General features: G+C 33.7%; 7 protein-coding genes, 1 long non-coding RNA gene and 1 pseudogene across 13 annotated transcripts in view; 3 read left to right on the plus strand and 6 right to left on the minus strand.

Moving 5' to 3' along the window:
- LOC126692780 (probable carboxylesterase 15) overlaps positions 1-1,041 on the minus strand; it is a 4,592-nt gene extending 3,551 nt beyond the window's left edge. The window contains exon 1 of the mRNA XM_050388543.1: positions 245-1,041. Within this exon, the coding sequence (XP_050244500.1) occupies positions 245-924 (680 nt within the window). The 5' untranslated portion in view covers positions 925-1,041. The remainder of the gene's footprint in view (positions 1-244) is intronic.
- A 20,595-nt stretch (positions 1,042-21,636) lies between these two features.
- Positions 21,637-46,452, minus strand: LOC126692782 (D-lactate dehydrogenase [cytochrome], mitochondrial). 3 transcript variants are annotated; one of them, XM_050388544.1, is made up of 18 exons: positions 45,906-46,448; positions 45,691-45,793; positions 45,479-45,579; positions 44,961-45,009; positions 44,332-44,427; positions 43,234-43,348; positions 42,105-42,165; positions 40,168-40,204; positions 40,036-40,097; positions 39,748-39,844; positions 33,194-33,268; positions 33,015-33,123; positions 26,075-26,184; positions 23,211-23,273; positions 23,021-23,100; positions 22,759-22,889; positions 22,440-22,483; positions 21,637-21,945 (listed from the first exon to the last, which is right to left on the minus strand). In XM_050388544.1, exons 1-18 carry the CDS (start codon positions 46,166-46,168, stop codon positions 21,826-21,828), a joined length of 1,716 nt encoding a protein of 571 aa, XP_050244501.1. In that variant the 5' UTR covers positions 46,169-46,448; the 3' UTR covers positions 21,637-21,825. The 3 variants fall into 3 exon arrangements, with proteins under 3 accessions (XP_050244501.1, XP_050244502.1, XP_050244503.1); XM_050388545.1 differs by having other exon boundaries at positions 44,332-44,424; positions 45,906-46,446; XM_050388546.1 differs by lacking the exon at positions 22,759-22,889 and having other exon boundaries at positions 45,906-46,452.
- Positions 46,453-52,724: 6,272 nt separating this feature from the next.
- LOC126691173 (probable E3 ubiquitin-protein ligase BAH1-like) lies at positions 52,725-56,749 on the minus strand (annotated as a pseudogene).
- Positions 56,750-63,767: 7,018 nt separating this feature from the next.
- On the minus strand, positions 63,768-88,112 carry LOC126692783 (D-lactate dehydrogenase [cytochrome], mitochondrial-like). 2 transcript variants are annotated; one of them, XM_050388548.1, is made up of 18 exons: positions 87,723-88,112; positions 87,491-87,593; positions 87,279-87,379; positions 83,934-83,982; positions 83,301-83,393; positions 82,205-82,319; positions 81,091-81,151; positions 78,978-79,014; positions 78,846-78,907; positions 78,558-78,654; positions 76,601-76,675; positions 76,422-76,530; positions 73,238-73,347; positions 72,103-72,165; positions 71,913-71,992; positions 71,650-71,780; positions 71,332-71,375; positions 63,768-63,845 (listed from the first exon to the last, which is right to left on the minus strand). In XM_050388548.1, the coding sequence occupies exons 1-18, from the start codon at positions 87,983-87,985 to the stop codon at positions 63,783-63,785; spliced, it is 1,656 nt and encodes a 551-aa protein (XP_050244505.1). In that variant the 5' UTR covers positions 87,986-88,112; the 3' UTR covers positions 63,768-63,782. The 2 variants fall into 2 exon arrangements, with proteins under 2 accessions (XP_050244505.1, XP_050244504.1); XM_050388547.1 differs by lacking the exon at positions 63,768-63,845 and adding an exon at positions 70,419-70,841 and having other exon boundaries at positions 87,723-88,111.
- Positions 84,208-86,761, plus strand: LOC126692785 (uncharacterized). Of its 2 annotated transcripts, none has more exons than XM_050388552.1 (2): positions 84,208-84,827; positions 85,922-86,761. In XM_050388552.1, exons 1-2 carry the CDS (start codon positions 84,760-84,762, stop codon positions 86,481-86,483), a joined length of 630 nt encoding a protein of 209 aa, XP_050244509.1. In that variant the 5' UTR covers positions 84,208-84,759; the 3' UTR covers positions 86,484-86,761. The 2 variants fall into 2 exon arrangements, with proteins under 2 accessions (XP_050244509.1, XP_050244510.1); XM_050388553.1 differs by having other exon boundaries at positions 84,210-84,827; positions 85,836-86,761.
- Positions 88,113-102,351: 14,239 nt separating the features above from the next.
- Positions 102,352-105,718, minus strand: LOC126692784 (probable E3 ubiquitin-protein ligase BAH1-like). 2 transcript variants are annotated; one of them, XM_050388549.1, is made up of 6 exons: positions 105,350-105,718; positions 104,449-104,693; positions 104,096-104,344; positions 103,867-104,004; positions 102,805-102,863; positions 102,352-102,732 (listed from the first exon to the last, which is right to left on the minus strand). In XM_050388549.1, exons 1-6 carry the CDS (start codon positions 105,528-105,530, stop codon positions 102,636-102,638), a joined length of 969 nt encoding a protein of 322 aa, XP_050244506.1. In that variant the 5' UTR covers positions 105,531-105,718; the 3' UTR covers positions 102,352-102,635. The 2 variants fall into 2 exon arrangements, with proteins under 2 accessions (XP_050244506.1, XP_050244507.1); XM_050388550.1 differs by lacking the exon at positions 103,867-104,004.
- Positions 105,719-110,657: 4,939 nt separating this feature from the next.
- On the minus strand, positions 110,658-113,024 carry LOC126692787 (uncharacterized). The gene is made up of 3 exons (XR_007645078.1): positions 112,946-113,024; positions 111,865-111,923; positions 110,658-111,063 (listed from the first exon to the last, which is right to left on the minus strand). It is a non-coding gene; the product is annotated as an uncharacterized LOC126692787 (long non-coding RNA).
- Positions 113,025-122,630: 9,606 nt separating this feature from the next.
- Positions 122,631-131,265, plus strand: LOC126692788 (uncharacterized). Its single transcript, XM_050388554.1, has 2 exons — positions 122,631-122,894; positions 130,186-131,265. The coding sequence occupies exon 2, from the start codon at positions 130,197-130,199 to the stop codon at positions 130,980-130,982; it is 786 nt and encodes a 261-aa protein (XP_050244511.1). The 5' UTR covers positions 122,631-122,894; positions 130,186-130,196; the 3' UTR covers positions 130,983-131,265.
- A 1,028-nt stretch (positions 131,266-132,293) lies between these two features.
- LOC126692789 (amino acid transporter ANT1) lies at positions 132,294-136,234 on the plus strand. The gene is made up of 3 exons (XM_050388555.1): positions 132,294-132,826; positions 133,361-134,008; positions 135,454-136,234. Exons 1-3 carry the CDS (start codon positions 132,569-132,571, stop codon positions 135,856-135,858), a joined length of 1,311 nt encoding a protein of 436 aa, XP_050244512.1. The 5' UTR covers positions 132,294-132,568; the 3' UTR covers positions 135,859-136,234.
- The last annotated feature ends 7,945 nt before the right edge of the window (positions 136,235-144,179 follow it).

Genomic DNA, 144,179 nt, shown 5'->3' on the forward strand with positions numbered 1-144,179 from the left:
ATATGTGAATAGTATTAATTTTAACGACACATATGTGAATGGTATCAATTTTAACGATAATAAACAAAAAGATGAACTTGATGATAAACAGAAATGTTAAAATTTTAAAATTAAACCAAAAAAGAAAAAAATTAGATTAAAAAATTAGTAGACTTTAATTAGGATGCTCACAAAAAAACAAAAAAAACAAAAACAAAAACCTGTTTCTGATAATAAAAGCAATTTTACAACAACAATTAATTACCTGTCAAGTATCTCCAAGGTCAACAATTCTTCAGATGGCCCCTCCTCTGACTTTGTCCGAACCTCTCCACCAAAAAACGGCGCCAGCAACACAAAACCTCGTACCCGTATTCCCACCGGATCCAGTTCACCCGACCCGAACCTGACCGCCAAATGATGGGCAATATTCCCACCTGACGAGTCTCCCACTATGAAAACCCGGTCAAAGTCAAACGTACCACTCCACCATTCATCACCACCATCGCTCAAATTCTGGCTCCGCCACTGTAACCACTTCACTGCACTCACTGCATCGTCCATAGCAGCCGGAAGCCTATGCTCGGGCGCCAAGCGATAGTCAATCGCCACGACGAGCGCGTCAAGGCCGGAAGCAAGGCGGACGCAGCAGTTGTGAGAGCTGGGCCACGTGCGTGAGCCAACACAGAAGCCACCACCATGGATGAACACAATGATGGGGAGCTTATTAGTGTTAATACTACCATTGATTTTTGTTGAGGTGGGCTTGTACATACGCAAATGGAGGTTTAGTTTTTCGTCAAAGAGACAGTCTTTGAAGAGGACAGAGTTGTCGTGGACAACAGGGTCTTTGAAGTTAATGTTTTCAGAACGGAAAACGGTGCCGTCGCTGAAAAGTTGGAGAACTCCCATGCAATCCTCTACTATTTGAGGGAGTGAACCCATAGTTTCTGTGTCAAGGTTTGTTTGTTTGTTTGTTTGTTTGGTTTTCGTAGGTTGAGTGTGTTGTGTTTGTGTATGGAATATAGAGAGAATGTGAGGGTATAAGTAGGGAAGGAAGGAGTGGGAGAAAGTAGGGATAGTGTGAAAATGTTGGGGGTGATTGTGTAAAAGTGGGAGGACATTATTGAATTTGAATGTGGTGTCATTTTTATTTCGGCTAAATGAATGTGGTGTCATATGTGAGCTGGCAAGTGGTTTATCTTATTATATTGAATAAGGACCATAGATGGGAGTGGTGGCTATTGTATTGTTAGTTTCGAGGGTTGAAATTGGCTTTGGTTCTCAACTCTAAAATATGATCACTTTGTTCATTTTTTAACCTATGCATTAGTTCATATACCGACATAAAAATATAACATATGGTAAAATTAGGGAGGGAGCCCCGACATACAAATATAAGATATGGTGAAATTAGGGAGGGAGCCAGGAATTTACCTTAGGGCCCAAAGTATAACTGATTTTTTTTAATTATAAAATTGGTATTAATAAAATATCAGCAAGAAAAATGATAAAATTGCTACTAATTATTCCAAAGCCTTATAACTAATGTGACAATATTTTGAAAGTGATTAGTACCACATCAATATCATAATTAATAAATAAAATCCATAAACTATTATTAACACTACAAAAAACGTGAGTTATAGCCACGTTTTTAAAACACAGCTGTAGCTCTTAAAAACGTGGCTATAGGCCCATTTGGTCTATAGCCATGATTTCTATAACTGCGTTTTCAGACATGGCCTATAATAAATAAATGTCTTAATTACTTATTTGTTATATCTCAATGATTGATACATCAATTTGTAAGGCTTGTCTAGTAAAACTTATAGTAGTTATGCCATCATTCTAAATAAATTTATTTGATCAATCAATAAAAGAAAAGATACATAGGGTCTGTTTGGATACAGCTGAAAACTGAAAACACTGTAGCATAATAATTTTAAAATGCGTGAATAGTACCGTGGGATCCATTTTTAATGAAAAAGTTTTTGAAAAGTGATGTTTGTGGATCCTGTGAACAGTGCACGGGTGCACTGTTCACGGGAAAAGTCAACATTCACAACTAAAAATTTTTTTTAAAAAAAGAGAGAGAAAATGCGAAGTGGAAATGCAGGAAATGCGGAATCCAAACCGCACCATAGTGTTTGTTTGGATCACATCCACGTTTTGGACGTTTTGCATTTCAGGCTTTTTTTTTTTTTAACCCAACGCTTAATGCACTGTTTATAGGACATGAACAGTGTATTTAGGCCAATGAACAGTGCTGAACAGTAGTAAACAGTAATCATAAATTATTTTTTTATTATTGTTTTCAATTTTCAGTTTTCAGTAAAATAAGCGGTATCCAAACGCACACATAATCGTTATTTTTGAATTATTTGCAATTTTCTTTTGAAATAAATCTAATATTGTAGCTAGATTTTCCATGATTTACCAATCAAATATAAGTCATATTTCTCATCTAATTATATATCAAATATTATTGAACTAAAAAACTAATTAACATTGCCAAGGGAATAACAAGAACCGCACTTCTAACTTTAAGTCCCAACCAACAAATAACCAAAATCAAACAACTTAATAACTCAAGTTATTTGCATAAAAAATGCTAAATAATCAATAAACGAGTTTTGAAGTTTTCAAAAGGTCAAAATCGGTACACAAACCACACGGATACAGTTGATAATAGGGGTGTTCGCGATGCAGTGCGGTGCGGTTTTGGGCCATTTTTAGCACTGCATCTTGCAGTGCAGTTTAGCTAAAATTATAACTGTATCACACTTTGTTTTTGCGGTCACATGTGCGGTTTAGAGTTTAGTCAAAACCATAACCGCACCTCATCTCATTTTTGCGGTCTTATGTGCGATACTATGTATAAGATGCGGTTTGAAGTCGGATATTTTTCAAATTTTGGGCTTTTTTTACTCAACCTAAAACTATTTTTTCCCTTTTTTTGGGTCAAGTTTTAAATTATTGAGCTAGTTTTTCTTTATTTTGGGTTGGCTTTTCTAGTCAACACTTGCTAGGGTCATTAAACCTTTTTTTTTTTTTTTTTGAAAACTAGGGTTATTAAACTATTAATAATATATTTAATATTAAAAATAAATAAATATATTAATATATAGAGAGGGTGTGGTGCAGTGCAGTTTGTGCGGTTTTCTTATTATAAAACTGCAAACTGCACTGCACCATGCGGTGTGGTGCGATGCAGTGCACTATTACTTACGGTGCGGTGCGGCTATACCATTTTGTGGGTGGTTTTGGTGCGGTTTGTGCGGTTTATGCGGTTTGGTGAACACCTCTAGTTGATAACATAGTGCACAGTCACAATGAATGAGATGCCTATTGTGTTTATTGGCTTTTGTGACCAATTTTAATTTTTAGGGAGGTTGAGTATAAATTTTTTTATTTTTTATTTTAAATTTTCTTATATATATATATATATATAATATTTTAAAAAGTAAAAATTTCAAAGGGGGAGGCCATTGCCCCCAAGTCAAACCATAGTTCCATCCCTAGCAAAAATACGAAGCCACTTTGAGATTTGGCTTAATACTAAGTTCTAACAAGATTTTTCAAAAATATCTAATATGTTTCCTAAGTACAAAAAACACTTAACACCATTTGAAAGTTTCTTGCTCCTCCAAGTCTTCTACTTTCTTCTAATAGCTTGTCTTGATTACATAAATTTCACAATAATTACATTATGACAATTATATATGTGAGTGAGTGTCTGTATAGCCAATAATGAAGAAATAATAGCCAGAGATTAGGAAGAAGGAAGAGCAAGGAAATTTTCAAATGGTTTTAAGCGATGTTTATGCTTAAGAAGTAAGCTGGATACGTTGGAAAAGTTTTGGTAGTTCTTGATATAAGCCTAAACTTCAGGGATAGTTTTTGTATTTTACCCTAGCTATAAAATAAGTAAAATATTCTTGCTCATTTGATAAAAATAAGATCTTATCCTTTTGATTGAAAATAGAGTGTATATATTATAGTCAATATTTTATTTTTTAAGATTTAATGATGTACATTTTATATAAATAAAAATATAAAAAAAGTATAAAGATTGACATGTCATTTAAAATTTAAAATAATGTAATATTAAATATAATTTAAAATTTTAAATATTTAATCTAAATTATGAAATTGATATATATTAAATGGAGTGTATCATTTTCTATTTGTCAACATCTTTTCCTTTATACTTTTATTTTATTTTATTTATATAAAAAAAACCTTTTAGGTTTGAAGGGTCAGGCTAGTTTTGTGACCATCAAATGAATTTGACGGTTATGTGTATGAATGAGACGCAACCTATTACTTCTTGTCACGTACTTAAAGTGGAGTCTATATATGAAAATCATTTATCACACTTTTGGCTGTACCATTGCCATCTTTTTGTTTTTTAGCTTCTCTCTAATTACCTTTTGGGGGGACAAAATAAAGGAAATATTTAAATATACAATTATTAATTTAGTCGGAGCTAGCAAACAAGTCCTCTCCTTTCACCCATACAGGACTAAAATTAATTGATGAAGTTGTTAATGCAAAGGAAAAAATGGATTTTCAAGCAAACAAACCCTGAGGAAGTTTAACAATATGCTAGTTTATATTGAGGGGCGGCTTTATGTCGAGCTAAACACTGAGTTGCAAATATATATATATATATATATATATATATATTAAACACTCTGACTTGTGAATCTCGAGAATTTGGGTTCAACAAAAATAATCTTGGCCTCCAAACATAATTATCAACCTCATAACAAAAATAAAAAATATAAACCCAAACAACAACAAATAAATAAAATATTAAAAAAATCATTCAGAAATAAGAAATAAAAATTCAACCAATTTCATAAAAAATAATCCATAATTTCATTTTCCCTAAAAAAAATGATATCAAAAGAGATACTATGGCTATGAGTTCTCCTCGGCAGCACCAGCAACTCTGCTCTCCTTGGCTTTGCAGTCACAGCAGCCCCACTTTTCTTGGTAGCTTGACTTGCAGTTGCATTTGGTATCATCCGTTGCTCTCTCTCTCTCTCTCTCCATTTTTTTTCTTCCCTAGCTATTATCATTTTAGACTCTCTCTCTTACTTTATTATTCTCATTTCAACACTCTCAGTTCTCATTTTATCTCTCAACAATTTATTTTTGCTTTTCATTTTGTTAGTAAGGGTCTGTTTGGATACCACTTATTACTAAAAACTAAAAACTAAAAACACTGTAGTAAAATAATTTTTAAATGTGTGAATAGTATCGTGGGACCCAATTTTAAAGTTATATTTGCTGAATTTCGTACTTGCGGGTCCCATGGACAGTGCATAGGACCCACAAAAAAAGGCAACCACACTAACTTTCAGTTTTCAGCAACATCCAAACTCACACTAAGTACCCGTTTGGATACAGTTGCTTCTGCCAGCGTCTACGTTTTGGCGTTTTCTTTTTTTCTTTTTTTTTGAGAACGTGCACTGTGGGTCCCATGCAGGAAGAGGAAAACATTTTTTTGCTTTTCTAGTAGGTCTCGTGCACTGTTCACGGGACCCACAAGTACTTTATTAAAAAAAAAACTTTAAAATTGGGTCTCACATTACTATTCACACATTTAAAAATTATTTTGCTACGATATTTTCAGTTTTCAGTCAAATAAGCGGTATCCAAACACTCCCTAAAAGAAAATTGTAGAACTTCATTTATTTGTATTTTTTATTTATTTATTTTTATATTTTGTGATATCAATATATTCAAGATATCTTTTGATAGCTATCCTAGAAAAAAAGTTTCTAAAGCGGCCATTGATTATTGTATTCAAACCATAAGCAAAATGACAAATTGTTGGGTTAATGTCCACATCCATTTGAGTTATATTTGTATTAGTATCTAAATTGGACTTGGTTATATATAGAATTGACCCCCACTGCTCTACCTAATTTTTACTGAGTCCCTCAGGTAGGTAAAAGAGACAAAAACAAAAACAGGAAACGGTGATTTCAGCTTACCTTGCATATATCAATAATTGAAGAAAAATATAGATAAAAATGGGGAGCCATATGCCCATATTGTGTGTATGCATGGTACCAGTGACAATGAAAGTGGTAATTGGTGCAGTGTTGATGGCGATGGTATAGTTGGGGCAATGTGCTTTTGAGCTCAGTGCTGATGTTAGCTAGCTAGTGCTTCCCATTAATTCATGAATACGTTACAATCAAGCCAAACCAATTGAATTGGAGGTATATAGTGTTGTTTTGGGACAAGCTTTACACAATTGTATAGGGTCTAGAATTATAATTATGCTAAACCCACACTCATCATCGTTATCAGATTAACGAAAGCACCAAGGCTAAAATTTCAAGTGCATGAACCCTATCATATTGCATAGCCCTACGTAACATGCCAAAGCTTTGTCCGGATACGAAGCCAAGCAAAATTGTCCAATCCTAGGTGATTATGGTGCCGTAGTGGGTTCTTGGTACTAGGTACTTGGTACTGATCATTGTTCGATTGGGTCCTCAAAATAGACCCAAGCTCCACCCCAAGGTAGTGGCAGAGCCACATGGAGATAAGGGAGGCCTTGGTCTCCCAAATATTTGAAAAATTCCTGAGTGTTATGTCAATGTGAGGTAGTTTTCAAGTAGTTGTACTTAACTACTTATAGTTGGCATGAAAAAAAAAAGGTAAATAAAAAATAAAAAAAAGTGGTTGTAATTATGAGTTATGCCCCAAGTCTTAATCTAAGGCTACTTACATTTGTTAAAATAAAATCAAAACTCTGTATATACCAATTATTTGAATTTATTAGTTATATATATATACACACACTAGCCTCTGAGCACGCGCGTGAGCGCATGCTTAGATTCTCTTCTATTTTTTTGGATAAAAATTAATAATTTGCATCTATTAAAGCATCCACAGTAATGGATCTAAATTTTTAGCTTTTTAGCTACACAAAAAGTCACTTTATCTATTTTACATTCTCACACCTTACAGCAGTGGAGCTATTTTACCTTTTAATACAATAAAATAATATAAACACTACAATAAAATAATATTTCATTCAACCATCAACACATCACCACAACCACCATCAAACCCATAAAAATCACTGCACAACCACAACCCACTGTGCCCATCAAAGCCAGTGAAGAACAAAACAAAAACCCAAAAAAATCAACACAGCCAAATCACTACACAACCACAACCCACCGTGGGTGATGACGATGACATGTGCAACAGTGGGTGATCGGCGTGGGACGACAACGTGGGCGATGACGATGAAGATCGGCGATGATGAAGATCCAGAATAGATTGACGAAGCAAAGAGTAGATGAGGGAGAGAAAAAAAAATGAGAAGGAAAGAGGAAGAAAGAACAAAAGCCGGAAGAGAGAGAGAGAGAGAGAGAGAGAGAGAGAGAGAGAGAGAGATAAAATATTTTTTTAATGGAAAAGGAGAGAGAAATTTAATAAAATAATTTTTTTTTTTAGCTCTCATGAACAGTGCACATCTATTATAGATGTGCACTGTAGCAATGGAGCTAAAAAAAAATAGATTTAGCTCCACTGCTGCGTGCTAATTTTGGGGTTTGACTTGAGGAGCTAAAATATAGCAATATAGTAATATAGCATCACTACTGTGAGTGCTCTTATAATTTAGAAATATATTTTTTATTTTTCAAATAAATAAAAATGATAAATTTTAGAGATAAAAAGTAACTATAATTTCTTTTTTGAATGTGAAGGAAAAAAATCCTAAATTTTAGGAGTTCTTTTTTTGAATTCAAAATAAAATTTGTTACTATTTAACATTTATAACCCTATTTCTAAATGAAGTTACCCTTCATTAATGAGGGTATTTTGGAACAACATAAAAATCTAGTTAAAAGAAAAGAATCCTCTTATATATAGTACAGATAGCCAAAAATTAGAGAAAATCCAATAAGATTTTAAATTGGATTCTCAATTTTGCACCATATGTCCTATTTAATTTTTAATTCTATGTTAAGTGAATTATTGAGTGTAAAAATCAAAAAGTCCAAAACCAATTAGATTCTAAATTGAATTTCAATTGAAGTCCAATTTTTCACCATGTATCTATCTAAATTTTTAATTTTTATGGCAAGTAAATTATTGGGTACATAACCGAAAAGTCTAAAAAAAGTATAAGCTAATCCCATGTATAATTTGAATCGTATAATTGTGGTTATTTTTAATTGTATACGTGCATATGCACATGACTACACACTAATTTATATAATTGCTATGACAAAAGTTATCCTAAGATGATTTCAAGATTAAGAAGGAAAAAAGGGGGCAAACTTCCTATATTCGTATGATTCCTTTTTAGTTATTACCTTTGCCTCTCTGTTTTTTCTAACTCCCTTCGACATTTGATTTTAATTCTGTAAAAAAGCTTAAGCTATAATTTTTAAATGGAGATAAATTTGGGTTTCATATTTTTGTTTGTTTTTGCATATAAGGGCAATCAATGACCCATTTTAAACTAATTCACACAAATCACTCAATCAACATAGTTTAAGCAGGGGTTTGAGTTACTTTTAGTACTTTTTCAACTGGACATCTTCTTTTGTTTTAAGAATACAATGATAAATAGTAGTGAGTTTTAATTTCCACATTTTGTTTAGTTAGTGGGTGATGTGCCAATTTCTCATTAAAACAAAAGGAGATTCCAATTAAAAAAGTACTGAAAATAAGCCAACCTTTTAAGAAAAAGGATCATTGCTGAGTTATTTCAAATAGGCAGTTGAAACCTGTTAGCAGCGAGTGAGAGAATTCATCACACAAAAGGGTGTGATCAAGTGAATAATGCCAACTTGTCCATTGAATACCAATACCTCAAGATACTCAATTCTAGTAGCAATATCGTTTAGGTCAAAAGGCTTTCACTCTTATTCCTCCTCTCTTTCTAGAAGTAATTTCTAAAAAGGAATTTTCTTTCTTGGGATGAATATTATTTATAATTTTGTTTCTTTACTACAAAATTCTTAAACTTTATGATTGATTTTTCTTTCTTTCTTTCTTCTTCTTAGTCAATTTACTAATTTCAAATATAAGAATAAAAATTTAAGAAAATAATAAAGAAAGTGTAGGTTAACTATGTCTATATTTTTGGATGTTGAATTGATATAACAAAGAGAATGTAGAATTAATAGGTTATTTTGTAAAAATCTTTTCTTTCTTTTTTTGTTGGTGTATTTAGCTTTGGTGAGTATAACGTAATTAATGCTAAGTATTTCCGGTATATTCGAATTAAATGCACTATTTTCATGTCAAATTGTTTGACTTTTGCATCTTTTCAAAGTTAGATTTTTCTCATAGTCATTAATTTAATAATATTCTATGGTTCTCAAAGTTTATTTTTGTTTTTTGTTCTCAAAGCTTTTCTGTCTTTTATATACATGTATTTGGTATATATATTTTGGTTTAATTTGGAATTAGATGTCAGATAGGATATGGGCAACATGATTTTTTTTTTTTTTTTTTTAATGAATGAGAAAATTTTATTTCGAGGAAATTAACATTGAACAACATAATATTATTTATATTAAATATTTAGGTAATTTGGCTTTAGAGTTGAGGGAATTTGATGCAAAATTTAGTTCTCCTTAATAAATGATTAACTTAAAGTGTATTAAGAAATAACTATGGTGTCTGTTTTCTTATATTTTGTAAATACATACATTTTATTTTTATGTATTAATTTTTTTTTTTTTTGAGGAATTTTTTTTGTATTAATTTTTTTTTGAATATTTGTTAATACTCTTATTAGTTATTACTAAGGGTGAATTTATTTTTTTTGTTTATTTTAGCCCCCCTCCCCGAAGAAAAATCATGGTTTCTGTTTCTGGTGACTGACACTCATGGGTACCACTGACTCATGGGTACCCATCTTTGTATATCGATATCTTTGTACACTAGGTTAGATATCTAACCTAGTATGGTAATTGGTTAATTAGAGGGTGAAGTAAAAAATAGTAAATTACTTATTTCTGTTTTGCAATCTCCAAACATAATTATCATTTTTATAAAATACACTTTTGTCATACACATTGAATTATAAATAACTTCATTTGCACTTTTTAAAAAATATTTTTCCCCCTACACTCCAAGTTCACACTATAGTGCAACACATAAGAGCATTCCCATCCATAAATACCACAAGGAAAAAAAAAATTGCATCACTAAAAAATTATTTTATCTATTTTACATTACCATTTTAACAATACATCATGTATTCAATATTCTATTTTTTTTCCCTGTGAAATTAATATAATTGGGAGTGGAATAAACTAAAGTAATAGTGTTTTTTAAGATATTAAATATAGATATTGCTCCAGAAAATGCAGAATATCAAGATATTCAATATTCTATTTTTTTTCCCTGTGAAATTAATATAATTGGGAGTGGAATAAACTAAAGTAATAGTGTTTTTTAAGATATTAAATATAGATATTGCTCCAGAAAATGCAGAATATCAAGATTTAGAGCACTGGATGGGAATGCTCTAAGCGGCAAGAGAAGACCCAGTAGTGTAATGGGTCTTCCCTTAAAAAACTGATTTAATATTATGTGGGCAATTGGCATATTAAACTAATAAAAAGATATTACTCCACGTGATCTTTGTCAAAAGGTTGAAAACAGTATAAGAAAATAAAGTACTTGATCTTGAATTATGTTTATAATTTTTTTCATATTGCTATAAGAAAAGCACCTGAATCTGAAACTGGCGCAAGAGAAGTTCATACAGTCTTCTAATGAATCATTCTGCGGTCAACTGCGCATATGGTGTGTTTTATAGTTTGTCTCTATTATGACATTACCGGATGCTGATACATGCATGGAATGGAACCTGTTGCACAGTGTTGGATAAGCTTCTTTTCTCCTGCTTTACTCCACCAACCTTTTTTTTCCCCCAAATGAATATCCACCTTCTCTTTGGTAATTAAAAAAAAAAACTTTAATTAAGCATGGTTCTAAATGTTGGTTTAGTGTAATTCATTGTTATTGATGTATTCACTATTTATTTATTTATTTTTTTAAAGTAAGATTAGACTTGACTTGAATCTAATACTCCAATGTAATATACCAATAAATTAGAGGCACTGAATCTAAGCTTTACTTAAAATATAACAGTATTTGGAAAATATTACTAACTTTTAAAGAGAGTATATAAGCATTCAAACCTTTTTTTCTAAGGCAAACCAAACCAACACTAAGGTAATTCATCCCTTCCTCTCATCACCCATAATCCTTTCAAGTAGTACTACATGCTTTGTGCCAAGCACACACAATAGATTCTATTACTTGTGGAATCTAACCGAGGAATCAAATTGATACCTTTTTTTTTTTTTTTTAAAAAATCAAATTGATAGTTGGTGATTAAAAAATCTTAGAGTCATCTCACCTTTCTCTTAAAAAAAACAAAGTACTTTTTTAAAGTTCCATTCAAATCTTTATAGTTCTATTTTGTCCCGTTATTGTTTTGTCTTCTTCCATCATTGACTTTAGTTAAATCCTTTGTCGTTCTTCCACTGCATATGAATTATAGACAGAATTTCATGGCCAGACAGAATATCCGCTCAAATCCACGCGAAATCCAGCCTATACTCTATAGGTCATTGGCCTAATTTCCTACGACTTGCATAATCCAAATTGTTGCCTATATTTGTTGAAGTGATCAGAGCTAACCTTTGGGGTAAATACAAAGTTGAAGGTGCATGAAGACTAGATATAATTATGCAGTTTCACCAATGAATTGAATCGAATCAGTACGTCGATTTTCCTGTCTATTCTCTACTTTTAATTTCCATGTTTTATGAGTGAAATAATGATATAGCATATCATTTATGAGTGAAATAATGATAGAGCTGAAGTTGATGCAGCAAACATTGAGATAGAATTATATATGCGAATGACACATAATCTAGCAAACAAATATAATGTATCTAATAGCATCCGCATCCGTAGATGCATAATTTCTGTCCATTTTGCAAAAAAAATATGTTTTTTTTAATTATTTTACACACCCACTTTTACAAAACACTCACGTCAGTTTGTCTATTTTACACATTTATTCAATAAAATATTCATTCTTGACTCAATATCTAGCCACCATCAACGATCAAACAAAGAAAAAAGAGAGCAACGGCGATCATCAACCCATCCTCTATCATCAACCCACCCATCAAAATCCCAAAACCACTAATCAAAATCATCAAAACCCACTAATCAAAATCATCAAAACCACTTATCAAAACTATCAAAATCCACTGATCAAAATCCCAAAACCATCAAACAAAGAAAAAAGATAGCAATGGCGATTGGCGAGAGCAGCGGCGATCGACAAGGCAGCGGTGATCAACATGAGCAGTGGCGGGTGAGGTGATCGACGATGGCATGGCTATGGCAAGACTCGAGAGAGTAGCGGAGTAGTGGACCATCAAAACCCACTAATCAAAATCCCAAAACCATCAAACAGAGAAAAAAGATAGCATCGGTGAAAGCAACGGCGATCGACAAGGTAGCGGTGATTGGCGTGAGCAATGGCGAGTAAGGTGATTGGCGATGGCACGACTGTGGTTAGACTCGAGAGAGCAATGGAGATCAGTGGAGGAAAAGAGAGCGTAAGGTGAGAGTCAGACCACATAGAAAAAGAGAGAGTAAGGTGGAGAGAGAAAAAAATAGTAAAATATTAAATGCAAAAGTTACAGTAACTGTGTATATATGCATGGTTACTATAGCACTTATACATTTATACACAATTTTACACCCACTGATATGGCTGGTTTTTTTTTTTTTTTTTTTTTAATGTGTAAAATGAAGTGTTTTCTCGTATTTTGCAAGACTTTGCATTTACTGATGCAGATGCTCTAACATATATAATGTAATAACACATAATAAATTAGATAATTTACTCTGTTAACAATATTTTTTATTAAATGTCATATCAATGCACAAAATTCTCACTTTTACAAAATATATGAGAGGTCATAATAGGCAACATTTGTTTTATGAACTTAAAATAACATCTTTCATTTTGATTTTAGGTTAATAATTAAAGCCACCAATGAATTCGATTAATATAAACTATAAGCCTACAATCAAAATTCTTCTCTTTATATACTTCCATTCAAATAAGTAATCATCTTTACTATTATTTTTTATAGTAAAATACTATTTTAGTCCCTAAACTGTACTAAAATTTGTTTTTCATCCCTAAACTTTAAAAAGTTCATTTTTCGACCTTAAATTATTAAAAAATTCATCTTTCATCCTTAAACTATTAAAAATATTTATTTATATCCTTAAACTTTATTAAAAGTTTGTTTTTTATCCCTAAATTATTTATTAAAAAAAAAAAGTTTGTTTTTCGTCCCTATTTTTTGTCTCTAAACCATTGAAAAACTATTTACAAAATTTAGGAATGAATAAAGAACTTTTTAAAGTTTAGGAATGAAAAATAATATTTTTAATAAAATTTAGGGAATTTTACCCTATTTTTTAGTACTAGCTCACTTCTCTACCACTTGCCACCGCCATTGGTGGTGGCCCTCTCCTATTTTCCTCTCGGTCTCTCTCTCTCTCTCTCTCTCTAGCCTCCCCTTTCTAATTTCTCTCTTTCTCACATTCTTTAGTCTAAAGCATTAACACACACACTCTCAGATCCCTAAGCTCAAACTCCATGGCCGAAACTCAATTTCTTCCTCTCTTTCTCAAATCCAGACCATCTCGACTATCTCGACACACTAAGTTTGCTAGAGATGATGTTTGTTTGGGTATTCATGTTATGGATTTGATGGATTTGAGTGATAGTTGGATCCGTGAAGTGAAGCTAGATTCGAGATGAAGCTATGTTCATGAAGTGAAGCTGGGTTTAAGGTAGCTTAGTTTGAGATGATTGGTTCAAAGTAGATGGGTTCGAGGTTGGCTCAAAATGGGTTTTCTGGGTTAGGTTCAAAATTCCTGGGTTGACGTATTTGTGGGTCTATATGGGTTCCTTAATCTCTGTTGTTTTGATGAGATTTTCTGGGTTTGAAGGGATTGCTGCTTGATTTGTCATTTTTGGGTTTGAATTTTCTAACGATACATTGGAGTAAATTTTCTTAGGATTTTTTCTACATTTGGTTTAAACTCTTCAAAGGGCATATTTGGTTAGTTCAAGTTCATTAGATAAAATGGAAAAATTAAAAAATAATAATAATCATAATAATTAATTATTTTATTTCATTTTATTTGAATTTATGATTTATTTAAATTATTTTAAAGATTTTTTAAGTTATTTAATTATACTTAATAGGGAAATCTACATGCCACAATTTTATTGGTCCATTTGTTATATGTGACAAGCTTATGTGCCACTTTATCAATACATCAACAAAAAATTGACAGAGGACAAGCAATCCAAATATTACCTAACGTTAGGGAACAAAATTTAAACTCTAAAATTTCATAATGTAAAATTTAAAAATCTCAAATTTTAGTATGTGTCACTTAATAAACACATCAGCTAAAAACAGACAAAAAACAAATGACTTAAACAACATATAACGTTAAAAGGTAAAATTTAAATTCTAAAATTTTAGAATGTAAATTCAGAAATTCCCAAACTTCAACGTGTGTTTAAGACTTTAGTCTTATATAAATATTGTTATTGTACTTGATGTTTGTTTGTCATGTAAAATGAAAACTATATTTGATCATTTGATGTGTTTGCTACCTCTTTGAAATAATAATAGCCTTGACAAGATAGAATGAATATTCACTATAGTAGTTTCTTTAGGAGGTTTCGGGCTTGTAGTATATGTAAAGCCCATTCAAGAGCATGAATGGGCTTAACAGCCGAAGCTTAACTCAACAAATGATAACAAGAAGTCAAGAACAGCTTCGCCTGGAATTTCAAGTGTCCACGATTCATATAAAAGATAAAATAAGAAATAAAAAAGCGAAGTCAATCAAAAATCCAAATTAAATTTTAATTGCACTTTAGTTTTGTGCCAAGTATTCTTAAAATTGAACTTTATTTTGATACCAAGTGTCATTCCAATTCTTCTCCAAAAAAAGAAAAAGAAAGTGTCATTCCAATTATATTATAATTTTGGGTCAAATATGAGTGTTTTGGTATCTGTTTTAGCTTTTAGTTTTGAATTTTTATTTTTTATTTACAGCTTTTTAAAATGTCACTTTTTCTCACATTTTCTACTTTTTTCAAGGTACAAATATACTTTAGGGCACTTTCAGCCAAAAAAATTTCAACAAAAACTAAATAAACTGTTCCCAAACGAATACTATATTTATATGCAAAATCATGTATCTAAATTTTAAAAAGGTAAAAAAACTCAATTCAAACATATTATATGTCTATCTATGTATGTAATACTATGAATGTGTACAATTTTTCAGAGAAAATATAATAATAATATTAAAAAAAATTGTAAAAACCATGGTTTTATCTTTAGGACACATTAAACTTCATACTTTTAAATAAAACATTTTAAACCCCAAACTTTCGTAAATGTACATTTCATGTGTGAGGGTGGGATTTGTTTTGATTTTTTTTTTTTTTTAAGTATATTTATGAAAGTCTAGGTTTCAAGTGTCCCACTTAAAAGTTTGGGATAATGATGATTAATATACCCAATTGTTTATATATATTGAGAGGAACTAGGGATTTTCAGGTTTTTTTTTGGAGAAAGAAACAGAATTGTAAGCTGGTTATTAAATATGACTAGTTCTCCGAATAATTAATTATATTTATTACATGAATGGTAATAGTCACATTGGTTTGAGACTTTAAGTAATTCACATTAGCATTCCAGGCATTACATGTTGGGAACACATATCTTACCTATCATATTTTTAGCATTTATCTCCTATTTTTTGTATTTATCACCTTTTTAATATGATATAATCAATTATTTATATATTATTTTAATGGTAATATAAAGCCAAAAACTTTTATATATATGACAGAGATGAGAGATATTTTAATCAATTAATTTAGAAGATGTATATATATATATATATATATATCATTCTTAGTTTCTTAATCATCCACTCTTTTCTTTTCTTTTTGATAGATTACTCATCCACTCTTTGATTTTGCATTTTGTAAGGTCAAACAAACAGCACTTCATACTTCATAGTATTTAAATTTTTGCTCCTGAGTCTGCACTCCTCCAGTCACCTCACTTTGCCACCATCTTCAACTACCCATTCATTTTGCCTCTCGGAATCTTTCCCCAAATCTTTTTAATTTTATTTTTTATCTTCAATTTTTAAATATTTTAAATAGTAATAGATCTGAGATGAGAAACTAAATAGAAACAATTGAAAACAGTTTTTGAAATTATAATCAATTTGTGGCAGGAGTAGGTAAAGAAAACCTAGATTTCCGCAAGGTGCTCTCTCCCATTTTCTTCTAAAATAGTACTAACTTGGCCAAATCAAGAATTATAACAATAAATAAATAAAGGTAAAGTGTTATTTTGGTCCCCAAACTTTATCAAAAGTTTAGTTTTCATCCCTAAACTTTAAGAAGTTCATTGTTTATCCCTAAACTATTAAAAGTTCATCTTTCATCCCTAAAATATTGAAAATGTTTTATTTATGTCCTTAAATTTTATCAAAAGTTTATTTTTCATCCCTATTTTTATCTCGAAACTATTGAAAAAAATCTTTACAAAGTTTAGGGATGAAAAAAGAACTTTTTAAAGTTTAGGGACAAAAAACAAACTTTTAACAAATTTAAGGATCAAAATAGTATTTTATCCAAAAAAAAATAATGAATACGTAACATAATGAACATATCCATTCTCGCATCCAACATTCTCGCGTTCAACAAACTGCTGAACATATCCGTCATCCGTCGTACCAAAAAGTCTGAAACATCCAAGAAATGCGGTACATTGACCAAAAGCAAGGAGATCGTCTGCAATTTTTGTAATAAAATCTTCCCGAAGTCAAAGTTGCTATTGTTTGGGAAGGATTTTATTACTGAAGCATAAGCGATCTCATTGCCTTTAGTCAATGCACTACAGATTGGGCATTTATAGGATGTTTTAGAATTTTTGGTATGGCGGATGGCGATGTGTTCAACTATTAGCAGACACGCGAGAATGCTGCAGCGCAGGTTAGGCAATCTTGAGTAAGTAGCGCATGCTTATTGAGGTTGTTTTGAGATATGCCTTTGTGATGTTCATTATCTTGTGTACTCACTATTTAGAAGAAGATGGGAGAGAACACCCGACAGATATCTTGAGTAACATCCATTTACTCAAAGGCAAGAGCATAGGGTCAAATCTACAAGCTTAACATTGGTATGGATTGGGATGCATGGACGCAGCAAAATGGCCGCCGCACCCGCGTCCAACTCGACCCGACGCAGCAACATGCAAGGGATGCCACTGCATGCGCGTCGAACCGCATCCATTTTTTTTTTTTTTTGGATTCACAATACCCGCCGACTCGCACCGATTCAAGTCGAGTCGGTCCGTATCGGCCGAAATCGCCAAAACACACGGTGCTGGCACTAAACAAGAATGAAACACAAACAAAAAATGGATAAAAACTTGTGACTAACTGTCTCTTAAGCCAGCAAAGATGGAGAGGAAAGAGGTTAGAATTATTAGGAGAAGAAGAAAGAAAGTTGGAGAAGAAGGTGTGGTTTTGGTAAGACGAAGTTGCAGTAGCTACAACCATTCTCTCTCTCTCCCTGTGATTGTGATACCGGTGGCCTTAACCCCTTTCTTCTTCTTTGCTTCTTCGTTTCTTCTTCCTTTTTTTTAGCCCCTACCTTCTCTTCTGTTTCTTTTTTTTGAAAAGTTTTGTTTTTGTTTTTTTTTTGGGACAGTAAAACAATAGGATAACTGGATAAGTTAATGCCTTTGTTAACTTTATTTTGTTTTTTGTGCCTCTTTGACCAAACGGACGTAAGCCAGCCACATCTTCCCTTTTTTTTTTCTTTTGTAATGGAAGAAGCTACATCTATTTTAATACCTGCCACATATATCCTTTATTTTGTTTTTGGGCTGACCAAATACGGGAGCCACTAAGCCACATCTTTTTATTTATTTATTTATGGAAAGTCTCATCTATTTTAATACCTATGTCAATAATTCAAGTGTCAAAAACTTTAGTGCACTTATTACTATCTATCTATTTATTTTATTATTATTATATGAGTTTTCTATTATTATTAACTATATAAGTATGCTTAGCAATATATTAAAAATATAAATAAAAATATTTTTAATAATTTTTTAATCGCCGCACCCACACCCTACTTCTTCAAAAATTGCTGAGTCTCGCACCCACACCCACACCTGAATCTGGAAACGCACCTGTGCTTCATAGGGTATGGAAACCAGAAACACTTCTAACAAGAAAACCAAAATACATTCTTTTAGCACAAAATTAACTTATTTTTAGCCAACTCTACTCTACTCCCCTCCACTCCCCCTCCGTTTCCTCTCTCCATCCAAACAGGCCATAAGATCAGATTTATAATAACTAAATTATTGCAATACTTCAAATATCTTTTTTATTATTCTAGAAAGAATCCAAAAAAAAAAAAAAAAAAGACTTAATGCAGCCAATTCCAAGGAATTCAAATATCACTTTGTAATTATATATAGAAATTACATAGGAGGAAAGATAAAGATTGCATGAAAATTTTCTATTATGTAATGAAGCAACTTAGCTTTACCATTTTCTTGCCATTTCCAGAAGCAATACCGGTGTAAAGACTATTTCCCCAGGATGTCAAGTAGGACACCTCTAAAGTTTCTATGGATGAACAAAAACCAATTAAATAGCATTTACTAGAAAAATTGTTTTGTAGGACATTTAATGCATTTCGGTTTCTAACAAGATGCTTTCATTTGATATTGATACAAACTCATCGGTAGAACTCACCCTTGCAAACCAGCTTATAAGGGAAGGTTGCCCAAGAGCTTATATACATATGGTTAAACTTACACTTAAGACATATGGGACACTAGGATCATAACATACCACCACGCTCTACAACCGACATCTATGACGGCTCACTCTATCAACATTGACCCAATAGTAGCCCTTTCTCTTTTTTAGCGGCTCCACTCACCTATCAGTTATTCAATGGCTTAGTAAGACGTTTTAATCTAGCTTTTAGGTCACCCCTCCGAGATCCAACCACAAAGCAACAACTCATTTGATCCTATACTCAATGAGATACATTGGATTACTTGACATGGTGGTTGGCTCTGATACTAAGCTGATACGACCCCCACCACAACCACGTACTACACCTCTTTTCCTACAAGGGGCTATGGTTAGATCAAGGGATTTTCGAAAATTAAACAATAGGGAAGAAGAAATTTCTGGTTATACTTCAAGGGATAACCGAGACCTCCTTGACAAGAAAAAACTTGAATTTTTTACTAAAATATTCTGATGCTTTCTTATTATCAAACGTAGGCTATAAATAGCCTTCAACTAAAGCATACAAGGCAATCCTAATTGGTAAAGATAAAACATCACCAACTCTTATCCTATTCCAACTCCTAAATAGGGATGGCAACGGGTAATGCAGGATTGGATCATGGGTGTCCTGTGACCCCATCCCCGCATTGTCTCCTCTTTAGGATGAGAAAAACCTACTTGGGACAAAAGTGCAGTAGGTTAGGTTTGGGATGGGTTGGAAATATTTTACTAATCCTAACAAGAGTAATGAAGATAAAGATGAAATGTAAAGAGAAAATGCAATTGTAAGAGTACAAAAAAAAGAAAAAAAAAATTTTAGAAATTGTAACATAATATGTATAAAATATAAATTATAACTAGTATATGAGTTTGTATTGGTTAAGAAATAGTTTTACATAATAATTTTTTAGCAATTTTTATGTAACATAGAAGACTAAAGAAAATTTGGTGTGAAAAGTAATAAATAAAGTAAAATAAATAAGTAATCGAAGCTTCTTGCAATTTTTTCTTTACGTAGACTTTCTTTCCTTTCGTTAGCAAAGTTAGAAAACAAAAATAAAAGATAAATTATATGTTTTTCCTTCCTAAAAATAGTTTTAGCTTGCTTGACTTGCAATTAGGGTTGTAGATGAACCAAGCCAATCATGAACAACTCGAACTTGGCTTAATAAAAAGCTCGTTCATGTTTGTTTGTTTATAAATAAGTCAAGCTTAAGCCTTAGTTTTAGATTCGTTTAATAAACAAGCTGAGCCCAAACAAAAATATTTGTTCACAAACAAGCTCGTGAACTATAAGGCTTGATACAAAACAATTCAAGTATAGATTCATTTATAATTTTATGTGTTAACTAAATATACTCATTACACATATCTTAACAATGACATGGCTAACATAGGACCACTATCCATTACCTCAAATTTTTTTTTCCTTTTTAGACTTTAGTTACATTTAAAAATAAATTAATTAATTAAGTAGACCACATACAATCCTTCCCAATCAATCATCTAACGTGAAGTAATGAAACATGCTAGTATTTTCTCATTAATAATAGTTACAAACAAGTATTTTTCTAATTCTTCACCATCTAATGTGAATGTAAAAATTGTATTTTGAATAATTGTTGAAACCATAAACAAGGAAGAATGAATAATGAAATTAATTATATAAAATTTTAATTTAAATAATGGCTAATCATAAGTAGGACTAAACATATGATAAAATGAGTATACTATTTTTTTTTCCTTCTTAATTTTAGAGATTTAAGCATTTGATGATATAATTTTCTTGGATTTCAAGCTCAAAATCTTAACCTGAGCTTCAGTTTGAATTTGATATTAAGCTTGAGCTTGGCTTGACTAATTAATCAAGCCAAGTCAAGCCCAAGCTTTTTGACTTTCTCACAAGCTCAAGCTCAAACATGATTTTTCCTGATAAGCTAAGCTTGACTTTTCCTGATAAACCAAGCTCAAATCAAGTTTGAGCTTTTGACTTTTCTTGATAAGTCAAGCTTGAACATGCACTACTCAACCAAGTTTAGCTTATTTACAGCCCTAACTCCAGTCAACATGACTCAATCCATTGTTTTGGTGGGTCGAGTTCAAGTTGACCCACTTTTCATAGGTCCAAAAAGCCCTTACCTATACCCATTTTTATCTTTTGGGTTTGGACGGGTTAGCAGGTGTGGATTGGAGACCAATTTTGCCAGGAGGTTGGGTTGGATTGGGTTTTGGGCAGCTGATTATTTAACTCATAAGACTCCGGCTTGGCTTGAATCTAATCCAACTAATCTGAATCCAGTTCCTTGCTGTACCAAATTCCAGCTACTGAAATACTAATCTAGAGGTCGTTTCCATTGTGTGACAAACCTCTCAAGGATAAATCAGAGAGCAAAACCACAAAAAGATAAGTGGATTCAGAATGGCACAAAAATCACTTTACTTCTCTTTCTAATCTCCATCCAAGCAGTTGGGGTCTTTCCCTTCAACACGGGTGCACGCACACACAACACACAAAACTATTCTTCAACATATATTTAAGGTCACTCCAAAGAAGGGAGCAAAATTATTAAAACTATAAATTTTTAAATTTCCTTTGTCAATACCCAAAAAAAAAAAAAAAAAAAAAAAAAAAACAGAAGAAGAAGAAAGAAATAGCAGGAGAACAAGAGGTACACTATGAAAGGCCTGATGCAATAGCCATTGACCAAGTTCATGATCCATTATTGCCCATAATATACAGTGAAGATTTTATAGCCCTATAGGTACAACATTTGAAATGTATAGATAGGATGTGCACCCATGTGACAAGGTAGGTGTGCACATGCATATAAGTGCGAGCAAAGAAGGGTGGGGAGCTCTTTAGAAACAAATGTGAGGAGGAATAAGCTTCCCTGGATTCATAATACTGTTGGGATCTAAAGCATCTTTTATTCTTTTCATTGTCCTCAAAGCCTCCACTCCAAGTTCTTTCTCAAGATACTGAAAAGAGGAAATGTAAAGAATCCAATCAAAACAGTCTACATTGTCAAATAACACTGAACAGGGCATTTGTGTTTGAATTTGGGTGGCTAATCCCAGTAACTTATGTATACTAAGGTCATCTCAGGATAAAGCGCCAGCCAAAATGAGAAGCATCATAAATATTTTGGTCTTGCCATAGTCCTCATAGTGTAAAATTTACCTTCTGAAGGAAGACCAATCTATGGAGCATCAATACTGTAATTTATTAAATTATCATGGTGAAAGCTATCCTTTCCGGATATACTTTCTTAATTAATTGTCCCATTTATCCTAATAACCATGCCATTGGCCAGCTACGGAAGTGCCAAAGCATGAAATTCAGAGCAAACTCATTGTTTTAGATATCAAAATATGGACATGATACTGAAGTTGATAACCAATGCATTTTAGAAGTTGCCTCTGAGTATTATTGTATTTAATGGCCTACATGTCTAAAGATTTGAATGAGTTACCTTCACTTTCCCTGTGCCAACACCATGTTCACCAGTACATGTTCCTGCTTAGTTGTCAAAGAAACCATTCATTAGCACCACAACTTACTTTTTCAGGTCATGTTCTAATTTTTCAGAATGGAAACCACTCAAGATAACATTAACTTCAGATTACTGCATGTGTGCAGAAATACTAGATGAACGTATGAAAGATAAGCACTATGGGATTATGAATCACCACAGACAAAGAGCCTTTATAGAATAATTAATGTTACGGGTAACCTTGAACATTCGTCGTTAAAAAGGATTCGGTAAGTTTGTTAAAGATTAGAGTGCATGCCTTCCATTGACAATGCAGTAAGGACCATAAATTTGTTAAGTCTCTCTGCTTCCCGCCGGTGTTCTTCAATGTTAGGGTCAAACAGAATCACTGTGTGGAAATTTCCATCACCAGCATGAGCAATAACCGTGCTGTTAATAGGAACAGAGGCATATGTATTGTGAGCATTAGTCATTTGACTAACCACATTACTACAGGAACCAAAATGCTCTAATTTAACTTATTGTCCAGAAAAAGAGAAAGCCATTCTGATCAGACATACCAGACCAGTGGTGATGCATCGAGCTCTTGTTTGGACATTGATATCAATTCTGCAAGGTGTGAGAGAGGAACACATACATCCTGCAAAAATCAAAAGTTATAGAACTAAAAAAAACAAAAAGCAAAGAGGGTCCTTGAGAGTATAAGGAAGCAAATAAAACTGTAGCTAAAATCCATTGATATCAACTGACCGAAATCATTGCCTCAAAATTAGGTTCCATTGCAAAGCAAGCCCATAGTGCCTCCTTCCTTATCTTCATGTCATTAAAACTTTTGAGTTAGAAAATATGGAGAATGGCAATGAGGACCATTTGGATAAAACCTCTGAACAGAGAGACCTTATCAAGCAAAATAAATAAATGGATCTAACTGAGAATAATTAGGAAAACAAGCTGCAGTTTGAGTTAAAAATCAATATCATACTAATTCAACATGACCATACAGGCCACTTGGGTTTTTATCTGAGAGTTATGGAAATCAACCTGATCTCTTGTATGTCTTGGTGAGGTTTCAGGTTTGCATTTATGCAACTTAAGAGACATCTAATTGCACTGTGCATGTCCATATATCTATGTGCATGCATGCACTAACAGGTAAAATTGAGTGTAAGATCTATCCATTAAGGGTCTATTTGGAATGGAAGGGGAGGAAAGGGGGAGGTGGCTGGAAATTCCAGCCACCTCCCCCTCTACTCCCCTCTCCTCTCCCTCCATCTCCCCCAATCCAAACATAGGGTAAAGTCAAGTCTCACCTTTATGCAGGTATGTCTCTTCCAAACAAAACAAAGAACACTGTTTGACATTCCAGAAGTATAAAGTAATACTACAGAAAATATAGATGGCAGCCAAAAGCTCAAAATTATATATGAATAATATTCCTTGGAAAGTAATTCTAGTTATTATATATGAATAATATTCCTTGGAAAGTAACTCTCTCTCTCTCTCTCTCTCTCTATATATATATATATATATGTGATGCCCCAATTTGATTGATTATGTGATGTGTGTGGGTAGGGCTATCCAACCCACCCGGCCACCCGCTCGAGCTTGACCCGCCGCCACCCAATCCGACGTCTCCGGCAGTCGAACGCGGGTCCGAACTCTCTAACCCGAACCCACGTGGGTCGATTGTCGGTTTTACGTTTCAAAACCCATGACACCTGACCCGAACCGAAACAATCATCCTCTCCGGCGAAATATAACGAGTTTTGGACCAAATCTGACGAGATCCTTCGAGATCCGATGACGTTCTGGTGTTCCTTAGCTCCGATCCGGCCATCCTTGGTCTTCCTTCGCTCAGATCCAGTGTTCCTCAACTCCGATCCGGCCACCCAAGTCTTCCTTCGCTCAGATCCGGTGTTATTTGCTTAGATTCACTCAAATCTGGCCAAGATCTACTCTCCTCCTTCGCTCAAATTTGCTCAAATCCGGCGGTATTGGGTTAGATCTGACTTAGATCTACACAAATCCGGCTATTCTTAGTTAGATTGGGCTCCGATCTACTCAAATCCGGCGATAATCCGTTAGATCCGGTCGGCCTTCAACTCAGATTGACGAAGAGAGATCTTCTCCTCTACTCGTCGTTGCTCATCATCAGACTCGACTGACCCGACCGTTTGCTCCCCTGAGCTCGGCCAACTTGACCCATGGTGGTCGGTTGCGGGTCTATTTTTGTTCCACCCGACTTGAGCGGGTCGAGTCCAAGTTGAGGCCAAAAACGACCCAGACCGACCCGTGGACAGCCCTATGTGTGAGTGTGTGATGAGTCCCACATCAGGTATTTACTAGGTTGAACTGGGCTTTATTAACAATTGCAAGGAGTTTCAATTATGACTAATCCTTTTGAAATATAGCGCAGATGTGACTAGCGTTTTTCCTTGAATCGTTACATATGGTATCAGAGCCGATTCGGTAATCCCGTGTGAGCTCAAAGACACTACTCCATAAAGTGGACCCTAACAAGGACGTTAGGGATTTAAGTGGAGGAGATTGTAATGCCCCAATTTGATTGATTGTGTGATGTGTGTGGGTGTGTGATGAGTCCCACATTGGGTATTTACTGGGTTGAATTGGGTTTTATTAACAACTGCAAGGAGCCTCAATTGTGACTAGTTCTTTTGAGATCTAACGCAGATGTGACTAGTGTTTTTCCTTGGGTTGTTACATAAAGTATTGTGATGCCCCAATTTGATTGATTGTGTGATGTGTGGGTGTGTGATAAGTCACATCGGGTATTTACTAGGTCAATCTGGGCCTTATTAATAACTACAAGGAGCCTCAATTGTGACTAGTCCTTTTGAAGTATAGTGCAGATGTGGCTAACGCTTTTCTTTGGGTCGTTACATATGGTATCAAAGCCGACCCGGTAATCCCGTGTGGACTCAGAGACACTATCCCACAAAGTGGGCCTTAATGAGGATATTAGGGATTTAAGTAAGGGAGATTGTGATACTCCAATTTGATTGATTGTGTGATATGTGTGAGTGTGTGATGAGTCCCACATCGGGTATTTACTGTGTAGATCTGGGTTTTATTAACAACTACAAGGAGCCTCAATTGTGACTAGTCCTTTTGAGGTATAGCGCAGATGTGGCTAGCTTTTTTCCTTGGGTCATTACATATGGTATAATGTGAAATGAGTCCCACATCAGGTATTTACCAGATAAATCTGGACTTTATTAATAACTACAAGGAGCCTCAATTGTGACTAGTCCTCTTAAGGTATAGCGCAGATGTAGCTAGCGCTTTTCCTTGGATCATGCTTGAATCTATAATTCCATAATTCCTAATAGAAACATTATACATGAAACATTATCTAATTTAGACATAAAATTAAAGCAGTGGAGCAGTGTAGTGTGAGACAGGTTCATGTAAGGAATCGAAATGAAACAGCCACAAATTCTATTTGCAGTAAACAGCCAAACTTGTAGTATTACCTGAATTCTGACAACGTATTATTTTGATAAAATAATTAGTTCCATGGTGAGTTTATAAGTCAACATGAAGAAAGAGATAACAAAATGCCACTTACTGAACATCAACTGAGTAAATACTACCTTCCAAAGCTCCTTTTTAGCTTCAGGATCTTCGGCAAAAACAAAATCTGAGCCATTGTGCTCTGCAGCAATCTTCTGAACAATTTGTGTTTGCTCACGTGCATAAGCCTCTAAATAATAGTAATCAAGAAATAAATTAGGAATCAAAAAAAGGTAATGAAGAAGATGGCATAGGTGTAGCTTTCTATGGGAAATGGTGATGCATTTTTCCAGAATAGTAAAACAAGGATCATTTTGCTCAGGATAATTTCCTCTTTTATGGTGTGGGGGGGGGGGGGGGGGGGGTTGATTTAGAGCCTGTGTCATAATGACAATACCATTTGTTGTCTTACTAGTGATTACTAGCATAAACTAATTACCTCGTATAGCATCAATTTCTGTAGTTAATACTGATTTAAACACAACAATCATCAAATCATGTTGGTTCTGTGATGCAGTCGTGGATGATTAAATTGATTCAATGACTACTTTGCAAATTTGCCTATCCAAGATTTATTTCATGGAATCCATGTTTGCAGTCCAATTGAAGTAAAGGTCAAATGATTTTAAAGGTCTAGTTATATGTGTCCTAGGGTTGAAACATTTTTCAATATTCGTTTATATTAAAAAATTTATGGTCAATTTTATATTAAAACGGAAAAAATTGTAATTTATGCAATCTTGTGAATTAAGGGTATTTGATAGTTTAGTTGAGTCTAGAATTTTCTGGGAGATTCTACGTATTTAAGGTAGTATTTCTTTGAGTTCAAGTTAGTCTTTTATTAGTCACTACCTTATTAGGTTGTTTAGTTCATTAGTAAAACTAGTAGTCCTAAATACAAGAATGAAGATTATATGTATTTGCGCTCATTGTACTCAAAAAATAGATGGAGTTGATCAATAAAATATTGGGTGAGTATTGAGGCATGTTGGTTTTATTGTTCTTTTCTTCTCTATCTCTCTCTTTCTCTCTCTCTCTCTCTCTCCCTCATGGGTACTATTCACAGGACATGTTCACATGCACTATTCACAAATTGTGGCGAAATTCAATTTTCGTTTCCTTTCACCTCTTTTCAACGCTAAATCAAAACTTTTCTCTTTCCTACAAAACCCTTCTTTCTAAACCATTAATCTGCAAATCCTCCTAAACCTTAACCCACCAAAAGCACATGTAGACAAATTCTCCAATTTGGCCTCTGTCAATTTTGTAACAGAACCAAAATCCTATCACAAGTTCTTTGCTAAAATTTTCTACCAACTGCTTGACGAAATTTTGCATTCAAGATGGTGGTCACTAATGCAGAACTATTTTCAAAGTCTCAAGCTTTTCTCAAAATTTTGTGGAAACCGAGAAAAATTTTAAATAATTGAATGAAATGGTGTGTTCCATAGAAGCAATGTTAAAAAATTTGTCTACTACGTGACAAACTTTGGATAAGCTAGCAGTCACTATTTTGGAAAAATATTCAGCGAAATGGCAATTGATGAAGACCTTATAAATTCTAAGTTTCACCCCAGTTTATCCCCACACTTGTTGGCAAACATCACAGCTGTTCCCCCTCAAAATCTAATATATGCAGCCTTGCAAATTTTCTGCCACAACCTCGAGCAAGCATTGCTTTAATGCATCAAGGTGTGACACTAAAAGAGAGAAATCCAGCTATAAAATTCACCACATGTCGAATTTCAAGAACACCCAAAATAATGCATTTCATAGACAATAAAGACCATAAAGGAGCAAGGTGAGCACGAGTCTGACTGTGGAAAAGTCAGGACCAATGAAGATATGTGTTACTGCTATGGAGCAATTCAAGATGAATTTAAGTTGTAAAGCCTTCTAAGCATTGATTTTATTATTCCATAAGAATTTGATGATATGGTGGTAAAGAAAAATTTATTATCCTTAATGCTTCTTAAGGTGATATAGAATTGGTGCAAGTTTCAAGTTCAAAGGTTATTATACTTCAACACTATGAAGCTCAAGGTCAAGTTTTTTTCCCCACTGGGGGAGAATGATACAATCATCAAAGATTAATTTGTTTTGTTTTTTCAAGATTTATTTTATGGGCTCCATGTGAGCTGTCCAATTGACATAAAAGTCATGTGATTTTAAAGGTCAAATTACTTATGTCCTGGGGTTAAAACAGTTTTTAAATTTGGGTTTTTAAAAGATTTATGGTTGATCTTGTATTCAAATGGGCAAACTGTAATTTTTTTATGCAACCCAGCGAATTAAGGGAATTTTGGTTGTTTAGTTGAGTCTAGAATTTTCTAGGAGTTCCTATGTATCTTAAGTTTTATTTTCTTTGAGTCCAAGTTAGCCTTTTACTGGTTAGAGAAAATTGCACTGACCTCCCCCCTTGTTTCAAATTGTACATAAATCTCCCTTGTTAAAAAAACTACACTCGTCTCCCCTACAGCTTAACACCGTTAAATTCTATTACAGATTGAAAAATTTATGCTTTCAACCTCACTTCCAAATAAAATTTCTATTTTACCCTCCCAACCCACTATCACCATTCTATTCTTCTTTTTTGCTTTACTTTCCTTTCTTTTGAATATCTAGCAATCCAATTTATGTGTTTTTGTGATTTCTGGCAGCTTTCTGGGTGACATTGTGACAAAATGTTCCAAGTAATTTACAGGGGACATAAGTGTACTTTATTTTGAAAAGTAAGGGAGGTCCATGTACAATTTGAAATAACAAGGAGGTCAATGTAATTTTAGTAAACCTTAGGAGAGGTCATTTTTCCCTTCGTAACTTATTACGTACTTGGAGGGCTGATATTGTTTGTTTGCAAGAGACAAAATTGGAATGGGTTACAAGAGGACTTGTTAGAAGTATATGGAGTTGTCCTTATATAGATTGGTTATATTTGGGTTCAGAGGGTGGTTGAAAAGATAGAGGAAGCAATGAGGCATTTCTCGATTTCTTGTAGGTTCAAAAACGTCAGTGACCAATTTGAGTGGGCTTTCAAAGGTATCTATGGTCCAAATTTGAACAGAAAGCGTCAATTTATGTGGGAGGAATTGGCAGGCTTGAACAGTTGGTGGAATTTGTCTTGGTGTTTGGGAGGTGATTTTAATGTTATCCACTTCCCTTCGGAGAGGTTAGGGGCAGGGAGATTTACTCGTTGCATGTTTGATTTTTTAGATTTTATTTCTCTTCTTGGGCTTATGGATAATCCTTTGGAGGGAGATCTTTACACATGGTCTAACTCTACCTCAACTTCTAGATTAGATCGGCTTCTCTTCTCTCCGGTATTGGTAGAATATTTCACACATTTCTCCCAAAAAAGGCTTCCTAGAGTGTTATCTAATCACTTTCCAATTCTTTTGGAGAGTGGGAGTCATCGAAGAGGGCGAATTCCTTTTCATTTTGAGAATATGTGGTTGAAGGCGGAGGGGTTTTTAGACAAGGTGAAGTCCTGGTGGGAGAATTACCACTTCTAAGGGACTCCTAGTTTCATTCTTGCCAATAAGTTGACTGCTCTAAAATCGGATCTAAAGCAGTTGAACGAATCTGATTTTGGCAACATCTCAACCAAGAAGCAGCATTTATGGAGTAAGTCAAATGCTTTGGATGTTAAAGAGGACAATCAACCTCTTTCAGAGGAGGAAAAATTGGAAAAAGCATCCCTTCGTGCTGATCTTAAGAAGACAACCTTGTTAGAGGAGATTAGCTGGAGGCAAAAGTCCAGAGTGTTGTTCTTAAAGGAGGGCGACTCTTATACGAGGTTTTTTCATAGGATGGCCAATTCTAATAGAAGAAATAATTCTATTGAAAATCTTATGATTGATGGGGCTTTGTCTTCCAACCAAGATAGGATTGTTGACCATATTGAACAATTCTACATGAATTTATACTCGGAGCAGCAAGAGCAGCGACCTTTCCCAGATGTGTTGGATTCCCCAAGGATTTCCAGGGATAATGTGGATTGGTTAGAGAGACCTTTTGAGAAAGCTGAGATTTATGAAGTCATCAAGGAGTTTAATGGGGATAAATCTCCTGGCCCAGATGGTTTCCCGATGGCTTTCTTTCAAGCTTACTGGGGGATTTTCAAATCAGATATCATGGCTGTGTTCCACCATTTCCATGTTACAGGTCAATTTGAAAAAAGTTTGAATGCAACTTTCATTGCTCTCATCCCTAAAAAAGCTGCTTCAGTGGAAGTAAAGGACTTTCGGCCTATCAGCCTTGTTGGGGGGGTTTATAAAATTCTTGCTAAAGTTTTGGCTATTTGACTTCGTATGGTTTTAGGAGATATCATTTCAACTCCTCAGAATGCCTTTGTTCTAAATAGGCAAATTCCTGATTCCATCCTTATTGCTAATGAATGTCTTGATAATAGATTGAAATCTGGTCAACCAAGGTTGTTGTGTAAATTGGACATAGAGAAAGCCTTTGATCATGTGAATTGGGGATTTCTTTCCCACTTGCTTAAGCGTTGTGGCTTTTCGGATAAGTGGAGGCGATGGATTTCATTTTGTTTATCAACGGTTCGTTATTCTATCCTTATTAATGGTTCTCCTCATGGGTTTTTTGGGAGTTCAAGGGGGTTGCAGCAAGGTGATCCTTTGTCCCCTTTGTTATTTGTGTTGGTTATGGAAGCCATTGGTAGAATGTTGGATAAGGCTGTACATGAAGGTTGTTTGTCAGGTTTTCATGTAGGTGATTCTGCAGGAAGATCTTTGGTGATTTCCCATCTCCTTTTCGCCGATGATACTCTAATTTTTTGTGATGCTAATATTGATCAACTGCTGATTCTCCGTATGGTGCTCATTTGGTTTGAGGCTGTGTCCGGTTTGAAGGTAAATTTGGGTAAGTCTGAACTAGTGGCTATAGGGGCAATTCAAAACTTTGATCTTTTGGTGGTTGTCTTAGGCTGTAAGTAAGGGTCTTTTCCAATGAAATATTTGGTTATTCCTTTGGGGGCAAAATACAAGGACAAGACAATTTGGAATCCAATTCTTGAGAAGATGGAAAGAAAATTAGCAAGTTGGAAAAAATTATATTTATCCAAGGGAGGTAGAGTTACTTTAATTAAAAGCACTCTCTCTAACCTTCCTACTTATTTTCTTTCTTTATTCCCTATTCCTGCTTCAGTGGCCAATCGAATTGCAAGACTTCAGAGGGACTTTCTATGGGGAGGCCTAGGAGATGAGCCCAAATTTCATCTTGTTAATTGGTCTACGGTTTGTACGCCTCTCTCCTCAGGTGGTTTGGGGATTAGGAACCTGAGAACCTTCAATGTAGCTTTATTGGGGAAGCGGTTATGGAGATTTAGGCAAGAAAGTGATGCTCTATGGCGTCAAGTGATAGAGGCGAAGTATGGTTGTGATTGGGGTGGTTGGTGTTCTAGCCCTTTCTCTAGTCCTCATGGAGTTAGTTTGTGGAAAAATATTAGAAGAGGGTGGCCCTCTTTATCTCGGTTTTTTCTATATGAAATTGGAGATGGATCAAAAGTACGGTTCTGACTAGATAGATGGTGTGGATCATCTCCTCTTGCTAACTGCTATCTTGATTTATATAGGATTTGTCGAAACAAAGAATCGAGTGTGGCTGATCTAATGAGGTACTCCAATGGAGTCCTTCATTGGGAGATACATTTTTGTAGGAATGTTCATAATTGGGAATTGGAATCCTTCTGGAGCTTCATTATTACCATTTATAGCACTCCTGTAAGGGGGACTGGGGAGGACAAGGGATGTTCGCTTCCTTGTAAGAGTAAGGGATTTACGGTTAGTGCGTACTACCATCTTCTAGTTGGCCACAGTGATCAGTTTTTCCCTTGGAAAAGCATTTGGAAGCAGAAGATTCCCTCTAGAGTGGCTTTCTTTGTTTGGACCTCTGCCTTGGGGAAATGTCTAACAATTGACAATTTAAGGAAAAGAAAGGTTTGCATTTTGGATTGGTGTTATATGTGCAAGTGTAATAGTGAAACCATTGACCATCTATTCCTTCATTGTCTGGTTGCTCTGGAGTTGTGGGATATGGTTTTTGGTTTTTTTGGAGTTTGTTGGGTTATGCCAATGTCTATTGTTGAGCTTTTTGCTTGCTAGCAAGGTCGTTTTGGTCGCCATCGCAATGGAGATATATGGATGGTTGTCCCTCATTGTTTGATGTGGTGTATTTGGAAGGAAATAAATAATAGGTGTTTTGAAGACAATGAGCGTTCTATGCCTGATCTCAAGCTTCTTTTTTTCAGAACCTTGCTAGACTAGTTCTCAGTTTGGAGAAACCATCATTTTTCTTCTTTTTTGGATTTTCTTGATTTATGTAATTTTTGTATTTGATTTGTACACCCCTGTATACTTCCTGTGTATTTGAGTGTCTCTCTTTTCGTTATCAATAAATCCTTATTACTTATCAAAAAAAGAAAAAAGAAAAAGAGGAGAGCTCATTTTTCCCTATTAGTCATAACCTAATTAGGTTTTTTAGTCTACTAGTCGAGCAAGGAGTTCTTAATACTACTAGTACAAGAATGAGTCCTTGTATATAATTGTGCCAAATGTGCTCAATAAAGTAGATGGAGTTGATCAATACAATATTTGTGTTTGCATATTGAGGCACGTTGACCTTATTGTTATTTTCTTCCTTTCTCTCCCTCTCTAATATTCCATCACTGTTCACGAGTATTGTTCATGCACAACATTCAAAGATGTGGAGAAATTCAATTTCCATTTATCGTTACCTCTTGTCATCCCTAAATAAAATCTTTTCTCTTCCCTACAAGACCCTTCTTATTAAACCCTAGATCCACAAATCCTCCTAAACCTTAACCCACCACAAGTACAAGTAGACAAATTCTACCATTGTCTTAATATTACGGAAAGGCTTCCAGGTGTAAAATTAGTTAGTGCAGCAAGCTCAGTGATAAAGGTTGTTTCAATTTGAAATTGCATTTAGCCAAAAATAAATAAAAACAGAAAATATTGAGAGAACAAGGATCCCATTTACCTGTGCCTATAAATTCAAACATTAAAGTTGGAATTTCAGGCAAATCTTTTCCATTTGCAATATTGATAGCCTTCACTTGAACCTCATCCATTAGCTCCACCCTTGACATCTAACAATTATAAAAAGAATATCCATGAAGGAATTGATAATTAGAACAAAATTTGCAGCTAGAGTCCCACCTGTATACCAGACATCATCGTGGCTATAGCAACATCTGCTGCATCCTTAATTGAAGGGAAATTACACATTGCAACCTGCAATATTGTTAAATTCAAATTGCATATAAGCACAGTATTAATATTGTTAAATTACTGATTGTCCCAAAAGCAAAAAGCAGTGAGAAGACAGATTTCCTATATTTTATTTGATTTTATGTATCAAGGGCAATTTTGTAATTTCTTAATATTCTAGAATGGGCTGTGCTTATAGTCTATTGGGTCTTACTTTAGTTTTATTTTAAGCTTGGTTATTTAGTTTGGGCTTATTAGTAAAGCCCAAGGAGTCCAAGTCCAAGTCTTATTAGAGTTTTAAGAAATCCTAGTTCAACTAGGATTAGGTATTAGTTTTCTATTTAAAGAGTTGTAGTACTTTCTATTGAGTTGATTATAAATGAATGTTTTCAGAATTTAGGAGCTATGCTTTCTTTTATGATTTGTTTGATGCAACCAAGTCTAGGTGTGATTCCTAGAATTTATCTATATTCTTTAATTTTACTATTCACGGTTACTGTTCACAGCACTGGAACAACCACCCAAACCTTGATTGTTTTCCTTTGTTTCATCCCCAAACCCTACTAATCCTTGTCCCGTTTGGAAACCCTATTATCCCTCTTATTTTCTAACCTATTCCCCATCAAAACCTAACCCTAATTCTTCAAAACCCAAGCTATACCAGATCTGCCCCTGGTTTTCTAAATCAGATTTTTGTTGTTCCCCTTTGTCCTACGTCACTTAACATTAAGAAATGGTGAATATAGTCACTTAACCATAATTCTAACACTCCCCCTTACGTATGAGCTTAAACTTCCCCTTAATAAGTAGGAGGCCCACCACATGGGAATTTAACATTTTAAATGGGAGATAGTGTGAAGACAAGGATCAAAATCAAGATCTCTTGCTCTTATATCATATTAAATTACCAATTGTCCCAAAACCTTAAACTATTGGGATATGGTAAATTTAATCATTTAACCACGTACTTCTAACAAATATAAAACCAAAAGAGTTAATATAGATTGCAAGAATAAATAACTGACAGAATCTCCTGCGCAAAAAAATAAAAAAAGAATATAAGAATAACAATATCATAAAGAAGTTGTATTAAGAAAGATGCCAATGTTCATTCAAACAAAAAATTTCTATATTTAAATGGAATAAGATATTTTAATTTACCCTAGAAATGACAAACCCGGATAAACCTCAATCAACCATACTAACTACCACATGACAGAATTATCACTAGGGGTACTTGTTTATAGCCATTAAGAACACTTCAAACACAGGTGCTTGCGGTAGCTATTTTTTTATAAGTAATAAAGATTCATTGATATCAAAAAGAGAGAAACACCCAAGTACACAGGGAGTATATAGGGGTTAACAAATCAAAAATGAACATTATAAAAATCAAGTAAATCCAAAATAGAAGAAAAAGGATGGTTTCTCAACACAGAGAACCAATCAAGTAAGGTCCTAAAAAAAAGAAGCTTGAGATCAGGCATGGAACGCTCCTTGTCTTCAAAACACCTACTATTTCTCTCCTTCCAAATACACCACATCAAACAATGAGGAACAACCATCCATATATCTCCATTATGATGGCGACCCAAACGACCTTGCCAGCAAGCCAAAAGCCCAACAACAAAGAATGGCATAACCCAGCAAACTCCAAATAACCCAAAAACCATATCCCACAACTCCAAAGCAACCGGGCAATGAAGGAAAAGATGGTCAATAGTTTCACTATTACACTTACACATATAACACTAATCCAAAATGCAAACCTTTATTTTCCTTAAGTTGTCAATTGTTAGACATTTCCCCAAGGCTGCGGTCCATACAAAGAAAGCCACTCTAGAGGGAATCTTCTGTTTCCAAATGCTTTTCCAAGGGAAAAACTACACACTATGGCCAACTAGAAGATGGTTGTAAGCACTGACCGTGAACCCCTTACTCTTACAAGTCAGCCAACATCTCTTATCCTCCCTATTCCCCCTTACAGGAGTGCAATAAATGAAATTGATGAAGCTTCTGAAAGCTTCCAATTCATGATTATGCACCTCCCTACAAAACTGAAAATCCCAATGGAGGACTCCATTGGTGAACCTCATTAGATCCACCACACTTGCCTCTTTGCTACAACAAATCCTATATAAATTAGGATAGTGGTCTGCAAGAGGAGAAGATCCACACCAACGATCTAGCCAAAACTGCACTTTTGATCCATCTCCAATTTCATACAGAATAAACCGAGATAAAGAGTGCCACCCCCTTCTAATATTTTTCCACAAACTAACTCCATAAGGACCAGAGAAAGAGCTAGAACACCAACCACCCCAATCACAACCATACCACCTCTATCACTTGACGCAATAGAGCATCCCTTTCTTGCCCAAATCTCCATAACCACTTCTCTAATAAAGTTACATTGAAGGTTCTCAGATTCCTAATCCCCAACCCACCTAAAGAAAGCAGAGTACACACTGTAGACCAATTAACCAAATGAAATTTGGGCTCGTCTCCTAGGCCACCCCACAAAAAGTCTCGCTGAAGTCTAGCAATTCGGTTGGCCACAGAAGCAGGAATAGGGAATAAAGAAAGAAAATAAGTAGGAAGATTAGAGAGAGTGCTTTTAATTAAAGTGACTACCTCCCTTGGATAAATATAATTATTTCCAACTTGCTAATTTTCTTTCCATCTTCTCTAGAATTGGATTCCAAATAGACTTGTCCTTAAATTTTTCCCCCAAAGGAAGACCCAAATATTTCATTGGGAGAGACCCTTACTTGCAGCCTAAGATAGCCACCAAAAGATCCATGTTATGAACTGCCCCCACAGCCACTAGTTCAAACTTACCCAAATTTACTTTCAGACCAGACACAGCCTCAAACCAAATGAGCATCCTACGGAGAATCAAAATTTGATCAATATTAGCATCACAAAAAATCAGAGTATCATCAGTGAAAAGGAGATGGGAAACCATCAAAGATCTTCCAATAGAAGCACCTACACTAAAACCTGACAAACGACCTTCATGGACAGCCTTATTCAACATTCTACCGGCGGCTTCCATAACCAACACAAATAACAAGGGGGACAAAGGATCACCTTGCTGCAACCCCCTAGAACTTCCAAAAAACCCATGGGGAGTACCATTAATAAGGATAGAAAAATGAACCGTTGATAAACAAAAAGAAATCCATCGCCTCCACTTATTAGAAAAACCACAATGCTCAAGTAAGTTAGAAAGAAATCCCCAGTTCACGTGATCAAAGGCTTTTTCAATATCCAATTTACATAACAACCATGGCTGATTAGACTTGAATCTACTATCAAAACATTCATTAGCAATAAGAAAGGAATCAAGAATCTGCCTATTTAGAATAAAGGCGTTCTGAGGAGCTGAGATGATCTCTCCTAAAACCATGCGAAGACGAGTAGCCAAAACTTTAGCAAGAATTTTATAAACCCCCCCAACAAGGTTGATAGGCCGAAAGTCCTTTACCTCCACTGCTGTAGCTTTTTTTGGAATGAGAGCAATGAAGGTTGCATTCAAGCTTTTTTCAAACTGACCTGTAACATGGAAATGGTGAAACACCGCCATGATGTCTGATTTGAGAATCCTCCAGCAGGCTTGAAAGAAAGCCATCGAAAAACCATTAAGCCCAGGAGATTTGTCCCCATTAAACTCCTTGATGACTTCAAAAATTTCAATTTCCTCAAAAGGTCTCTCTAGCCAATCCACATTATCCCCTAAAATCCTTGGAAAATCCAATACATCCTAGAAAGGATGCTGCTCTTGCTGCTCAGAGTATAGGTTCATATAGAATTGAACAATATGGTCAGAAATCCTATCCTGGTTGAAAGACAAAGCCCCATCAATCATAAGGTTTTCAATACAATTATTTCTTCTATTAGAATTAGCCATCCTATGAAAAAACCTCGTATTGGAGTCGCCCTCCTTTAAAAACAACACTTTGGACTTTTGCCTCCAACTAATCTCCTCTAACAAGGCTGTCTTCTCAAGATTGGCGCGAAAGGTTGCTTTTTCCAATTTCTCCTCCTCAGTTAGAGGTTGATTGTCCTCTTTTACATCTAGAGCATTCAACTTGCTCCATAATTGCTGTTTCTTGACTGTGATATTGCCAACATCTGTTTCGTTCCACTTCTTTAGGTCCGCTTTTAGAGCAGTCAACTTCTTGGCAAGAATGAAACTAGGAGTCCCTTGAAAATGGTAATTTTCCCACCAAGACTTCACCTTCTCTAGAAACCCCTCCGCCTTCAACCACATATTCTCAAAACAAAAAGGAATACGCCCTCTGCAATGACTCCCACTCTCCAAAAGAATTGGAAAGTGATCGGATAACACTCTAGGAAGCCTTTTTTGGGAGAAATGAGAGAGGTAATCTACCAAAACTGGAGAGAGAAGAAACCGATCTATTCTAGAGGCTGAGGTGGAGTTAGACCATGTGTAAAGGCCTCCCTCCAGAGTATTGTCCATAAGCCCATGAAGAGATATAAAATCCGAAAAATCATACATGCAGCGAGTAAATCTTCCCGCCCCTAACCTCTACGAAGGAAAGCGGATGACATTAAAGTCTCCTCCCAAACACCATGGCAAATTCCACCAACTGTTCAAGCTTGCCAATTCCTCCCACATAAATTGACGTTTTCTGTTCAAATTTGGACCATAAATGCTTGTAAAAGCCCACTCAAATTGGTCACTGACGTTTTTGAACCTACACAAAATGGAAAAAAACCCCACTGCTTCCTCCATCTTTTCAACCACCCTTCTGTCCCACATGAGCAGAATTCCACCAGAAACACCCTCAAAACCCAAATATAACCAATCTATGTAAGGACAACTCCATATGCTTCTAACAATTCCTCTTGTAACCCATTCCAACTTTGTATCTTGCAAACAAACAATATCAGCCCTCCAAGAACGTAAAAAATTACAAACCTTGAGCCGTTTTTCCTTCTCATTCAAACCTCTAACATTCCAAGATATGATCTTCAAATTCATTGGAAAGTAATTAGAGCCCTGTCCTTACCATTACCAATGCGCCTTGAAGAAGCTGAACCATAATTGACAAAACTAAATAAACCCCTCAATTCCCTTATTCCTTTCCTCCCTGAGCTTTTCACGGCTTTTTCAGTTTGTTTCTTAAGCCCTCTGCTGTAACTCAGCTTCAACAGCCAACAGGAATTTGGTTGCTGGCTCTTCCAAACCTTTGAGGGATGTCCCAAGAAAATCATCAAAGCCACTGAATTTTTCCTGAAACCATTCTGAGTAATTGTCCTTACCTAGCAATTGCTCCTCATCCAGAGTTGCTGACCCTTCAGAAATATCCATGACGCCCATAGGCAAAGAGAAAGCCAGTAGTTCGACATTTAGAGATGGCGAAGAATCAATAAACTGAGAAGCATCCTCGGAACAAAAATCTGAAACCCAATCCTCCATAGTAACATCAGCCCCTTTTTCCAGTTCTGAATTTAGCTCCTTACATTCTGATGACACCCCCGGTACCGTCGGCAACTAGTTCGAGTCGTCCACTCCGATAACGACATCTCCCGGTGGCAAAGAAATTTGGATCGGGACAGCCACCCTCTTCCCATCTCGTAATTCAAGAACCCACTGCTCTGAATTCCCCCATTTCTTGATGACGTTGTCTGTGTGCTCATGGATGATCTGTTGAATGTCACATTGCAAGGCCACATCACCATCAGAGCACAGGGACTCATCCACGAAAGCATCGAAGCACATAGACTCAGTCACAGAGGCATCAAAGTTGTCGAGCACTGAGAGAAACGTCTCGGTGCATGTCGGTTCCATGTGGGTCAGCGATAGCATAGTGTCGGACTGATCGCTATCAGCTATTGATGGTGCCGAAGAGATTAGGTGCGAGGGAGGGACAGGCGAGGAGAACTTGCGGTAGCTATTGAGAATATGCTAAGAACACAAGCAAATGTTTTGATGATTATCTTATACCAAATTTGTAGAAACAGCGTGGCAAGAACCACAGTGTTTTACAGTGAAAAAATGTGAGACAAACCTCTAAAGATGTTGAGACAACCAAGAGATCTTCTCTAACATCATTAAACTAGTTTGATCACTTTTAAATACCATCAATTCTGTGATGGTTCAAATTCTCATAAAATGCAATTTCTTTTTAGCGTAAGCTTTTTTCTAAGATTTCATGTATTCCTCATCCTTCAGCTTATTTCATGGATGGAAATAGGAAACATAAGAAGATGGCAATTAAGTTTAAAACCCACAAGTCAAGAAGTCTCCACACAAGCCCTAGGCTTAATATGGCAAGGATCAGAAATAACTTTAAGATACGTTCAAATGAGAAATAATAATAAGATTCAAATATATATCTTATCATGGCTGCGTAACGAGACAACTATATAATCAAGATTTAAATCCAACCATCACAAGACAAGAACAATAGTAGCAAAGTAGAAATAATTTTAAGAGGAAAAACCTTCAGAAAAAGAAAAGGTCAAAGTACCACTGAATGCTGTGGAATTTTCTGAAGCTGAAGAGTGACTTCTGTTATTACACCCAGAGTTCCTTCACTTCCAATCACCAAGCGGGTCAGATCATACCTAAAATATACAACTTTTACAACGTTAACAGCATGCCTGGTTAATGGTTGCATTTTTATCCCACCAACTTCCTCATTTATTTTTTGAAACTACTACTCAAAACAAATACAACAAAAAATAAGGGAAAAAAAAGATAATCAGAGAAAAGAAAGTATATCAAATAATAGATTGACATAGATAAGAGAACAAACCCTGCAGCACTCTTTCGAGCACGAGATGCCGTCTTGACAATATCTCCATTGGCAAGAACTACCTGGAACAAAAACAACATAAGAAATACAGCTTTTGGGAGCTGAATTAGACATCAGAATTTTATAACAAACCTTGAGACTGATGACATTATCACGCATGGTTCCATACCTACATGCTAAAAATAGAATCGTTAGATCCAATATTAAATCAGACCACTGAAATTATTTCTAGAATATATTTTCATTTATGTTATTTAGACAAAATTTAATGTAGATAGAGAAGCATCTAGGTTACCAAAATTAATTTTACAATTAAAATTCAAGTTTACAATGACAAAAGATAAGAAAGGTAAATAAAAAGATTCTAATCACCAAATGGTTATGCACCAGGTTGCTAAACTTGATTGGTCCTTTAGACAGATAATCAAGAATGAACTGATGGAAGCAGATGCATGTTTATTAAGCGGACCCTATTACCAACAGTGGCCACTCCTGGACCTACTAAAAGACAGAAAATATATTATTCTTTAAAAAGGCAAATAAGTAATGCATAATGCTTTGATCATAGACTGTTATATGAGAGTCGCCTACAATTTTGAGATTATACATCCATCACTGCCAAAAGATAAGAACACATAGAGGAAAGGATCCAGTATCCACAAATTACTGTCAGCATTGGAAAAGGTGAAACAACTCAACTCAGAGGTTGCAAAGGGATTTCTTGTGGGGGGACTCCAAGTTACACTTGGTGGGATGGGACAAGGTGTGTGCACCTTTGAAAAATGGTGGGTTAGAAGTAAGGAAATTAACTACTTTTAATAAAGCCTTACTAGGTAAGTGGTTATGGAGGTTTGGGATGGAGGAGACAAGGCTTTGGAGAAGGGTTGTAGCTCTCAAGTTTGGGGAAGAAGGGGGGGGGGGGGGGGGGGGGGGGATGGACTTCCAAGCTAGGTAGAAGGGTGCATGGGTGTGGCTTGTGGAGAAGTATTCGCATGGGATGGGAGGATTTTAGCAAGAATATTCGCTTTGAGGTAGGGATGGGGGATAGAGTGAAGCTTTGGACAGATCAATGGCGTGGGGATTCTCCACTTCAATTGACTTTTCTGAGTGTGTTTGGGATTGCATCCAATAAAGGGGCATCAATGGCCTCTTCTCTTGAACGGTTGGGGACAGAGGAGGGAAGAAGCTGGGATGTTCATTCTACTCGGAGACCAAATGATTGGGAAATTGATGGTGTGGATGATTTTCTCCGTACCTTAGGCTCAAATCTACCTCCCACTGAAAACGGAGATCGTATGCAATGGAAGTTGACAAAGAATGGGGACTTTGATATTCAATCATTTTACAATAAGTTAAGAAGCCCCTTGCCCATTATTTTTCCTTGGAAAGGTGTTTGGAAGGTTAATGCTCCTCGGCATGTTTCCTTCTTCGTGTGGACTATTGTATGGGATAGGATCCTTACAGGTGATAATTTGTGGGGTAGAGGGTTGGATTTTGTCGATTGGTGTATCATGTTCTGTAGTAATGGAGAGACAATGGATCATTTGTTACTACATTGTGGAAAGGCTTATCAGTTGTGGAGTTTGGTGTTTAGATCTTTTGGGTGTTCTTGGGTCTTGCCAAAATCAGTTGTGGATACCCTATTCGGATGGTGGACTTGGCTTGGAAAGCATTTGTCTAGCATTTGGAATTTAGCTCCATTATGCCTGATGTAGTGTCTTTGGAGGGAGCAAAATAGGAGGACGTTTGAGAACTTGGATAGTTCGAATGACCAGCTACTGGCCTCTTTCAGTGGCACTTTGTTTGACTAGTCTAGGGCTTGAGGACTCACCTCTAGTGATTCTCACCCTATGTTCCTTAGCTCTCTCCTGTGTACTTAGTATCTTTTCCTTTCTTTATCCTTTTACTCTTTCTTTTCCCTTTGTATTTTTCTCTCTGCCATATGTTTTTCTGCATAACGTAGTGTTCTTGAATATATATCTTTATTACCAAAAAAAAAAAATATATATATATATATATATATTATCTGCTAATATGAAAATTTACAATTGAGAAAGTAGAGCTACCACCTCACAGCTAATGAACCAGAGCACCGTGTTGCACACATACCCCCAATGGTTGCACCAGGCCCTGTTAGTCAAGAAGTTTTAAGCATATGAAAATCCAAATTACAAAATCACTTGAGAACACAACTAAACACACCGGGTGCATTTATTGAAAAATGAAGTTTATCAGAGTGACTTTCACACTACACTGGTCATAAATGATATGGAAAAACTAAAAGCAGAGAATTCTTTTCACAAAATGGGCTGTTTAAGCTTTTTACGCAAAAAATGGTAATCTTCTAAGCGGCAACACCAAGCACCTGCCCAAATTTCACAGTTTTAAGTAGCATCTCTGATATAACAGAGCTTCTAAAAGCATAATACTTAAGCTATGTGGCACCATAATATCAAAGACTCTATGGTTCAACAATAAGAGTTGTGTTAGTTTACTAGGTTATTAGTATGTTATTAGGCTATTAGTATTTCTTTTTAGTTTAAATTAGGCTAATTGTATCCTCATTTTAAGTACTAAGAATGTACTATTTGCCTCCTTGGTTCAGCCTTAAGTCCAGATTTATAATAACTTAATTGTTGCTATACTTCAAATGTCTTTTTAATTATTCTAGAAAGATTCAAATATAAGACCTAACATAGCCAACTTCCAAGGAATTCAGATATCACATTGTAATTCTATACAGAAAGGAGGAAAGATAGATGCTCATAAATATTGCATGAAATTTTCTATTATGTTATAAAGAAACTTATCTTTATCATTTTCTTGCAATTTCAAACTCACAATTTTCAATGTATGCCAAATACCATTTCAGGAAGCAATGCCAATGTGAAGACTCTTTCCACAGGATGTCAAGTAGGATACCACCAAAGTTATATACAAATTAGCACAAGCCAACTAAATAGCATTTACTAGAGGAATGTTTTGTGGGACTTGCAATTTATCTCAGCTTCTGACAGAATGATTTCATTCAACAGCACATTCAAAATGCGCAGTTCTAAGGCATACGCATTTGACATACTATAACACTATCTTGATATGAAACATTTCAATTAGCATTTCAACTATGAGTTGAAAGAAAAATGCACCCCAGATATCTATTATTGCAAACATTAGAAGAATGGAGCATCATAAACTAACCTGGATCAAGGGGAAAGAATAGACCATAAGGCTCCAGGTATTCATTCAGCTCCATCCACCCAATTCCAGGTTCAACAACCACATCCATGTCCTCAACATGTAACACTTTAATACTCTACATTTGAACAAATAATGCAATAATAACCAAAAACCATGACAAAATACAAACTAATCATTTTTCAACAAGATAAGAAAGATACAATACTAGAGTACGCATTTAATTTTAAACTGAAGGAATTGACATCAAAGGAAGACAAAATATGCTCCAGACTCCACAGAGTGAATTTTTTTAATATCAGTAGACCCATTATCCATTCAAAAACGTTCATGATAAATGCAGTGTCGGCTCTACCTAAGAATAAATTCTATTAAGTAATATGTACATTCATACATACATACATATACACACAAGATAAGGCAGGCAGTTCATGATGGTAGCAAAAGTAGGCAGCAGGACCAAAGAAGACAGTTGCAACTTCCATCTAGGCTGATCTGCCTCATTTCATTTAAAATATAAGAAGGTACACCTCTTGCATAATTCTCAAACAAAGTTGTAAGCAAAGAAAAATATTAGTTCTTTACCCATAGATATAAGAAACAGAATCGTGAAAATTAAGGCTAATTACATGTTTTTTACTTGTATGGTGAGTTTGATTTGCCAACATGTGGTTTCACAAGTGACACTTTACCCAATTCAGACCTGCCCCATTAGCATATTTAAAATTATGTCAATAAATATAACAGTCCAACCAAAAATTTAAAACACAAACACACAAGTAGGTAAAGTGCCTTCTTTTAAACCATGAGTAGATAAAGAGGCACTTTTCTAAATCATAGGTGGGTGAACTGTCACATTTTTTCGAAGACTGATCACATGTGCAAGTTCTGACAGCAAATTAACCTAGACCTCAAGTTGAAAAATTCTTTTTTTTTTTAACCACAAGTTGTTCAACTAAACTCTGCGCATTCTGGTGCCCAAAATGTAATTAACCCTAAAAAAATGTAAGTTACAGTTCTAAATAAAGTGAAGTTTTAATTTCATAAAACAAAAGCTCAGGAAAGCATACTCTTATAAAATACAAAAAGATCAGTACATACATTCATCATCGACATGTCAATGCAAACGCCTCCATTTGGAGACAAGGTGTGACCCTCAATTGATGTAGCTCCACCATATGGTACAATTGGGACCTGCTTGTGAATGAAAAGCAAACAACTTTGGTACTTTCTTGAAAAGGTTAATATTATTTTTCATGAACTAGCAAGCAAACAATCTATATCATCAACTGTGGATCTATTTATTAGTAAATTTCCTATTTTTACAGTATGCAAGGGAACTTCTAGCCACTATATTTTTAGTTCCACATTCCCGAAACTTTACTAGCTATTTTTATTGGTATGTTACACATGCACCCTATGGGATCTTGAACTCAAGACATCGCCTAGGAAGCACGGACACTTTATTTAGGGTGCCATACCCATGTCGTACCCGTGTCATACCGGTGTTGTACCGGCAATTTCATGTTATAATTTTTTAGAAATTGCTCGTGTCGCTATATCGTACCCGTGTCTGTGCCCATGCATCCTAGGACCTCTCCCTCAACCTCACACTCACAAGGGGAGGAAGTGCCATTTGAGCTAAAGCATGTTGGCCCATTAAGCTCTATCCTCAAAAGAAATACATGCAAGGCATCATTATCAATTTAAAGATGAGGAAAAACTCAGACCTTATGCGCATCACATGATTTAACTATCTTGGAAACTTCATCCTCCGACCTGCAATTTATAAATTAGGCCATGCTGTGAGAAAGCTACAAAATTATAATACTTAGTTCAAACAATCTCAAGAAATTACTGCACTTAAAGAACAAAAAGCATCTTTTTTGACAATATTTCCCAGTGTCACATATACATAGTATGCAAACACCACATATTTTCTAGTCATATTAAAATATCTCACACAGGAAACTCATAAAATTTAAGCAAAAGTTCACACACATAGTATAAGTAGGGACATGATTAACTTTCATGTGATCGAACTTCTATTCCTTAATCCTTATTACACAAGCACCATCATACCATGGCTTTCACTATCCAACCAATATTTCATTGCCATACAAGCACATCAAACCTGAATTGCATGACCACAAAAATTGCCACATCTTGCTGTTAAAATTGCAAAAATGAACCTCACATCTGATGTAGCTAGAAATAGTAAACCACATGGTGAATATATAAGTCTCACCTAGGAAAAACAACGACATCAGGAATATTGACTGCTTTGTGAAAGCTGTTTTGTGGTTTTCCATGGATATACCTCTCATCATAATCCATAGTCATGTTATCCTGCCCAAATAATATAGTATCATTAACCAACCACACACAACAATTAACTAAATTTCCAAAGCTTCTCAGCAATCAATGATTCAATATAGAAGAAACAATGATATATAATACTTGACAGATAGCCTTCAATTCATCAATAAGCTCTTGAGGAAGTTCCTTGTGAGAACCCTTCACCACAAACTCAGTGCTACCTTTGCCCCCAATGCTGACACCTCTGTTTATAAAAAGGAAAAAAAAAAAATCAAAACCCATTATCAACTAAAATCTTATTTTCCTAACCAATCAAGAATTTTTTTTTTTTTTTTTCAAAAATGAGAGAAACCCACCTGGCAGAATCGAGATTAGAAGCGTCACAGAATGAAGGGTTAGATTGGGATTGAAGGGCAAGTGATCCAGCTGAGAGTGAGACAGCAAGGGCCGCAGGAAGCAAAGCTAGCAATGGGTTTTTTGAGGTATGGGAGTGAAAGATAGGAGTGGTGGTGTGTGGTTTTGGAGTTTTGAGATTGTGGAAATGTGAGGTTTGAAGATTGGAGTAGAAGAAGCTCTTTGATGAGGAACGTAGACGAGATAACCAGTAAGAGAAAGCCATTGTTTTTTTTCTTTTCTGGTTTTTTTTTTTACCAAACCAAACAGAGGAAGATTCTGACACGACTCAACTGGAATTTAGCTATTTATATTTTAGTTCAATCCTAGGTTCAGTTGTACTGTTAATGCACGTGATAACCAGTAAGAGAAAGCCATTGTTTTTTTTCTTTTCTGGTTTTTTTTTTTACCAAACCAAACAGAGGAAGAGTCTGACACGACTCAACTGGAATTCAGCTATTTATTTTTTAGTTCAATCCTAGGTTCAGTTGTACTGATAATGCATGATAGATACACATTGGACGCATAATAATTAATAATGAATAATAAAAAGCAGCTTTATCTCCTTCCCTTGAAAATGCAGGTTCAAGAACTAAGCTAGTTCTTTCATTCTCACCCAAAAAAAAAGAAAAAAAAAAAAATCCTAAGCTAGTTCTTTAATTAAACCAATCAAGTGTAAAAGTCAATTTCTCTATGATTGGACCCAAAAAAAAAAATTTTGAAAAGGTCCTTTCCGTGATTATATATTTATAATTCTATAAAATGCTCATTTTTATTTTATTTTTTCATAAAATTTATTAAGAAAAATTTAAATCTACGGCTTTTAAGGTTTTATGGAATGACACTCACTAAAATTATGGACCAAAGGACACTCACCTTTGTATAAATGCAACAATAAATCCAATGGTCTTTGTGGTGGGCCTTTTGTGTTGTTGGGCTTGAGTCTCGTTTGCTACTCTGTGGCCTATAGATCTGAGGTAAGGGAGTTAGAGTTGGCCTAAATGAAACCTACTTTAGGCCAATTTGTGCACAAATTGAGCCCTCCCAATATGGACACCTCTCAACAAGGGTATTGAGTGTACGGTGTGCCCACAACTGAAACAGCTATTACAAATGTTATGGCAAAAATACAATACAGCAAAATAACTAAAGTACTAAACGAATAACATTAACACTTAAATAAGAAAAGAAAGCTTGGTAAAGTCACAGTGGGATAATACAGCAGTTAATGACTGTAAACTATTCACCCAGCAAGCATGAAAAAAAAAAAAAAGCTTGCCTGCCATGGAAAGTAAAGGAACCGATCCCCAACGTGAGTAACCTTAGAGATGGCTTCTGCCATAGAAGTTACACACTTTGGAAAAATGACATAAATGGTTTAAGTTTCAATCCTTTAGCTCCTAAAGAGTGAGTCTGTCGAGAGGGAGAGATTTGGGTAGCCTATTGATGCATGCCTCTATTCCTACCACTCAAGCTTCACTCTAGTTTTTTTGTGATTTCCTTTTCTTTTCTCTCTTTTTCTTCCTTGTTCTACCTCTTCTTCTTTCGTGCCCTTCTTCCCTTTTTTTGTGATGTCCTCTATTGACCCTCTACTGTTCACAACTACCATCCTTTATACTGTCTGCCATGATAAAATTTGTCATTTTTACCCTTCAACTACTTTTGGCTCCTCGTGGGTGTCCTTCCAAGACTGCCCAGCCACTACCATTGCACTGAATGTGTTAGTTGCACCACTCCTTATTTCCAGACAAAAATGGCTTGTCTTGTTTCTTACCTCTCTTTGCTTTCACTACTCTTATTTGGATAAGGATTAAATCTCTCCCTCATTTACCTTTATGGCATGCATCAAGTGGTCATAGCTCATATTTACTTCTTTTGGGTGAGATGTCATCCTAGTAGGACATTTCTCCCCAAAGAAGTTTGAGCGGGAATCCCAAAATAGACCCCATCTTTCTCCCCACTGCTAGACCACACCCTCTGATACCCTTGGCCCGTGGCCCACCTCCCATGTATTGACTAGGTACAAGTAGGTGGTGCCTTGGCCCTTTATGTATGCTCCACTTCCGTCTAAATTTGTTTCTTTCTAGTCTTCACGTCATTTTTGTTGCCTCCATATTTGTCTGATTTTGCTGTATGTTCTGGTTGGTGTTTATCTCTTGTGGCGTGAAGGATGTGTGGGCTTTTAGGCTCATGTTCCCTGCCTTTCATCCCTTCCTCAAACTGAGCATTGCTTCGGTGGAGGCCCTCACCTTCCTGTTAAGCCCATGTTCTTTTCTTTCCTGTGTCTGTGGGCCTCTTGGTTATGAATCCTGTCATACCACTTCATCGTGCCTATTATAGTATTACCTTTCCTTTTTATTTCATGTTACCCATGGGCTTACGGGCTAATGCTCCTACTGTGTCAGCCCACTTCTTTATCAATCTTTTGCTCAAGGCTTCCTTGGCCCATTTCCCACATCTTCACCTCTTTCGGGTTTTATTGGCCAACATTCCTATTGTGCCAGCCCATTTCATTTCTCGGGCTTCTTCGACCCATTTACTTCTTCTTTACCTCTTTTACTCTTATGGGCTTTTTACTAGATCCTTTGAGCTTCCTCGGCCCAATTACCACACCCTTATCTCTTATTTACTTTTCGGGCTTACTATCCTTTAAGCCATCCCAATGAATTTACTAATTCATTTCCTAGGCTTCCCTAGCTCATTTACTTCCTCTTTACCTCTTATTATTCCCATGGACTTACTACTCCATTCCTTAGGCTTACTCGGCCCATTTACTGCCTCTTTACCTCTTTTGATTCTTGTGGGCTTGCTAGCCATTAATTCTGCCTTTTCATCCTGCTGGGCTAACTTCCTTATTTCCTTACTATTTTTCCCTTTTCCACCTTTTCTATATTGTTGGGCTTCTTTTGCTATTGGACTGTTTGTCAAAAGTGGGCATCAATAGTCTTTATATCTTTTTTAAGTGAGACGACATTTCTTAAAATTTCCAACAAACATAGGACAAAATTATACAATATTCTAATAATACAATAGTTTTATATTCCATCCTCTTATATAAATAATGAGAAAAATACTATTAATACTGTGAGAAAATTATATAATATATATATATATATATTAATAGGTAAAACTGAGAGAAAATTCAATTAGATTTTAAATTGGAATTCAATTAGAGTTTAATTTTGCGCCACGTGTCCCATCTAATTTAAGTTTTTTAATTTTTCTTGTGTCAAATGAGTTAATTTAGTGTAGAAAACGATGAGCTCAATATAAATAAACCATAAAAAAATCTAATAATATATCTAACTCTATATATAAAATTAGAGGAAGAGAGAGTTTGAATAATTTTATACTTATGAGCCTTTTTTTGTATAACTAAAAACAATTCAAATTTATAAGTCATTTATAACTTTGCCTATTAGCAAAGTTTAGAGAAAATCCAATTAGATTCTACAATTAAAGTCCAATCTTGCGTCATGTGTCCTAAATTATTTATTTTTAGAGAGAGTTTTATTTCTTAATTTTTGAGTCAAATGTGGAATATATCATATCATAAATATGCATTCAAGTGAGTTATTGCATACAAAAACCAAAGAGTCTATAAATAATGAACAAATAATTTTTTTAAATGACAAATTTACATTTTCTTGCTAATAATATTCTTACAAGACTTTTTAAAGAGTTAAAAAATATATAAGAATAACTATCAATAATATTTAAATTATATATGTAAGAATCATACTTTGTGTCTTAATGTATATTTTAAGTATATTCATACATATGCATGGGGTTACAAACTAATTTATATAATATACCATGACTATGTATGGTCCATTACTAACTAGGTAGTATATATTTGTTTTTCTAAACCAAAGTTTAGAGAATTCAATTAGAATCAAAATTAGATTTTGCTTTTGTTAGATTTCTATACAAATTAAATTGTTTAGATTTTTGCTGTTATTTTTTCTCTGAACTAATAAGCATATTTTTTTTTATATTGTTTCTATTCAAATATTTTGTATGCAAAGATATTGAACGTAACAAATTGTAATTGAGCTGAACGATTCTATACATTTATCCCCATTCAATTTAGGAGATACTATTTGACAAATTTATTATTTTATTTTGTGTTGTATTTAGTAGAATTTCACAGACACTAATTGTGAATTAATATTATATATGTAGTATCTAATAATGATTTTCAAAATTATATACGTAATAACAATGTAATGAGAAACTTGGTGTAACCAATATCATGAAAATTGTAAGAAAAAATTATATTAGTACCTCCAAATGTCCTAGTCGAACTATGTCCTATATGTTTAATAACCCAAACTAACATCAATAACACTGCTACAATTTACACATGGGTTACATACTAGTAGTCTAATAATACAATACAATAGTGTGATCTATTATTATGTAAGAGAAGAGAGTACAACATTATTGTACTTTTTAGAGTATTGTATAATTACCGACATTCATAATCCCTCATCCCTCCAATATTGAAGTCCAAATCTCCTATTTCTTTCTTCTAAAAAAAAAAAAAAAAAAAAATCTCCTATCTCTAACCTAAACATATTGATGTCACTTAAGGTCAAAGTCAATGCTTTTACTTGTTCGTTATCTCTCCTCTTGTGTGCATCCCCTCGATTGTCAATTGTTGAAATTCAAACTCCTTTCTAACGAGGAGAACTTGAATCCGAATCTGAATCTTCCTTTCCCACACTATTTATAAGAAAAATAAAACACATTTTCATCCCCAAATTTTTCTCTAACTAGTTGCTCTTTCCAATTATTAACGTTTTCATCTTTTAGCTTCTTGAACCATGCAATGTGATGTACATTTGGGTGTGCTAATGGGTTTGGAATTATGTAGTTGTGGCAGCCAAGTATATTTCCAAAATCCAAATTCTAAATTGAACTTCTGTTTCCAACTCTACCACAAATGCCTTTCTCAAGAATTTTCCTACTTAAGCGTTGTCCTGATAAACAAGGAAGGATTGAAGACTAAACACGTGACCCCTTTTTTTGGGTTTGAAACTCATGGATTGTGTTCTGTTTTTGTTTGGTGTGAAGATGAAAGAAATTAAGAGAAAGTTCTAGGTTTTGTTGTTGTTTTAGTTTGCCTTTTTGATGGATGAGAGCGTAGTTCAGCTCAGCTTTGTGTGTTTTCTGTATGAATTTTCTTCTGGGTATTGTTTGTCTGGTTAGAAAATTGGGATGGAAAAGAAAGTTCTGATGAACTGTGCATTCTGTTTTGTGTGGTCAATGATGGATGGCAAGCTCAAGATAACTTTTAAAAAAATAAAAATAAAAACAAAAAATCATCAAAGTTTTCTTTGTGAACTGTTTGGTTTCTTGGAACGATAAGGAAGAATAGAGAGAAAATGAAACTTATGAATCTTGATTCTTAATCTTTTTTGTTGTGGTCTTTCAAGAATGAAAAAGTTTGTTTCAAAAGAGTGATTATCTGAGTTTGTGTGTGTGTGTGTGTGTGGTGATGGGTTTGGATAGGTGGATCGTTGTATCATGGGTCTGTGTTTGTGTGGCTCTGTGTGTTGAAACAGGGGAAAATGAAAAGAAAAAGAGAAATAATAAAAAAAAATGAAAAAGAATATTTAAATAAAATGGGAAAAAAAAATCAAATTTTAGGATATTGAGTGTGTTGTAAAATGGGGTATGATATAATTGGTAAAATAGTTTTTTGGGATAATAAAATAAAATGGGATAACATTTTCGGTTGGAAATGCTCTAAAGCCAATATTCTATTTGCCTTTTCTTTTGTGAGTAAATAGAGTAACCCCCTTTTCAATTAATTCAACTTTACTTTTTCACTTTTGGTCCTACCATAAAACTGATATTTCTGTTTTATTATAAGAGTATAGTTTTGGAGTTGATTATAAAATTCAGAATTGCTCCCACTGCCTTTAAATAAAAAGCAAAAAAGACCCCCACCCAAATTCAAACTTTATGAGTTATGAACTTATGATCCTTGTCACCAAGAAAGAAAGAATTCCAACAGGAAATTAATGATAAGATTATAAGGCTACACTCCTCAGATCAAACATCCCTCAAATCGCATACCACGAAAAAAATACATAATTTTTGCTACAACTCTCCCACTTGATTGATTATGATTGGTGAAGAAAAAGTAATGGGTCCATGTGAAAGTGTCAGACAGTTATCTCAGCTTACCAAGTTGTACCAAAAATTGAGAATTTGTTTATGGTGGTAGAAGAATTCTATATACCTACTCATGTCAAGCACCAAAATCTGCAACGGCATGTTGATCACAGCACATTGCACTCTTTTTTTGAGAAACAAACGCATACACACCTTAGGGAGAAAGAATTAGATCCTAATAGCGTATTATACTATGATCGCATATCAAATAAGCATAATTCTTTGAAAGGACCGATGGGAAACAAACCAAGAAAACCATGCTCACACCAAATCTTTTTATTTATTTCTTTTTAATTTTTTATGAATACCTGAAATATATGTATTAAGAAGAACTTAAAGGAACAGAGTGAGATGAAGAAGCCCCTTCTCCTCCATTAGTATTCAAAACAAAATTCGGGATGGTGGAGATGGAGTGTCTTCCTCAGATTACACCAAATCATTATTACATGTAAGATACACTCAAAATCATATATCGAGCAACCATTCCAACGCAGTGTTTTCATAATATCAATTTGGTAACCAGGAAAAAATAGATGTCTTCCTCAAATGTTAAAGTAAAGCATTTTCACAAGCTGCTCACAAGTAAACCTGACTGAAGATGCTGTAGGCTCCAAGCTACAGCCAAATCCGCCACAATTGTTTAGTACTACATGAATTTTCTTTTTTTATCAGATAAACACACAATCAATACCCGTATGCAATTTTGGCCCAATGCAACTTAGATTGAGCCAACATCTCAGCACGTTCCGCAGTTAGTCTCTCCTTCCAATAGTCTTTGCACCTGTAAGAACTTTCAAGGGTCAATAATGATAACGTTTTCTTATACAAAGAAAGGAGGTTTACATCTCTTTACCTTCTTTTTAAGAGCATATCCAGTTCTAACATGTGCACTGCTTTTGCCTATACTCCAACCTACACCAGAGCATTTTAAGAAAGAGATCAAGTAAATGACTTAAATCTTAAATCTTCGTTTTATTTAGATCTAACAATTTGCATATCAAAATAAACATTAAAGGTTAACAGCGACATAAATTTTATATTTTTTTTCAAGAGAGAGAGATTCAAAAGCTAATTTAGCATCAGAACTTTCAACTAGTTTTCCAAAGAAGATAAACTCAAGAAAGATTATTGAAAGCTTGAATTTGTGTGAAAATACAAGAGTTTGTTTAGACCCCCAATAAAAAGTTACAGCTTGATTGTTTTTACTCTAACTTAAACTAAGTGCGGAATAAGAGTAAATGCGAGCGAACAAATGATAAAACTACTTTAAGCCATATTCAACAAACATCAACATTAAAATGAAAGTTAAAAGAGTAGGGAAGAAAGATGCAAACACAAGATAACACCGAGACATGTTATCAAAGAGGAAACTAAAGAACTCGGCGAAAAACCTCTCTGCCCTCCAAGCGGTAAATTGATCCACTAGCGAATAAGTTGGAGTACACGAATAACAAAAGACCCTTCAAGCCTAGTCTACCCTATGTACTTGAGCCCTCCAAGCTCCTGCTATTAACTGACTTAACGAAGTCTTGTGTTCTCTAGCTTTCTAGATTACACAATTCAGCCCGATTGCATCCGCCAAACGATTGGCTTCTTCCAATACTGCCCAGCAGTACCAAAACCTCACTTTACACTTAGATTGGGTGTGGTAAGTGTTTGGGCCATCAACCTCTCAAGGATATGGATATGAAGAGGTAGGAGTAGAGAAAAATCACAAAAGATTGTGTAGATGATTGTGGGTATGAAAATCTCTAACTCTCAAGGGTAATATCTAGGGGTTTTTCTCTGAAAAGCACTCCTTACAATATGCGAGTAATGAGGGTATAAATAGTGTGGGTGAAGACATGGTAGAGCAGATATGCTAAAATAGCAAAACAGAATATTTCACGGGTATTTTGCAGGAAGGCCTTACCCGCGAATTACTCGCGAAAACTAGCTGTCATGACTCTTCGCATTCCAGTCATGTGCTTTGCACGTGGCTCACTTTGCAGGATAGCTTCTCGCAAATCTTCTCGCGAAATCCACTTGGTCTTCAATAAGATCTTGAGTCTCCACACTCTCTCTTACACATAACCCTTACAATAAAATCCCATATAAAATACAGGGTAAACATAATTGAACAAAATTACAATCAAATTTGGCACGGAATTAAAGCCAATACAAAATAGTTGTAAATAACAACTTTACAATTGTAAGGATGATATTTTATCAAATCCATGTAAGTTAAACTTTAGCGTGTTTAAGTACAAATATAAACTTGCACCACAAAGAAAAATCCACCACATAATGCAAAATTCACAATTCACTTTTGGAGATCTTTAATGAATTTTCACATGTAGGCTATTCAACACCTGCTCTGGAACTCTTCTCCTTTACTAGAAATATACTTAAAAAAAAAAAAGAGGAAACCATGAATTATAGGTAGGAAAGCATCCAATGATTAAAAAAGCGGCAGAAAGATAGGAGAAAGTTAAAGGACAAGGCTCTATCAATTTGTATAACAAAGTGATTATGTTTATTAACATGTTTTTTCAAAACACAAACTTGCACCAGCCAACTGGAATGTCTGAGCATACCGGAATTACCTAACTACAAATTCGTATTTCAATTGGTTATTAGCTAGAAAAAAATTAGAAACCAATTGTTTAAATTTCAACATGTGCTATGAACTTTGCTCATTTACTACAAATGTACTTTTTAAGAAAGTAAATCGCAAACTTTAACTGAGAAAGCATCTGTTATTAAAATGGAGAAAGCAAGTGAGAAGGCCCTACCAATTGTATAATAAGATCAAGTTTATATGTTTGCATAAAGTGGAATGCCAAATTGTAATTTAAAATATCAAATTTTTTCATTTCCTAGATAAAATAAATAAATACAAGACAAGACAAAAATGACATAGAAAGGGGTGTTTTTTTATATCAATTAGTGCTGCCCAATTTCTTCATATACTAAATACAAACCTCTCTGCATATTGGACACTTCGACTTTGGACTTGCTGCTCTAAGGCCATCAAAGAGAAACACAGAAGCAGATGAACAAGCACAGGACTTACAGAAAAGATGACCACAACTCAAAGCATACGGATTAAAAACAATATCCTGTAAAAGTGTAATGAAATAGACATAAGAGAACACATACAAAATCCAAAATTTTGTTTTCTTTGCAGTATGACTGAAAGTAAGATCTCACCAAGCAAATAGCACAAGTCAGATCAAATTCTAGCTTTATCAGATGTGGAAGCATCAATGTCATTACAGGTGGGTTCGCATTGAAATCACAGGAAAAGTTACTAGAAAACTCCTTGAAGACTCCATCATCTGATCCATTAGAATTCAAGTAAAAGGCGCCCAATTCTATAAGCCAAGGTGATTGCAAAAGCTCAACATGTTCAGCCCGCAACTTGGATTTGAAATTCCTTCCGTTTACAGATCCATGAATCTAAAATAGAACATTAAAATCACTGAAATCATTGTTTGATACAGAAAAAATATCAACAAAATCAGTAAGTCTAATTAGTAGATATATACAAATTGGGGGCATACTTTGTCATACTTCTTAAGAATCTTTCTGATTGCAATCGCATTCATGAGAGCGTATTCAATCAGCATCCATCCTTCTAGTACCATGGCTTGCTGATCATTCCTGAAACAACGACGCAAGTTCAATACATATCTTTGCATTCCAGTGGCAACATGAAGATGAAGGAGATGCCTGACTCTCGAGCTAAAGCATCCAGCTATTTGTGAAGCTTCCTTCATCAACTCAGAAAAGAACTTCTGATCACACACTACAAATTCCACAAAGCTTCATAACTTTTAGAGTATGTCAAAGAAGCAAAAAAAATCAATCATGGCACAAACAAAAATTATATATATATATATATATTATAGGTCTCGATTAAGCCTTATGCAGAATTCTCACAAATGGGAATGTAATAATCCTACAAAAAAATTCCTCTTCCTTCATCCTTCAGATACTCTTAAGCAGAAATTATTTCACATTTAGTACAATTAAAAAAAAAAAAAATTAAATAAGACAATAATATAAACTTTTCAAATACTTAAGAATGTCCGATGACAGTTGACTCCCATTTAAAACTAACATTTCTTTGTCCTTTCACCTTTCCTCAAAAACTAAAAACTCAACTTGGATTGGAGTTTACCCATGATTCTTATAATTATTTAGAATACAGAATTGACCTTACACTGTTATTTGCTTCATCAAAAGCAACTTTTCATCACCATTTCCCTATCTCTTAGATTGGAGAGCTAACCCATTATTGAACAAGGATTTTTCTATATATATATATATATATATATATATATATGTATATAAAGAAGCTAAACTATTATCAAAATCATCATCTCCATAGCTGAAAAAATAATTCTGGGTAAAAAAAAAAAACCTTACATGGGCAAGATTGGCATTGGCAGCCAGAAGAATCAGAAGTGCAAGAGTGACGTAAAGCGTTGCAGCTCCGACAGGTGTTGAGTACTTTCTTGAGAGTGTTATAATCGACATGCCCACATTTTTCCAAGAACCTGTCCTGTTCTCCATGCAGGTACTCCGTGAACGCCTCTCCAAATTTCTTTTTTTTTTTCCCAACTTTTTCTCTTTTTTTCAATAATTAGATTTTGTACAGCTTGAATGATTTTAATATTTTCACCAGTATTTGGTTTTATTTTTTCTTTTTCTTTTTTAAAACCAGTTGGTTGATGAAGAAGGGCGAGAAATTTTTGAAAACTTCTTTTTTACCTGTCTCAGTTCTTTCGTTTTTTTTCACTGATCCTTCCACAGTTCTCTCAACGATCAAAAACGCGGTTCGAATGTGATTTTGAGAGTAAACGGCAGCGAATATCTATATATATTTTTTCAATATATATACAGATATTCATCTATATATATATTGAAAATATGTTTCTCAAAAAAAATATATATATATTGAAAATATTGATTCAGGTTGAGTTTGGATTCGGCTTATATTGCGTCCACGTTTGCCTTCAAGCGTTTCAGGCTTTTTTTTTTTTTTTTGGCAGCCGCACTTGTTGACTTTTCCACCGTGAACAGTGTATTCATGCACTGTTCACGGATCCACAAATTAGACTTTTCAGCAACTTTTTTATTAAAAATGGATCCCACGGTACTATTCACATATTTAAAAATTATTTTGCTACAGTGTTTTCAGTTTTCAGTTTTCAGTTTTCAGTTTCAGCAAAATAAGATCTATCCAAACAGACCCTCAATATATATAATCAACTCAACCACGCGTTTACATGATTGTAAACGCGTGGTTGAGTTGACCAAAATGGCGATTTCTTTTTGGTAAAAGATTTCCTTAGTTTTAGAGTATTCGCTTGCTCAAAAAAAAAAAAAAAATATTCCCTTGCACGTGCAATTTATTTATTTATTTATTTTTAAATTTTAAGAATGGACAAAGGTTTGTTCCAAATATACTTAGAACTATCTTTTTCAACTCATTACACGGTACTTTATAAAACTATCTATGTATCTATATATATATATATATAGTAAATATTATTTAAACTATCCTCATCATTCACGTTTTACCCTTGTGATGAGACTCTTTTAGTGTTATTTTCATTGGGTAAATTACAACTTGGCTGTTAGATATTTTTATTCAAATATCATATTTTATTTTAATTCTCATTTAAGTGAATTGAAGAAATTAATTTTTCACATAATGACAAATACATACTTTGCTAAATTTAAAATTCAAATTTAAATTAAAATTTGAATAGCAGCTGTCAATGTTTTTAGTTAGGGAAATTTCTAAACATTAACGTGATGTTTAATACTCCCCCTCAAAAAAAAAAAAAAAAAAAAAGCGTGATGTTTAATACCATCATTGCCAGCATTTTTTAGTTTTATTGCAATATATATACTTTCCATTATAAACGTTTTACTTTCAAACATGCTTAATTGAATTATTAAGATGGTAACGTTAATAGATGGAAGGTTTTCAACAACTTAAGTGTACAACTATTTTCTAAATTATTTATATGCTATAATAAGTTACCATATCTAAACATTTACTATTTGGTTTAATGAAAAGTCAACGGTCTAAGTAACTCAATCCAAGTCTCTATGGTCAAGATTTTGAAATAGTGAGCTCTTGTGAGAGGTTTTGCTTAGGGAGAGTGTTTGATTCATTTTATGTTTTGTTTTTGGTTTAAAAGGTGTTAGTCTTACGACAAATGTGGAGCTAGGTTATGGACCCCTAATGAAAACAACCTCAGATAGGTAAAATATCAAAATTCAAATAACAGGTAGGTAAGTTGAATTTCGGGCAAACCACAGGTGGATAAATTGTAATTTTCCCTTTTCCATATATCCAAATTTGAAGTTTACATAGTTGCTCACTTAGGAGTGTCATGAGGCTACCTTAAAAATGAACAAATTAAGATGAGAGAAATCTATAATATGAGATATTTAAAGATGTAGTGCCTACTTTTATGAAGGCGATAGAGTAATTAGAGAAATAAAGATAAAAAGAAAGAGAAAGAAATTTAATAAAAACAAATGATATGTTCATACCTTCTCAATTGAGTTTTGAGTGATTGACTTCCTTTGAAATTAGTGAGAACATGTGAATAGATGTGCAATATTAAATTTGGTTTTTAGAAATTGAAGAAGAAATATAAAGGATGATAAAGATGGAGAGACATTTAGAATGAAGTAATTGCATGTTATTGGGAGTATAAAGTTAGTGCGAATGTGGGAGTAGATATGTTCAAGAGAACCAAAAAAAAAAAAAAATGTATGTATCTTTTTTTAAAAAGAAAAATTGTTTATTGGTAAATTGTTTTCAAAATTTATCTAAAATTTAGGAGTTTAAAATTAGTAATTTTACATATCTAAATTATTTAAATTTTCTAAACATGTGAATTTGAGAGTATTTAGGGCATAAAAAAGTAGGAATCCAAACAAAAAAAACCTCTTAAATAGCAATATAGACAAGTCACATAATTCGTTAAAAAAAAGTCATATGACCAAATATACACATGAATTGTTTCTTCAATTGCTACATAATGGGTTGGAAGAAGATAGTTTCAAACATATTTGGAACCAAACTTTTTTCTTTTAGCATAAGAACTTACTTTTTTCTATTTTACATGACACTTTTCAAAAACACTCACAATAGATTATCTATTATATTGTCTATTGAATAAAAATATCAATTTTCCTTGAGGTTTTAATCGTTTCTCTCTCTTCATGCATCATAATCACCATCCACTCTCTTCATTCATGCTCGAAAAACGCAAAAAATAAATAACAATGTATATACACAGCTATAGTAGTTAGAGAACTCACATCAATGGGTGCATAGTAGAAAAAGATGTAGAATTTACACAAATTTCCTTAAAATTGACCCATATTAGCTTGTTTATAGTTGTACAATTTACAAAAGAGCTACAATAATCGTGTATATGCACAATTATTGTAGTTGTGTATACATTATTTAATTAATCTCCTTTTTTTTTATCACTCTTCTTACCAGAGTTCTCCTATCTCTTGGTTAGTTGGTCTCTTTCCCTTTTTTTTCTCTCTCTCTTTGTACCAGACTTCTCTTCTCCGTTGGTTTCTTTAAAAAAGAAAAAGAAAAATTCTCTCTTCATACAAGACTCCTCTTCTCCTTTGATCCTTTTTTTTTTTTTCTCAATCTTTGTTTTCCTTCCTTGTTTATTTCTCTTCCCCTTTATTCCAGACCACCACCCTAAACCAACCACAAAACCACTGCCTGACCGAGCCTCTTTTATTGCTTGACTAAAAAAAAAAAAAAAAAAAACAAACAAACAAATAGGTCATGTAGTCAATCAAGGGTGTGTTGATGGAGGCTAGTTACTTGATGAAGGGTAGGTTTATGATGGTTACTTGATGATGGGTGTGGGTTAATCTGTTGATGGTGGCTGGTTGCTTGGTGATTTTGGTTGTGTTAGATCTCTAAGAGAGAATGAGCAATGAGAGGATTATAGAAAGAAGGAGAGAGTGTGAAGGAAATAATAAAAAATGGAGAAGAATGAATATTTTATTGAAATAAATTTTTAGGATAGATAATCTGTTATGGGTGTTTTTTAAAAGTAATTATGTAAAATAGAAAAGTATGTTCTTTTTGTTAAATAGATAGAAATTTTTAAAAGAGCTAATACGAATGCTCTTAAAATGAAAAATGAACCAAAAATGCATGACTTTACACGGACTGATATGGGTGATTTTTAAGGTTTATTGGCCAAAATTTTGCATTGAGGCCATTTTGCATGGACTGATGCAAGTTCTCTCTTACTTGCTTAGCACATGTAATTCTTTTCTTTTTTTATTACTTAAAAAAAAGTTTATGTTCAAACTTTGGAGTTATTTTTCTCCAAAACATTATGTGACAATTAAAGAGATTATCCATGTGTAGTTTAGTCACATAACTTTTTTAAATAATACACATAAATAGTCTTGGAAATGGGCAAGTATTGGGTTGGAGGAAATCCTCCAAAAACCGAGAACACCAACCAAATTGACAGATCTACACTTGATTGATAGCTTTTGATGGCTTTTGACTACCTTAATGTGTTGGGTTATCGATTGCGCTTTATATAGACAAAGTTTTCCTCCAAATCAATTTGAAATAATCTCCTTTAACCTGCTATGTGGCGATTTTATAAGATTATCTACATGTATTATTTAAACAAGCTACATGGCTCGTTAAAAATGTTATGTGACTAAAAATACATATATATAGTTTTTTCAACCGTCACATAGTGAGTTGAAGGAAAATTCCTTCAAATCAATTTAGAGGTAAACTTTTTTCTTTAATTTATTCCCCTCTCCCTAAATCAATTTGTCAAAATGTTTATTTTCCCTTTTTTGGATGTTCTCAACGCAGGGCCGGCTCAACAAATTTTGGGGCCTTAAGCGAAAATTTTAAATGGGGCTTTTTTATAATTAAATATTAATAAAATAAAATATATTTATATATTGAATTTTTTTTATTTAAAATCTATTTTTCTTGCTTTTTGAGATGCAAAATTACTAATTAAGTTTTTGTATTTAAGTTCTTCTAACATTTCTTTTTCAATTGATAATATAGCTAATCTACTTAATCTTTCTTGTGACATAGTAGACCTTAAATAAGATTTTATTAATTTTAAGAAGTTTTTCATATCTGGATAAATATTTCCTAGTAGACATTTATAATGAGAAAATATTTATAGATAAATAAAACACAATTTATAATTAAAAATGATAATTTAACTAAAAATAAAAATTTAAAGTATAGAATAATAGAACCTGGTTATTGCAATTTTTCTAAAACCATAACCACTTGAAAGTTTAAACTTGCACAAATAAAAATTAATTTAATACATGGTTTAATAAATTAGTGTCACTATAATACAAATTATTTGATATAATACACATCAAATCATTAATTGGCATTATAATTTATGATGATAGATAAAGTGTCAAATTAAAAAAAAAAAAAAAAAGGTGAGAAACCGTCGGACCAAATAACTGTGGTCAGTGGTCTTTAACCAAAAAAAAAAAAAAACTCTGGTCAGTGGTCTGTCACGTCTGTGGGCTGTACTGTACAGCCCACAGACGTGACAAACCTGTACTCCTATAAAAAAAAAAAAAAAAAAAAGTGAGAACCATCCAGCCTTTTCTCCACTAGATCTTATATTTCTATGGCTAAGTTTTAAAGCAGAAAAAGGTCCACAGAGGGAGAGGGGCAGAATTAGAATAGCATCATAGCAAAAAAACGTGTCCCATCCCATCAAAGAGGCAGTGCAGTGAAAGTATGAAACAAACTAAAAATATATATAATTTACGTTAAAAAAATAGAAGACTCTTGAGTATTTATTTTCAGAAAGACAAAGAGAAAGAGGGGAAGAACTGAAGCAGAAGAATACCATCTGTGAATGTCGGCTGGTAGACTGGTATGCTGGAATCAACAAAGAAAAATTTCAAGCTAGAGGGCTAACTGAGTTGATGGAAAAAGATCAAAAATCAAGATGAAGATGAAGATAAGAAAGGTAAGACCGTAAGAATATAGATGGAGAGGCAGAGAGATAGAGGGATGAGAGGTTTTTCTTTTGTTTTTGACATTTATAATCTCTATTTTAGTATATTTCAAGACAATTACGTTATATTATTAATGAATTTGTCTGCTATTAATTTTAATTTTAGCATATTTCAAGAATGGGTTAATACATTTGTCTCCTAAAATTTAATTATGTTAGCTGAACTTTGACTTTTTTTTTTTTTTTTTTTTCCAGTTTAATCTTTTGCATTTTAGGATATAATGGGCTTTTTTAATGCATTTTATTGATCAATAAAAATACTTAAAATTTTTTTTAACTAAAATATATAAATAAATATATTATATATATAAATTTTTTTTTACAAGTGGGGCCTTCTTTTATTTGGGGGCCTTAGGCGGTTGCATCTCTTGCATCTACTGTTGAGCCGGCCCTGTCTCAACGTTTGGGGTTTTGGCCAATTTGTTAAAACATTACTCGATCTAATACCAAAAAACATGCACAATATTTTCTACAACTCTCCCACTTGATTGATTAAGATTGGTGAATAAAAAGTAGTGGACCCATATAAAAGTGTCAGACAACCGTCACAATTTGCCATGTAGGAGAGTTGTGATAAAAGTTGTGAATTTGTTTGTGGTGGTAGAAGAACTCTACATGTCCACTCATGTCAAGCACCAAAATCTACAAGGGCATGTTGATCACGTCATATTGCACACTTCTTTTTTAGGGCAGGACTTAGGTACAATATTTAAGTGTATTTTTTAATGTGGATTTTTTCTCATGCGATTCAAGTGTATTTTTTAATTAAGTAGCCACATGGTTGAATCTTAAAAGGGAATTCTAAGTAACAACACCTAAAGTATTGTACTTAAGTTTTGTCTTTTTTTTTTTTTTTTTTAAGTAAACACATATACACATAAGGGAGAGAGAAAGAGGCTCTAATAGCGTATTGCACTATAATCGCATGTTAAATAAGCATATTTCTTTGAAAGGACCAATGGGAAACAAACCAAGAAAACCATGCTCACACCAAATCTTATTTATTTATGTATGAATATCTGAAATATTTGTATTAAGAAGAACAACTTAAAGGAAACAGAGTGAGAGGAAGAAGCCCCTTCTCCTCCAGGAGGATTCAAAACAAAATCCGGGATGGTGGAGATTGGAGTGTCTTCCTCTTAGATTACACCAAATCATTATTACATGTCAAATACACACAAAATCATGTATCGAACACCGAATCATTATTACATGTTAGATACACACAAAATAGATGCCTTCCTCAAATGTTAAAGTACGTCATTTTCACGAGCTGCTCACAAGTAAATCTGTCTGAAGATGCCGCCAGGCTCCAAATCTAGAGCCAAATCCACCACAATTGTTTAGTTACTACTTGAATTTTATTGTTTTATCAGATAAACCACACAGTCAATACCCAATTGCATTCCTGGCATGTGTACCCCAATACAACTTAGATTGAGTCAACATCTCAGCACGTTCTTCAGTTAGTCTCTCCTTCCAATAGTCTTTGCACCGGTAAGAACTTTCAAGGGTCAATAATGATAACGTGTTCTTATACAAAGAAAGGAGGCTTATAATTCTTTACCTTCTTTTCAAGAGCATATCCAGTTCTAACATGTGCACTGCTTTTATATATACTCCAACCTGCACCAGAGCATTTTAAGAAAGAGACCAAGTAAATGACTTAAATGTTAAATCTCCATTCTGTCTAGATCTTACAATTTGCATAGCAAAATAAGCATTAGGGGTTAACAGCGACATAATTTTTTTTAAATCTTTTTTTTATTAATTCAATAAGTTTAGAATCAGGATTGATGGGTCCATTAGAATGGATGACAAAGTTTAAATTTTAAATTAATCGAACATATATTAGCAAGAAATCTTGGAATAAACGAAAGCAGAGGTTGAAATTGAAGAAAAAAAAGTAGCTTTATTTTTTGTTGTTTATGCAAACTCAGCAAATTGATGATTAAAAAGATGTTAGTACGTATGAAACAAACGCTCCCAAATATTGTTGCCATGCCGTGCGTATTGTGACTAGCTTCAAGTTACTAGCTTCAAGTTAAAGTTTCTAGAAAAAGTTGGAAACGTAGATTTGCTTTGTCACCAGAAGGTGAGCATACATGCTTATTCAAAATTCAAATGGAGAATAAAGTTCGGGTTCTATTTTATGTTATTCCAATTAATTAGACTACGAGATAAAAAAATATTCTATTATAATAAGAATATAATATGTTTTTTTATATTATAATTTGATAGTTGCAATAATAAAAATAGGAATTTGAACTATGGTTTTTCATATAAACAAAAATAAGTAATTTTACTGAATTATAAGACTCTTAACAAAATATAAATAAAACGTTTTTCTCTTATATATATACCCAAAAAAAAAAAAATCAACTTTATAAAACTTGAACATTGTTATCAACAATATGGTGTTAATTTTGATAAAATGTATAATTACATACAAAAATAAAATTCTCAAAATCAAATAATTTTAGTTCCATGTCATATACTTCATTAAAATTGAAGTACAATTAGAATTCAAATTAGTGTATAACTATTGTCTAATTTTGTGTCACTTATCCAATTCTATTTTCTTAATTTTGGTGCCTAGTAACTCATTCATAATATTCAACAAGATGACCACCTTATCATCACTATTGTTGAATGTTTAAGTGCACAAACACGAGTTACTATAAAGAACTACTGGCCAGCCTTAAACCTTGTTAGGAAGTCAGTAAGATGCAAAATTCCAGGTCAGTAAGATGCAAAAAGTAGGAAAAAAGGAAAGAAAAACAAGGTACTCGACTTTGTGAAGCTCGAGTACTATAAAGAAGTACTCGATTTTTATAATATCGAGTACCATATTGCTTTTTTAATTACCCAAATTTCAAGTCAGCAGTGCCACGCTAGTGACTCACCTAGGAACTCGAGTACTATTTAGAACTTGATTTTGAGAAACTCGAATATTAAAAAAGTGGTAGATTGCTAAATATTTCTGAAACAGTACTAGTTTGCCACAAATTTTGCCAAAACATGGTATTTGGCTATTTTTACCTTGGTTTGAGACTTTAAGTAATTCACATTAGCATTCCAAGCATTACATGTTGGGAACACATATCTTAACTATCATATTTTTAGCAGTTATCTCCTAAATTTTGTATTTATCACCTTTTTAATATGATAATCAATTATTTATATATTATGTTAATGGTAATATAAAGCCAAAAACTTTTATATATATGACAGAGATGAGAGATATATATATATCATTCTTAGTTTCTTAATCATCCACTCTTTTCTTTTTTTCGATAGATTACTCATCCAGTCTTTAATTTTGCATTATGTAAGGTCAAACAAACAGCATTTCATACTTCATAGTATTTAAATTTTTGCTCCTAAGTCTGCATTCCTCCAGCCACCTCACTTTGCCACCATCTTCAACTACCCATTCATTTTGCCTCTCGGAATCTTTCTCCAAATCTTTTTAATTTTATTTTTTATCTTCAACTTTTAAATATTTTAAATAGTAACAGGTCTGAGATGTGAGACTAAATAGAAACAACTGAAAAGAGTTGTCGGATTTATAATCAATTTGTGGCAGGAGTAGGTAAAGAAAACCTAGATTTCCGCAAGGTGCTCTCTCCCATTTTCTTCTAAAATAGTACTAACTTGGCCAAATCAAGAATTATAACCAAAAAAAAGAAAGTAAAATGCTATTTTGGTCCCCAAATTTATCAAAAGTTTAGTTTTCATCCCAAAACTTTAAGAAGTTCATTTTTCATCCCTAAACTATTAAAGTTCATCTTTCATCCCTAAAATATTGAAAAATGTTTTATTTATGTCTTTAAATTTTACCAAAAGTTTGTTTTTCATCCTTAAACTGTTGAAAAAAGTTTTTTTTTCATCCCGATTTTTGTCTTGAAACTATTGAAAAAATTCTTTACAAAGTTTAGGAATTAAAAAAGAATTTTTTAAAGTTTAGGGACAAAAAACAAACTTTTAGCTAATTTAGAAACCAAAATAGTATTTTACCCAAAAAAAAAAAAAAAAATAGTGAGTACGTAACATAATGAACATAACGGTTCTCGGGTCCAGCGTTCTCGCGTTCAACGAACTGCTGAACATATCCATCATCTGCCGTACCAAAAAGTCTGAAAAATCCAAGAAATGCGGTACATTGACCGAAAGCAAGGAGATCGTCTACAATTTTTGTAGTAAAATCCTTCCCGGAGTCAAAGTTGCTGTTGTTTGGTTTGGGAAGGATTTTATTGCTAAAGCATAGGCAATCTCACTGCCTTCAGTCAATGCACTACGGATTGGGCATTTACAGGATGTTTCAAAATTTTTGGTACGGCGGATGGCGATGTGTTCAACTAGTTGCAGACACGCGAGAATGCTGTGATGCAGGTTAGGCAATCTTGTGTAAGTAGCCCATGCTTATTGAGGTTGTTCTGAGATATGCCTTTATGATGTTCATTATCTTGTGTACTTACTATTTAGAAGAAGATAGGAGAGGACACCCGGCAGATATCTTGGTAACATCTATTTATTCGAAGGCAAGAGCGTAGGGTCAAATCTACAAGCTTAACATTGGTATGGAAACCAGAAACACCTCCAACAAGAAAACCAAAATACATTCTTCTTCTAGAAATCAAAACAAATCCTAAACACAATCTTTAGTTTTCCTTCTTTCTTTATTCATTTATTTATTTAAAGCAGTGGGGGAAAGTAAGAGCAAATCCAATTCTGCATATCAAGGATCAATGGTTACTTGGGGGTGGCTTCTGCATATACTAACATACCTTCAAAAAATGTATGTATCAACATTGTTTGCTAAATATGAAAAGATTTACAGCTAAAAAAGTAGAGCTACTACCTGACAGCTAAAGAACTAGAGCAACGTGTAGCACACATACACCAATAGTTGCACCATACTCTGTTAGTAATTTTTTTAAGTATATGGAAATCTAAAATTGCAAAAATGACTTTAAAACACAAGTAATACAACAGGTGCATTTATTGAAAAATGAAGTATATTAGAACATACTAGAGAGTTACTATCACCCTAAATTGGTCATAAATGATACGGAAAAACTAAAAGCAGAGAATTATATTCACAAAATGGGCTGTTTAAGCATTTTTGTATAAAATTTTAACCTTTTAATTGACAACATCAAGCACCTAGCCCAATTTTACAATTTTAAGTAGCTTCTCAGATATAGTAGAGCTTTTAGAAGCAAAATACTTAAGCTATGTGGTGTCACAATATTGAAGACTTTATGGTTCAACAATAACAATCATGTTAGCTTATTAGGCTGTTAGTATGCCACTAGGTTAGTATTGCTAAGAATGTATTACTTGCCTCCTTGGTTCAGCCTTAAGTTGAGATTTATAATAACTAAATTATTGCAATACTTCAAATATCTTTTTTATTATTCTAGAAAGAATAATAAAAAAAAAAAAAAAGACCTAATGTAGCCAATTCCAAGGAATTCAAATATCACTTTGTAATTCTATACAGAAATTACATAGGAGGAAAGATAAAGATTGCTTGAAAATTTTCTATTATGTAATAAAGCAACTTAGCTTTACCATTTTCTTGCCATTTCTGGAAGCAATACCAGTGTAAAGCCTATTTCCCCAGCATGTCAAGTAGGACACCGCCAAAGTTTATACGAATCAACACAATCCAATTAAATATCATTTACTAGAAAAATTGTTTTGTTGGACATTTAATGCATTTCAGTTTCTAACAAGATGCTTTCATTTGATATTGATACAAACCCATCGGTAGAACTCACTCTCGCAAACCAGCTTATATGGGAAGGTTGCCCAAAACATATGGTCAAACTTACACTTAAAACATATGGGACACTAGGATCATAACATACCACCACACTCTGCAATCGACATCTATGATAGCTCACTCTATCAACACTGACTTGATAGTAGCCCTTTCTCTTTTTTAGTGACTCCACTCACCTATCAGTTATTCAATGACTTAATAAGACATTTTAATCTAGCTTTTAGGTCACCCCTCCGAGATCCAACCACAAAGCCACAACTCATTTGATCCCATACTCAATGAGATACGTTGGATTACTCGACATGATGGTTGGCTCTGATACTAAGCTGATACGACCCCCACCACAACCACGTGCTACACCTCTATAAATAGCCTTTAACTGAAGCATACAAGGCAATCCTAATTTGTAAAGATAAAACATCATCAACTCTTATCCTATTCCAACTCCTAAATAAGGATGGCAATGGCTAATGCGGGATTGGATCATGGGTGTCTTGTGACCCCATCCCCACCTTGTCTCCTCTTTAGGATGAGAAAAACCTACTTGGGACAAAAGCGCAGTAGGTTAGGTTTGGGATGGGTTGGAAATATTTTACTAATCCTAACGAGAGTAATGAAGATAAAGATGAAATGTAAAGAAAAAATGTAATTGTAAGAGTTAAAAAAAAAAAAAAAAAACAAGAGAAACAAATATTTTAGAAATTGTAACATAATATGTATAGAATATAAATTATAACTAGTATATGAGTTTGTATTGGTCAAGAAATAGTTTTACATAATAATTTTTTAGCGATTTTTATGTAACATAGAAGACTAAAGAAAATTTGGTGTGAAAAGTAATAAATAAAGTAAAATAAAAAAGTAATTGAAGCTTCTTGCCATTTTTTCTTTACGGTAGACTTTCTTTCCTTTTGTTAGCAAAGTGAGAAAAAAAAAAAAAGATAAATTATATGTTTTCCCCCCTAAAAATAGTTTTAGCTTGCTTGACCTGCAGTTAGGACTGTAAATGAACCAAGCCAATTATGAACAACTCGAGCTCGGCTTAATAAAAAGCTCGTTCATGTTTGTTTGTTTATAAATAAGTCAAGTTTAAACCTTAGTTTTAGGTTCGTTTAATAAACAAGCTGAGCCCAAACAAAAATATTTATTCACAAACAAGCTCTTGAGCTATATGACTTGATACAAAACAAATTCAAGTATAGACTCATTTATAATTATATATATATTAGCTAAATATACTCATTACACATATCTTAACAATGACATGGCTAACATGGGACCACTATCCATTACCTCAATTTTTTTTTTTTTCCTTTTTAGACTTTAGTTACATTTAAAAATAAATTAATTAATTTAGTGAACCACATATGATCCTTCCCCATCAATTATCTAATGTAAAGTAATGAAACATGCTAGTATTTTCTTATTACTAATAGTTACTAACAAGTATTTTTTTAATTTTTTGCCAACTAATGTGAATGTAAAAATTGAATTTCGAACAATTGCTAAAACCGTGGACAAGGAAGGATGAATGAATGAATTTAATTATGTAAATTTTTAATTTAAATAATGGCTAATCATAAGTAGAACCAGACATATGATCAAATGGGTATACAATTTTTTTTTTCCTTCTTAATTTTAGAGATTTAAGCATTTGATAATATAATTTTCTTAGATTTCAAGCTCAAAAGCTTAATTTGAGCTTGAGTTTGAATTTGATATTAAGCTTGAGCTTGGCTTGACTAATTAATCAAGCCAAGTCAAGTCCAAGCTTTTTGACTTTCCCACAAGCTCAAGCTCAAACATGATTTTTAGGCTTGTCACGAGCTCAAGCCAAGTTTGAGCTTTTGACTTTTCTTGACAAGCCAAGTTGGAACATGCACAATTCGACAAAGTTCGGCTCGTTTACGGTCCTACCTACAGTCGACATGACTCAATCCAGTGTTTTGGTTAGTCGAGTTCAAGTTGACCCATTTTTCATGGGTCCGAAAAGCCCTTACCTATACCCATTTTTATCTTTTGGGTTTGGACGGGTTAGCAGGTGTGGATTGGAGACCAATTTTGCCAGGAGGTTGGGTTGGATAGGATTTTGGGCAGCTGATTATTTAACTCATAAGACTCAGGCTTGGCTTGAATCTAATCCAACTAATCTGAATCAAGTTCCTTGCTGTACCAAATTCCAGCTACTGAAATACTAATCTAGAGGTCATTTCCATTGTGTGACAAACCTCTCAAGGATAAATCGGAGAGAAAAACCACAAAAAGATAAGTGGACTCAGAATGGCACAAAAATCACTTTACTTCTCTTTCTCATCTCCATCCAAGCAGATGGGGTCTTTCCCTTCAACACGCGCACACAACACACATAAAACTATTCTTCAACATATATTTAAGGTCCAAAGAAGGGAGCAAAATTATTAAAACTAGAAATTTTTAAATTTCCTTTGTCAATACAACAACAACAACCAAAAAAAAAAAAAAAAAACAGAAGAAGAAGAAAGAAATAGCAGGAGAACAAGAGGTACACTATGAAAGGCCTAATGCAATAGCCATTGACCAAGTTCATGACCCATTATTGCCCATAATATACAGTGAAGATTTTATAGCCCTATAGGTACAACATTTGAAATGTATAGATAGGATGTGCACGCATGTGACAAGGTAGGCGTGGACATGCATATTAGTGCGAGCAAAGAAGGGTGAGCTCTTTAGAAACAAATGTGAGGAGGAATAATCTTCCCTGGATTCATAATATTGTTGGGATCTAAAGTAGCTTTTATTCTTTTCATTGTCCTCAAAGCCTCCACTCCAAGTTCTTTCTCAAGATACTGAAAAGAGGAAATGTAAAGAATCCAATCAAAACAGTCTACATTGTCAAATAACACCGAACAGGGCATTTGTCTTTGAATTTGGGTGGCCAATCCCGGTAACTTATGTATACTGAGGTCATCTCAGGATAAAACACCAACCAAAATGAGAAGCATCATAAATATTTTGTCTTGCCATGGTCCTCATAGTGTAAAATTTACCTTCTGAAGGAAGACCAATCTATGTAGCATCAATACTGTAATTTATTAAATTATCATGGTGAAAGCTATCCTTTCTGGATATACTTTCTTAATTAATTGTCCCATTTATCCTAATAACCATGCCATTGGCCAGCTAGGGAAGTGCCAAAGCATGAAATTGAGAGCACACTCATTGTTTTAGATATCAAAATATAGGCATGATACTGAAGTTGATAACCAATGCATTTTAGAAGTTGCCTCTGAGTATTGTATTAAATGGCCTACATGTCTAAAGATTTGAATGAGTTACCTTCACTTTCCCTGTGCCAACACCATGTTCACCAGTACATGTACCTGCTTAGTTGTCAAAGAAACCATTCATTAGCATCACAACTTGCCTTTTCAGGTCATGTTCTAATTTTTCAGAATGGAAACCGCTAAAGATAAAATTAACTTCAGATTACTGCATGTATGCAGAAATACTAGATGAACGTATGAAAGATAAGCACTATGGGATTATGAATCACCACAGACAAAGAGCCTTTATAGAATAATTAATGTTACAGGTAACCATGACATTCGTCGTTAAAAAGGATTCGGTAAGTTTGTTAAAGATTAGAGTGCATACCTTCCATTGACAATGCAGTAAGGACCATAAATTTGTTAAGTCTCTCTGCTTCCCGCCGGTGTTCTTCAATGTTAGGGTCAAACAGAATATTCGTGTGGAAATTTCCATCACCAGCATGAGCAAGAGCCGTGCTGTTAATAGGAACAGAGGCATATGTATTGTGAGAACCAGTCATTTGACTAACCACATTACTACAGGAACACAAAATGCTCTAATTTAACTTATTGTCCAGAAAAAGAGAGAGCCATTCTGAACAGACATACCAGACCAGTGGTGATGCATCCAGCTCTTGTTTGGACCTTGATATCAATTCTGCAAGGTGTGAGAGAGGAACACATACATCCTGCAAAAATCAAAAGTTATAGAACTAAAACAAACAAAAAGCAAAGAGGGTCCTTGAGAGTATAAGGAAGCAATTAAAACTGTAACTAAAATCCCTTGATATCAACTGACCGTACACATTGCCTCAAAATTTGGTTTCATTGCAAAGCAAGCCCATAGTGCCTCCTTCCTTAACTTCATGTCATTAAAACTTTGAGTTAGAAAATATGGAGAATGGCAATGAGAACCATTAGGATAAAACCTCTGAACAGAGAGACCTTATCAAACAGAATAAATAAATGGATCTAACTGAGAATAATTAGGAAAACAAGCTGCAGTTTGAGTTAAAAACCAATATCATACTAATTCAACATAACCATACAGGTCGCTTGGGTTTTGATCTGAGAGTTATGGAAATCAACCTGATCTCTTGTATGTTTTGGTGAGGTTTCAGGTTTGCATTTATGCAACTTAAGAGACATCTAAATGCACTGTGCATGTCCATATATCTATGTGCATGCATGCATGCACTAACAGGTAAAATTGAGCGTAAGATCTATCTATTAAGGGTCTGTTTGGAATGGAAGGGGAGGAAGGGGGAGGTGGCTGGAATTTCCAGCCACCTCCCCCTCTACTCCCCTCTCCTCTCCCTCCATCTCTCCCAATCCAAACATAGGGTAAAGTCAAGTCTCACCTTTATGCGGGTATGTCTCTTCCAAACAAAACAAAGAATACTGTTTTGACATTCCAAAGTATAAAGTAATACTACAGAAAATATAGATGGCAGCCAAAAGCTCAAAATTATATATGAATAATATTCCTTGGAAAGTAATTCTAGTTTTCAACAGTTTCCTTAACTCTCTCTCTCTCTATATATACATTAGCAAGGTCTTACTCTCTGTTGCAAAATTTTATGGATGTAAAGCAGTTGGGAGACAGGGGCACCAATGCATGCTTGAATCTATAATCCACAATTCCTAATAGAAACATTATACATGAAACATTATCTAATTTAGACATAAAATTAAAGCAGTGGAGCAGTGTAGTGTGAGACAGGTTCATGTAAGGAATCGAATGAAACAGCCACAACTTCTATTTGCAGTAAACAGCCAAACTTGTAGTAATACCTGAATTCTGACAATGTATTATTTTGATAAAATAATTAGTTCCATGGTGAGTTTTCTGAAGTATGGGGTTTTATAAGTCAACATGAAGAAAGAGATATAACAAAATGCCACTCACTGAACATCAACTGAGTAACCACTACCTTCCAAAGCTCCTTTTTAGCTTCAGGATCTTCTGCAAAAACAAAATCTGAGCCATTGTGCTCTGCAGCAATCTTCTGAACAATTTGTGTTTGCTCACGTGCATAAGCCTCTAAATAATAGTAATCAAGAAATAAATTAGGAATCAAAAAAAGGTAATGAAGAAGATGGCATAGGTGTAGCTTTCTATGGGAAATGGTGATGCATTTTTCCAGAATAATGAAACAAGGATCATTTTGCTCAGGATAATTTCCTCTTTTTAGGGGGCACTTGTGGGGGGGGGGGGGGGGGGGGGGGTTTGATTTAGAGCCTGTGTCATAATGACAATACTATTTGTTCTTACTAGTGATTACTAACATAAACTAATTACCTCCTGTATAACATCAATTTCTGTAGTTAATACTGATTCAAACACATCAATCATCAAATCATGTTGGTTCTGTGATGCAGTCGTGGATGATTAAATTGATTCAATGACTACTTTGCAAATTTGTCTAACTAAGATTTATTTCATGGAATCCATGTTTGCAGTCCAATTGAAGTAAAGGTCAAATGATTTTAGAGGTCTAGTTATATGTGTCCTAGGGTTGAAACATTTTTTAATATTCATTTATATTGAAAAACTTATGGTCAATTTTATATTAAAACGGAAAATATTGTAATTTACGCAATCTTGTGAATTAAGGGTATTTGATAGTTTAGTTGAGTCTAGAATTTTCTAGGAGATTCTACGTATTTAAGGTAGTATTTCATTGAGTTCAAGTTAGTCTTTTATTAGTCACTACCTTATTAGGTTGTTTAGTTCATTAGTAAAACTACTAGTCCTAAATACAAGAATGAAGCTTATATGTATTTGCGCTCATTGTACTCAAAAAATAGATGAAGTTGATCAGTAAAATATTGGGTGAGAATTGAGGCATGTTGGTTTTATTGTTCTTTTCTTCTCTCTCTCTCTCTCTCAAGGGCACTATTCACAGGACATGTTCACATGCACTATTCACAAATTGTGGAGAAATTCAATTTTCGTTTCCTTTTACCTCTTTTCAACCCTAAATCAAATCTTTTCTCTTTCCTACAAAACCCTTCTTTCTAAACCATTAATCCCTAAATCCTCCTAAACCTTAACCCACCAAAAGCACATGTAGAAAAATTCTCCAATTTGTCCTCTGTCAATTTTGTAACAGAACCAAAATCCTATCACAAGTTCTTTGCTAAAATTTTCTACCAACTGCTTGACGAAATTTCGCATTCAAGATGGTGGTAAAAAATGCAGAACTATTTTCAAAGTCTCAGGCTTTTCTCAAAATTTTGTGGAAACCAAGAAAAATTTAAAACAATTGAATGAAATGGTCTGTTCCATAGAAGCAATGTTAAAAAGATTGTCTACTATGTGACAAACTTTGGATAAGATAGCAGTCACTATTTTGGCAAACATCACAGCTGTTCCCCATCAAAATCTAATATATGCAGCATTGCAAATTTTCTGCCACAACCTCAAGCAAGCATTGGTTTAACGCATCAAGGTGTGACACTAAAAGAGAGAAATCCAGCTTTAAAATTCACCACATGTCGAATTTCAAGAACACCCAAAATAATGCATTTCATAGACAATAAAGACCATAAAGGAGCAAGGTGGGCACGAGGTTGACCGTGGAAAAGTCAGGACCAATGAAGATATGTGTTACTGCTAAGGAGCAATTCAAGATGGATTTAAGTTGTAAAACCTTCTAAGCATTGATTTTATTATTCCATAAGAATTTGATGATATGGTGGTAAAGAAAAATTAATTATCCTCAATGCTTCTTAAGGTGATATAGAATTGGTGCAAGTTTCAAGTTTGAAGGTTCTTATACTTCAACACTATGAAGCTCAAGGTCAAGTTTTTTTTTTTTTTTTTTTTTTTTTTTTTTTTTTTTTTTTTTTTTTTTTTTTTTTCCACTGGGGGAGAATGATGCAATCATCAAAGATTAATTTGTTTAGCCCATGTGAGCTATCCAATTGACATAAAAGTTGTGGGATTTTAAAGGTCTAATTACTTATGTCCTGGGGTTAAAACAGTTTTTAAATTTGGGTTTTTAAAAGATTTCTGGTTGATTTTGTATTCAAAAGGGCAAACCGTAATTTTTTTTGCAACCCAGCGAATTAAGGGAATTTTGGTTGTTTAGTTGAGTCTAGAATTTTCTAGGAGATCCTATGTATCTTAAGTTTTATTTTCTTTGAGTCCAAGTTAGCCTTTTATTGGTTAGAGAAAATTGCACTGACCTCCCCCCTTGTTTCAAATTGTACATAAATCTCCCTTGTTAAAAAAACTACACCCATCTCCCCTACAGCTTAACACCGTTAGATTCTATTACAGATTGAAAAATTTATGCTTTCACCCTCACTTCCAAATAAAATTTCTATTTTACCCTCCCAACCCACCATCACCATTCTATTCTTCTTTTTTGCTCTACTTTCCTTTCTTTTGAATATCTAGCAATCCAATTTATATGGTTTTGTGATTTCTGGCAGCTTTCTGGGTGACATTGTGACAAAATGTTCCAAGTAATTTATAGGGGACGTAAGTGTACTTTATTTTGAAAAGTAAGGGAGGTCAATGTAATTTTAGTAAACCTTAGGAGAGGTCATTTTTCCCTATTAGTCATAACCTTATTAGGTTTTTAGTCTACTAGTCAAGCAAGGAGTTCTTAATACTACTAGTACAAGAATGAGTCCTTGTATATAATTGTGCCAAATGAGCTCAATAAAGTAGATGGAGTTGATCAATACAATATTTGTGTTTGCATATTGAGGCACGTTGACCTTATTGTTATTTTCCTCCTTTCTCTCTCTCTCTTTGATATTCCATCACTACTCACGAGTATTGTTCATGCATAGAATTCAAAGATTGTGGAGAAATTTGATTTCCATTTATCGTTACCTCTTTTCAACCCTAAATAAAATCTTTTCTCTTCCCTACAAGACCCTTCTTATTAAACCCTAGATCCACAAATCCTCCTAAACCTTAACCCACCACAAGTACAAGTAGACAAATTCTAAAATTGTCTTAATATTAAGGAAAGGCTTCCAGGTGTACAATTAGTAAGTGCAGCAAGCTAAATGATAAAGGTTGTTTCAATTTGAAATTGCATTTAGCCAAAAATAAATAAAAACAGAAAATATTGAGAGAACAAGGATCCCATTTACCTGTCCCTATAAACTCAAACATTAAAGTTGGAATTTCAGGCAAATCTTTTCCATTTGCAATATTGATAGCCTTCACTTGAACCTCATCCATTAGCTCCACCCTTGACACCTAACAATTATAAAAAGAATATTTATGAAGGAATTGATAATTAGAACAAAATTTGCAGCTAAAGACCCACCTGTATACCAGACTTCATCGTGGCTATAGCAACATCTGCTGCATCCTTAATTGAAGGGAAATTACACATTGCAACCTGCAATATTGTTGAATTCAAATTGCATATAAGCAAAGCATTAATATTGTCAAATTATCTATTGTCCCAAAAACTTAATGATGTAGGAGGTAGTGAGAAGACAAATTTCCTATATTTTATGTATCAGGGACAATTTTGTAATTTCCTAATATTCTAGAATGAGCTGTGCTTATAATCTATTGAGTCTTACTTTAGTTCTATTTTAAGCTTGGTTATTTAGTTTGGGTTTATTAGTAAAGCCTAAGGAGTCCAAGTCCAAGTCTTATTAGAGTTTTAAGAAATCCTAGTTCAACTAGGATTAGGTATTAGTCTTCTATATAAAGAGTTGTAGTATTTTCTATTGAGTTGATTATTAATGAATGTTTTCAGAATTTAAGAGCTATGCTTTCTTTTATGGCTTGTGTGATGCAACCTTCTCCGAGATGTGATGCTAAGGAACCCTAGGTGTGATGCTTAGGAAGTCTAGGCATGATTTCTAGAATTTATCTATTTTCTTTAATTTTACTATTCACGATCACTGATCACGGATCAGGAACAACCACCGAAACCTTGATTGTTTTCCTTTGTTTCATCCCCAAACCCTACTAATCCTTGTCCCATTTGGAAACCCTATTATCCCTCTTGTTTTCTAGCCTATTCCCCACCAAAACCTAACCCTAATTCTTCAAAACCCAAGCTATACCAGATCTGCCCCTGGTTTTCTAAATCAGATTTTTGTTGTTCCCCCTTGTCCTATGTCACTTAACATTAAGAAATGGTGAATTTAGTCACTTAACCATAATTCTAACACTCCTTCTAACATGTGCGCTTAAACTTCCCCTTAATAAATGGGAGGCCCAACACATGAGAATTTAACATTTTAAATGGGAGATAGAGTGAAGACAAGGATCGAAATCAAGATCTCCTGCTTTAATACTATATTAAATTACCGATTGTCCCAAAATCTTAAGCTATTGGGATATGGTAAATTTAATCATTTAACCACATACTTCTAACAAATATAAAACCAAAGGAGTTAATATAGATTGCAAGAATAAATAACTAATAGAATCTCCTGTGCAAAAAAATAAAAAAAGAATATAAGAATAACAATATCATATAGAAGTTGTATAAAGAAAGATGCCAATGTTCATTCAAACAAAGATTTTCTATATTTAAATGGAAGAAGATATTTTAATTTACCCTAGAAATGACAAACCCGGATAAACCTCAATCAACCATACTAACTACCACATGACAGAATTATCACTAGTGAGTACTTGTTTATAGCCATTAAGAACACTTCAAACACAGGTGCTTGCAGTAGCTATTGAGAATATGCTAAAGAACACAAGCAAATGTTTTGATGATTATCTTATACCAAATTTGTAGAAACAGCGTGGCAAGAACCACAGTGTTTTACAGTGAAAAAATGTGAGACAAACCTCTAAAGATGTTGAGACAACCAAGAGATCTTCTCTGACATCATTAAACTAGTTTGATCACTTTTAAATACCATCAATTCTGTGATGGTTCAAATTCTCATAAAATGCAATTTCTTTTTAGCGTAAGCTTTTTTCTAAGATTTCATGTATTCCTCATCCTTCAGCTTATTTCATGGAAATAGGAAACATGAGAAGATGGCAATTAAGTTTAAAACCCACAAGTCGATAAGTCTCCACACAAGCCCTGGGCTTAATATGGCAAGGATCAGAAATAACTTTAAGATACGTTCAAATGAGAAATAATAATAAGATTCAAATATATATCTTATCATGGCTGCGTAACGAGACAACTATATAATCAAGATTTAAATCCAACCATCACAAGACAAGAACAATAGTAGCAAAGTAGAAATAATTTTAAGAGGAAAAACCTTCAGAAAAAGAAAAGGTCAAAGTACCACTGAATGCTGTGGAATTTTCTGAAGCCGAAGAGTGACTTCTGTTATTACACCCAGAGTTCCTTCACTTCCAATCACCAAGCGGGTCAGATCATACCTAAAATATACAACTTTTACAACGTTAACAGCATGCCTGGTTAACAGTTGCATTTTTATCCCACCAACTTCCTCATTTATTTTTTGAAACTACTACTCAAAACAAAAACAACAAAAAATAAGGGAAAAAAAAGATAATCAGAGAAAAGAAAATATATCAAATCATAGATTGACATAGATAAGAGAACAAACCCTGCAGCACTCTTTCGAGCACGAGATGCCGTCTTGATAATATCTCCATTGGCAAGAACTACCTGGAACAAAAACAACATAAGAAATACAGCTTTTGGGAGCTGAATTAGACATCAGAATTTTATAACAAACCTTGAGACTGATGACATTATCACGCATGGTTCCATACCTACATGTTAAAAATAGAATCATTAGATCCAATATTAAATTAGACCACTGAAATTATTTCTAGAATATATTTTTATTTATGTTATTTAGACAAAATTTAATGTAGATAGAGAAGCATCTAGGTTACCAGAATAAATTTTACAATTAAAATTCAAGTTTACAAAGACAAAAGATAAGAAAGGTAAATAAAAAGATTCTAATCGCCAAATGGTTATGCACCAGATTGCTAAACTTGATTGATCCTTTAGACAGATAATAAGAATGAACTGATAGAAGTAGATGCATGTTTATTAAGTGGACCCATTACCAACAGTGGCCACTCCTGGACCTACTAAAAGACAGAAAATATATTATTCTTTAAAAAGGCAAATAAGTAATGCATAATGCTTTGATCATAGACTGTTATATGAGAGTCGCCTACAATTTTGAGATTATACATCCATCACTGCCAAAAGATAAGAAAACATAGAGGAAAGGATCCAGTATCCACAAATTACTGTCAGCATTGGACAGGGTGAAACAACTCAAGTCTTGAATCAAAGAGTTACAAAAGTAAATAATAAAACCAAATTACATGGCAAGCATCCCACAGAAAGTATGATAATCTATTAAGAAAAAAAGAGCATATCCTTTAGAACCAAGTTATATGGTATTCTGTACAAATATTAATCACATATAGAATAATACTTTCTAGTGGAGCTAGGTCTGCACTTGGTTGCCAACTTTAATTCCCCAGATTGTGTGGATTTGTGTGTGTGAAGGTGTTGCAGGGGCATGTTAAGTACCACTTCAAGCATGTACTAGGTTGATCTGGCTAAACAAGCAATTATGGAGAGCTTCAATTATGACTAGTACTTTTGCAATATAGCACAGATGTTAGCTCTTGCCCCAGCTCATGACAAATGACATCACAACCATGTTGTACAACCAAGTGGCTCAGAGGCACTACAAGGCAATGCACTAATGAGGACATTGAAGATTTAAATGGAAGGAGATTGTAAAGCTCCCTATTATGCGGATTTGTGTATATTTAGAGTCTAAATCTATCATGCAGGCATGTGCTAAGTCCTATATCAAACATGTAGTAGGTTGATTTGGGATATATAAGAGATTACAATGAGTTTCAATAGTGAATAGCCCTTTTGAGGTATAGCGTAGATATGACTAATGCTTTCCTCAAGTTTTGACACTGGCACACTTGAATGATTTCATTAAGAAAGACCATTAGGTTTTCGATAATAATGGAAAATGGCCTACATAGTCCTTGTAGGGTCAGATCTACACACTTAACACTAGCATTGAATCCAAAAACACTTCCAGCAAGAAAGCAAAATTATTTTTCTTTCAAGGGATAGTACGAACAAATCCAATTCAACATAAAAAAAACTTGATCAATTGTCAAAGGTTTCTTCTTTTTGCTCACATAGGGGTGTTTTTTTTTTTTTTTTGAGGGGGGGGGGGGGGGGGGGAAGGAGGAAGGAGTCTTCACCCATTGTTATAAGATTAAGAGTTTCCTTGGTTCAAAATATGAGTAGAGGGGAACACTAAGGTCTATGAAGCATGGACACGGACACGACACGACACATGACGTGACACAAGACACGGCTATGTGTCAATTCTTAAAAAATTAGGACACGACTCAGTGGGAATACTATATATATGTGTGTGTGTGTGTGTATATATATAAAATTAAAGGAATTCTTTTTCGGTATTTTACTACCAAGATAATGTCATAATGAGGATATGCATGCAAGAGTTTCCTTATGTGTTGACACTGACACAGCAGGGCTTTTGAAGTGTCTGTGCTACTTAGACTAAGGTTCAAAATCTAGTAGACACTCTTATAGAAATATTTGCAGTTTAAAACTTAAACAAGCATATTCAAGCAAATGGTACTACTAAGATTGAGAAAATGAAAACAAGTATAAAAATGTTACACCATCAAGTGATCAAATTTTTGAATCTTTACTAGGGCAACACTTGCATATATTAACATACATTTTCTTTTCAAAAAAATGTAAGTATCAATATTATCTGCTAATATGAAAATTTACAATTGAGAAAGAATAGCTACTACCTCACAGCTAATGAACCAGAACACCGGGTTGCACACATACCCCCAATGGTTGCACCAGGCCCTGTTAGTCAAGAAGTTTTAAGCATATGAAAATCCAAATTACAAAATCACTTGAGAACACAACTAAACACACCAGGTGCATTTATTGAAAAATGAAGTTTATCAGAGTGACTTTCACACTACACTGGTCATAAATGATATGGAAAAACTAAAAGCAGAGAATTCTTTTCACAAAATGGGCTGTTTAAGCTTTTTACGCATAAAATGGTAATCTTCTAAGCGGTAACACCAAGAACCTGCCCAAATTTCACAGTTTTAAGTAGCATCTCTGATATAACAGAGCTTCTAAAAGCATAATACTTAAGCTAGGTGGTGCCATAATACCAAAGACTTTATGGTTCAACAATAAGAGTCATGTTAGTTTACTAGGTTATTAGTATGTTATTAGGCTATTAGTATTTCTTTTTAGTTTAAATTAGGCTAATTGTATCCTCATTTTAAGTACTAAGAATGTACTACTTGCCTCCTTGGTTCAGCCTTAAGTCCAGATTTATAATAACTTAATTGCTGCTATACTTCAAATGTCTTTTTAATTATTCTAGAAAGATTCAAATATAAGACCTAACATAGCCAAGATATCACATTGTAATTCTATACAAAAAGGAGAAAAGCTAGATGCTCATAAATATTGCATGAAATTTTCTATTATGTTATAAAGAAACTTATCTTTATCATTTTCTTGCAATTTCAAACTCACAATTTTCAATGTATGCCAAATACCATTTCAGGAAGCAATGCCAATGTGAAGACTCTTTCCACAGGATGTCAAGTAGGATACCACCAAAGTTATATACGAATTAGCACAAACCTACTAAATAGCATTTACTAGAGGAATGTTTTGTAGGACTTGCAATTTATCTCAGCTTCTGACAGAATGATTTCATTCAACAGCACATTCAAAATGCGCAGTTCTAAGGCATACACATTTGACATACTATAACACTATCTTGATGTGAAAAATTTCAGTTAGCATTTCAACTATGAGTTGAAAGAAAAATGCACCCCAGATATCTATTATTGAAAACATTAGAAGAATGGTGCATCATAAACTAACCTGGATCAAGGGGAAAGAATAGACCATAAGGCTCCAGGTATTCATTCAGCTCCATCCATCCAATCCCAGGTTCAACAACCACATCCATGTCCTCAATATGTAACGCTTTAATACTCTACATTTGAACAAATAATGCAATAATAACCAAAAACCATGACACAATACAAACTACTCATTTTTCAACAAGATAAGAAAGATACAATACTAGAGTATGCATTTAATTTTAAACTGAAGGAATTGACATCAAAGGAAGACAAAATATGCTCCAGACTCCACAGAGTGAATTTTTTTTAATATCAGTAGACCCATTATCCATTCAAAAACGTTCATGATAAATGCAGTGTCGGCTCTACCTAAGAATGAATTCTATTAAGTAATATGTACATTCATACATACATATATTTACACACAAGATAAGGCAGGCAGTTCATGATGGTAGCAAAAGTAGGCAGCAGGACCAAAGAAGACAGTTGAGGCTGATCTGCCTCATTTTATTTAAAATATAAGAAGGTACACCTCTTGCATAATTCTCAAACAAAGTTGTAAGCAAAGAAAAATATTAGTTCTTTACCCATAGATATAAGAAACAGAATCGTGAAAATTAAGGCTAATTACATTTTTTTTACTTGCATGGTGAGTTTGATTTGCCAACATGTGGTTTCACAAGTGACACTTTACCCAATTCAGACCCGCCCCATTAGCATATTTAAAATTATGTCAATAAATATAACAGTCCAACCAAAAATTTAAAACACAAACACATAAGTAGGTAAAGTGCCTTCTTTTAAACCACGTGTAGATAAAGAGGCACTTTTCTAAATCATAGGTGGGTGAACTGTCACATTTTTTCGAAGACTGATCTGCATGTGCAAGTTCTGACAGAAAATTGACCTAGACCTCAAGTTGAAATTTTTTTTTTTTTTTTTTTTTTTTAACCACAAGTTGTTCAACTAAACTCAGCGCATACTGGTTCCCAAAATGTAATTAACCCTAAAAAAATGTAAGTTACAGTTCTAAATAAAGTGAAGTTTTAATTTCATAAAACAAAAGCTCAGGAAAGCCTACTCTTATAAAATACAAAAAGATCAGTACATACATTCATCATCGACATGTCAATGCAAACACCTCCATTTGGAGACAAGATGTGACCCTCAAGTGATGTAGCTCCACCATATGGTACAATTGGGACCTGCTTGTGAATGAAAAGCAAACAACTTTGGTACTTTCTTGAAAAGGTTAATATTATTTTTCATGAACTAGCAAGCGAACAATCTATATCATCAACTGTGGATCTATTTATTAGTAAATTTCCTATTTTTACAGTACGCAAGAGAAATTCTAGCCACTATATTTTTAGTTCCACATTCCCAAAACTTTACTAGCTATTAAGCTCTATCCTTCCTTTATTGGTATGTTAGACATGCACCCTATGGGATCTTGAACTCAAGACCTCGCCTAGGAAGTATAGACACTTCATTTAGAGTGTCATACCCGTGTCGTACTGGTGTCATACCGGCAATTTCATGTTATAATTTTTTAGAAATTGCTCGTGCTACTGTATCGTACCCGTGTCTATGTCCATGCATCCTAGGACCTCTCCCTCAACCTTGCACTCACAAGGGGAGGAAGTGCCATATGAGCTAAAACATGTTGGCCCATTAAGCTCTATCTTCAAAAGAAATGCATGTAAGGCATCATTATCAATTTAAAGATGAGGAAAAATTCAGACCTTATGCGTGTCACATGATTTAACTATCTTGGAAACTTCATCCTCCGACCTGCAATTTATAATTTGGCCACGCTGTGAGAAAGCTACAAAATTATAATACTTAGTTCAAAAAGAACAAATAGCATCTTTTTTGACAATGTTTCCCAGTGTCACGTATACATAGTATGTGATGCGGGAGACACAAAAAGTTTATTATTCATTATTATTTATGTTTATAAGTCAATTGTATTTTTATGTTTTAGGTCCTATTAGTTTTAATGCTGACTCTTAGTAGTTTCTCTGCTTAGTACTGACTCCAGGCAAGACTTAAATGCTTACTTTTAGGCCATGTTTCTTTATTTTATTATTGTTTCAATTTTGTTTTGGTTGTCCTGCATCAATTTTGATATAAGAGCAAACACCGATCTGTTTGAAGCATCAGCACAGTCAATCCAAAACCAAAAAATAAAAAAAAGTTGAACCACCGTCACAACCCAATAGGAAATCCCAATCACCGTTGCTTTTTACCACCACTAGAAGACCCCACAAAAAATATCCTGCCAGCACCACCACCATATCGACACCATTGACAATTTGACACAAACATCCCAATCACTCCAATACCCCAACCCCACGGCCACGGATCCAAGTTGCAACCACGAAGACAGAGAATTTCTATCACCGCTGACCCTGGTTGATCAATTTTTGGTCTTCCTCGCGCGCCGGAGATCCACCTCCATCGGTTCTCGCTTGCCGCCGTGACTACCGCTATACAGACTCGCAAGCCCCAGTTGCAGCGACTCACCGCCAGCAGCTTCGATCCCTTCCATCCTTGTCTCGCGCTGCCATGACCATCACTTGCTCGCCGACGTGCCGTAGCAAGTCCACCAGCAACCCCTCCACCCCATCTAAAAGGTAATTTGTCCCCTAGAATTTTTTTTGTCTTAACTTTTACTCAAGCACACTTGTTTCTAGGGGTAGGGTGTGCAAAAACCTGCCAACCCGCCAAATCCAATTTGATTCAACCCAACCCGACGGGTTGAGTCGGTTTTTAGAAGAAACAGCTCAGTTGGATAATTAATGTATATTTTGTTTATCAATTTAGATAGCAAGTGTGATATATATATTTTTTTTGCTCAATTTAATAACAATAGTAGTAAAAAAAGAGTTCAACTCATGGGTTTAATTCGACCCGACCCGATCCGATCCGACCCATATGGATTGGGTTGAACTTTTTTAACCCACCATGATTAGTTGAATCAAAAAACTCCTCAACCCAACCGGACTCATGTATTCTACTGCTTGATTCTAAAATGCTCTTGGCAGTTTTTGTTTCCCTTGAGAACTACATTAACCCACCATTTCCTGACACGATACCCAAAAAAAAAAAGTATTTCAGAAGCTCAAACTTGTCATCTAACCCAGCCTATTCAGTTCAATTAAAACCATAGGTCCCACCTCCACTTCAACCCAGCATTTATCTGACCCAACTACCCCATAAAAAAAAATGCCCACAATATGATCAGCCTAGTAAACATCACTCCATAAGATTCTTGTTCATTGGGTTATTATGGCAATATCTGAATCACTTTATTTTGACGGTTGTAAAACTAATTCACGGGATTTTGTCTACTGAATGAATGGGATGGAGCAATTCTTTGAGTAAGCAAATTTTGTAGATAACAAAAAGGTTAGATATACAAAGTTGAAATTAAAAGGTGGAGAACAAATGCTTTGGAAGAATCTTGAATATTTCTGCTATCTAAATTATGAACCTACCATTAGTCTGTGGGAAGATACGAAAGAAAAACTTTGTAATGAGTATTTATCACCATACCTTCGAGTTAAGTATCTATCACAATCTCAGTGTGATACTTTTCAAGTTAAAGCAAATAGGATTCTCATCCCATTTCATGTTCTCAGCACACTTTTGAACAATCTATCAAGGAATTATCTATCAAGGAATTAAAGGAATTATCTGTAAAGCTTATGAAAGATGTTCAAGACAGGATTGCTCAGATGAAGCAAAAGAAGATTCAAACCGATTCAATTGGGAAACCAAGGATACTTGATCACAATGAACTTATTGCTGCCCCAATAGAAGACAACATTGATGATGATATCTTGGTCGTGGAGAATCCTCCAGCAATACCAAAGCCTAATGTTGACACAGACGTACATGCCTCGACAAGTGTTACTTTAACATGCATGCAAGGAAATGAATCTATTGAAGAGCAGCAAGGTGAAGAGATAGTGTCTAAAGAGAGTATTGTGTTAGAGGGTGCACATGATGTGATATTGGAAGCTAATGAATCTGCTTTTGATCAATCTTCCATGGTGCATGAAGACAAACAGTTTGCTAAAGTGGAGAAAGTGGATAACACAGTGCTTCCAATGGTTCAAGATAAGATTATGTTGATTCCACACATTGATTTTGTTATTCCAGAAGCGTTTGACATGGTGGAATTCAAGGTTTTTCTTTTCTCTATACTCCTTAAGGTGATTCCAAACTTGAAGCAAGTGTTACTTGTCAACATCCTAATCCTTCAATGCTTTAGAACTCGAGGTTGAGTTTTCTCCAACTAGAGGAGAATGATGCGGGAGACACAAGAAGTTTATTATTTAGTATTATTTATGTTTGCAAATCAATTGTATTTTTATATTTTAGGTCCTATTAGTTTATTGGGCTATTAGTCTTTTAATTTGGAAGTAAGGTTATTTTTGTAATAAGACAATTAGGGTTTCCTAGCCAATTAGAATTAGAGTTTAGCAATTCTTTATAAGCAACCTATTGTACTCCTTGAAGAAGTAGTTGATATTTTGATGAATGAAAAAATGGTCATTTGGTCTTTCTTTGGTCTGGTGCTGACTCCAGGTCCACCCTAGGTGCAGACTCTAGGTCCACCCTAGGTACTGACTCCTAGTAGTTTCCTCGCTTGGTGCTGACTCTAAGCAAGGCCTAGGTGTTGACTCCTAGGTCATATTTCTTTATTTTATTGTTGTTTCAATTTTGTTCTGGTTGTACTACGTCAGTATGCAAACACCTGTGACATATTTTCTAGTCATATTAAAATATCTCACACAGGAAACTCATAAAATTTAAGCAAAAGTTCACACACATGGTATAAGGAGGGACATGATTAACTTTCATGTGATCGAACTTCTATTCCTTAATCCTTATTACACAAGTACCATCATACCATGGCTTTCACTATCCAACCAATATTTCATTGCCATACAAGCACATCAAACCTGAATTGCATGACCACAAAAATTGCCACATCTTGCTGTTAAAATTGCAAAAATGAACATCACATCTGATGTAGCTAGAAATAGTAAACCAAATGGTGAATATATAAGTCTCACCTAGGAAAAACAATGACATCAGGAATATTGACTGCTTTGTGAAAGCTGTTTTGTGGTTTTCCATGGATATACCTCTCATCATAATCCATAGTCATGTTATCCTGCCCAAATAATATAGTATCATTAACCAACCACACACAACAATTAACTAAATTTTCAAAGATTCTCAGCAATCAATGATTCAATATAGAAGAAACAATGATATATAATACTTGACAGATAGCCTTCAATTCATCAATAAGCTTTTGAGGAAGTTCCTTGTGAAAACCCTTCACCACAAACTCAGTGCTACCTTTGCCCACAATGCTGACACCTCTGTTTATAAAAAGAAAAAAAAAATCAAAACCCATTATCAACTAAAACCTTGTTTTCCTAACCAATCAAGAATATATATATATATATATATATATATATATATATATTTCAAATATGAGAGAAACCCACCTGGCAGAATCGAGATTAGAAGCATCACAGAATGAAGGGTTAGATTGGGATTGAAGGGCAAGTGATCCAGCTGAGAGTGCGACAGCAAGGGCCGCAGGAAGCAAAGCTAGCGATGGGTTTTTTGAGGTATGGGAGTGAAAGATAGGCGTGGTGGTGTGTGGTTTTGGAGTTTTGAGATTGTGGAAATGTGAGGTTTGAAGATTGGAGTAGAAGAAGCTCTTTGATGAGGAACGTAGACGAGATAACCAGTAAGAGAAAGCCATTGTTTTTTTCTTTTCTGGTTTTTTTTTTTTTTTTTTACCAAACCAAACAGAGGAAGATTCTGACACGACTCAACTGGAATTCAGCTATTTATTTTTTAGTTCAATCCTAGGTTCAGCTGCACTGTTAATGCATGATAGATATACATTGGGCGTATAATGATTAATAATGAATAATAAAACGCAGCTTTATCTCCTTCCCTTGAAAATGCATGTTCAACTAAGCGTTCTTTATTTAGCAAAAAAAGCTAAGCTAGTTCTTTATTTAGCAAAAGAAATTAAGCTAGTTCTTTAATTAAACCAATCAAGTGAAAAAGTCAATATCTCTATGATTGAACAAATTTTTTATTTTTTTATTTTTTAAAAGACCCTTTCTGTGATTATATATTTTATAATTTTATAAAATGCTCATTTTTATTGTATTTTTTCATAAAATTTATTAAGAAAAAATTAAATCAACAGCTTTTAAGGTTTTATGAAATGACACTCACTAAAATTATGGACTAAAGGACACTTGCCTTAGAGCTTTGTATAAATGCAACAATAAATCCAATGGTCATTATATCTTTTTTAAGTGAACGACATCTCTTAAAATTTCCAACAAACATCGAACAAAATTATACAATATTCTAATAATACAATAGTGTCATACTTCCTCCTCTTATATAAATCATGAGAAAATACTATTAATAATGTGAGAAAATTATATAATCTATATACATACATCCATATAATAACTAATAGTCGAAATATTTGACTTTTTGTTAACCACTCCTTATTGTGCCACATGACCACAAAAATTAATGCCACACTCACATTTTTAAACACCCCAAAAAAAAGTGCCATTTCGGTTTAGTAGTTTATGTGAATTGTTCAATGCTATTCTTAATGCAGTTGATTTTTCAATTGCCTTATTTAAAAATATGACGTTTTGTTTTAGTAGTTACAAAATATCAAACAAACGGTTCTTTCTGATCTCTTTTATTATCTACTAGCCTTTAAGCATGCGTTCACGTGCGTGCTTATAGGCTTTTCTATTTTTTGATTAAATTTTAATAATTTGCATATATTATAAATTGAGATTACTATTTTTTTCAATTACAAAAATATCTAGGAGTGTGATGAGTGTCATGCATTTGTACCAAATATTAAAATTATTAACCTTTCTCCACGCATAACACTCATCACACACTTAGGTATTTTTGTAATTGAAAAAAATAGTAATCCCAATTTATAATATATGCAAATTATTAAAATTTACTCAAAAAATAAAAAAGCCTCTAAGCACACGTGTGAACATGTGCTTAGAGGCTAGGTTTTTTTTTTTTTTTTTTTTTTTTTTTTTTAAATCATAAAAGGTAGCCACTTAATCATAATATGTAGCCATTAAGTACGCATCCATAACAAAAGTTTCAAATGCCTAAAAAAAATTAAATAGTTTTAATTTAAATAATTTAATAAGATTGTGATTATGGGAAGTCTCTCACGTGGGCAATAATATCATTAATTTTTAAAATTTATTTTCTTGAAAAAAATGAAAAGAAGTTGTAGTGAAAGGCACGAAAATTGTTAGGAATAATTAATTAATTTCATATGGAAGAGATGCGATTGAGAAAAATAAAGCTAAACTGTACATTAATATTTCAAAAAACAATAAATTGAATCCAACATATAATTACACAAATTGAGAAATATAGGCATAGGTAGGATAAATTTTTTTTCTTATATACAAGAAAGAGTCATTAACAACCACCTGATAGATGACCACTACTTTATGTGAGCTTGGAATCATACAATAGTTTTTGTAATGTTTCTCACCCAAATTCATCCAATGTGCCCACTATGCAATTCAACAAAATTGTTGATATGTCACCCTAAAAAAAGACACAAAAAAAAAAAAAGAGTAAGAACTAAATATAACTACTATCTCTAAGTAATCTATAAACATATTAATTATATTGCAATCTTATCCAAATTGAACAGTTTGTCAAATTTAATACTATTTTTTTCATTGATTAAGATTGCAATATAATTAATATGTTCATCTTTTTTGGTTAATAGTAGCGTAATACAGTTTAATACTTGTCCAAATTGCACAGTTATTTAAATAAATAAATAACGCATAGTCATATTGTAATCAATTTTTTTTTATTTTTTTAACAAAGTTCTACAGTAAGCTTTAACGAACAAACGCATATCATATAGGAAAAAAAAAAAAAGAGGAAAGATAATGATAAGGAAATATGAAAATAAAGAAAAACACTTCAAAGTCATTTATAACCTTGAATAAGGATTAACAAAAGTAACCTACCCAAATTCAACAAAAACCAACTACAAATTGCGTAATCCTCATCAAATTTTACAAATGGTCGGTGATGGTGATTAAAAAAAGAGAGTTAGAAGACTGTTTATATTTCTTTATTAAAAAAGAAAAAAGAAATGAGCTATGTAAATTAAGATACAATTGAGATAGAAAGGTTTTTTTTTTTTTTTTTTTTTTTTTGTTTGAGTAGGAACAATTATCTAAAAAAAAAGGTTTGCACTTCAAGCTCAAAGGTTTGCACTTCTCATTTTATAACGCCTTTTTACACTTCTAATCATTCTAGAATATATTCTCTCATAAAATAAAATGTCAAATTATACCCATACAAAATCCAAACCAACGCATAAACAAATTTGGCCCCCCAAACTGTCCCTATAATTTTTTTTAAAGATAAGATTCTTATCCTATATAGTGATAAACTTTGTATATCCCACACCAAAAACAAACAAATAAATAAATGGACGTTCAAAAAAACTAGGATGTATACGAAATTTTTTTGAACAATTATCTTAAAAAAAAGGCTTCAGTTTTGCCTCTTTGTCATTTAAAAATAGAAAAAATAAACTTACATTGGAGGGTTGGAGTTGACCATGAAAGGAGACCCATTTCTTGCTCTCTTTCTCTGACTCCTTAGTATTCAGCATCCAGACTCACTATTTAGTCTGATTTTTCTTTCTTCCTTCTTCTTCGTCCTTACTTCTTTATCCCTTTTACCGTTTTTTACTTATGAGTTATGAATCTCTAAGTCGAAGGTTGCTTTTTTCGCGTTACAATTTGTTGGATTGCTCCAACTCCTACCACGTGTCTGGCTTACGTGTTCTGGCCACCAGCTTTCACCCACTTCAATATATTTACAATTTTATTTGTTAGTTTTACCATTTCATTAGTTTTTTTTAGGACAATAACATTTCATTCGTTTCTTTCCAGTTCCCAAAAAGTGTATTTTGACACTTGACGTGGTTTTCTTTGTTTGCTAGCAAAACACTTCTTACTATTTATATCATCATTTTTTGCTCTGTACTTCGCCTTTTTTTTTTTTTTTTTTAGGAATCAATTTATTTTTACCCCCTCCTATTACTAAAATAATTTTAATTATTTACCTTGAGTTCCAATTAACTCAACTGATAAAATCTTTGATGATTGCATAAAAAATCTGTAGTAAGTTTAAAGGCTACTGCTGAGTTTGGATTGCCTCATTCTTTTCTTAGAATTTAAAATTAAATAATTCGAGTTGCGAAGTTAGCAGCAAGTTGTAATTATCTCTAAAAAATTAAAAAATCAGTAATAAAGAAATTTAAATTTAACTATGTTTTACTTATATATGTCTATTAAACAAAAAATAAATAAATATTTAGTATAAAACCATTAATTAGATCATTTCTACACTATTATTGATCTACATTATTCAGGTTTACTTCTCTCTCTCTTTATAATTATGACTATATCATTCATTTGATTGAAAGGCCATAGCTTAGCTTAAGATTGTCTAATTTTCATTCTTTTGATATTTGATAGACTAATGATACACCTTATATTGAAGATTTGCTTTCTTCAAGTACTGTACTTTGTGAGATCATATTAACAGCAATTTCATTATCTAATTGATTAGTATTCAATGATGTTATTCTACTCCTACCTTTGCATTCTGAATATGTGGAAGCAGCCATGGGGTCTTGGATGTACAAATACTTAAAATCGTTTTTTTTTCAATCAATTCAATGATGTTTTGTTACATATCTTGAAGGCTTTATTTCTAAACTTTTTAAACAACTCAATCAAATTTGGATTAAAGAGTACTTGGGAAAAAATTAGAGGGTTTAGCAATAGTAATACTAATTATGGTTGGCTTTCATATGAGCTGCTACATTAATATTTCTTTTTTAGTTTTATTTCATCTATGAAGTGCATATGTAGCCATATAAACATCTATATAAGTATTTAATTGCATCGGTTATCTTGATAATTCTTAATAGGACTTTTCTTAAAGAATTTTTTTTTTCATTTTTAATAGCCAATATTATGTTTGTTTCAATTCAAGACAAACATAATTAAATTATACATCTATGCAAAGTTTTCCCGTGCATCGCACGAGTTTGCGACTAGTATATATATATATATATATATATATGTAAAGCTGAGAGAAAATTCAATTAGATTTTAAATTTAAATTCAATTAGAGTCTAATTTTGCGCCATGTGTCCCATCTAATCTAAGTTTTTTTAATTTTTTTTGCCAAAAATGAGTTAATTTAGTATAGAAAACGAGGAGCTCAATATAAATAAACCATAGAAAATCTAATAATATATCTAACTCTATATATAAAATTAGAGGAAGAGAGAGTTTGAATGATTTTAATAGGAAAAGCTTAGAAGAAATCCAATTAAATTCTACAATTGAAATCCAATTTTGCGCCATGTGTCCTAAATTATTTATTTTTAGAGAAAGTTTTATTTCTTAATTTTGGAATTAAATATAAGAATGACTATCAATAATATTTAAATTATATATGTAAGAATTATACTATACATCTTAATGAATATCTTTTAAGTATATTCATGCATATGCATAGGGTTACAAGTTTTTTTTTTTTTTTTTTTTTTTTTTTTTTTGAGAAACAAACACACGTACACACAAGGGAGAGGGAAAGGGGTTCTAATACAAAAGCACACCACAACTCCACTCAAAAGCCATGATAACTTTTAAGGGAGGGTGGGGCAAGTTATACTACACACAACACTCTCTTAAGCAATGTGGGACAATTACCCATTCTTTTTTCTTTTTTTTTTTAGAAACAAACATACACACACACACAAGAGAAAGGGAAAGGGGTTTTAACACAAAGACACACCACAACTCCACTCAAAAGTCATGATAACTTTTAAGGATTACAAGTTAGTTTATATAATATACCATGACTATGTACAGTCCATTACTAACTAGATAGTATATATTTGTTTTTCTAAACCAAAGTTTAGAGAAAATTCAATTAGAATCAAAATTGGATTTTGCTTTTGTTAGATTTCTATATAAATTAAAGTGTTTAAATTTTTGCTGTTATTTTTTCTCTGAACTAATGAGCATTTTTTTTTTTATATTGTTTTTATTCAGATATTTTGTATGCGAAGATATCAACGTAACAAACTGTAATTGAGCTGAACGATCCCATACACCTATCCTCATTCAATTTAGAAGATACTATTTGACAAACTTATTATTTTATTTTATGTTGTATTTAGTATTATTTTATAGACAATAATTGTGAATTGATATTATATATGTAATATCCAATAATGATTTTCAAAATAATATACGTAATAGCAATGTAATGAGAAACTTGGTGTAACCAATATCACGAAATTGTAAGGAAAAATTATATTAGTACCTCCAAATGTCATAGTCAAATTATGTCCTATATGTTTAATAACCTAAATTAACATCAATAGCACTACTACAATTTAAGCACCGGTTACATACTAGTACTCTAATAATACAATACAATAGTGTGATCTGTTATTATGTAAGAGAATAGAGTAAATCATTATTGTACTTTTTAGAGTATTGTATAATTACCGACATTCCCTCATCCCTAAAATATTCAAGTCCAAATATCCTATTTCTTTCTTCTGAAGAAAAAAAAAAAGAAAAAAAAAATCTCATATTTCTAACCTAAATATATTGATGTCACTTAAGTTAAGCTCTGTTGGAGCATTTTAATATTAATTAATTAAAATGAATAAATATTACAACATAATTGCAAAGATGTGAGAGTAAATATGAAAAATAAAGAATTAGTGAAAATGTTTAATCTCGCATTGAAAAGGAGAGAGCCTATTTTATTCCTTTTAATTGTGGTGATTAATGGGTTAATATGAATTGACTTAGATATTAGGCTAGATATGTGCACAAGGAGGAGGTGAAGGGTGGACGTGCGTCTTAGTCCAAATAGTGTTATGTAATTTTTCTCTTTAAATTAATAATATTCAGAAGTATTATTTAGTTTCTCTTTGTGTTATTTCCATTATTATTGTGTTTGCACCAACAAGCTCAAAGTCAATGCTTTTACTTGTTTGTTATATCTCCTCTCATGTGCATCCCCTTGATTGTCAAATGTTGAAATTCAAATTCCTTTCTAATGAGGAGAACTTGAATCCAAATCTTCCTTCCCACACTAGTTATAAGAAAAATAAAACACATTTTCATCCCCAAAATTTTCTCTAACTAGTTGCTCTTTCCAATTATTAACGTTTTCATCTTTTTAGCTTCTTGAACCATGCTAGATGTGATGTACATTTGGGTGTGCTAATGGATTTGGAAGTATGTAGTTGTGGCGGCCAAGTATCTTTCCAAAGTCCAAATTCTAAATTGAACTTTTGTTTCCAACTCTACCACAAATGCCTTTCTCAAGAATTTTCCTACCTACTAGCAAAGCTTCTTCAATGACCATGAAGAACTATACCCGAACTTCACTTCTTTAGTTAAGCTAAACAGTCATGTGTTTAGTCTTCAATCCTTCCTTGTTTATCATGACAAGGCTAAAGCCAATATTATATTTGCCTTTTCTTCTGTGAGTAAATAGAGTATCCCCCTTTTCAACTAATGCAGCTTTACTTTTTTCACTTTTGGTCCCCATAAAATGATATTTATGTTTTATTATAAGAGTATAGTTTTGGAGTTGATTATAAAATTCAGAATTGCTCCCATTGCCTTTAAATAAGGACAAAACTTAGGTACAGTATCTTAGGTGCTGTTTGTTAGGTTTCCCTCTTAAAATTTAGTCATGTGGCTATTTAATTAAAAAATACACTTCCATCTTGAAAGCTTGGATTTGTGCTAAAACACAAGAGCTTATTTAGACCCTCAAATAAGGGTGTTCTTTCTGGTGGAGCTTTAGGCTTGAACACTTTGTGCAGAGGTTGTTCTAGCCATACGTCACTTATTGGGATGTTGTATCCTAAGAGAGACAAGTCAGAGAAGGTTTACACCGGTTACAAAATTTAGCCAACCAAGGGCTTGAATCTCCTTAAAAAGAGAGAGTGTCGTACCTCAGTCCAAATAGTGTTGTGTAATTTTTCTCTTTAAATTAATAATATTCAGAAGTATTATTCAGTTTCTCTTTGTGTTATTTCCAATATTAACGTTTTCATCTTTTAGCTTCTTGAACTATGCTAGATGTGATGTACATTTGGGTGTGCTAATGGGTTTGGAAGTATGTAGTTGTGGTGGCCAAGTATCTTTCCAAAATCCAAATTCTAAATTGAACTTTCGTTTCCAGCTCTACCACAAATGCCTTTCTCAAGAATTTTCCTACCTACTAGCAAAGCTTCTTCAAAGCTCATGAAGAACTATACCCGAACTTCACTTCCTTAGTTAAGCTGAACGGTCACGTGTTTAGTCTTCAATCCTTCCTTGTTTATCATGACAACGCTAAAGCCAATATTATATTTGCCTTTTCTTCTGTGAGTAAATAGAGTATCCCCTTTTTCAATTAATGCAACTTTACTTTTTCACTTTTGGTCCCATCATAAAACTGATATTTCTATTTTAATATAAGAGTATAGTTTTGGAGTTGATTATAAAATTCAGAATTACTCCCACTGTCTTTAAATAAGGACAAAATTTAGGCACAGTATTTTAAATGCTGTTTCTTAGGTTTCCCTCTTAAAATTTAGTTATGTGGCTACTTAATTAAAAAATACACTTCCATCCTGAAAGCTTAGATTTGTGCTAAAATACAAGAGCTTGTTCAGACCCTCAAATAAAAATTACGGCTAGATTGTTTTCATTCTAAATTAGACTAAGTGCAGAACAAGAGTAAATAAGCGCAATGAACCGATAACACTACTCTAAGCCATATTCATCCATCATCAGCAATAAAATGAAAGCTTAAAGAGTAAGGAAGAGAGATGCAAACACATGATAACACCGAGACGTATTATTGAAGAGGAGACCGAAGAACTCGGCGAAAAACCTCTTCGCGACCCTTCAAGTCAAAATCGATCCACTAGAGAATAAAGTTGGAGTACACAAATAACAAAAGACCCTTCAAGCCTACTTTACCCCATGTACTTGAGCCCTCCAAGCTCCTACTACCAACAGACTTCTTGAAATCTTATCTTCTCTAGTTTTCCGAATCCCACAATTCAACCCGATTGCATCCACCAATGAATGGCTTCTTACAATGCTTCCCGGCAGCACCAAAATCTCACTTTACACTCAGAATGGGTGTGGTAAGTGTTTGGGCTAGCAACCTGTGTAGATGATTGTGGGTATAATAATCTCTAACTTTCAAGTATATTTTCTAGGGTTTTTTCTTTGAAAAGCACTCCTTACACTTTGTGGATAAATAGGGTATATATAGTGTGGGTAAAGACTTAGAAAAGCAAAACACAACTTTTTGCCAAACAGAGACTTTCGCGGGTCCTTCACGTGTAGGCTCTTCCCACGAGACAGTCTTGAAATTGACAGCTTGGCACGATTCTTCATCTTCCAATCATGTGCTCTACATGTGGCTTTTTCGCAGGTTGCTTCTCGTGAAATACTCGCGAGCCAATCGTGAAATCCACTTGTTTAACTTTTGAAGCTTGATTCTTCACCAATCTCTCACACTCATATCTTACAATTAAACCCACATACATAGAGGGAAAATTATTGAAGAAATTACAATCAAATTTGGCACGGAATTAAGCCAACACAATATAATTGGAAATCACAACTTTACACATCCCATGAGAAAAAATCCACATGGCAAAATCTTAAGAGAAGAACCTAAGCTAAGTGTTGTACTTAAGTCTTGCCCTTTAAATAAAAGGGTCTAGCTTACCTCCAGTAAAAATTTAACAGGATATCTTTTTTTGTTTTAAACAGAAGGTGTTACATCACTCACTAATAAACCAACGATGGAGATTAAAACTCAATGCCACCTCATTAAATTTTAAGCAAAAACTAACAGAGCCCACCAAGACTAATGCTGTTGCTTTTGCTAATGCTAACAATGTTGCTTCTGCTCACATTAACAGAGATCGCCCAAGTTCTCCCTCTCTTTTTATTTATTTTTCTTTTTTCCAGCCTGCTAAATTAAATTTTAGAACTGGGCTAAAGCATATGTGAAGATGTCATTTTCTGCAAGAATTACTACAACTCAATTGAGTGAGAGTATAAACTCTAATTTGAAGGATTATTTGCATAAATTTTGAACTTTTCACCTATATAAAAAAAAGGATTATTTACAGTAATTTTGAATGGATAGTCTTGTAATTTTTTAGTTTTTCATGATGACTACCTTAATTGTTTGTAATGAGGAGGCGTGCTCTTTAGGGATAGTTTTTATTTTGGGTTTAAAAAAATACATGCCAAGTGCTTGAGAAAAGTTTCCAAAGAATTTCAAATAGGGCCAGGGCCAACTAGCATATACAATGAAGGAAGCATTGTATTTGAAGGAATAATGCTAGGGCCAACTAGCAAACTGAAGCAACTACAACATTGCATCAGTTATGCAATAAGCTATAGCATTGCACCAAGCACCTATTAGAGATTTTATAACAGCAACAACATAGATTAATATATATATATATATATATATATATGTATGGATATACTCTTCCTCCAAGCCAATAGCATAGCAACATACTATTCTTCTAATTTGCATAAATTGTTTGCTAAAAGAGTACAAAGTAGCATTAAAGATAAAATGAACTTAGACCATTACAAACTTTGAGCTGCAAAAAAAAAGCATAAACTGTGAGTTCCACAATTATAATCTTCAAGCTCCAAAAAAAAGAAAAAAAAAGTAGCATAAGTTGTTAGCTCCAACAATTAAAAACAGTGGCTATTTACAATCATTCAAAACTAAGAATTTGTTGCATCCATTCAGAGATAGGTAAAAAAAAGCTTCAATTTTACCAGTTGTAAACTTTGTAAGAAATGAACAAATATCATCCCCTTCAAGATCACTAGGATTCTTAGAACATGGAAGAGGAACATGAGGATTTGTCATTCCTGCTTGACACATTACAACTATTAGCCAAATATTTGTTATTAGAAAATCCACATAAGTCTCTTAAAAATTCTTCATTTCTTTTCTTACCATAAAAATTTACTAAATTCTCAAAAGTTCCAAATGAACTTTGTTCTTGATCATTTCTAATACTCTTTCCCTGTATATAGTAGAAACATAATAGTTAAAAATTATGATTAATCTTATAGTATAAAACTAGTCGTTATCAAATAAAATTCAAGTAATTCTTAATTTATGCACTCAAAGTAAACTCTAATACAATGGTACCTGAGATAATGACGAAGGATTACAAGGTTCACCAACACTTGAAAAAAGAGGAATGTACAAATCCTATATAAATTAGTGATCAATAATAGTGTACAATTTATGAAAACAAAATCACCTAAAATGAAGGGGGAAAAAACATTAAACAACATAGATGAAGTTACCTGAACTGAATGATCTGTGAATGGCAGGGGATTATAACTACTGGCCCTATTAACTTGCATAGATGAAGATAAATGCTTATCCTATGTAATGTGTAATGTTTAGTAAATTAATATGTCATTAAATAAAGAACCTAGAATATTTGTGAAGCAGTATAAATGTTAAAAATTATAATGGTGAGACTAGTACCTGTAAACACTGATTTGTTTGTATGGGTTGATGAATGCTTCCTTTTTCTCTTCTTTTTGGGCTTTTTAAGACAACTTTTAATCCAGCATCTTCCTTTACGACCTTGCTTCTTCTTCTTGAGCCCTTAGTAAAAATGGTCGTCATCTCGTCTGATGAATTTTCTTGGTTAATATCAACTTGACAGGGATTAGATTTTTTTCTAAGGATATCATCAATTTTTTTGCTCAACTCATTATAGCTTCCCAATGCTAGCTCGTATGCTTCCTCACATTCACTTGCTCGAGTGATAAGCTTGACATACATTGGACCCCAAAACTTATATTGAGTTGTAACTTCCAAATTGATGTCAGCTTTGATATCACGTCCATTAAAGTTTTGCACAATCTCATTTTTTTCATCTTTTGTCCATCTCTTAAGGATGTATTTCTCTGGAAGAACCTTAATATCCATAACATCAAGAATTATTAAAGCATGACTACACAAAATTCCACCTCTTTCAAACTTTCTACAACTACATGAAACAATCTTTTTAAAAGGATTCCAAATTACTCAACAATCTTTTGGTTTACCATATATTGAAACTATATACTCATGAGTTGCATTTCTTTCAACATGCTCCTTCACAAAAGCTAATTGGAACTCTTCATATTGCTCTTGAAACTTCAAAAATAATTTAGGTGTATAAATATGTGCTGCTTGAATCAACATAGGTGATGCAATCTTAACTTTTGGCGACTTTTGCCTTAAATTGTACTCAACCTTCAACTCCTTGTAACGTTTAGCATTAAGAAGTCTCTCAAAATGTATGAAGAATTTTATGATATCATAGTCTGACTGTAAATAATCCTTCAAATCAAAGTTTATACTCCCACTCAATTGAGTTGTAATCATTCTTGCAAAAAATGACATCTTGACATATGCTTTAGCCCATTCCTCTTTCACTTCAAACGTACTTTGAAGCCAAGAATTGTCAAAGCATTGTACTTATGAAATATAGCATCCCAAACACTAAAAAAATCTTCCTCCTCTTCCCAAATTTTTAAACATGCATCGAGATCACTTCTAAATTCTTTCTCACCTCATAATAAATGGTTGTCACGCTTCAGAGCATTTTGCATTAAATGCCATTTACATAATCGATGATAAGTATTTGGCATCACCAATGAGACAGCTTTTGCCATTGCCGGATCTTGATCGGTAAAAATTGTATTTGGTTTCTTCCCAGACATTGCTTCAAACAGCCACTGAAATGTATCAATAGTTTCATCATATAAAAGGGCAGCCCCAAATATCGCAGACTCTCTATGATGATTAAACCCAACAAACATTGCAAGGGGTCGATACACCTTATTAATTCTGTACGTTGTATCAAAAGAAACTACATCTCCAAATAACTTATAATCAACAATCATTTGTGCATCTGCCCAAAAAATATTTGTTATTGGTTTTGAAGCATCTAACTGTACTGCATAATAATAGGAAGGATTCTCTTTCCTTTGTTTCTGAAAGTATTTAAATAAACTCCCTGCCTTACCACATTTCTGTTCTTTTTTCCATTTACTATAATGGTAATTCTTTTGATCTTGCTTGGTGTAACCAAGAGCATCTCACCACCAACTTGCCTGGCCATGAACTCATATGAATCCTTCAATTTTATACCACTATAAAATTTTAAGCCAAATCAATTTCCATTGCTTGTGCTTTTGAGACCTTTCATTGGGATGGCATCATGTGAGTACTTTGTGGAATATGGAGAATATGATTCTGGTTGAGCTCAAGGCTATGTATAAAATATTTCCCCTTCTTTTTATCAAGCCAAATTATCATATGAGCATTGCAACCTGTCCTTGTTTCAGCTCGTTCATACTTATTTTCACCATCTCTCTCCCATGGGGCTTTATTTCCCTCTTTACAACAAGTAAACTTTCTTGAAGTCACCACACCATCTTTTTTTCTTTTCTTGCACCATTCTTTACGAATACTAAATCCAATCATTCTTCCACACTCATTATAGAAGCCCTATGCCTCTTGTTCAGAACCAAATTTAATGCCAAGTTTTGGAATATAATCAGTATCCAACTTTTGACTATCATCATTGTTTTCCTCTTCCATGTAACTATTAAATATAAATCAAAATGTACAAGAAATGTGAATTACCACTGAAAAATGAAAATAAATGAATGAATGGTGGCAAAACTTTTGTAATCTTATACATTATTTGCCTAAATTTATTAATAATGACAGAAAAACCCACAGATTTAATAATATTTAGCCTAAACTTAATCTTTTAATTATTTTGACATTTCATAAACATAGGATTGAATAAGAAATCAAAAGTAAAGATGGAAATACCTTTTCTGATACTCTGACACTCTGACAATTTGCAAAGAAATTTCTTCTTCTTCTTCACTCTTTTTTCTAAATATTATACCAAATAGTTCTAAAATCTGATTTGGTCGACAGGCTGGAAAAAGGAAAAATAAATAAAAATAGAGGGAGAACTTGGGCGGAAAAACATATTTTTCTTATTGCTATTTATGTATTTTGGCGCTGAGTTTTGCTACTAAAGAGTCAATGATGTTATAAAAAAAAAAAAAGGGTTATCGCGAGCGTGAGCAGAAGCAGCAACGTTAGTCTTGGGTGGGCTCTGTTAGTTTTTGTTTAAAATTTTAATGAGGTGGCATTGAGTTTTAATCTCTACCGTTGGTTTATTAGTAAGTGGTGTGACAGCTTCTATTTAAAACAAAAGGAGATATCCTGTTAAATTTTTATTGGAGGTAAGCCAGACCCTAAATAAAAAGCAAAAAGGACCCCCACCCAGATTCAAACTTTATGAGTTATGATCCATGTCGCGAAGAAAAGAAAGAATTCCAACAAGAAATTAATGATAAGATTATAAGGTTACACTCCTCTTGATCAAACATACCTCAAATCTCGTACCACGAAAAAAAATGCACAATTTTTGCTTCAACTCTTCCACGTGATTGATTATGATTGGTGAATAAAAAGTAATGGGTATCGTCTCAGTTTGTCAAGTTGTAGCAAAAATTGTGAATTTGTTTACGGTGGTAGAAGAATTCTACATACCTACTCATGTCAAGCACCAAAATCTGCAATGGCATGTTGATCACAGCACATTGCACTCTTTTTTTTAAGAAACAAACACATACACACCTTAAGGAGAGGGAATGAGGTTCTAACAGCGTATTGGACTATGATAGCATATTAAATAAGCATAATTCTTTGAAAGGACCGATGGGAAACAAACCAAGAAAACCATGCTCACACCAAATCTTTTTATTTATTTCTTTTTAATTTTTTTATGAATAACTGAAATATTTGTATTAAGAACTTAAGGAACAGAGTAAGATGAAGAAGCCCCTTCTCCTCCAGTAGGACTCAAAACAAAATCTGGGATGGTGGAGATGGAGTGTCTTCCTCAGATTACACCAAATCATTATTACATGTCAGATACACTCAAAATCATATATCAAGCAACCATCCATTGCAATGTTTTCATACCATATCAATTTGGTAACCAGGAAAAAATATATGTCTTCCTCAAATGTTAAAGTAAAGCATTTTCACAAGCTGCTCACAAGTAAACCTGACTGAAGATGCTGCTAGGCTCCAAGCTACAGCCATATCCACAATTGTTTAGTACTACATGAATTTTCTTGTTTTATCAGATAAACACACAGTCAATACCCATATGCATACTTGGCCCAATGCAACTTAGATTGAGCCAACATCTCAGCACGTTCCGCAGTTAGTCTCTCCTTCCAATAGTCTTTGCACCTGTAAGAACTTTCGAGGGTCAATAATGATAACGTTTTCTTATACAAAGAAAGGAGGCTTACATCTCTTTACCTTCTTTTTAAGAGGATATCCAGTTCTAACATGTGCACTGCTTTTGCATATACTCCAACCTGCACCAGAGCATTTTAAGAAAGAGATCAAGTAAATGACTCAAACGTTAAATCTTCGTTTTGTTTAGATCTAACAATTTGCATATCAAAATAAACATTAGAGGTTAACAGTGACATAAATTTTATATTTTTTTCAAGAGAGAGAGAGAGACATTCAAAAGCAAATTTAGCATCAGAACTTTCAACTAGTTTTCTAAAGAAGATAAACTCAAGAAAGATTGTAAGGATGATATTTTATCAAATCCATGTAAGTTAAACTTCAGCATGTTTAAGTACAGAATATAAACATGCACCACAAAGAAAAATCCACCACATAATTCAAAATACACAACTCACTTTTGGAGATCTTTAATAAATTTTCACATGTAGGCTATTCAACACCTGCTCTAGAACTCTGCTCCTTTACTAGAAATATACTTTTTTTAAAAAAGAGAGGAAATCATGAATTATAGGTAGGAAAGCATCCAATGATTAAAAAAGCGGCAGAAAGATAGGAGAAAGTTAAAGGACAAGGCTCTATCAATTTGTATAACAAAGTGATTATGTTTATTAACATGTTTTTTCAAAACACAAACTTGCACCAGCCAACTGGAATGTCTGAGCATGCCGGAATTACCTAACTACAATTTCGTATTTCAATTTGTTATTAGCTAGAAAAAAACTAGAAACCAATTGTTTAAATTTCAACATGTGCTATGGAACTTTGCTCATTTGCTCATTTACTACAAATGTACTTTTTAAGAAAGTAAATCGCGAACTTTAACTGAGAAAGCATCTGTTATTAAAATGGAGAAAGCAAGTGAGAAGGCCCTACCAATTGTATAATAAGATCAAGTTTATATGTTTGCATAAAGTGGAATGCCAAATTGTAATTTAAAATATCAATTTTTTTCATTTCCTAGATAAAATAAATAAATACAAGACAAGACATAAATGACATAGAAAGGGGTGTTTTTTTATATCAATTAGTGCTGCCCAATTTCCTCATATACTAAATACAAACCTCTCTGCATATTGGACACTTCGACTTTGGACTTGCTGCTCTAAGGCCTTCCAAGAGAAACACAGAAGCAGATGAACAAGCACAGGACTTACAGAAAAGATGACCACAACTCAAAGCATACGGATTAAAAACAATATCCTGTAACAGTGTAATTAAATAGACATAAGAGAACACATACAAAATCCAAAATTTTGTTTTCTTTGCAGTATGACTGAAAGTAAGATCTCACCAAGCAAATAGCACAAGTCAGATCAAATTCTAGCTTTATCAGATGTGGAAGCATCAATGTCATTACAGGTGGGTTCACATTGAAATCACAGGAAAAGTTACTAGCAAACTCCTTTAAGTCTCCATCATCTGATCCATTAGAATTCAAGTAAAAGGCACCCAATTCTATAAGCCAAGGTGATTGCAAAAGCTCAACATGTTCAGCCCGCAACTTGGATTTGAAATTCCTTCCGTTTACAGATCCATGAATCTAAAATAGAACATTAAAATCACCGAAATCATTGTTTGATGCAGAAAAAATATCAACAAAATCAGTAAGTCTAATTAGTAGATAAAGACAAATTGGGGGCATACTTTGTCATACTTCTTAAGAATCTTTCTGATTGCAATCGCATTCATGAGAGCATATTCAATCAGCATCCATCCTTCTAGTACCATGGCTTGCTGATCATTCCTGAAACAACGACGCAAGTTCAATACATATCTTTGCATTCCAGTAGCAACATGAAGATGAAGGAGATGCCTGACTCTCGAGCTAAAGCATCCAGCTATTTGTGAAGCTTCCTTCATCAACTCAGAAAAGAACTTCTGATCACACACTACAAATTCCACAAAGCTTCATAACTTTTAGAGTATGTCAAAGAAGCAAAAAAATCAATCATGGCACAAACAAAAATTATATAAATATAAATAAATATATATATATATATATATATATATATATATATTATAGGTCTCGATTAAGCCTTATGCAGAATTCTCACAAATTGGAATGTAATAATCCTACAAAAAATTCCTCTTCCTTCATCCTTTAGATACTCTTAAGCAGAAATTATTTCACATTTAGTACAATTAAAAAAAATTAATTAAATAAGACAATAATATAAACTTTTCAAATACTTAAGAAATGTCCTATGACAGTTGACTCCATTTAAAACTAACATTTCTTAGTCCTTTCCTCAAAAACTAAAAACTCAACTTGGATTGGAGTGAACCCATGATTCTTATAATTATTTAGAATACAGAATTGACCTTTCACTTTTATTTGCTTCATCAATAGCAACTTTTCATCCCCATTTCCCTATCGCTTAGATTGGAGAGCTAACCCATAATTGAACAAGGATTTTTTTATAAGAGAAAAAAAATTATAAAAAAAAAAAAAAGAAAGAAAAGAAGCTAAACTATTATCAAAATCATCATCCCCATAGCTGAAAAAATAATTCTGGGTAAAAAAAAAAAAAAAAAAAAAACTTACATGGGCAAGATTGGCATTGGCAGCCAGAAGAATCAGAAGTGCAAGAGTGACGTAAAGCGTTGCAGCTCCGACAGGTGTTGAGTACTTTCTTGAGAGTGTTATATTCGACATGCCCACATTTTTCCAAGAACCTGTCCTGTTCTCCATGCAGGTACTCCGTGAACGCCTCTCCAAATTTCATTTTTTTTTTCCCAACTTTTTCTCTTTTTTTCAATAATTATATTTTGTACAGCTTGAATGATTTTAATACTTTTCACCAGTATTTGATTTTCTTTTTTCTTTTTCTTTTTTAAAACCAGTTGGTTGATGAAGAAGGGCGAAATTTTTTTGAAAACTTCTATTTTACCTTCCTCAGTTCTCTCAACAATCGAAAACGCGGTTCGAATGTGAATATAAATATAAATATATATATATATATATATATATATATAGTCAACTCAACCACGCGTTTACATATATATAGTCAACTCAAGTGGCAATTTTTTTAGTTTTAGAATCTGTTTGGATATCGCTTATTGCTGAAAACTGAAAATGCTGGAACAAAATAAATTTTAAATATGTGAATAATACTGTGGGACCCAATTTTAACTTAACATTTATGTTTTTTTGTACTTACAGCTCTCGCAAATAGTGTACAAAACCCACAAAAAAACGCTAAATGCTCTCTCTTTCAGTTTTCAGTGCAATCCAAACTCATTCTTAGAGTATTCGCTTGCTCTTCTTTCTTCAAAAAAAAAAAAAAAGTATTCGCTTGCTTGTGCAATTTTTTTTTCCTTTTTTTAGAATGGACAAAGATTAGTTCCAAACATACTTAGAAATATCTTTTCCAACTCATTACATGATACTTTATAAAACTATTCATATATATATATATATATATATATATATTATTTAAACTATCTTCATCATACACGCTTTACCCTTACAATGAGGCTCTTTTAGTGTCTGTTTGACATGATTAATTTTGTCAACTTATTTTACCATTCAGCTTATTTTTGCTACTATTTATGGGTTTCACTACACTTTTTGATACTATTCATAGGTCTCATTGTATTATTTCAGCTAACTTTTACATTTATCTATAGTACTTTCAGCAAAAAGTTTTCAATTTCAGAAAATATGCAAATCTCAAACAGACCCTTAATGTTATTTTCATTGGGCAAATTACAATTTAGCTGTTGGATATTTTTATTCAAATATCATATTTTATTTTAATTCTTGTTTAAGTAAATTGAAGAAATCTATTTTTCACATAATGACAACTTAGCTGTTGGATAGATGGAAGGTTTTCAACAACTCAAGTGTATAGCTCTTTTCTAAATTATTTATATGCTATAATAAGTTACCATATATATAAACATTTACTATTTGGTTTAATGAAAAGTCAACAGTCTAAGTAACTCAATCCAAGTCTCTATGGTCAATGTTTTGAAATAGTGAGCTCTTGTGAGAGGTTTTGTTTAGGGAGAGTGTTTGATTCGTTTTATGTTTTGTTTTTGGTTTAAAAGGTGTTAGTCTTATGACAAATGTGGAGCTAGCCAGCTAGGTTACGGACCCCTAACGAAAACGACATTAGATAAGTAAAGTGTCAAAATTCAAATAACAGGTAAGTAAGTTGAATTTCAGGCAAACCACAGTGGATAAATTGTAATTTTTCCTTTTCCATTTATCCAAATTTGAAGTTTACATAGTTGCTCACTTAGGAGTGTCATGAGAATACCTTAAAAAATGAACAAATTAAGATGAGAGAAATTTATAATATGAGAGATTTAAAGATGCAGTGCCTACCTTTATGAAGGCAATAGAGTAATTAGAGAAATAAAGGCAAAGAGAAAGCAAAAGAAATATAATGAAATTTCTTAAAAACAAATGATATGTTCATACATTCTCAATTGAGTTTTGAGTGATTGACTTCCTTTGAAATTAGTGAGAACGTGGGAATAGATGTGCAATATTAAATTTGTTTTTTAGAAATTGAAGAAGAAATATAAAGGATGATAAAGATGGAGAGACATGTAGAATGACGTAACTGCATGTTATTGGGAGTATAAAGTTAGTGTGAATATGGGAGTAGATACGTTCAAGAGAACAAAGAAATGTATGTAACTTTTTTTAAAAGAAAAATTGTTTATTGGTATTCTATTTTTAAAAATTTATATAAAATTTAGGAGTTTAAAATTAGTAATTTTACATGTCTAAATTATTTAAATTTTCTAAACATGTGAATTTGATAGTATTTAGGGTATCAAAAAGTAGGAATCCAAACAAGAAAAACCTCTTAAATAGTAGTATAGACAAGTCACATAATTTGTAAAAAAAGTCATATGACCAAATAAGCAAATATACACATGAAGTCTCTTCGATTGCTACATAATGGGTTGGAAGAAGATAGCTTCAAATATATTTGAAACCAAACTTTTTTCTTTTAGTATAAGAACCTACTTTTTTCTATTTTATATGACCACTTTTCAAAAACACTCACATTAGATTATCTATTATATTGTCTATTGAATAAAAATATCAATTTTCCTTGAGGTTTTAGTTGTTTCTCTCCCTTCATGCATCATAATCACCATCCATTCTCTTCATTCATGCTCGAGAAACACAAAAAATGAATAAAAATGCATATACATAGCTATAGTAGTTAGAGAACTCACATCAGTGGGTGCATAGTAGAAAAAAGATGTTTACACAATTTTCCTTAAAATTGACCCATATCAGCTTGTTTATAGTTGTGCAATTTACAAAAGAGCTACGATAATTGTGTATATGCACGATTATTGTAGTTGTGTATACATCATTTAATTAATTTCCTTTTTTTTTTTATCACTCTTCTTACCAAAGTCCTCCTATCTCTTGGTTAGTTGGTCTCTTTCCCTTTTTTTTTTTTTTTTTTTTTTTTTTTTTCATACCAAACTTTTCGTCCCTTGGTTTCTTAAAAAAAATTTCTCTCTTCATACAAGACTCCTCTTCTCCTTTGATCCCTTTTTTTTCTCAATCTTTGTTTTCCTTCCTTATTTATTTCTCTTCCCCTTTATTCTAGACCACCACCCTAAACCAACCATAAAACCACTGCTTGAGGCTAGTTACTTAAGGAAGGGTAGGTTTATGATGGTTACTTGATGATGGGTGGGTTAATAATAGGTGTGGGGTTGATCAGTTGATGGTGGCTGGGTGGACTAATTGTGGCTAATTGCTTGATGATGGTGGGTTGATGATGGGTGTGGGTTAATCTGTTGATGGTGGTTGGTTGCTTAGTGATTTTGATTGTGTTAGATCTCTAAGAAAGAAGGAGCAATGAGAGGATTCTAGAAAGGAGAGTGTGAAGGAAATAATAAAAAATGGAGAATAATGAATATTTTATTGAAATAAATATTTAGAATAGATAATCTATTATGGGTGTTTTTTAAAAGTAATTATATAAAAATAGAAAAGTATGTTCTTTTTGTAAAATAGATAGAAATTTTTAGAAAAGCTAATGTGAATGCTCTTAAAATGAAAAAAGAACCATAAATGCATGACTTTACACGAACTGAAATGGGTGATTTTTAAGGTTGATTGGCCAAAATTTTGCATTTAGGCCGTTTTGCATGGACTGATGCAAGTTCTCTCTTACTTGCCTAGCACATGTAATTCTTTTATTTTTTTTATTACTTAAAAAAAAAAGTTTATGTTCGAACTTTAGAGTTATTTTCCTCCAAAACATTATGTGACAATTAAAGAGATTACCCATGTGTAGTTTAGTCACATAACTTTTTAAAATAATACACATAAATAGTCTTATAAATGGGCACGTATTGGGTTGGAGGAAATCCTCCAAAAACCGAGAACACCGACCAAATTGACAGATTTACACTTGATTGATAGCTTTTGATGGCTTTTGACTACCTTGATAGTGTTGGGTTATCGATTGCCCTTCATATGGACAAAGTTTTCCTCCAAATCAATTTGAAATAATCTCCTGCTATGTGGCGATTTTATAAAATTAGCCACGTGTATTATTTAAACAAGTTACATGGCTTCATAAAAATGTTATGTGACTAAAAATACATATGGACAGTTTTTTTTAACCGTCACGTAGTGGGTTGGAGGAAAATTCCTTCAAATCAATTTAGAGGTAAACTTTTTTCTTTTATTTATTCCCCTCTCCCTAAATCAATTTGTCCAAATGTTTATTTTCCCTTTGTTGGTTGTTCTCAACGTTTGGAGTTTTGGCCAATTTGTCAAAACATTTCTCAGATCTAATACCAAAAAACATGCACAATATTTTCTACAACTCTCCCACTTGATTGATTATAATTGGTGAATAAAAAGTGATGGGCCTATATAAAAGTGCTAGACAGCCGTCACAATTTGCCACGTAGAAGAGTTGTGGTAAAAGTGGTGAATTTGTTTGTGGTGGTAGAAGAACTCTACATATCTACTCGTGTCAAGCACCAAAATCTACAAAGGCATGTTGATCAAAGATCACAGCATATTGCACACTTTTTTTTAGGGCAAGACTTAGGTACAATATGTAAGTGTTGTTTATTAGATTCCCCTCTTAAGATTCTGCCATGTGAATTTTTTCTTATGAGATTTAATTGTATTTTTTAATTAAGTAGCCACATAGTTGAATCTTAAAAGGGGATCCTAAGTAAAAGCACCTAAGGTACTTTACTTAAGTTTTGTCATTTTTTTAAAAAAAAAGCAAACACATATACACATAAGGGAGAGGGAAAGAGACTTTAATAGCGTATTGCACTATAATCGCATGTTAAATAGGCATATTTCTTTGAAAGGACTGATGGGAAACAAACCAAGAAAACCATGCTCACACCAAATCTTATTTATTTATGAATGCCTGAAATATTTGTATTAAGAAGAACAACTTAAAGGAAACAGAGTGAGAGGAAGAAGCCCCTTCTCCTCCATGAGGATTCAAAACAAAATCCAGGATGGTGGACAGGGGCGGAGCTATAAAATTTTAAAAAATTATTTTATATTATGTATAAGTATTAAAAAATTTAAATATTTAGCTACAAAAATAGAAGTTGGCCCCCCCAAATGTTTGAGTTAGTCCAATGATACTCTTAAAAATCAATAGAAATTTTCAATTGATCTAGTAGTTATAGAGACAAGGTAGTTTTTGTTTTCTCTAATTCGTTTTTTTGTACATGTTTAATATCAAACTAGACAACTTTTGTATAGTATTGGAGTTTAAAAAATGATAAATTCCCCAAAAAAATTGTCATGCGAATATACAAATGTGTGATGATTTATCTTGACTCGAGACTAATATATTAGTAACAAAAGTTGGCCTCCCCAAACAAAAAATCCTAGCTCCGCCCCTGATGGTGGAGACGGGGTGTCTTTCTCTTAGATTACACCAAATCATTATTACATGTCAAATACACACAAAATCATGTATCGAACACCAAATCATTATTACTTGTCAGATACACACAAAATAGATGTCTTCCTCAAATGTTAAAGCAAGGCATTTTCACGAGCTGCTCACAAGTAAATCCGTCTCAAGATGCCGCCAGGCTCCAAAGCTAGAGCCAAATCCACCACAATTGTTTAGTTACTACTTGAATTTTATTGTTTTATCAGATAAACCACACAGTCAATACCCAATTGCATTCCTGGCATGTGTATCCCAATACAACTTAGATTGAGTCAACATGTCAGCACGTTCTTCAGTTAGTCTCTCCTTCCAATAGTCTTTGCACCTGTAAGAACTTTCAAGGGTCAATAGTGATAACGTTTTCTTATACAAAGAAAGGAGGCTTATAGTTCTTTACCTGGGATGCACGGACGCGGCTCCCAGGCCGGCGTACCCGCGTCCGACGCGGCGGGACGCGGCGACGCGGGAGGGAAGCTGCAGACCGCGCGTCCGTCCCGCGTCGTGCCGCGTCGCGCCACGTGGCGGATCCCGACTCAGGCCGACGCGGCCGAAATCGGCGCCGACGCGGCCGAAATCGGGCCGACTCGGTCCGTATCGGCCTGTATCAGCCGAAATGGCCGAGTCAGGCCGAAATTCAAAAAACAAAAAAAAAAAAAAGGTGCAAACGCACCGTTTATAAATTATTAGTAAAATATTTGTTTATAAATATTAGTAAAATATTTGTTTATAAATATTTGGTTAAATATTTGTTTATAAATATTTGGTTCAATATTTGTTTATAAATATTTGTTTATAAATATTTGGTTAAATATTAGTTTATAAATATTTGTTTATAAATATTTATATTTGTTTATAAATATTTGGTTAAATATTTGGTTAAATATTTGTTTATAAATATTTGGTTAAATATTTGGTTAAATATTAGTAAAATATTTGTTTATATAATGTGAAAAAGTAAAAGTATGCTTAGCAATATATTAAACATATATTATAAAAATATTTTTAATAATTTTTTAATCGCCGAGTCCTGCCGCACCCGCACCCACCTTTTTCAAAAATTGCCGAGTCCCGCACCCGCACCCGCACCTGCACCCAAGTCCCGAAATGCACCCGTGCTTCATAGTACCTTCTTTTCAAGAGCATATCCAGTTCTAACATGTGCACTGCTCTTGTATGTACTCCAACCTGCACCAGAGCATTTTAAGAAAGAGACCAAGTAAATGACTTAAATGTTAAATCTCCATTCTGTTTAGATCTTACAATTTGCATAGCAAAATAAGCATTAGAGGTTAACAGCGACATAATTTTTTTTAAATCTTTATTTTTTTTCAAAAGTGAGAGAGAGATATTCAAAAGCAAATTTGCCATCAGAAGAACTTTCAACTAGTTTGCTAAAGAAGATAAACTCAAAAAAGATTGTAAGGAATATATTTAATCAAATCCATGTAAGTTAAACTTAAGCATGTTTAAGTATTGACTATAAACTTGCACCACTAAGAAAAATCCACCACTTATAATGCAAAATTCACAACTCACTTTGGGATATCTTCAATAAATTTTCGCATGTAGGTTATTCAACACCTGCTTTAGAACTTTGCTTCTTAACTAAAAAATATACTCTTTAAAAAAAAAAAAAAAAAAAAAGGAAATCACGAATTGTTGGTAGGAAAGCATCCGATGATTAAATCGGAGGCAGAAAGATAGAAGAAAATTAAAGGACAAGGCTCTATCAATTTGTATGACAAGGTGATTATGTTTATTAATATGTTTTTTAAAACAGAAACTTGCACCGGCCAACTGGCATGTCTGAGCATACCGGGATTACCTAACTACAATTTCATATTTCAATTGGTTATTAGCTAGAAAAAAATTAGAAACCAATTGTTTAAATTTCAACATGTGCTATGGAACTTTGCTCATTTACTACAAATGTACTTCTTAAGAAAGGAAATCGCAAATTTTAATTGAGAAAGCATCTGTTATTAAAATGGAGAAAGCAAGTGAGAAGGCCCTGCCAATTGTATAATAATAAGATCAAGTTTATATGTTTGTATAAAGTGGAATGTCAAATTGTAATTTAAAATATCAATTTGTTTCATTTCCTAAAATAAATAAATAAATACAAGACAAGACAAGAATGATATAGAAAGGGGTGTTTTTTTATATCAATTACTGATTCCCAATTTCTTCATATACTAAATACAAACCTCTCTGCATATTGGACACTTCGACTTTGGACTTGCTGCTCTAAGGCCTTCCTGTAGGGAATTTATTCAAAATCCCAACCTGTGAGAAACGTAACAAATAGAGAAAACACACCCCAAAGAAAAACAATCACACGCACAAAACAATATTTACGTGGTTCAGCAATTTGCCTACGTCCACGGAGTTGCAGGGATTTCACTATTATCAAGGAAAATACAATAGTGCACAAGAACACTCTCAAGAAACCCAAATTCCAATTACACCCTAGCACTCTCTCACAGAAAAAATAAGAATAGAAACTGACTGCCTCTCTTTTCTCTATTTTCTCTCATACGGCTGCTCACTAGGTTAATTGGAATTACTCTTAAAAAATCACACGGCTGCACTACTTCTCAAAACCTAATATATATTTATATATGTATATATGTCAAAGTCGGCTGAAGAGGTAGGTTCTTATTACAACTAGGATTCGGTCAAATAAGGTGGGCTTGTGGCAATTCAAGCCACACACGGGCCCACTTCAACAAATCTCCACCTTGGCTTGAATTGATCAAGCTACACTAGCAAACTCCTCCATCAGCTCCACCTTAGCCCTTAAGGGCTCACAAGCTGCAAACATCAACCACAATCCTCCATAACACAATCCCTCATCCTTGCAACTCATCCTCCGGTCCTCAAGCTAGAAGGCCAATTGAAGCTGCGCACAGCTTCAACTTCTCAATAGTGACACCCTTAGTCAACATGTCTGCCGGGTTCTTAAATCCACAAATCTTCTCAAGCATTACCAGCTTATCTTCAATAAAGTAACGGATAAAGCGGTATTTTGTCTGTATGTGCTTCGACTTTGAATGAAAAGCCGAATTTTTGGTAAGAAAGATTGCACTCTGACTGTCACTGTGTAGAATGCCCATCTCCTACTTCTTACCCAATTCATCTAAGAAATCATGTAACCAAATCATCTTCTTTCCAGCTTCAGTTGCTGCAACATACTCAGCTTCTGTAGTAGACAAAGTAACAATCTTCTATAGATTTGAAGCCCATGATATAGCTGTACCACCCAAAGTGAAAACAAACCCTGTAGCACTCTTTCTACTGTCAATATCACCAGCAAAATCAGCATCTACATAACCTTGCAATATCAAACTTGCACCAGTAAAGCAAAGACATGTATCTGATGAACCCTTCAGATATCTCAGAATTCACTTGACTGCCTCCCAATGCTGCTTTCCAGGCCTACTCATGAATCTGCTCACAACTCCTACTGCATGTGCAATGTCTGGTCTTGTACACACCATAGCATACATCAAGCTGCCAATAGCTGAGGCATAGGGCACCTTGCTCATATGGTCCATTTCTTCTTCTGTTTTCGGTGATTGTTCTTTGCTTAGCTTGAAATGACTACCCAAGGGTGTGCTCACTGGTTTAGCTTCATTCATGTTGAACCTGTTGAGAACTTTCTTCACATACTCTGACTGTGAAAGTTTCAATGTACCATTAGTCTTGTCTCTAATGATTCTCATACCAAGGATTTGCTTTGCAGCTCCCAAATCCTTCATTGCAAACTGTTTGGACAATTGCTTCTTTAGATTATTAATCTCCTCAATGCTAGACCCTGTAATAAGTATATCATCCACATACAACAGTAATATGATGTAAGAATTGTCAAAAGACTTAACATAGCAACAGTGATCAACTTCACATCTCTTGAACCCAATTCTATGCATAAAACTGTCAAATTTCTTCTAGGAGCTTGTTTTAGGCCATACAAGCTCTTTCTCAGTTTGCAGACTAAATTCTCTTGTCCTTGAGCAATGAACCCTTCCGGCTGAATCATGTAAAGGTCTTCCTCCAAGTCACCATGAAGGAATGCTGTCTTCACATCTAACTGCTCAAAATGTAAGTTTTCTGCAGCCACCATTCCCAGTACTAGTTTGATTGTTGACATCTTCACAACTGGAGAAAATATCTCTGTGTAGTCAATGCCTTCCTTCTGCTGGAACCCTTTAACAACTAATCTGGCCTTGTAACGTTTGCTACCATCATGCTCATTCTTTATTCTGTATACCCACTTGTTGTGCAAAGCCTTCTTTCCTACTGGCAATTCAGTCAGTTCCCATGTTTGATTCCCCAACAAGGAATCCATCTCATCCTTCATGGCTAACTCCCACTTGCTTGAATTCTCATCTTGCAAGGCTTCATCATAACACTTTGGCTCACCACCATCAGTCAACAGGAGATAATTTAGAGTGGGTGAATAATGCTGTGGAGGTCTAATGTTTCTGGAAGATCTGTGGACTTTAGCTACAGGTGTACTCAGATCTACTTGTGAATTTACATTCTCTTTATCTTCTTCACCCCTTTTCTGGACAGTACCTTCAGTCAATTCATCTAAGTTGACAAACTCAGATTTCTTTTGATCTATCTCTGTAACATCTGACACTACAGTTGACCTGTCCTTGTACATAACCTGTTCATTAAATATCACATTTCTACTTCTGATGATTTTCCTATTTTGTTCATCCCAAAACCTATAGCCAAATTTCTCATCACCATAGCCAATGAAAAAACATATTTTAGACTTTGCATCAAGTTTACTACGAGCATCAGAATCAATATGAACATAAGAAACACAACCAAAAACTTTTAAGTGTGAAAACTTTACCTCTTTACCATTCCAAACCTCCTCAGGAAGTCTGAACTCCATAGGAACTGAAGGTCCTCGGTTTATCAGATAAGCTGCAGTGCTAACAACATCAGTCCAAAAAGTTTTTGGTAATCCAGCATGCAACCTCATACTCCTAGCACGCTCATTGAGAGTTCTGTTCATGCGCTCAGCCACACCATTCTGCTGTGGTGTCCTAAGAATCGTCTTCTCCATCCTAATTCCTTGTGCAGCACAATACTCACTGAACCCTTCATCTATGTACTCTCCTCCATTATCCGACCTCAAACATTTTACTTTCAAACATGTTTTTGTCTCAGCCATGGCCTTCCACTTCTTAAAGGTTTCAAATACATCTGATTTATTTTTCAGAAAATAAACTCATACCTTTCTACTTGAGTCATCAATGAAAGTGATGTAGTACCTTGAACCTCCAAGGGATGCAACTGGAGAAGGCCCCCACAAATCAGTATGTACTAATTCCAATTTTTCAGCCTTCGGTGTCCTACCAGTTTTCAAGAAGCTCACCCATTTCTGCTTCCCTAAGATGCAACTTTCACACATGTCAAAATCAATGGACTTCAATTCTGATAGTTTTCCTTTTGACAGCAGCATCTTCATTCCTTTCTCACTCACGTGACCAAGTCTGCGGTGCCATAGGCTTGTATCAGTACTTGCATCAGCAACTGCAATTGTGTCTCTTGGACTTGAGGTCATGTACAGAGTACCAGTTTTCTTTCCACGAGCCAATACCCTAGCTCCCTTTGTAACCTTCCAAGTACTACCAACAAATAGTATTGCATGTCCTTCATCATCAAGTTGTCCAACAGAAATTAGATTCCTCCTCAAGTCAGGAATATGTCGAACCTTCTCCAGTAACCAAACAGACCCATTGGGCAACAATATTTAGACATGTCCCATACCTACAACATCCAAGGCTGAACCATCAGCCAAATACACCTTACCAAAATCACCTGCAACATAATTCTGTATGATTTCTCGATGTGGAATGGTATGAAACGAAGCTCCTGAATCCAAAACCTAATCATCAAGTGGACTGTCTACTGCAAGAAGTAATGCATCTTATACCTCTTCTGTTACAGCATTAGCAGAATCATCTTCATTCTTCTTCTTAGGACTTTTGCATTGATTCCTAAAGTGACCTGTTTTCCCACAATTCCAGCATTATACTTGTTGACCTGATCTAGATTTACTTCTATTCTGATTAGAATTTCTGGATTTTGATCTGCCCCGATTTGAATTTCTGTTATTACCTCTGCCTCTTGTCTCAAGGTTTAGGGCAGAACCAGATCCTGAGGTTTCACCTGCATCTCTTCTGCGAATCTCCTCAGCCAGAATTAAATCTCGTATATCATTGTACTTGAGTTTTTCCTTTTCTGTATAATTACTTACTGCCATCCTCATTGCCTCCCAACTGTTTGGCAAAGAAGCCAAAACGATCAGTGCACGGATCTCATAATCAAAATCAATTTCTACAGACGACAATTGATTTGTGATAGTGTTAAATTCATTCAGATGTTGTGCTACTGATGCATTCTCTGCCATCTTCAGATTGAACAGTTTCTTCATCAAGTGCACTTTATTGTTTGCTAACGGATTTTCATACATACCAGACAAAGCCTTCATCAGATCTGCTGTGGTCTTCTCCTTTACAACATTGTGTGCAACAGACCTAGACAGAGTTAACCTGATGACTCCTAGTACCTGTCTATTAAGAAGAGCCCATTCCTCAGCCTTCATAGTCTCAGGTTTTGTCCCTAAAAGAGGCAGATGCAATTTCCTCCCATAGAGATAATCTTCAATCTGCATCCTCCAATACGCGAAGTCTGTGCCGTCAAACTTTTCTATTCCAGACGCCTTTCCTGCTTCCTCTGCCATTGCTCCCACTCAAACTTAACCCTAGGCTCTGATACCAGTTGTAGGGAATTTATTCAAAATCCCAACCTGTGAGAAACGTAACAAATAGAGAAAACACACGCCAAAGAAAAACAATCACACGCACAAGACAATATTTACGTGGTTCGGCAATTTGCCTACGTCCACGGAGTTGCAGGGATTTCACTATTATCAGGGAAAATACAATAGTGTACAAGAACACTCTCAAGAAACCCAAATCCCAATTACACCCTAGCACTCTCTCATAGAAAAAATAAGAATAGAAACTGGCTGCCTCTCTTTTCTCTATTTTCTCTCATACGGCTGCTCATTAGGTTAATTGGAATTACTCTTAAAAAATCACACGGCTGCACTACTTCTCAAAACCTAATATATATATATATATATATATATGTCAAAGTCGGCTGAAGAGGTAGGTTCCTATTACAAATAGGATTCGGTCAAATAAGGTGGGCTTGTGGCAATTCAAGCCACACACGGGCCCACTTCAACACTTCCAAGAGAAACACAGAAGCAGATGAACAAGCACAGGACTTACAGAAAAGATGACCACAACTCAAAGCATACGGATTAAAAACAGTATCCTGCGAAAGCATAATGAAATAGGCATAAGAGAACACATACAAAATCCAAATTTTCATTTTCTTTGCAATATACTGAAAGTAAGATCTCACCAAGCAAACAACACAAGTCAGATCAAATTCTAGCTTTATCAGATGTGGAAGCATCAATGTCATTACAGGTGGGTTCACATTGAAATCACAGGAAAAGTTACTAGAAGCCTCCTTAAAGCCTCCATCATCTGATCCATTAGAATTCAAGTAAAAGGCACCCAATTCTATAAGCCAAGGTGATTGCAAAAGCTCAACATGTTCAGCCCGCAACTTGGATTCGAATTTCCTCCCTTTTACAGAGCCATGAATCTAAAATAGAACATTAAAATCACCAAAATCATTGTTTGATACAGAACAATATCAACAAAATCAGTAAGTCTAATTAGTAGATATAGACGAATTGGGGGCATACTTTGTCATACTTCTTAAGAATTTTTCTGATTGCAATTGCATTCATGAGAGCATATTCAATCAGCATCCATCCTTCTAGTACCCTGGCTTTCTGATCATCCTTGAAACAATGACGCAAGCTCAATACATATCTTTGCACCAGTAGCAACATGAAGATGAAGGAGATGCCTGACTCTCGAGTTAAAGCATCCAGCTATTTGTGAAGCTTCCTTCATCAACTCAGAAAAGAACTTCTGATCACACACTACAAATTCCACAAGGCTTAATAAGAGGAACTGCAAACTACCCACATATAAATATACACAAACAAACACATAAAGAATGTATAGTATGGCAAAGAAGCAAAATCAATCATCGCACAAACCAAAATGATTGTGTTTGACAGACATCAAGCTCAGATTTTTTTTTTTTTTTTTTTTTTACCTAACCATAGAAAGCCTTATGCTGAATTCTCACATAAATGGGAATGATAATGATCCTACAAACATTCCTCTTCCTTCATCCTTCAGATACTCTTACACAAAAATTTAACATTGACATTTAGTACTATTTAAAATAAATTAATTAAATACAAAAGTCAATTGAAAAAAAAGAGACAATACTATAAACTTTTCAAATACTTGAGTGTCTTATCACAGTTGACTCCATTTGCAAGGCCACAACTCTTGTGGCCAACATTCATAGTCCTTTCCTCAAAAACAAAAACTCAACTTAGATTGGAGCTAACCCATGATTCTTATAATTATTTAGAATACATAATTGACCGTTTCTTTAATTTTTTTTAAAAAAACTGAACTGTTGTTAATATCATCAGCTCCATATATAGCTGAAAAAACTAAAAAACACTTACATGGGCAAGAATGGCATTGGCATTCAGAAGAATCAGAGGAGCAAGAGTGACGTAAAGTGTTGCAGCTCCGACAGGTGTTGAGTACTTTCTTGAGAGTCTTATAATCGACATGCCCACAGTTTTCCAAGAACTTGTCCTGTTCTCCATTCAGGTACTCCGTGAACGCCTCTCCAAATTTCATTTTTCCCAACTTTTCCTTCTTTTTTGGTTTTAAATAATTAGATTTTGTACAGGTTGAATGGTATTTATATGAGAAATTTTTTGAAAACTCTTTTACCTTCCTCAATTCTCTCAACGATCAAGAATGTGAATATTCTTGTTCTTTTTATATAAAAAAATACCGATCGAATTGAATATGAAGGAATAAGCAATCAACATTTTCAGACTTTGGGTTGTAACTTGTAACTTGTTGACCAAACAGGCGATTTCTTTGGGGTAAATAAAACTGTGTGCCACACTGCCACTTGAAAATTGTAAGCCGGGATACTTACAAAGTTACAGTAGTTTTAGTCTTTTAGAGTATCTGCCTCATGCTATTTTATTATTATTATTATTATTTTTTAATTTTAGGTGGATAAAGTTTGGATTCAAAAATTTGTAGAAATATTTTTTTCAACTTATTACATGACAATTTATAAAACTATTCATGTATATTATTTAAACTAATCTCATCACACAGGTTTCGATCCTTCATTGAGGCTTTTTTTTGGTTTGGGAGAGGGGATTTAGTGCTAGTATAATTTTTCATTTACCCCTATTTGAAGTTTACACATTTGCTCACTCAAGAGTGTCATTAGGCAAGTTTAAAAAAACGATTTTTTTTTTTTTTTTTGAGAAAGATGCAATGCCTAAGATGGTGTAAAAATTAGAGAAAAATAAAGAAAGAGAAAGCAATATAATAAAATTTATTAAAAACAAATGATATGTTCATCTTTATATATTATCTCTATATATTAAGAGGATTTTGAAAGTTAATTACTTCTACCTCTATTGACTAAAACACCCTTAATATATAATATATAATATATAATATTATCATTACAATTAAGAAATAAAAAAATGAGGCATATAAGGAAATTCAATAGCTAAATTCAAAAATAATTAAAAAAAAAAACAAAAAAAACAAATCTCTCGTACAACCCCACTACCAAGTAGTTACACAATCTCATGATAAAAGAAAAGGTAATAAGGTCACTCACAATCTAACTAAATTTGCTGTTAATATTCCAAACTTTCTCATGTGAATGGAAAATATTCCACCACAGTTTATTTCTTTACGTCAGGCTGATTTAGTTGGTTTTATAAAGCAATTACACAACGTTTTAACAAAACTTTAGGATTTTGTTTTTTAAACTCATCCATAATGTAGACATCATTATCTTTTCCTTAAAAAAAAAAAAAAACCACTCTTATCAAGATCCTTATCCGCAAAGATGTGCTCAACACTTCCCATATATCTATACTACTAATAATAGGATTTCTATTTTGGGTTTCATCATTTTGTGTGCTAAAATATCTTTATAGAACTATCTAAAATACTCTTATCTACTAAAATAATTTTAAATTTAAAAATATAAACGGTTAAAAAGTAATTTATTATTTTTTTAAAAGTTCTTAAGTTTTAGAATTTAAAAAAAATTACCAATTTTTATTTTAAATTCAAAATTTCAAACCTTTTCCTATAAAAAAAAAATTCAAATTATTATCGATTCTAGAAAGATGTTAAAAATTAGGTATGTATTTGGATATTAATGAAAAATTAAAATTATTTTACTATTTATCTTATTTTTTTTGCTATTATTTATGAGTTCACTGTACTTTTTGATATATATATATAATTTTTTTTTTGAGTAAAACTTTTTGATATTATTTATAGATTATGTTGGGGATTCTAGCATTTTACCCTTAATTTTAAAAAAAAAATTGGTATATGCCCTTGTTTGCAAACTATATAGGGGTGTACCCTTGTTTCGATACTCGATTACCCTAAAATCGAGTTCAATTAAATACTCGATTCGTAGAAAATCGAGTTATGTCCAATCAAACTTAAAAAAAAATAATAATAAAATAAAATAAAATTGCATGGAACTCGACTTTCAGGAAATCGAGTTCTATGCAAAAAAAAATTTCATAAGTGTAATTCCCCATATTCAGGGGTCCCTATAGTGGCGTTTTTAATCCCTATAGTGACGTTTTAAAGCCCTATAGCGGCGTTTTCCTGCAAAAAATTTATTAGTGTAATCCCCAGTTCAAGGAGCCCTATAGTGGCGTTTTTAAGCCCTATAGTGACGTTTTAAAACCTTATAGCGGCGTTTTGGAACTCGACTTCCCTAAAATCAAGTTCCATGCATTTTTTTTTTTTTTTTTTTTTTTTTTTTGTTGTTGTAGTTTTATTGGGCATAACTCAATTTTCTATGAATCGATTATTTCATTGAAACTCGATTTTAAGGTAATCGAGTATTGAAACAGGGGCATATCCCTATATAGTTTCGAAATAAGGGCATATTGCTAAATTTTTTAAAAATTAAGGGCAAAAGGCTAGAATCTCCAGATTATGTTATACTATTTTAATTAATTTTTACTTTTATCTATAGTATTTTGAGCAATAAATTTTCACTTCTCACCAAATAAGCCAAATGCAAATAGACGCTCTGTTTGTTTCAGCATTAACGTTTTCTGGAAAATGGTTCATTTTCCAAAGAGCATTTTCTAGAAAACTGTCTTATTTTCCAGTGTTTGGTAACGACCTTGAAAATGCGCTTGAGAATGTTTTCTGGTGTTTGGTATGCAATTTTTTTTTAAATATTTCTTGTATAATTTAAAACATGTATATTATGTAAACTAACTAATGTAATCATTATAAATAAAAAACCAAGAATGAATTTGGTTTTCGTACTAATTAATCTAAAATTTTGATAATAAATACAATCAAAATTAATTAGTTGTCAAATTTTCATGATCTCTACTACTCATCTTGCTCATATATATAGACAGTAACGTACGTACACACACACATATCAACCATTTGTCTACTATGGTCAACTAAAAGTCTTCTATATTACTCTAAATTATGTATTTACATAATGTACTGCATAATATATCATAACTACATATAATTCGCTAACAAAAACTGTATTTGCCAATATATGCAATTCTCCAAAACAATTAGAAGTCACTCTTCTCTCTAATTTTTAAAGGATACAGGTATACGCTCAAAACAAAAGGCAAAAGTGGAAAACTGTAAAATATGAAAGGGCATATTTAGAAGAAGAAGAAGGAAAAAAAAAAAAAAAAAAAGAAGGAAGAAGATCGGCTAATCAGCTCTCCCAAAGAAGAAGAAGAAGAAGAAGAAGAAGAGGAGATCGCCTGAGAAAAAGAAGAAGAAGAGACAGAGGAGATAGGCGCGAGAGAGTGAGACTGAGACTGAGAGAAGGAGAGATCGATAGAGAGAGGAAACTCAAGGTGCCAAGGGATACTCTCAAAACGCAGCGTTTCAGGTTAGGATTTTTACCTTTTTTTTTTCCCTCTTCTCGCCGTGTCCGCTTATTTAAAAAAAAAAGAAGGGAAGGACAAGCTTGCAGCCGTGTCCCGTACGCGTACGACACGGGCACGGCAGGCAAATTGCCGTGTCCGCGCTTTCTTGGCTACTAATGCCATGTTCAAGTTCAACCAAGCAGATTGCCAAGCTAGATAGGTTGGAAAGGCAAGAATTGCTTATATCTAATATCTGTACTCCAAATTGATTTAGGAAGCCTTTATACTATTGGAATCATATCATAAACCGCTTAGCCCGGTAAGGGTGAATGCCCATGGATTACCTGGCAACTGGTTCTGGCAGGTGGGTTCAGTTCCCTATATGTTTCACTGGCTAGAGACGAGTCCAAATGGCTCTTCTTTAGAAATGTTCACTACATTATCAAAATAATAATAATAACAATTACCCAATATTTGGATAGAGGGATATCGGAGGGGAGGAGAGGAGAGTGAAAGGGAAGGTAGTCGGAAGATACAATAAAAAAATGAGCTTGCTCATATGATTTTAGCTTTTTACTGAAACCCCGGATGGGAAAAAAGTGCCAAACCTGCAATTCTGTAAATAAAAAGGTGCATTAGGAGACATACAAATGTTTAAGGATTCCATTCAAAGTAGGGTGTTGTGCAGCTTATAAAGGATTTATTTTTCCATGTTTGATATTTTGGTGCTGTTTGGAGATGAATGTGTCTTTGTTGTTTTGCTTAGTATTTGTAGTGTAGCCTCTGTTGCTATAGTTGTTGTTTGGTCAGTAGTAGTTTAGCTGCTCAAACTTGTCTTGTATTTTAGTGTTTGTACTCTCTGTTTTGATTGAATAAAACCTTTTATTCATTTAAATAGAAAAAGAAAAAAGAAAGGTCTAATTAGGATACATAATTTTTTTTTTTTTTTAAATTGCTGATCTTTAGTGGAGTCAAAAGTCAGCTATTTGTCTACAAAATTATACTGTTTTTAAAATTAAAAATGCTGAGCGTATTCATAGTTGTGTCTTCCATGGTCTTGTTTGTTGTATGACTAAGCAATGTATTTACTTAAGCTGAATAATTAACTATGTAAAGATGGTTTTAAAAAATGCAGTATGACCCACAACTTTATGTTAGGAAGAGTTTGCTTTTCTTTGGATGAGTTGATTGTAGGGATGCTGGCATTTTTTAATTCAGCCAAGAGCAAGTTTATCAGGAAGGCATTGTCTTCACAAATTCTTTCAGGGTGCAATACAAATGGTTTATGCAAAGTAGATCATGAGCAGTCACTGGTCATATTTCAGATCTACTCATATCTTAAGATGAAGTCTCTTCCATCCAAACAACATTATTTATTTTTTGTGAAATTCACAGAAGCAAAAGGAGGATTCCAGTTTTAGTTTAGGACCATTTGATTTTTGGGCAAAGCAAATCACAATAACAGAATACACCTTCTATTGTTGTGTTTGAAACATAAGAGTATACATAATTTGGTAATCAAGCGTTGGGAATATAAGGATACTACTACAAGAAGAGGTAGGGTTCTTTTTTTGCAATCATCATGAAAATTAAAATACTATCCTGGAATGTATGTGGTTTGCACAATGGGGAAAAGTGGCAGAGGATCAGAAATTTTTGAGGGACTGGAAGGTAGACATTGTGTGTTTCTAGGAAACCAAGATGGAGTGCATAACTAGGGAAATTATGAGGAGTTTAAAAGGTAAACATTTTGTAGACTGGACCTGTTTGCACTTTGTGAGGTGGTTTTCTGGTGCTCCAGGACAAAAGAATGGTTAATATTTGGGAATTGGCAGTGGCAACTACTCTGTTACCTGTAAATTCAGAGACATTGACGATGGCTTCATTTGGGTTTTTCTGGGGTATACGGCCCCAGTTGTGGTTGGAAATGGCAGAGGTTTATAGTTGGAGCCTTGGAGGGGAGTCCCATGGTGCATGGGTAACTTTAACGTCACTCGTTTCACTAGTGAAAGAGTGGGAGCAGAAAGGGTTGCCACTGCCATGTGGGATTTTTCTTTAAATAATTTTAAGATCTTGGTTTTTTATTTTTTATTTTTTATTTTTTAAATTTATAAGTAACGAAAATTTAAAAAAAAAAAAAAAACTGCAAATAAGTACACCGGGGGGTGGTACAAGGTTTATAGAGATAAAGTTCCAAGTCTAGATGGTTTCTCTATGGCCTTCATTCAATCATGTTGGCATATTCTAAAGCTGGAAATTATGGAGTTCTTTCAGAATTTTCATGCCCAAGCTATTTTCGAGAATTGCCTTAATGCTTCTTTTCTGGCTCTTATTCTAAAAAAAGTGGATGCTATGGATGCAAGAGATTTTAGGCCCATTATTCTGGTGGGGTGAGTTTACAAAATAATTTCTAAGGTTTTGGCTAATAGGCTTAAAAGGGTCTTGTATATAATTATTTTGAAATTGCAGAATGCCTTTGTCATAGATAGGCACATCTTGGATTCCGTTTTAATTGCTAACAAGTGCTTAGATAGTAGATTGAAGGCAGAGATTCCAGGAGGGTTGTGTGAATTGGATTTGGAGAAAGCTTTCAATCACGTGTCTTGGGACTTTCTTATGTATATGCTATAGAGATGCGGGTTTTCAGAAAGATGGAGGAAGTGGATTATATTTTCTGTATTTCTATTGTTCAATTTTCCATTTTGATAAATGGCATTCCTTGTGATTTTTTCAGGAGCTCTAGAGGTTTACAGCAAGTAGATTTCCTTGATGTTGTTTGGCATTGTGATGGAGGCTTTGAGGTGTTTGTTGGCGGTAGCAATTAATGATGGGCTTATCTCGGGCTTCACAATTGTTACCACAGACTATAGGTCCTTGATGGTGTCTCATCTACTAATTGTAGATGACACCTTGATCTTTTGTGATGCTGCTTTGAGTCAAATAGAAAAATTATGGGATATTCTCTTGTTGTTTGAAGTGGTATCGGGTCTAAAGATTAACTTGGGAAAATCATAGTTGGTCCAGGTAGGGGAATTGATCAATTTGGAAGAAATTGTGGCTTAGTTAGGATGTAGACAGTCCTCTTTTCCAATGAAATATTTGGGTCTTCCTTTGGGTGATAAATTCAAGGAGAGGACAGTTTGGAATTCAATTCTTGAGAGGTTGGAAAGGAGGTTAGTGGGGTGGAAGTGGCTTTATTTATAGTAGGGTTACTCTGATTAAAAGCACATTCTCAAGTCTACATACCTACTTTCTTTCTCTCTTCCGTAGCCAAACATATTGAAAAACTTCAGAGAGATTTTTTATGGAGTGGGATTGGTGAGGAGCATAAATTTCACCTAGTTAATTGGACTCAGATTTGTAAACCAGTTCAAAATGGGGGATTGGGTATAATTAACTCTTGGCTTAATGAACATACGCTTATAAGGTGGATCTTTATGTGGTCTAACAATCACAAGTACATTTCTATGTCCAGATTGGACAGGTTCTTTATCACACCAGATTAGGAGGAGCATTTCTACAATCTAACTTAGTGTCTACTCCAACATATGTTATAAGACCACTTTCTTTTATTGCTTGATGTGAATGGGATTAGCAGAGGGAAAGGATCCTTAAAATTTGAAATATGTGGCTTAAATAGGAGGGAGGGGTTTGTGGAGCAAGTGAAACAATGGTGGAGTTAGTTTTATGGGATACCTAGTAAAGCCTTAAAAAATGATTGAGGAATCTAGATCAAGCAAGCTTTAAAAGATGTGAGTAAAAGGAATTAGATATTACTGGAAGATAAACAGGATTTATTGTCTAGAAGAAGAGAGAATATTGTCCTTGAAGGAAAAAATCAGATGGGAAAATGCCAAAGCTTTTTTAATAGGTAAGAATTCAATTTTATTGACAAAGAAAGAAAAACCTTGTGCTCACGATGATGAACACAAAGGATCATAAGAATACAAGTAAATCAAATGCCAGATCTAAGAGAATCTAGAAACTCAGAAAAAGCATAACAATGTGTAGAACCCCAAGCCCTGAACCAATCAAAAAGAGTACGAACAAACAAAGATTTTAATTGATTTAGGTTTTTCCATAATTTTGTAGGAGACTAGCTTTAGATGGAACTCTCAGGCATAATTTTTGAAGGAAGAAGATAGAAATACAGTATTTTTCCATAGGTTGGCTAATTCTCATAGGTTCAACAATTTCGTTGGGGGGTTAAAAAATAGGTGATGCAGTAACCTCCAGTCAAGAAGAAGTCTGGGATAACATTGTACAACTTTATGGTGATTTGCACCACAAATCTGTATCATTGCGTCCCATTGGCAGTTTACTTTTGCCTAGCTTGGAAGCTACAGATGCTGCACTGTTGGAGTAGCCAAATACCCTACCTCGACACAACACACTAACCCGAATTGACATCCTAGCTCAACTATCAACAGGCTCCATCCATGAGGTCATATGTTGGGCCGTTTTCTCTATATATCTACATGATTGGAAGCCTGTATCTTGTATCCGCACTAAGATGACTTTTCGATTTCTTTTTAACCAAGTCTGTAGGGACGTGATGCAAACTGAGGTGAGGAAATTCTTCCATTACTTCCACAAAAAAGAGCAAAACTTAGGTACGGTACTTAGGTGCTGTTCTTTAGGTTCCCCTTTTAAGATTTTGCCATGTGAATTTTTTTTCATGGGTTGAAAGTATATTTTTTAGTTAAGTAGCCATATGGCTGAATTTCAAAAGTGGAACGTAAGGAACAACACTTAAGGTACTGTACCTAAGTTTTTTCCCACGAAAAATATGTAGCTCAATTACGCTATTTATAAAAAATTAAGCTATTTGCGATGCATTCTCATCTATTTCGAAGCAGTCTTGGGGCTTAGAGTGAATCTGAAATGGTTCCTGTAATGGATGTGGTAATTTGTTGGGTTGTGCAATAGCACACATTCCAATGAAATATTTGGTGCTTCCAAAGGGAGCACATTTGAGGCAAGGAATTCATGGGATAGCATTTTAGGAAGAATCGAGAATTGACTGGCTGGTTGTAAGAAAATCTTTATCAAAAGGAGGGCAACTCACTCTGATCAAGAACAAGCTCTTCAATTGTCCCACTTACTTTGTCTTTATTCCCTTTGCCTACTAGAGTCTGTACAAGGATGAACAATTTTTAGAGAGACTTTCTTTGGGATGGCATAGAAGATGATCACAAAAATCCATCTAGTAAATTGGCGAACAATTTGTCCCTTGCTTTAAACTGGAGGTTTGGGGATTAAAAAGCTTTTGCTTTTTAACTAAGTGTGCGTTTGGGGAGTGCGTTTGCGCTTCCTAAATGCACGTTTTGCGTTTCAGCTGTTTTTTTTTTTTTTTTTTTTGAGCCGAAATGTTTGACTTTTCCTGTGAACAGTGCATGGTGTGCACTGTTTACGGATCCACAAATTTCACTTTTCAACAACTTTTTCATTAAAAATGAGTCTCACGGTACTATTCACACATTTAAAAATTATTTTGTTACAGTGTTTTTTAGTTTTCAACTGTATCCAAACGGATCCTAAGTTCTACTTGGAAAATGGCTGTGGAGGTATGTGGTAGGGAGGGATGCTCTTTGGAGGCTGGTAATAGAAAAAAAATATGGCTCTGCTTGGGGCTCTCAAAAGTTGTGAGGGGCTCTCATGGAATTCTCTTATGGAAACACATTAGAGGGGGTTGGAATAAATTTGCTAGTTTTATGAGATTTGATGTGGGAGATGGTACTAGGGTTCGTTGTTGGCACGGAGATTCTTCATTCTTGGAGAACTATCCTGAGCTTTTCTAATTCCTAGAGACAGATGCAAGAGTGGTATATAATATATTACATATAAAGGGCAAATGTAAGTTTTCATTGGAATCCTTTTTTCCTAAGAGCGGTTCAAGATTGGGGGTTAAATCTTTAGATAATTTCTCGGAGGACTTATATTCTATCAAACTCAGACAAGTGGGAGAAGATAGAATGGTTTGGCTTCCTTAAAAAACAAAGGGTTTTCATGTCAAAAGCTATAGTTTTTGTGATCAGGGGATGACCATTCATTTCCCTGGAAAAGTACATGGAAGGTAAAAGTTCTGTCTTGGGTTGTATTCTTCACTTCGGCCATGGCTCCGGGGAAAATTCTAAAAAACAGATAATTTTCAGAAACACAGCATATTTTTGATGGATTGGTATCGTATGTGTAAATCTGATGGGGGAGTCTGTGAACCATCTGTTTCTTCATTATTCAATGGCTTGAGAGATGCAAACGCTAGTGCTAAGCCTACTTGGGGTAAGCCAGGTAATGCCAGGCTTAGTAGTGGATTAATTTTCATGTTGAAAGTGGAGTTTTATTAATCATATTTGTACCGTAATTTTGGGGTCAATTCCTTTGTGCTTTATGTAGACTATTTGGAGAGAGCAGAATAGATGAACAATTGTAGGAAACGAGACATTGCCAGTTTAATTGAAAATTTATTTCTTTAATCTCTGTATGAGTGGACATCAACTTCGACTACTTTTTCCATCTAGAACCTGGTGGATTTTTTTTTGGATAGGTAGAACCTGGTTGATTATCTAGTGGACATGAATTTAGATGATACTCTTAAACCTTCTCTTATCTTTCTTCTTTTTTCTTTCTTTTTGGCTCTTCCTTTTGTATACTTACTGTGTACTAGAGTTGCGCCCTTTTCAGCACCTTTTAAAGGAATGCTTTTTAAAAAAAAAAAAAAAAAATTAGAGCCTCTGTAGCAGTTCTGGGTGCAAAACCTCAGACATAAAAACTTGATAACACCTTTGTAGTTCACAGGAACTCTCACTTGGATTGACTCTTCTCATGTTTAGTCAAACTTTGTTATATTTGTGCCTTAAGATTAAGTAGATGGAGTGGACCGCTCAATCTGGTTCCTAGATAATACAAGGATTTTGGAAAAGATCTTGTTTCCTCCCCAGTATGTTTTGCATGTATTTAAATTGTTATATTTTGAGCAAAGCAATTCTTGTTTGGTCTATCAGCTACTATGTCAAAGTTGTACTTGTTGATTTGTTCCACTTTCAAATAAGAGAATATCTAAGACCACAAGTTTTTGTGCCACAACTTTGATGTGGCAGACTATGAGGGTGGAGAAAAAATGGTGGGTCCATGTGAAAGTAATAGACAACTACTCACAGTCTCTCCACCGCCCATAATCTGTCACATTAGAGTTGTGGCAAAAGTTGTGATCCTAGAAGAACTCTTCAGATAATGTCATCATTATGGATATCATTGCTTGTAATCAAATGATGTATTGAATTCTAAGTCTATTGCACAATTTATGACTAGCAGATTCTCTACCGATGGTGAGATCAAAGCAAAGACAGCTTACGGCAATCCGTAAAAACAAGAATAACACTCCAAATGGCCACATTGATTCATCAAACTTTAATAATGATCTGGACTGGCTGGGAGAAGAGAGTTGGGTGATCGTGAAAAGGCAGAGAATCACCATTTTGGTGCCTCCTCTACCAGCTGCTAAAAATTTGACAACTCAAAACCAGGGACCAAGTCAGCTACAAGCTGTACCCAGAAAAACAGTGAGTAACCAAATACAATCTCCAATTGATATATGTCCCAGAATGCCATCGGTTGACAAACGTGAGAAATTCATACATAAAAAGGGTACTCGGTTTGCAAGAAAAGCTCCTGCCCAAGGCATGCCAACATTAGCCAAGGCACCAAGGCTAGATTTAAGAAGGGATCCAGAAAATCCAGATCAAGCTGATACTCCAATGATTTATAAAAGATTTGGGGTATCTAACACCCCAGGAGCTATTAAGCGGCAAAGATTATTACATTGCCCCATTAGCTTTCTTGATGGGGGAAAGTTGCTAAATCAAAGGCTGAGGGCGTCAAATCTTGAGAGGAATCTTCAAAAAGCAGGTGGGTTGAGCAGGTGGTTAGCCTCACTTGGACTAGGTCAGTTTGTGAGGATTTTTCAGAGGAAGAGTGTGAATAAATTTCAGTTAGTGAATTTGACAATGAAGAAGCTCAAGGATATGGGTGCAAATGCTGTAGGTCCTAGGAGGAAACTGATTCATGCTATTGACTGTGTTTGCCAGCCCAATAGTTTTCAGATGATCTGAAAATAGGGAAGAAAGAAATTGTAAAAATGCAGCAGCGTAATTGTGTTAGCCCGATACATGTCTCAACAATTATGTATGTTATGACTTATGACAAACTAGTTGGGAGAGAATAGAAAGCACGCTTTGCTGTCAGGGAAAAAATTGGTAATGGGCATGACCATTCTTGCTGTGTAACTTATGAAAAATGTATGCAAAATCATGACAGTTTTTCATACATTAGTATGATCTGTGTTCTTGGTATAATTGATCAATGAAGTAGAATCCTTTATGCATTGAGTTATAATCTGGCTATTACTGAGCATTATATTGCGAGATGCTGAAATGCAGTCATTTCAGTTGTTTTTTACCCCAGCTGAAATTTCTAAAACCTCAAACCCAAGACGGAAGTCTTGTTGGTCCAAGGCCTGTCCGCTAGACCACCTGACATATTAGTGAAAGTCATGAATATTGTAAAGAGAATTGGTTGCCTTAATATGTACATGTGGTAACAACAATTTTACGTTTGCACTAATAACCTAGAACCACGAACCTATTATGAGGTGTAAAAAAGCAAGCCGTGCCTTTAGACTATTAAGATATCCTTTCCCCCTTTCTCAGAATTTGTGGGTCTTTACTCGTCGGTGGAGTCTACACACTATAAGAGAGATGATACATGTATATGATAGATAAGATCTTTTTTCTCTTGTGGGACTTGCAATTCCGGCATATTCGAAATGTGTTGTGAGATGAGATCCAATTAATCTAATATTTCACAATTATTGGGGTGAAAAATTGTTAATGATAGCTAATAAATTGATATCAATGGTAGTCCTATAGTCTGATAAGAATTAATAAAAAATTGTCAAAAAAATGTTTTGAAAATTTCTCATCTATCTATTTTATTATTATTATTATTTTTTTTTTCCCTGAATGGCATGGTAATATGATATCTATCACGTAACTTTCTGGGGGCGGTTTTCATGCTTCCACCAACCATCCAAAATTGGAATCTTTTTTGCTAAAACGTAAACGCCTTCCTAAAGTGGGCCATACCTGAATAGAGACTAGAGGGTCACTTTAGGAAGAAGTCAATCACATTCCAAACTTACTTTGGCCGACGTGGGATGATAGGGATCTATATTCTATCAAAATTCCTTCAAACACATAAAACACCACAATTTTTATTACAATTATCTGGTAAAGTAAATTATAAATGATAGTGAAAAATGACTGGTCCATAAAAAGGCGACATAACCAATTACAGTTTGCCAAGTAATAAATAGTAAATTATAGTTTTTTTTTTCATATGATTACTCACATGAGTCAAATATTCCATACACACCAAACAAAACAACCACAGAAAAAGGCTAATTGGTTCATGACTCAAACGGAGGATCCAAATCCCAGAACAACCTTTTCGCAAAAAAAAAAAAAAATCCCACAACAACCAAAATCAGATCCCTCCTACCAAAACGAGTACAACACTAATGAAACTACCTTTGATGCCTTAGCAGAAGTCGAGTAGTCCTATAAAACACAAGTAGATAGAGTGAGCAAAGCATAGCAGTTGGGTTTTTCTTTTTTTCTTTTATTTTTTATTTTTGACTATGGATTACGAGCAACAAAGAAAGGCCGGATCTTCTTCCTCTTCTTCTTCTTCTTCTTCTCCTTGTTCGGTTCCTTTGCTTGAATCTTCTTCGAAAGGAACAGCTTCAATAGCTCAGACACTTGGAAATATTATAGTGTCTGTTATTGGGACCGGTGTGTTGGGCCTCCCTTTCGCTTTCAGAATTGCTGGTTGGCTTGCTGGATTGTTTGGTGTTATCATTGTTGGGCTCTGCAGCTACTATTGCATGCTCCTCCTTGTCAGTTCATTCATCACTCTCTCTCTCTCTCTCTCTTTTTTTTTTTTTTTTTTTTTGAACCAACTTTTTCTTCCTTTCAATCTTTCTTTCTTTTGCTAATCATAGATAGATTGAGATTTGGACTGCAGGCTCTTGAAATTGACTCATTGATGATTATTCTGTGAAAGACTATGTTTTTACTCCTGAAGTTATTTCTTTAAATCTTTTATCTTTTGTTGTTTGTTGAGCAAAAAGATTTTCATATATAAGTATTTGATTTTCAAAGTTGGAATATAACGGGGCCGAATTATCATTGTACATCATTATTAATGTTGATCCTGTCTTTTTTGCTACAAGTTCTTTAATTTATAAGTTGAATGAATTTACAACACTCTTTTATGTCTTAAAAGCCAGAATCAAGAAGTTAGGTGGTGAGTTTAGATGCAACTTTTCGCTAAAAACTTATTTGCTTATTTGTTGAAAATCTCTTAAAAGTGCTATGAAAAGCTGCAACTTTTGGAACTTCTTATTCACATGTTACATTTACTTCAACAGGTTCAATGCAGACGAAAGTTGTCATCAGAAGAAGAATCAATGGATCTGAAGAGCTATGGCGACTTGGGTTATAAATGTTTAGGAAGGACAGGTCGATATGTAGCAGAATTCCTTATTTTGATTGCCCAATGTGGAGGTTCAGTGGCATATCTGGTATTCATTGGACAAAACCTTTCATCAATATTCAAAGGCTATGGCCTCAACTTGGCGTCTTACATATTTTTGTTAGTCCCAATTGAAATTGGCTTGTCATGGATAAGCAGTCTATCAGTTCTATCACCTTTCAGCATCTTTGCCGATATTTGTAATTTGTTAGCTATGGCAATTGTGGTGAAGCAGGATATACAAAAAGTGGTAGGAGGTGAATTTTCATTTAGAGATAGGACGGCGATCACATCCAACATAGGAGGATTGCCATTTGCAGGAGGGATGGCAGTGTTCTGCTTTGAGGGGTTTGGGATGACATTGGCATTGGAAGCCTCTATGAAAGACAAATCCAGTTTCCCAAAGTTGCTAGCTACGGTTTTCACAGGGATAACCCTTTTGTATGCTTCCTTCGGATTCTTTGGTTACATGGCTTATGGTGATCAAACTAAAGACATCATAACTCTTAATCTCCCCCATAATTGGACATCTATAGCAGTTCAGGTAATGTGTTAGCACCTTGTATTTTGTGTATACGAGTCCTCATTCTACATGCTTTTATTTTTCTTGACATATATTCTATATCTTTGGAATTAAGGTAATTCTTATTTTAGAATTAAGAATTCCCAAATCCCAATTCTTTCAGTTTTGCACTCCATGCTTTGTGTTTAAGCAGAATGCTTACCTTGGAGTGAATAAGTGAAAAATGGTGTGAACATAGGACTAACTTAGAAGCTTAAGATCCAACTTCATTCACCTACTACTGCAATGATTAAATTTATGTATGCAGTGACTAGATGTATATCTTTTGTGTAGTGATGTCTTGTCGTTTGCATATAATTTCTATATGCATTACAGTTGTCTTATAAAAATTTATTGGACACGTGCACATGCTTGGCTAAGTAAAGACAATTTTTTAATTTTATAAATAATGCACCTAACTCTGTAATTTATATTAATTGATTTTTTCTTTTCTTTTTCCATAAAAATTTCCTTTAAATGGATTATTAACCATTACTCTAAGAGTATTCGTTAGTATTTTTCATTAATTAATAATAAAAAATGTGCCTACCCATGTGCCAATAAAAAAAAGTTGTGTCTACCCATGTGCTCAGTATACTGTGTTTTATCGAAATAAAGGACTTTTCAAAGTATTGCTAAAAGGATCTCCTAGTATCATTTTCCCATACAACATTAATAGTTTGGTAAATTACAGATATCCATTTAAACATCACTTCAGATATGTTTTCCTCTCTGAAATTAAATCTGAGTAATCAACTTCTTAGTTCTTATTATCACTTAAAATTTCAAATGACTATCATTTTAGGAGCAAATTACTGGACAACTATGCTACCAAAACAACCCCCCCAAAAAAAAAAAAAAAAAAATCTTCAATTTCTCCTTTTTGTGCAGTTGTTTTTGTCTTAATTTAATGGCTATTTGAGTGTTAGGGGGGTATTTAGAATATTTAGCGACATTAGGTGGTTGATTGCTCAGTTAAAGGTGGATATTTGCAATTTAATCTATTATATTCATCCATATATGTATAATGCCATGGTTCAAACACTATATGTGATTAAGGTTTGGTTTGCTGGGTTATAATTTATTGATCTAGTGAATTTTGTATTATGGACTTGTCAAGGATTCAAGTTCATTTAATCTTAATGAGCTTGTTATATGTGACCGTTGGTGCAACATGTTCCTTTGTCTCATATTCATCACTGTAGGTTTTAAGATAGCCGGTGTTTTGTAGCTTAAATAATTTTATTGATATAGTGAATTTGTACTATGGACTTGTCCAGGATTCAAGTTAATTTAATCTTAATGAGTTTGTCATATGATATGTGACTGTTGATGCAACATGTTCCTGTCTTATAAATATTCGCCACTGTAGTTTTTAATATAACTTTGTCTTGTAGCTGAAATGATTTTATGATGTCTGCTAACAGGTTGGCCTGTGCTTGGGAATAATCTTCACATTCCCAATCATGGTACATCCAATTAACGAGATTGTGGAAAGGAATTTAGGGAAGGGAAAATGGTTTCGGAAGCTCCACCATAACAGTGAGTATCCAACAACAAGAATAGGAAAGTATGCAATGTATATGACTCGTGCAATTTTGGTGGTGGTTTTGGCGGTCTTGGCCTCGTACGTGCCAGGGTTTGGTGTATTTGTGTCGCTTGTGGGGAGTACTGTTTGTGCACTGATCTCGTTTGTTTTGCCAGCCACATTTCACTTGGTATTATTTGGTTCTTCTCTACATTTCTGGCAAAGAGCCTTGGATATTTGCATATTATCATGTGGATTGCTTTTTGCTGCTTATGGTACTTATAACTCTGTAGTTGGAGTTTGAAGGGTATTTGGACCCAATTCATAATTGATTGCAGCCCTGAAATTTTTTTTTTTATTGAAAAAAAAATGGATAGAAGGTCTCCAAATTAGTCTTTTTTCTGGGTTTGAAATGGCAATGTGTACAATTGTAATTTCCTTCTTAGTGGCTATCAGCCTTTTGTAACCAAATTGGGCTTTGGAAGCAACCCAATTAGATGCACCATTTGGTGAGGAACGTATTTGGGAATAGGCAGAAATACGAAGAAAAGATTTCTACGTCCACAGTTTTGTTACTTTGTACACACATTGATGTGTTACAAAATCCCTACGGCCCTGCGCATGTAATTTATATTGATGAATATAGCTGTTGGCTGTTGCTAGCAGTTGCCTTTCTTGAATGTTTGATTGAGATGGTCATAGGGAATAAAAATGGTATTTCTGTTTGTTGAAATGTAATAAAAGCTCTCGGTCCACCTATGGACGCCCAATCGCACACCCAATTTTACAATTTGTTGACTTTTGTGATTATGAGTAGTGGACACTCTTTGCCAACTGATTATATGAATTATGGACAATCCCCGAGGAGGACTTAGTGGGTGAGGGGTTTTCTAAATCCAACTTACCATGGGTGAATTGAAAACATCCCAACTCATCATAGGGGTCCAACCCAACCCACATGGGTCAAGTTGGATCCACATGTTGGAATTAAAAAAAGAAAAAAGAAAAAAAGAATAACAACAATATTACAATTATTTGCTGCCTTTGCCATCTAAAAACTCTAAATTGTAGCACCACCAAATACAAATTATCATATCAATAAAATATCCAACCAAATGACATTTAATTAGTATGAAATCAAATAGTTCTATCCCATCTCAGTTAAGAAACAAAATAAATTTGAACTAGTTCAATAATTAACACGACATACCAAATAACTATCCCAGTTCAATTGAGAAATAAAATAAACATAAACATAAACTAGTATTTTTGTTTTATTAAATTAGGGAGAGGGGCAAAGAAGCTAACAAAAACATATGATATATATTTAAAATCAATCAATATATATATATATATATATATATAAAAGCAGAGACCTCATGTGGGAAAGTATGAGGTTCTGCTGTGTGGCGCACTTTATGAAGAGAATTGAAATATTCTTAAGCCACATTAGAAATACTAGCCTCTGAACACGCGCGTGAGGCTCTTCTATTTTTTGGGTAAAAGTTAATTTAGAATATTTATTATAATTTGAGATTACTACATTTTCCAATCACAAAAAAAAAAAAACCTAGGGCTGTGATGAGTGTCATGTGTGGAGAAATAATTTTCCCATTCACACCCCTAGATTTTTTTGTGATGAAAAATTATTGTGATTGGAAAATTATTTCTCCACACATGACACTCATCACATCCCTAGGTTTTTTTTTTTTTTTGTGATTGGAAAATGTAGTAATCTCAAATTATAATAAATATTCTAAATTAACTTTTACCCAAAAAATAGAAGAGCCTCTGAACACGCGCGTGAGCGCGTGTTCAGAGGCTAGTAATCTCCTAAACCCACAGCCGCAATCTATCTAGTAAACTAAAAGTAGAGGATGACGATGATGATAATCCAGTGGAATTAGTGAGAAAGTGTCCAAAACCAAAAACCTATCCCCGACCTTCCTATTGAGGACCAACAATGACCAAAACACCACATTGGAGCCACTATTAGAGCCTTTGCCCATTTCAGATTCAGAGGCCTACCATTTTGACATCAAAACATGTATCAATTTATGAATAGGATTTGAAAAAATTGTGAAGACTTAACAAAGTGAGAGTGAAAGATGGTGGAAGATGATTGGGTGGATGACGGAAAAAGAAACTGAAGGAGAAGGATAATATTGTGGTGGATGTGAGAACGTGGTTTTTTTTTTTTTTTTTTTTTTTTTTTTTTTTTTTTTTTTTTTTTTTTTTTTTTTTTTTTTTTTTTTTTTTTTTTTTTTAGAACAAACGTGGTTTTAATAGGTGTAGCAATCCAACTTTTACAATTACCTTCAGTTATATATATATATATATATATATATATATATTTTTTTTTTTTTTTAAACGTAAGATATATTGGAGAGTTGGAACTAAAATTTAGGATCAAATAGTTTGTAACGGTAGATGTGGTTTTTTTTTTTTTTTTTTGGTACGATAAATGTGTTTTGTTTTACTAAAAAAGTGTGTTTGCTTTAGTTTTAATTTTTTTAAATGGATAAAGCAATTTGAAAACTATTAGGAGAGTGATCCTATTTTGTAGGCAACGTTTTAATGGGAGTTAAAGATGTATCTACTTATCAAAAAAAAAAAAAAAGGTGTATATATCTATTTAGTTTAGTTTTTTTTTTTTGATAAATATATAATTTTTTTTGACATTTATTTATTTATTCTTTATAAAAATTAAACTAAATAGATATATACACCTTTTTTGGATAAACTTAGGGTGTTTTTTTTTTTTTTTAATAATAATAAAGTAGTATTAGAAACGTAGGTTTTTTTTTTTTAGGAAAAAAACAACAAAAACGTAGGTAATTTAACTAATTTTTCTATTAAAAAATAAATAAACGTATAGTTAATTTGAAGAAGTGGGTTAGTGGGAGAGTGTTTCTATTTTGTAGGCAATGTTTTAGTGTAAGTTAAACATGTTTTAGTCATTTACTACACATCCATAACATAAGTATATAAAAGCTTAAATTGAAAATTTTATGGCAAGAGATACATGTTAATTGTATACAAAAGAAATATAGTTTCTATTAGAAAAGAAATTTTTTTACAACACTTTCTTAGATAACAACCACTTTATGTGAGGTTTAATACATATAATAATTCTTCTAAAGTCTCTCACCCGAACTTATTTAATATTTCATTCCAATGACTCCTCAATGCAATCCAAAAAATTTGTGCGTATGTGAACCTGATAGAGATAAAAGAATTAGGGTTAAACCAAGTATTTAAAAAAAAAAACTTTAATTAACAAACCAACGTTAGCGTGCATGTTATTAAAGATAATAGCTTAAGTTTGTTAGAGTTTGTGTTTGATTTAAATTTTGATGAGATCATTTTTCCTGAAAATCCTATTAAAATTGTTCAGAATAAAGATACATATCTAACTCCCTACAAAATAAAACAACTTTCTGTTGGTTTTCAAAGCAAACTCACTCACGTTATCTCTCTCTCTCTCTCTTTTCTTTTTTCTTTTATCAAGATTTATTTTTTTAAACTTCACTTCCTTACTCACGTTTAAAATTATTCAGTCACCACCAACATTTCAAAATTAATTTTTTTTTAAAAGAAAAGAAAAAAAAAAGAGTTAACGTGATACATATATATATATATATATATATATATTTAAAAAAAGTAGAACTCAAGGTTGCTACATACCTAAATACAAAAAATTAAAAAATTTAACACCAAAAACATATACATTCAGTCACCACCAACATTTCAAAATTACATTTAAAAAAAAAAAGAAAAAAAAAGGATAGTTAACGTGATACATTAAAAAAAAATGTAGAACTCAAGGTTGCTACATACCTAAATAAAAAAATTTAACTCCAAAAACATATACAATGATGGTAAAAAAAAAAAAAAATTCTTAAAAAGAAAAAATAAAATATGAAGAAGGAAAAAAAAAAAAAAAGTGAAGTGAGGAAGGAGAAGGAAATAGTAATTGATCATTTATATGTAACTATTTTTATTTCAATTCAAAATTTTAAAATAAAATGTAAACAAAGGCTATTAAAGGAGGTAAGGAAAGTCATACTGTTTAATTGTTCACGAATGATTTTGAATGCTTCTTTTGTAGCATAAGGCAGCCCTGTCTTTGGATCACAATACCTAGAATATGAAATGACAATTCATTAAGAAGTACAATAGTAGAGTATATGAAGGAACCATTTATTTCAAAATTACATTTAAAAAAAAGAGGAAGAAGAAAAAAAAAAAAAGAGTTAACGTGATACATATAAGAAAAAAAACGGTAGAACTTAAAGAAAGTCAATCATAAACAAAAGAAAACAAAATAAAGAGGAACTTGCAAAAGATCGAACCTGAAAATTTGTTGGAGCCTCTGACAGTAAATGTCTTTAATCTAAAGAAAAAGAAAGGAGGATGTAGAGCTAAACTAAATGTTTTCAATCTGAAGAAGAATGAGAGAGAAAGTGAGATAGAAACTGCAAAGCGTACGTGAGTTTGTGGTTTTAAAGTGTAGAAGTTTTAATTTACATATATATCCCCGGTAGTTGAAAACTTGTAAGTGGATATGATGAGGGTATCTTAGGCATGAAAAATGTGGAATCCAAACAGGGGAAGCCCCTTAAATAGTAGTATAGAAGAACAAATTTAAAAATAAGGACTCTTTATTTCCTTTGGTTCAATGTTTCAAGACTACTTTTTGTTACATTTTTTATTTAATGTTTTAAGACTACTATTTCTTTTATTTGGTTCAATGTTTCAAGATTTTTCTTCTCTCTCACACATAAAAAACTTTTTGCATTTCTATTCACCAGCTTCACTTCTACTCCTTTATATACACATGCCTACAACCCTTCATGCCATTTCATCTCAAATACACTCATACAAAAACAATGTCATTTACCTTTAGCCTTTCAAAGACATGTACAAAACTTCAACATTGCGGTACCATTTGATTCTAACTCGTGTGAGTACGTAGATTATGACCAAGGAAGGGGGATTGCATTTTTTTATTCAAATGATGGAAGCTTACGGTTTTTATGTTGAAGTCGGACGTTGTTGATTTTGTGAAGGTTGTGATTCACTTTGAGTCTTTGGGTGTATGAGATTTTGGTTTGGGAAAGTCATAAATGTATTTTGTTTTAGAACTAGAGAAAAAGAAAAAGAAACACTCTAATTGATTATATATGAAGTTAACTTTTATTTATTTATTTTTTATTTTTTTTTATGTGGTATGAGCCATAGTAATAAAAATAAAAATTGATGATGATTTCAAAATATTTTTTGCTTTTTTTTAAAGGATACAAAAACCCAATTAAAAACAATTAAATTTTGATAAATTGATGTGTTTTTAGCCAATTTCTCTTTGTTTAATTAGATTCTTTTTATGTTGATACTTAAAAAAAAATGATTTCTTTAATTTCATTGAGATAGTGAATTGGGTGTTTGCGATTGAGGTCTCCATATTGGGTTGTGAGAATAGAGTGGTTGAGGAAGTATTTGGTAGGTTGCTTAAATTTATGTAATTTTAGAATATAAAAATATTTTATGCTTTAAATTCTTATTTATAAATTTCAAAATCAGTTAATTAGTTTAAAAAATAAAATCTACTCAATTTTAATAGTAAATATTATAATATGTTATAGTCTTATGGTGTTATACAAATTTTTTAATAAAATATGGATTAAGAAAATCAAGTTTCAAAGTATTCAATAATATTGTGGGCAAACATAAATATTATATAACAAAATAAGTACTATATGTAGGTCTTAATATATATAAAAATGATTTCAAAAGAAATTGTAAAATAATTCGTGTATCGCACGAGACATCATCTAGTATATATTAAACATAGATGGGTTAGGTTGGATCAGATTATGCGGATTAATAAATCTACTAATCTGAACCCAACCTAAGCTATAGCCAAAAAATGGCAATTTGACCCAACTCATTAGATTGGGTGACAAATCGACTGATTGGCTGTACACCTCTAAGTGGGGTAATGATCCAATCTAGGAGTATGGTGACACACTTTCTACCCACTATAGTCTACAGATGATGAACTTATCACTTTTCATCGATTATTCACAATTATATAATTTAATAAGTTATAAAAATTGGGTATGCAATTGAGTGCTAGAACAATTTGAAGACTTTTAGGAGATCAGTCCCAACGAGCAGAAACCGACTGCTTCATTCTATAGGCAGTTAGGCACACCTAAAACGTCAACTCAAACAAGGCTAACCGGCCTAACCCAATCTTTAATTGTCTTCATATGCGAGTTGGGCTGCTTGGCCTTTACACGTTATCATCATGTCGTTTTAGTATACTTTTTGCTAAATGTCAAGCAATGACGATTAAGGTTTAAGGACTTGGGACCACTAAACATCAGATTATACAAGAAGCCATATATCAAAATCAATCACAACAAAGCAATTTGTTATGGATTCTAGGTTGGGTCTATAATTGAAATCATTTTTTTACCTACCATTAACAAATTGATAGGTGATAAGGGTAATTTTTTAGAAAGATATCAATCTTGGACCCGTTAGCTTTACTATACAGAAGACAACGACTCTGCCCCCAAGCCGACAACTTTTTGTTGGACGACCAGACCACCTTGACGTGATGGAAAACTGACGGAAAGAAGCTGACAGGAGTAAAAGGTCTGTTGACGGTTCCAGCATGGTGTTTGCTTGGGCTCCACAAATAAATACATAAAGAAATATCTTACGCCTCACGGTTAACCCTAATCGAGAATCCTTATAAGGAAAGGATCCCGCAAAATACGCGCATTAATAAGGATCTTTCCTACAAGGAAAGAACTCCGCCAAGAAACGAATGTCAACTCTATACCATAGTTGTCAGTATCGTATCGTGTGGAAAAAGTTCCGTATCGTATCGGCGTATCGTAAGTGCTTATGAATCATATGATACAGTATGCGTATCGTATGAATCGTATCGTATCGTAAAATCGTACGTATCGTACAATACATAGACAAATGCTTTAAAATGAGATTTTTTGTTAAAATTTGTACTTTTATTTGAATCTAACAATTTGTTAGACTTGTTTTTAGCAAAAAAATTATTAGTTTACTTAATTTAGCCTACTAAAATAATATATTTATAAGTTTTTTTTTCCCTCTCTCCTACAATTGGACTACACAATACACACTTACCTTTCACTTTAATGTTTTAAAATTTATTTTTATTTTTATCATTATTGTTATAATTCCAAGAAACTAGAATGCCAAAAAAAATATTATAAAAAAATTATTAAAATAAAAAGAACAAGAAGAGATAGTAAATGTTAATGACGAATAACGATGAAGAAAATTTTAATGAGGAAATAAATTTGCAAAATTATAAACATGATAATATCATTGACTTAGATGGGGTTGATTAGGCAATTTGATGAATATGATGAAAATAAATTATTATTTTTGGATCATTTGTAATATATTATCACTTTTGAATTTAAGTAATTTGAATGTGTATGTTATGAAAACATGTTAGTTTGATTTATTTAGTTAGCTTGTTAAATATTATTACATAAGTAATGAATAAATTAGTCATTAGTTGAATATATTCAAAATTTATAATGAAAATACCCCTTTATATATGTATATTTATAATTTTTTATAAATTTTATTAAGTGTTTGTGTATCTTACGATACACGATACGATACGATACACGATACGAAAAAATTAAAAATCGATTCACGATACGATTCACATTTTGACAACTATGCTCTATACTACTATAAAAACCCCAAAACCCTCACAAATCAAGGTACGCATAATTTCCCTAGCTCTGGCACTTTAGAGTTGTGAAAGTTCTCTAACTTGACATTCGGAGGGTATTTGGCCAGTATCACACTGGTACTCTCTACAAGGTCTTCTTTGTTTTTGTTTCCCAGGTGTTGTCTCGAGCATGTGAGGACTGTGTGATTTACTGACAATTTTCGACATCATCAGTTGGCACCGTCTGTGGGAAGTGAGACTTGTAAGCCATACTTGTGCTTCCTGGACAAAGAGTTGCATGGTACTTACTCGCTTGATAGCGACCACTAACAATGTTCAAGGAGACGAACCATGCATAACTGCCCTCGAGAGATAGGTTCAAACTCTTGCCGCTGCCATAGAAGGCCTCACCAAGCAAAACCATGATCTGGAAAAGCAACTGCGCCAAAAGAGTGCGGGGCTTAACACTCAAGAGAAGGACCAAGAAGGCACCAGCGCTGAGAGAAGGGACCAAGAAGGGCCGAAAGGTAGTAACACCCCAAGCAGACTAGAGCGACAAGACATGAGCCGTCCATCCGTCATAGATACGGCTCCACCTCACATAGCTATAGAGATGCAGATAATGAAGGAACGGATGGACTTCATGATGAACGCCTTCAGAGGACAGGTGTCTAGCGACCTCGATGACCTAGTCCATCGAACTGACTCGCCATTCACGACATCCGTCACTTCGTTCCACCTTCCACCAAAGTTCTGTATGCTACAATTGGAGACCTACGACGGATCTAAGGATCTCCTGGACCACCTGGAGTCTTTCAAGACCCTGATACACCTGCAAGGAGTGGCGAACAAGATCATGTGCAGAGCCTTCTCCACTACAC

This window comes from Quercus robur, chromosome 7 (assembly GCF_932294415.1).
Source record: "Quercus robur chromosome 7, dhQueRobu3.1, whole genome shotgun sequence".
Lineage (NCBI taxonomy): Eukaryota > Viridiplantae > Streptophyta > Magnoliopsida > Fagales > Fagaceae > Quercus > Quercus robur.

Coding starts and splice junctions, on each gene's coding strand:
- LOC126692783 (XM_050388547.1), bottom strand. CDS start 87,985: ATGGCTTTCTCTTACTGGTTATCTCGTCTACGTTCCTCATCAAAGAGC. Junction 83,983..87,278: donor GATGTCATTGTTTTTCCTAG/GTGAGACTTATA, acceptor TATAAATTGCAG/GTCGGAGGATGAAGTTTCCA. Junction 78,655..78,845: donor GCTCGAAAGAGTGCTGCAGG/GTTTGTTCTCTT, acceptor TGTATATTTTAG/GTATGATCTGACCCGCTTGG.
- LOC126692789 (XM_050388555.1), top strand. CDS start 132,569: ATGGATTACGAGCAACAAAGAAAGGCCGGATCTTCTTCCTCTTCTTCT. Junction 132,827..133,360: donor ACTATTGCATGCTCCTCCTT/GTCAGTTCATTC, acceptor TTACTTCAACAG/GTTCAATGCAGACGAAAGTT. Junction 134,009..135,453: donor GGACATCTATAGCAGTTCAG/GTAATGTGTTAG, acceptor GTCTGCTAACAG/GTTGGCCTGTGCTTGGGAAT.
- LOC126692782 (XM_050388544.1), bottom strand. CDS start 46,168: ATGGCTTTCTCTTACTGGTTATCTCGTCTACGTTCCTCATCAAAGAGC. Junction 40,098..40,167: donor ATAATGTCATCAGTCTCAAG/GTTTGTTATAAA, acceptor TTTTTGTTCCAG/GTAGTTCTTGCCAATGGAGA. Junction 33,124..33,193: donor CGATGATGTCTGGTATACAG/GTGGGACTCTAG, acceptor TATAATTGTTAG/ATGTCAAGGGTGGAGCTAAT.
- LOC126692785 (XM_050388552.1), top strand. CDS start 84,760: ATGACCATCACTTGCTCGCCGACGTGCCGTAGCAAGTCCACCAGCAAC. Junction 84,828..85,921: donor CCCTCCACCCCATCTAAAAG/GTAATTTGTCCC, acceptor TGTTCAAGACAG/GATTGCTCAGATGAAGCAAA.
- LOC126692788 (XM_050388554.1), top strand. CDS start 130,197: ATGGTGAGATCAAAGCAAAGACAGCTTACGGCAATCCGTAAAAACAAG.
- LOC126692784 (XM_050388549.1), bottom strand. CDS start 105,530: ATGAAATTTGGAGAGGCGTTCACGGAGTACCTGCATGGAGAACAGGAC. Junction 104,694..105,349: donor CCAATGCCAATCTTGCCCAT/GTAAGTTTTTTT, acceptor TGGAATTTGTAG/TGTGTGATCAGAAGTTCTTT. Junction 104,345..104,448: donor TTCTTAAGAAGTATGACAAA/GTATGCCCCCAA, acceptor GTTCTATTTTAG/ATTCATGGATCTGTAAACGG.